The 139248-nt window shown below is 44.8% G+C and overlaps 10 protein-coding genes across 16 annotated transcripts in view; 8 read left to right on the top strand and 2 right to left on the bottom strand.

Annotated features, from left to right (window-relative positions):
• Positions 1-4501, top strand: part of kcnj2a (potassium inwardly rectifying channel subfamily J member 2a) — a 5049-nt gene extending 548 nt beyond the window's left edge. Inside the window, exons 2-3 of one of the 2 annotated variants that reach the window (XM_029527278.1) lie at positions 217-490; positions 1223-4501. In XM_029527278.1, coding sequence (XP_029383138.1) covers positions 1469-2758 — 1290 coding nt within the window. In that variant the 5' untranslated portion in view covers positions 217-490; positions 1223-1468 and the 3' untranslated portion in view covers positions 2759-4501. The remainder of the gene's footprint in view (positions 1-216; positions 491-1222) is intronic. The other variant, XM_029527277.1, reaches the window with a different exon arrangement.
• A 29905-nt stretch (positions 4502-34406) lies between these two features.
• On the bottom strand, positions 34407-48705 carry map2k6 (mitogen-activated protein kinase kinase 6). 3 transcript variants are annotated; one of them, XM_029527529.1, is made up of 13 exons: positions 48302-48705; positions 47541-47549; positions 41569-41632; positions 40873-40921; positions 40338-40451; positions 39919-40038; positions 39267-39383; positions 39095-39146; positions 38694-38821; positions 38526-38603; positions 37596-37735; positions 36614-36659; positions 34407-36475 (listed from the first exon to the last, which is right to left on the bottom strand). In XM_029527529.1, exons 1-13 carry the CDS (start codon positions 48390-48392, stop codon positions 36398-36400), a joined length of 1086 nt encoding a protein of 361 aa, XP_029383389.1. In that variant the 5' UTR covers positions 48393-48705; the 3' UTR covers positions 34407-36397. The 3 variants fall into 3 exon arrangements, with proteins under 3 accessions (XP_029383389.1, XP_029383388.1, XP_029383387.1); XM_029527528.1 differs by lacking the exon at positions 47541-47549 and having other exon boundaries at positions 48302-48414; positions 48631-48705; XM_029527527.1 differs by lacking the exon at positions 47541-47549.
• Positions 48706-50244: 1539 nt separating this feature from the next.
• Positions 50245-52889, bottom strand: btbd17a (BTB (POZ) domain containing 17a). Its single transcript, XM_029528347.1, has 3 exons — positions 52709-52889; positions 51511-51808; positions 50245-51319 (listed from the first exon to the last, which is right to left on the bottom strand). The coding sequence occupies exons 1-3, from the start codon at positions 52887-52889 to the stop codon at positions 50245-50247; spliced, it is 1554 nt and encodes a 517-aa protein (XP_029384207.1).
• A 6486-nt stretch (positions 52890-59375) lies between these two features.
• gpr142 (G protein-coupled receptor 142) lies at positions 59376-61079 on the top strand. The gene is made up of 2 exons (XM_029528346.1): positions 59376-59514; positions 60121-61079. The coding sequence occupies exons 1-2, from the start codon at positions 59376-59378 to the stop codon at positions 61077-61079; spliced, it is 1098 nt and encodes a 365-aa protein (XP_029384206.1).
• Positions 61080-64451: 3372 nt separating this feature from the next.
• gprc5c (G protein-coupled receptor, class C, group 5, member C) lies at positions 64452-70992 on the top strand. Of its 2 annotated transcripts, XM_029527870.1 has the most exons (5): positions 64452-64678; positions 65745-66784; positions 67907-68007; positions 68362-68499; positions 69526-70992. In XM_029527870.1, exons 2-5 carry the CDS (start codon positions 65797-65799, stop codon positions 69556-69558), a joined length of 1260 nt encoding a protein of 419 aa, XP_029383730.1. In that variant the 5' UTR covers positions 64452-64678; positions 65745-65796; the 3' UTR covers positions 69559-70992. The 2 variants fall into 2 exon arrangements, with proteins under 2 accessions (XP_029383730.1, XP_029383731.1); XM_029527871.1 differs by lacking the exon at positions 68362-68499.
• Positions 70993-76789: 5797 nt separating this feature from the next.
• oxld1 (oxidoreductase-like domain containing 1) lies at positions 76790-78654 on the top strand. Its single transcript, XM_029528111.1, has 2 exons — positions 76790-76960; positions 77455-78654. Exons 1-2 carry the CDS (start codon positions 76910-76912, stop codon positions 77857-77859), a joined length of 456 nt encoding a protein of 151 aa, XP_029383971.1. The 5' UTR covers positions 76790-76909; the 3' UTR covers positions 77860-78654.
• Positions 78655-82128: 3474 nt separating this feature from the next.
• Positions 82129-82570, top strand: pde6gb (phosphodiesterase 6G, cGMP-specific, rod, gamma, paralog b). Its single transcript, XM_029527913.1, has 3 exons — positions 82129-82274; positions 82359-82399; positions 82494-82570. The coding sequence occupies exons 1-3, from the start codon at positions 82129-82131 to the stop codon at positions 82568-82570; spliced, it is 264 nt and encodes an 87-aa protein (XP_029383773.1).
• Positions 82571-84285: 1715 nt separating this feature from the next.
• On the top strand, positions 84286-92981 carry nploc4 (NPL4 homolog, ubiquitin recognition factor). 2 transcript variants are annotated; one of them, XM_029527880.1, is made up of 17 exons: positions 84286-84438; positions 85063-85143; positions 86973-87082; positions 87212-87445; positions 87532-87580; positions 87669-87763; positions 87852-87975; positions 88345-88524; positions 88606-88692; positions 89247-89318; positions 89418-89544; positions 90669-90829; positions 90922-90993; positions 91087-91179; positions 91493-91609; positions 91914-92016; positions 92246-92981. In XM_029527880.1, the coding sequence occupies exons 1-17, from the start codon at positions 84424-84426 to the stop codon at positions 92404-92406; spliced, it is 1881 nt and encodes a 626-aa protein (XP_029383740.1). In that variant the 5' UTR covers positions 84286-84423; the 3' UTR covers positions 92407-92981. The 2 variants fall into 2 exon arrangements, with proteins under 2 accessions (XP_029383740.1, XP_029383739.1); XM_029527879.1 differs by having other exon boundaries at positions 89418-89548; positions 90643-90829.
• Positions 92982-98142: 5161 nt separating this feature from the next.
• On the top strand, positions 98143-123514 carry rnf213b (ring finger protein 213b). Its single transcript, XM_029527546.1, has 65 exons — positions 98143-98349; positions 98729-98831; positions 98921-99558; positions 99637-99792; positions 100029-100198; positions 100288-100562; positions 100637-100869; positions 101051-101257; positions 101340-101553; positions 101639-101694; positions 101774-101939; positions 102028-102168; positions 102484-102582; positions 102659-102787; positions 102995-103160; positions 103251-103418; positions 103512-103661; positions 103747-104363; positions 104498-104657; positions 104736-104953; positions 105033-105176; positions 105253-105408; positions 105492-106755; positions 106946-107130; positions 107204-107356; positions 107624-111385; positions 111471-111607; positions 111689-111787; positions 111879-111991; positions 112094-112207; positions 112293-112339; positions 112421-112577; positions 112675-112810; positions 113056-113244; positions 113337-113470; positions 113594-113769; positions 113856-114059; positions 114156-114343; positions 114431-114551; positions 114637-114737; positions 114835-115014; positions 115138-115283; positions 115361-115460; positions 115637-115748; positions 115931-116132; positions 116217-116407; positions 116492-116611; positions 116778-116879; positions 116956-117198; positions 117322-117403; positions 117478-117512; positions 117607-117710; positions 117887-118031; positions 118134-118299; positions 118400-118494; positions 118581-118829; positions 119029-119161; positions 119248-119331; positions 119775-119958; positions 120403-120604; positions 120700-120777; positions 120930-121127; positions 121667-121756; positions 122156-122331; positions 122853-123514. The coding sequence occupies exons 2-65, from the start codon at positions 98751-98753 to the stop codon at positions 122989-122991; spliced, it is 15180 nt and encodes a 5059-aa protein (XP_029383406.1). The 5' UTR covers positions 98143-98349; positions 98729-98750; the 3' UTR covers positions 122992-123514.
• Positions 123515-123800: 286 nt separating this feature from the next.
• On the top strand, positions 123801-138718 carry cep131 (centrosomal protein 131). 2 transcript variants are annotated; one of them, XM_029528279.1, is made up of 30 exons: positions 123801-123886; positions 124731-124928; positions 125118-125212; positions 126680-126791; positions 126924-127051; positions 127431-127535; positions 127748-127924; positions 128009-128126; positions 128228-128341; positions 128535-128724; positions 128828-128922; positions 129021-129134; positions 129234-129426; positions 129517-129611; positions 129701-129880; positions 130114-130305; positions 130399-130536; positions 130645-130770; positions 130865-130981; positions 131218-131247; positions 131543-131645; positions 132463-132664; positions 133168-133275; positions 133620-133737; positions 133854-133928; positions 134279-134421; positions 134506-134683; positions 134768-134964; positions 135899-135959; positions 136081-138718. In XM_029528279.1, exons 2-30 carry the CDS (start codon positions 124743-124745, stop codon positions 136150-136152), a joined length of 3762 nt encoding a protein of 1253 aa, XP_029384139.1. In that variant the 5' UTR covers positions 123801-123886; positions 124731-124742; the 3' UTR covers positions 136153-138718. The 2 variants fall into 2 exon arrangements, with proteins under 2 accessions (XP_029384139.1, XP_029384140.1); XM_029528280.1 differs by lacking the exon at positions 131218-131247.
• Positions 138719-139248: the final 530 nt, after the last annotated feature.

Below are 139248 nucleotides of genomic sequence, written 5' to 3'. Positions count from 1 at the left end.
TTGGCACATCATCCAGCTTTCTGTGTCATTTGGACCGTGCATGTGCATCACATGCAGCTCTGATGAGTCTGTGGCATTTATGTAAAAACTCTTCCAAATTGCATCATCCACTTTCACATGTAAATGTGAAACTAGAGTCTGAAGTCTAGCTGTGGTCAGATCGCACAATTCGATTTCTGATGTGGACTAACTGTCGACCCCACTCCTCACAAACAGCTCATCCCAGCAGATATAAAAACAAGAGAGAGAGAACGCAGGTTGGTTTGGAGTTTGTTGCTAGGACAGCCAAGACTAATGAGCAGTGCTGTAGTTGTGCCGGGCGAATCCTTAGAGCGCTGAGAGAAGGAATCCCAGAGGTCTCTGTGAGAGTCAACAAGCTTCTCGTCTGATGTGCAGCTACAGCCGAAGCTCCTTTAAAATAACAGATCAGGAGCACCGAAGCTAAATGTTGACGCAACCATGAAAACCGACAGAAGACTTCTTATCAGAGGTGATTGAACGGTTCTAGGAGGCAGATGCTGATGATTTACTTTGATATAAAGATGCACATGCAAAACATTTTCCATGTTTCATGATTATGGGGGGTTGTGTGTGAAATGTGCATTAATAATGCACCGCTGAACTGGAAGACAGAGAGTTGGAGGTATTATTACAGGCTGGGTGTTGCTTGTACTTTGTGATGCATGTTCAGCTCCTGCAGTAACTCATTTTAACGATGACAGTAAGGAAAGAGATCTGCACATCTGAACTCTCTCAGATCAAGATTGCTTTATGTAATCCAGCATCGGTCCATGGGATCCCAGAGAAACGCCGTAACCCACAATCCAGCAAGAGCTGATCAGGGCAGCCAAGAAAAACAAGTCGACTTTGTAAATGACCAATAATAGGTTGAGTGCAATTACTGTGTGGCCTCTCTCAGTGAAAGTTGAAATGTTAGAACAGGATTAAATATCACTGTTGTTTGTCATAACTGGATGAAATTTTGTTGGCACGGGGAGACGAGCTTTCCTTCTGCTGAGTTTAAAGTTTTTGATGGTCTGCTTCAACAGGGGTGAAGTTATCGGCTCTGACAAGTTACCGATCGCTTATGTTCAACAAGTAACTGCTCAGATGTTGAAGAATTCTTCTGCTCTTTTGATGATGTTGTCATTAATATCCCTGAACATGATTTTTGTGGAGCTGGTTTCTCTAACGGATGTCCTCTGTTTCTGTTTTCTTGTAGCCGACAAAGTTGATGACGTCCAGTCAGATGAAGAAAGAGGAGTGACCACTTCATCCTCCTCTTGTTGCACTCCATCTAGGGGCCAGTGAGGCTGAAGCAGCGTCCTTCAGCCTGCCTCATTCTGTCACCATTTCATCTCTGAGTTGGTCCCCCAGAAGCGTTTCAAAACTGTTTCTCCAACGCTTTTTCCAGAAACTCAGACTGTTTTCCAAAGCAGAAGCAGCACAGCCCTCCCAGACTGAGGTGATGGGAAGCGTGCGAGCCAGCCGCTACAGCATTGTGTCATCAGAGGAGGACGGCATGAAGCTTGCCACAATGGCAGTACCCAACGGCTACGGCAACAGCAAGAGCAAGGTGCACACCAGGCACCAGCTGCAGAGCAGATTTGTAAAGAAAGATGGCCATTGCAACGTGCAGTTCGTCAACGTGAGTGAGAAAGGTCAGCGCTACTTGGCCGACATCTTCACCACATGTGTGGACATCCGCTGGAGGTGGATGTTCATCATCTTCTGCCTCGCCTTTCTCCTGTCGTGGCTGTTCTTCGGCTGCGTCTTCTGGCTGGTGGCCATCTTCCACGGAGATTTAGATTTAGAGAGAAACGCCCAAAAGTGCGTCTCCAATGTGACCAGCTTCACAGCTGCCTTCCTTTTCTCCATTGAGACTCAAACAACTATCGGTTACGGCTACAGATACGTGACAGACGAGTGCCCTTTTGCTGTTTTCATGGTGGTTTTCCAAAGCATCGTGGGCTGCATTATTGATGCTTTCATCATCGGCGCTGTCATGGCAAAAATGGCGAAGCCCAAGAAGAGGAATGAAACGTTGGTCTTCAGCCATAATGCCACAGTGGCCATGAGGGATAACAAGCTCTGCCTGATGTGGCGCGTTGGCAATTTACGGAAAAGCCACTTGGTAGAGGCACATGTGCGGGCACAACTTCTGAAATCCCGGACGACAGCGGAGGGGGAGTACATACCCCTCGACCAGATGGACATTGACGTGGGCTTCGACAGCGGAGTTGACCGCATCTTCCTGGTCTCCCCAATCACCATCGTCCACGAGATTGATGAGGAGAGCCCCTTCTACGAAATGAGCAAACAGGACTTGGAGAACTCGGAGTTTGAAATCGTGGTTATCCTGGAGGGAATGGTCGAGGCAACAGCCATGACCACGCAGTGTCGCAGCTCCTATGTAGCAAGCGAGATCCTCTGGGGGCACCGGTTCGAGCCTGTGCTCTTCGAGGAAAAGAACTACTACAAGGTGGACTACTCCCGCTTTCATAAGACATACGAGGTGCCGAGCACCCCGCTGTGCAGCGCCAGAGACCTCGCAGAGAAAAAATACATTCTCTCAAACCCCAACTCCTTCTGCTATGAAAACGAGATGGCGCTGGACAACAAGGAGGACACGGACGAGGGGAACGGGGGCAGCGTTGGGCCCGACGGCACCCAGACGGACAACATCTCAGAGACGGAGCAGAGCCAAGCTATGGTGCCACTAGAGCCTCGGCCTCTGAGACGAGAATCAGAAATATGACTGTTCAAACCTCAAATCTCACTTGAGAGATTCTACAAAATCACCTCTCTGCTCCAAAAGGTGCAACGAGCCGAGCTGGGCCTTGGGTAGAGGATAAGCCGAACGGTACTGCTGTGTGAAGCGGCAAGATTTGGGACTTTGTACGTAAGAGTCTGGACATTGACTTCACACAGTATGACAAAACACAGCACTACGAACCACGTGCATATTGCAGGATGAATTCTCCATGAAGTCCCCACGAATGTGTGCTCAGTTTCTGGTGACTGCAAGAAGACAGAGGAAGGTTGTTGAGATGACTTGAAAATGTAAAAAAATAAATAAAAATGCAGGCATGTCTCAGTTTCTCTGTCCAGCAAGAACATTGTGCTTTTAGACAGGTGGATTTTATATTTGTATGGTCTCTAGTGCTGCTAGAAGATAGAGGAAGTTAAACACACACACAAAACAACCCTTAAAGACGCGCTCACCTTGACAACTAGAACCGAAGAGTACATGAAAAGTAGATGTCTGGGACAACGAAGGTACACGTAGGGTATCTGTTCATGAGCTGGTCTCATAGCAGACACCGAACTATCCTACGGCTTTCTGTGCACTCGACAGCACTGAATTTCTGATCTTCTGCTTTATCCTTTCCAGTTGTTGATCTGAGAAACTGTTCGATGCTGTTCAGACAGATAGAAACATGCCTGTTCGTGTCAAGACAGCGAGCAGGGGAGTATTAACGGCATCAAACTGACAGAAAGCATTGATTTGACTGAGATCGGGGTTATATGAGAATCTGAATGTTCTTAAAGTGCTGCTAAGATGTTGCTTCTTTTTTTTTTTTTTTCCTCCACGGTTGATAAAAATGCCAAAGAGTATTACTATCATAGTTATGTGTTTCTTAAAAACAACACCTGATTAGATTTGGTACAGGGAAGTAGAACATTTGGGGAGTTTTAATGAGGTTTGTTTTTCAAGAACGTGTGTACAGTTTATTTTATTTAATTTTTTTTTGTTCAGCATCCTCGTTTTGAGCCACTTCATCAAGCCTTAATCCAGAAAAATAAAAATAAATGGGGAGTGACTTTACATAAAATCACCTAAAGTGTCAAAGGAGAGGAAACAAGTGCTTGTGGCACTAAAACAATTATTTGGATCGCGGACTGCTGATGTTTGGAGGATTTTTGGTGTCTGTTTGAACCAAAATTTTATTTTTTTTAAAAAGCCAAATCTACTTTTAAAGGGTGATTTTGGTTTGTTGATGGAATAACTTGAAAAAGAAATCAGCATGTCTCTAATGTCTGAATCTGATACAGTGTTATGACAGGAGATTGAAAAAAGTTAAAGAATACAATTATAATCTCCAAGTAAAACATTTTCAAAGCCACTTTCTCTTCTTGCGGACTAGAAATCAGCCAACTCCATCATCATCATTACTTGAGTTTTCATTCTGTTTTATGTTTTACTTGAGGATGTAAGATTTGAAATACAGCATAGTTCAAAGCCAGATGTACTGTAACCCCTGCATTAGAAGGTGTACTGCACAAGAGTTTGCATCAATACAAATTTATATCCTGCATCTTTTCTTTTGGACAGAAGCCTCTAGGCTCCATACATCCAACATGTGTAAATACCTCCCTGTTGCAGTTATTTTGTATCAGTCTTCCAAATGTACTGCAAAACCATGGAATGTACAGACTTTTGTATTAATATTATTATTATTATTGTTGTACATTATATGATATTGTTCTTTTTCAATAAAATGTCAAGTGGACAATCAGGCGTGTGCTTGAGCTGCTTGAGGGAAATTTGAGTTTACCTTTGAGATTAGTGAAGATCTTTAACTTTAACTCTTTAACATTCATTCAACTACTCAAGGATTTTGTAGATGCTTTACTGGCTGATAATGCCACTTTATACTTCAGATTGAATTATACTTTAAAAATCAAATGTTACAAACAACCAAACCAACCAATGAAACAATACATTGTTGGATTATCTTATTAACATGCCAGTGCATCATCTATTATTTACTTTTTCATTGACTACTGTATTAACATATAATGGATTGTACCAGAGCTTTAATTGAGTACTGATAAAAGAAGTAGCATCAAAATGCAGCTTCGTATATGAATGTGAACTTCCTTTCTTATATATGTTAAAAACAAAAAGGTAGATCTTTGTATAACTTCTAATTTCAATTTATAGCCAAAAGCCTTTTACCAATCATTTAAAAGTGGTACTTTCTGGATAAGGTTGGTCTGGATGCAACACTGGGATGAGTGGTGCGTTCAGCGTCGTGGGACTAACATCTTGTCCCCTCTCAAGCTCTCATTGTCCTCGTCCATCCCTCAAAACGACTGATCAGGTTAAATTGCCGCTTGCTGTCACAAACCCACCAATTCCTGATTGGAGCTTAAAGTTTTGGTTCCATCGTCCACCTGTTCTTGCAGCAGATGATGTTTTCATTCAATAGAAAGGTCTGAAAATCCCCAAAGCCACCATCTGATCAGCGAGAAACAGCAGGCAGACTCAGTTAGAGCAGCTGCTGAACACAATGGAGCATTTAGAGACAGATGTTTCCCTCAGGAGCTGGTGGAGACCAAACACAGAGTGACTAAAAATGACTGAAAATTAACTCTTCTGGTTTAAAAAAAAAAAAAAAAAGCAGTCAGACTATATCGAAGTTTATGGAAAAGTTTCTTGAGGGCTTTTTTTTTTTTTTTTTTGGAAGGTTTTGTTGCTCCTCAGCTTGAAAATTACCCAAAATCACAGGAAGCAAAACTCACTTTTTTGGTTCAGCTCACAAATCAAACAAATGAACGCAAACACTTAACAGAGGTTACAAAAAGATTCTTTTAAATGCTCAATGACGTCTGATGATCTGACTATAAAAATATCAACTAAAATGTCTTGTGATCGACAAATGTGTTGAACAGCTGATGATAATCATTCGGATTTCAGTGTCATTTGTGTTTGACGGCAGAGAGAGGGAACTGTTTTTGTTCCTGCTGGTGTTAGTGTTCCTCCTCAACTGCACAGACAAAGAAAAAAAAAGAAAAATATCTGGACGTCAACCCAACTCAATGGAAAATTCCTTGGTTTACCATTAAGGAAGACTGACACTAATGTCAACTTGTGGAGTCAGACTTCAAGCTTTGAACGTGATGCTTCTGTGTGTGTGTGTGTGTGTGTGTGTGTGTGTGTGTGTGTGTGTGAAAGAGAGAGAGAGAGAGTATGTGTGTGTGTGTCTTTCATTCATCTGACATAAAGCAGTTACAGTATCTGATTCAACTCGATCATGTTGAAAGGGAAGGACAGAGGGTGAGTCAGAGTTGTTTCGGTTGCTTATTATAATCAGGAGCCATGTTTCATGTTTCCTCAGTAAGACATAATTTAAAATCACATTTTATGCTCTGAACCACAACAGACATGCAGAGCATGACTGAAGAGATGCACGAGTCAAGCATCTGGAAAAATACAAACGCAGCAAAGTGACAGAAGAAAATTCGTCCCATTTATGTGTTTTGTTTTTGTTTTTTTTGTAAGAAAAAGCACAGGAGGCTGCACCAGTTTGTCCCTGAGGGGGCGACGCTGGTGGGAAAGTAAGGAGTGCCTTTCCGGTCACACCATTTAATATTACATTTATTTATTGAATTATTAATTTAAAGTTGTGAGCAGGAAAGGCACAATGAGGTTACTTCCTGTCTCAAGGAAGAATAGTGGCACATTGTTGAGCAGTGGAACAGTGGAGCTCTCACTGCTGTAGGTGAACCTCTGTGTTTCTATTGTGCAGCTCTGCTCACTCCCTGTTTATGAAAACAATAACTCTGTGTATCAGCGGAGTAAACATCCAAAGGTAAATGTTAGGCCAACTTCCATTATTTCTGTGTAAACCCCCCAGATATCAAGTATCCAAACTGTTTACTTTTTATCACTATTTATTTGTGTTTTATACATCATGCTCCACAGCTGACTGAGCCTCGCTCAGACTCTCAGACCTACAAATATGATCTGGAAACAACAACATCGGAGTAAAAAGCTTGGACTTGCAACACAAACACCCTGTGTGCTCCTGAACTATAACCGGAACCTCTGGCTTTTATCGAGGCTTCTGGGAAACTGACGTTCAAACAGACTCAGCTTTGGTCCAGACTTGTGATCCTCAGTGTTTTGTCTTTAGCTGGAGCAAAGTCTTCCTGCTTCACACGGACCCCCGCTTGGCCAGACAAAACCCGTCACAGCCGAGACCAAAGGAGGGCCACTGCAGGCTGCTCAGCGATGAAGACGGTTTTGAACCTGCCAAGGGCACGCAGGTTTAAAACACACTTACTAACCACCAAGTCTGACCTCCCACTGCACTTTCACACCCATGACGTTTTCAGTCCCTGCCTCACATCAACTCGAAAAATCATTTTTCCTTGCATGCAATACTTTCCACAACAAAAACAGTGAGAGCTGAAGCTCCATAATAACGGGAACACAGATACAATCAGGTGTGTTGTTTTCAGAGAAACAGCTGTAAAAAGCCACAATCCACAATTTTTCTTTCTAAGCACAACATCTCAGAATGCTTCATAAGTTGAAGTGCTTCAAAAGGGTCATCCAAAACATCCAAATCACGCAGTGATATATATATATATGTAAATTAAAACCTCAAAATCACTCATTATTGTGGTATTTCATGCAAAAACTGACTGAATGAAAATACCAATTCCAAAAAAGTATAAGTGTATAAGAAAAAAACGTATGATAAATTTGCTTATGATGATTCTGATTAGTTCATAAATGACTGACCCATCTACTAACTCATTGGTTTTACTTCAGCCGTGGACTGATTCAGCAGCATTCTGAGGCAATGCTGGCAGTGATGAGCCAGAAGCATCATAATCATTTGGATATGATGATAATACTGCTGTGGAAGGTTTGGGAGGGTCTGGCCACGCAGGCCTGCAGAGACGGTGGAATTTTCCGAGGACCTGACCGTCCAGTGGACATCAGATGCGCTTCACCGCCTCTCACCGCAGCTTCGCTTTGAAGCTCAGCCAGCTGCAGTTGACCCGCCTTTGATGCAACGCCAAAACGCTGTCATCCACAGGGACAAAACTCCTCTGTCATCAGACGACACATAATCATTTTCTCTTCAACGCTGACCCCCTGTTACATTCGTTGAAAATCTCCTTCTCATCGACGTTTTTAATTTTAGAAGCAGCTCATGCAGTGTTTCTACAATCCTGCAGTGAACCAGCACACTGCAGAGGTCCGCCTGTGTCGGTGGAATTATTTAGCAAAATCCAGAGCTGCAAGCTCGATGTATTGGTGCTTTGCTACGTCACTGGTTTGTTTTGTCAACATGACATCAAATGAAGCTCAGGGTGTCGATGCTTAACAGAAAACCTCAGACTGTGCAAGTGTGGCAAACAGACGGTTAGTTAACATGTTGCTGTTATATCACGTCCTGAATAATTCATCAGCCATGTTCAAAATTTTCTTTGTGTGTTGTCCTCATCGGAGGGAGAATTAGATCTCAGTTTGCTGCTGACCAGATGAATCATATCCCCAGAAGAGATGTGTCCATTTCCTGCATCTGCTCACAGGCAGCTTCTCTGCACACGACCAGAAAAAGAGTTTCACACTCTGAAAGAATTCACACTGAGGAAAACAACACAGGTGCAACAACCTCAGGGCTTTTTTTTTTAAATATCTTATCCTTAAAGGTCCCATATTTTATACTTGCACAGTTTTGTTTTAGTTTAAACTGGGATATATCAATCTGAGGAGGAATTTAGATGTGTTACTTTTGTAGCGTGTGCATTTCCACATCTGTGTGCGTCACCACCGACAGCTCAGACAGAAATTTAACACTTAAAACCACACAAAAAAAAAAAAACTCCAGTCAGTTAACTGTGTGTTACACAGCACAGTTGTGTTCACTGTGAGGAAATTTCAGTTCCTCATAGTGAATCTGTGAAAAGGGTTAACGCCATTGTTAGAGAATATCATGAAAAAATGTATTCATTCAGATACTAACTGGACAGGATGGGATTTTTATTTGTCAGCTGGCTCCCGACTGTCAACGATTCACTGATAGAGTTAAGTGGTAAGTCAGTTGGTAGATGTAACTTCCAGGTTAGATTCTCTTTAAAAGCATCAGCTAATCACCCAAAGCCTCAAAATCAAATATAACTTTACTGCATGCCAAACATTAGTGTGGGGATAATTTTGGTGAGGGGTTCTGGGACAGGATTAGACCCATGTTTAACCCAGCACACAAGGCCTAACCTTGATCCTGCTGAGGCTACTGGGACACTTTGTGGGTGGAGGTCGATATCGGTAAAGCCACAGGCAGCAACCTGAGACAGATGGGGTCGTGCTCAGATTTAGCTCTGAGCTTGGTTCAGTGGCGATTTAGCCTCCTGCCTCATGCTGACAGAAGAGAAGAATATCACCAGCATCTTGGGAAAGGGAGCTGCCAATCATCTGGGATTTGTAGGTGAATCTGACTTTCTCAAAGACAGGTCAAAGGGCATCCAGCTCTCGGTCACATTTTGGTAAGAAGCCTAATTTTGTTGTATTCCTGTTCGCTATCATTACACTTTTAATAAACTGTTACCTAAAACACCTGAATCTTTGCCATCTTTTCCTACATGAAGGTGAAACACCCACATCACCTTTTCTTTGCACATAGCTCAGGCAGAGATCACACCTCAATGATGCAAATCCGCTTTTACATCATACACATCTGATTTAGCAAATGTGAATCTTCAAGTGAGAAAATGAAGCAGCTCTTAACATCGTGTGCCAGAGCGGAGCACAGGGTTTTAGGGGGTGGAGGTGGTGTCCCACTTGTTTGGATTATGGATGCCTGAACATAATATTTAAATTCCAGTCAGAACAAATTTTGTTCACCCTCATCTTAGGACAAAGGGACATTTCAGACATTTCCAATTCTGCACATCGCACCAGAACTAAAGATTACAAGAAGCCTCCGGCAGATGATTCAGTGGTTTTCTTGGGTAATTTCCACTAAATTACAAAACATCTGATAGTGCAGCTCATGTGTGGATTGATTTTGTTAGATTTATTTTGCAAATTTTGTGCATTCTTTATTTTAATGGCCTCAACGCAACAATCAATGAGAAACACAATTTAACCTGAGTAAACCTGAGTAAAGAACGCAGTCTAATGGATCCTGTAGACCCACAAAGGTTTCCGAGTCAAAGCACCCCAGTTTGTTCAACGAATTCCAGTTCTGATCCTCCTATTATCCGCCTATCAAATGCCCTCTAGAATGTCAGGTTGGCAAAAAAGCCAAAGAATGCGAGTGATGCGAGAGGCAGCGTGATGTAGCAGCACCACGGCAGAGTCATTCGGCCTTTTGTCGTGGACCACAACAGGGTGACAATGTTTCAGAGAGGGCGACAAGACCACAGCACCAGTGAACAGCATGAAACAGATCTCTGCTGCTGCATCCCGCTGATAACTCAACACACATGCATGTTGAAACGGCCAATTAGGAAGCGTTCCCATCATCATTACCAGACCCAATCCCTTCGCTAAATCAATCAGGCCTCACTTGTTCTTTTTATAGAGCATGAAACAGACACCACAAACATCAGCGGTCAGTCCACAAATCACATCAGGGAACACACGTTGCTCTTGTAGATCTGCTTTTTGGGCAGCAGAGCAAGCCAAAGTAATCATGTGCAGGCACCACCATGGATATGTGTTGTCAAGTGGCATCAGGTATCACGTGCACTGCAACGCAGTGAGGGCGTTGCCTTTGACCCAGAGAAGTGTGTGTAGCTGTTTGCTCCTTTTAAATTATAGTTGCAGCAAAACAACACAAACCGTCTTGTTTTTTGTTTTATTGTTTTTTTAAATCCACCTTATTATGAAGGTACAATGAGTTTCACACCATCCTACCTCAACTGCAGAAAAATTTATTTTCTTATAGTTCATGCTTGCTAAAGAATTTCTTGGTCTGACGTAACAAAAAAAAGAGGATATTTGATTTTTGGGTTTGGCAAATCACTCAATAAAAACCACTTCACAGATACTGAACATAGTGAAGTGTGTTGTCCTCTTGTTTGCTGCAGACAGAAAAAACAGGATGTCCTTTTCTTAATGGACTCCATATAGCTGGTTGTCTGAACTACATGTACACGGACAAACTACAACTCAGGCACCGGAAACCTGTGCACATAAAAAGACTCTTTATTGTCATTGTTGGTTCTAAATTTGGACTCAGCTGCCGGGTAGATAAATCATATTGTGTAATATTTGATGTGCACAGATTCGGAGGACAGCTCAGCACAACTGTACGGCTCGCAGCTCTGACTGGAACGTAGCTGTTGATCATAGTTTGGCTGTGACATTAAACAGCAGCGGCTCTGCTGGGCCCGTGAAGGAGGCTTAATCAAAAATTCATCACAGTTTATGGACAAAATGTTTGCTTTGGCCTTAACTTGCTGGTCGGTGCATCCCTTTTTGTTTTCATCCCACATATAGTGGTAGCTAATTCAGCTAAACTGTTGGTTTGTTCGCAATCATCCAATTTTTTTTTTTCAGGGTCTATTTTTAGTAAAGTCTGTGTGTTCCAAGATCAGCAGTTCATTTGGTGAGTATATTCAATCTAACTAACATAAAAAGCGGCGTTGGAATAAATGGAATCTTCTTTCAATTAGTGGGTGGACTGTAATTCAATAACTTCATTACAGCTCATAATCTCAGTAACTTTTTGTTGGAGCCCCTTGTTCACTCATTCGAGAAATGAGACTCTGGTTGAACCTAAAGTCTCTGAGGCTGCTCAACATGCAACAATCTGTCCAAACTGTACAGCTGCCTGGTGTTAAAATGTAATGTTTTCTTATGTGTGTCCTGCTGTCAGACGCCATCACGCTGCCCTGGAGGGTATGGCTGCGTTCTGCCATATTTTTGGGCCCCGTCTCATCATGACTCACGCCTCTACACCATCTCCCTGTCCATCTCAAGGTGTCAACGATTCCTGTTTGAGCGATGAGAGGGATTAGTGGCATATCCTCAAAGAATCTGGCATATATACACTTTGTTCTGGCTTTGACCAGCAGATGATATGTCTCTTCCTCTTCGTGCGCAGAGTGAGAGGTGTGACTTTGACAGGAGGATCCATCTCTACTGGAAGGACTAACGATGTGTTTCCTGATGTCTGCTTAGGATCACAGTGACTTGGCGGGACAAAAATACTTCTTTTGGATTTAGGCTCCCTTGATCCTCTCTATCATTGAAAGTTCTATTACACGAAGAAAAAGCTTTTCAGATCAACTGAAAAAGGCTGACATCAACCAAAGTGTACCAGTATTTTGAATACTTTCACCACTTTTTCACTTTGTGAACAGTTGAACAACAGTATTACTCAACAGATCAGCTGCTTTTGTTTGACAAAGCCGAGCGTAGGTGTCCCTTTTTCTTTTCAGAGCATAAACAACCTCATCAAATTACTGCGGCAGCTTTTAGATCAATATCCACAACACAAAGAGCAAGTGCAACAATAGACCGAACTGTGCCTAGTAGTTTGGTTAATACAAAACAATACTGAGAAGTGAACGGCTTTAAATGTTATTTAAAGAACAAAAAAAGGCAGAAGTTGATTTTTTTAATATGAAAGCTTGCTATTTTTTGGTTTTTCATCAATGTGGGATAACTCTTGCACTGTTCGTCAGGGGACAAAGCAAAACAAAAAACTGACAGATGATGACGACAATGATATGACCTGTGGCCCAAGTAGGACATGTCATGATGTGGAAATGAACAAGATTAATTAAAAACACACCGCACTGTAACAACACATCATGCATGACATGAGTGGAGTAAATTCAGCCCTGCAGTGGGTACACTCAGTGCGCAGGTAGCATTGAAACTGGTAACTGCAGGGCTCCATGTACAGTGACATTCATATTCATTTTGTCAGGAGAGCCGGCGGCTTTGTTAGCACGGCGATTTTATCGCTCAGGATGCGAGGTACACAAAGACATTGTCAGTGATTAAATGGGCACCACAGAAGCTCGGATAAGGCTGCATTGCTGTGTGTGCCAGATATCTAGAGGCAAACAGAGAGAGGGATTAACTATTCAAAGTGAGGGAGGAGTGAACAGGGAGGGGGGGGTTATTCACTGGTCAGTGTGGTTAATCGGGGGACTGGGGCAGAGAGGAGAGAAAACAACAGCTGTGGACAGGATGGCATTGTTTTACAGAGTGAGCCTTACACTGGCAGACGTCTGGCAAGCACTTCACTTCTCTCACCTTTTCTGAGAGCAGCCGCATCCTGGATACATTACTCTAACTTCTGCCTGACCTCAAAACATGACGGTTAGGACAGGCTGTGTTGTCCTAACTGTGTCAAAGTGTTGAAGAGGAGCTTTAAAGGGTCAGCTCATCCAAATTACAACTCAAAACCTTCGGACTTCACCTCCAAATGTGGGGTGTTATTCTCGGTCAGTGCTTTTACAGCTTGCTTTAGTCATCATTTCATTGTTTCTTTTGTTTTGGATTTTAATTTAAATAACTGTGTGATGCAAGCAAAAAGTGTCTAATGTAGATCCAAATGAATAAATCAAGTATACTACCCTGCTGCTGGGGTTTTGAATTATTCCGCAGCTGGCCTAATGTGTGGAACTGAATAGAATTTCACAGTTTTTCCTCAAAGGGTTGGGAAAACTAACATCTTTATAATAAGTGATGATTAGACAGAAATGCTTAAAGATTAACCTTCCATGCAGGAGAAAAATACATTTACCAATTTGTCCCATTTCCACGTGGTCACAAAAGACCACAAGACGTAAACTCCATCTGCGTATAATAAAGCCTCGAGTCTAAAAAAGTCTAAATCCACAGCAGTCCACACAGACCCAAACTGTGAACTCACACTACAAGTGCACCAACTAGAAGGCATAACAGACCTTTGTTTCATGCACTGTAAATGTACTGTAAATCGATCTGCTACACACCAACCTGCAGTATGCGTCAGCTGTCAGCATCTGTACTGCCGTGTGATCAAGTTTCAGTATGATAAACCTTGACACGCAATCTTGTACAGTCAGCCCAGGTACAGACATTCTCCCAGTTTGGCAATTCCCAACCTTGTCCAACTCCTTGTCTCTGACTCTTCCTCCTGCTGCTCACCAGCTATCCGTTTTAATGCTCCAGTGTTTCAGTATGCAATGGTCCAGCAGTGAAGTGGTGCGGCCTGCAGCAAAATAAAAGTCCTTATCGTGGTCTTATTAAGCTGATGGGCCGCCAGCCCAGAAATTAGGACCGATTTATTCACAATATGTAAATATATTTGGGCAAGCAAGCATCCAGGCCAGCATGCTAACAGGTTGCAGTCCACCAACAAGCCCTGTAAGTATGGCTTACATCACCAGGATTCAAACAGAAACAGTTTCAAAAGGATCCATCAAAGATTTGAAATATTTAAATTTGCCTCCACTATTGCATTTTGCAAACTTCAGCAGATTCACATATTGAAGAGCTGTCACGTTAAACAGGAGTGTGCTATCTTTGTGAGTCAGAAACCATCTGTGGTTTTTCAGGCAGGACCACCTCAGGGAATATTCACACGGTTTAAAAGTCCAATCAGTGTCTTGAGATCCCAGCAGCACATCCTGCACTGAGTCTGCGGGAGGACATTGTGCTTTTTCCCCCTTTATCTGTGCACACACCGGAGATGTCACCCCCCACCCCACCCACTGTGCCCAGTTGTTGCTATGGGCACACAGCCGGGAGTGAGACGGCGCTAACAACAAACCACGTCAGCAATGGGTCCACTCTCCCCTGAGACAGGGAATCAAGAAGGAACAGGTAGAGTACAAGTACACCAGTTAAAAGGGGACAGAATTAAAAAAATGAATCAGACTAAAATACCCAGCTGGTATCACATAAGCGACCTTTAATTGGTTTACAAAAGCCGTCCAAAGGCTGCATCTGGCCCCATGTTTGGTGAACACTGCGTACCTTACCTAATGTTTAGCCCCCACAAGAGGCAAGTGATTCTTATATTACAATCTGGAGAGTTAGGAAAAAGGATGTGGTTTATTCAGAATAAAACAAAGTGCTGGAGAGTCGGTGATATAATAAAGCCGTGTGAAGAAAAAAGAGCTGTGTAAACTTTTATTCCTGACGGACTTGGTAGAGTTGGCTTCACTGCTGTGCCAACGCTGGCCCAGAGCCAAACCAGATTATGTCATCGCAATTATGCCTGAAAACCAACGGATTTCCACTGATAAACTGTGTAGGTCAGAAGATCGCCTCATTATTTTTGCCACAGGGCTGATATTTTATGAGTTTCTTGGATTTATTTGGTTTCAGTTTTTGCCAGATTTTTGCTTTTTAAAACCTCTTAAGCCAGTGATTAATGATTTTAGCTAAATATTCACCAATTTGCATCTTTTCTCAGTAAACAATTGAGTATTTTTGGGGTTTTGGCCATTAATCAGACAAAGAAAAATATGAAGCCATCACTCACTAACTCACTTCACAAATCCAAAAAAAAAACAAACACTTTAATTATAGCCATACATAAGAGCTCTCCTTCCCCATGCGACTGACTGTGCTGTTCTGGACACAGTACATTCAATACTTATTAATTAGCTGAAGTGTGCAGAAGTGCAGTATTCACTGGTGTGGAACGATCAGATACTCTCTTCAGTCAGAGGTTTAATATAGCCGTGACAAAGCAAGCCGAACAAAAAAAAAAGCCTCCTTGATTTACTATACTCTGTCCCAAACAAAAAAAGAAACTGGAACACACTTCCCCCATTAGCTCCATTTGAACAATTATTGCATGTAGCCTCTGCACCAGGAGCCTCCAACGTAACTTCTGCAGCTGCATGCACAGGCTCCAAGTTTATACCATCAGTTCTATCTGTTCGATCAGTTGGCAGGTGGACAGACATACTGATGTCACCATATTGCCATATTAACAAAACAGAATTGGCTGTAAATCGAGCTTATTCCAAAAGTCTTAATTGCTCTTTTGCCACTCTATCAAAATGTATATCTTAAATGGTGACTGTAAATTCAGCTTCGACAGCCACAAACACCTTCACTATAAAGACATGCTCACTCAGTAGCAACTCATTTATCTGAAGAGTACCTGCAGCACACAGATGAGACAACCAGGGGAAGTAAAAGTCATCATATAATCAAAATATTTTTGGGGGAATTGCAGCTATTATGAAAGCAGATGTCTGAATGTTAGCACTAAGTGGTCAACAATTTGTGGCGCATTCGCACAACAAGAATAAACTCAACCTGCTGCTCTGAATTAAACATTTACTCCACCACCTTGTTTTTGCTATTAAATTAAACAGTTTGGGGCAGTTTCAACTTTTCACACCTTTAATGGTTAACGTGACAAATTTCAGGCGCCCTGCTGTCTCCTGGATCTCATGAGGTGAACACACATGATGAAGGGGAAAAACCTGCTGTTAAAAGTCAATGTACACCTCCGCTAAAGAGCTCACAATAACAGGCAGGGGTGATTAATACTGACAAGCCCTGGCTTTTTATAGATGCTAATGGTGCCGGGTGTGTGTATATGTGTGTTTGCCGCTGTCACCTGACCTGAAGCCTCTGCTGTTGCCACTGCCTGGGTCCTTAGTCACAGAGTCATCGTTTTGCAGTTCACACCTCTCCATAGCAACTGGATCTGTGCAGGAACAGGTAAACACATCTTAGACATTCTTCAGAGCGATGCTGAGTTCATTTACTGATGGTTAGATTTTAACTACATTATCTCTGCTGTTTTATATTTTTCCCTAGAGTGACTGGTGCACTGTTCCAAGTGTCTCTATTTGGAAATAACTTGCATTAAAACATGTTTCTGCCTCATTGTGATTGTGATTTACAGTGTCATCACGAGTTGAACTGCAGGATTTCACTTGTTATGTGAAGATTCTGGTTAAATGCCAACTCCCATGACATAACATTGTGGTCCCTGAGGTCACTTCTCCAGCCAAAGAAATCAAGGAACCATTTGAAGGCAGTGAGGCCTTTAAGGTGGGAGGTCTTATACCATCCCAGGGGAATGAGCTTCAGTAAACAGCATTTACTTTAAGTGGAGGCTCATCAGAGGGAAACATATTCATTGTATTTATGGAGAATTTGACTTGATGTCATGTACAATATTCAGCCAAAACATTATGACCACAAGCCTAATATTGTGTTGGTCCAAACTCCTCTAGGCCTCTGAAGCTGAGCTGTAGAGTCTGCACCAAGATGTTAGCAGCAGATGGTCTAACTCCTGGAAGTTGTGAGGTTGAGCCTCTGTGGATCTGGACTCTGGATTAGGGAATACTGTTAAGAATACCAACCTAAATCAGGTTTAGGTTGGTATTCTTCCTTTGCTCTGTGGTCCAGTTCTGATGCTTATGTGTCCATAGTGGTCAGCAGAGTCAGGCCTGTTATTCACCTTATTCACTTCACCATCATAATACCGTCATAATGTTATGGCTGATCGGGATTCCCACAGTGTGTCAGACCACCATGTGTACAATAATAAGTCTGCTGCCATCAGACTGTAAAAACAAGCTTGAAAAAAATCTAACTATTTAACATCACTCATTCACTCAGTGAGTTGTTGTGTCTATATTAGCGTGTTGTTGTATTGTTTAGCGAGTAATGTGTCCTTCCTGTCTAAGTTGTTTCCAGTGACTGTGGAAGCTACTGCTACAAAATAATAGCAGCTGTTGTATTTAGAAATCAGCAGTTTTGACCTGATGAAAGTCTAGTTGGCAATTTCTGTCTCTATTTCCCAAATAGAAACCTGGTCAAACCTGGTAAACAGTCATCAGTGAGCAAAGCACCAGCGCCAACAAGTGATGGAGGTGTGCGTCAGTTTCCTGGTATGAAACCAGGCGAAGTGGCACCCGAGTAAATGCCCAGTAAGTTCTTCCTGACTGTAAAGCGTTGTATGGTGACCATTTTAGGTCACTTCAGATTCAGCTTGTCAGACTCAGCTCAACAGTTTACGTCACCGGGCTGAGCTCAGTATTTAAAAAGGATCATCAGCTCTCGGCCATGGCAGCTTTAACTGTGTGTTGTAAACATGCTAAATTGATGACCTAGAAGAAAAGACAGATATTCTGAAATTGCAAAGTCGTGGTTCAGTTCCAGTCAGGGGATTTTACTGGCAAATAGCAGATAGACAGGAAACACAGGCCCGTGATTTGTAATAAAGTTTGGACATTTTGGAAAAGTTACTTGGCTCCCCTCTAAAAAGTTAGATGAGGAACTGATTTAACTGATAGTCAATGTGAAACTAACAGCCTGTCAGTGCATTCTAGCACAATCTGGAAACAGGATGACACCACAAACCGGGCTTTGTGAAAAGGTAAAAACAGCGTGTGCCCCCCAACTTTTTCATCTTACTTTAAATAGTTCCCTGCCAACACGGGGGAGTCACAGCAACCAGAAACAAAGAAACAATTCTACATTTTCAAATATCAAGTTTAATCAGATTTTTTTGGGGTAGCTAGATTGAAGTGAGTCTACGTGAGGATAACTGAGCAGAAGAGCAGCTGTGGATCAGGAACTAGTCAGTGTTGCTGAGAGTCCCACAGAGCTCCTGAGGCGTGTCCACATGTGATCAGAAGCAGGGTCAAGCTTTCAGCATCACACTCTCCCTCTGTGGCTTCTGCTTATCTGAAATGTGATAGTTGTTCAGTGACTCCGGGACACAGCCACAGTTACAACTGAAAGCAGACACAACATCCGCCAAATATTTTGAACTTTGCATTTCTCACTTCCACCTCCAATAGATTCCACATCCCTGCTGGGCTGTGATCACAAACTCTGGCGGTGGTACTTTTTGGTTTCACCAACTACAGATCATTTCCATGTATTTGGTAGATGAAGGTGGTTGTGCACATTAACAAATTTGGTTGGCCTTAACAGTATGTTATACATTTTTCAGATCTTATCATTAAACAATTAGTAATGTGAATTGTTAGACAGTAGAAGAGAAAACTGGGGGTCCCAGTAATGAAGCTGTCCCCGGGCACAAGCAGCCTCCCTACCACGTAAACAACAGCTATCTCTGGGACTGATGCCTCCATCTCCTTGCTCATACTTTGTGGTTCTGTGCTGCTATTCAGTTTCACTGAGTGGATTATATGTAAACAACACTTCAGCGGTTTTCCTACGATCAGGTAAAAGATCCAGAACCAGACCTTCAGTGTAAGCAGATACAACAATGTGCTAACTGGTGTCAAATAAAGTATTCACGTGCACAGGATAGCTGACCTTTGACCTTGTGATGCTTCACCTGTATTGACCTTCCTGTTCTGATCTGCACTGCTTTCTGTGTTCGTGGGAATCCCAGAGTAACAAGTATGAGACGAGCTTTGTCTGCATTTCTCAGGATGTTTTTCAGTGCGTTGCTTTTGATCTCTGATCGCTAATATAAACCTGTTATTTCCCTCCATGGACAACAGCATCTCCAACAGGAACAAAGAAAAACTGGGACATAAAATCTTCCCACAATCAGGTTAGAAAATCAAAGCTGCTACTTTGTCATTTTTGCTAAATGGATGAAATGTAAGTAAGGGTCACAAATGTCCAGTCAGTCACATCACAGCACCATCGTCAGAGTCACACTAGTTTCTATTTCAGAGAGTTGTACACAGAAACCTGATCTCTGTTTCTGTGTCCGTATCAGCACTGGTTCACCTGTTGAATTCATCGGACTGTTGCTGGATTTCTGCTAAATCATGGAAAGGGGAGCATGAGGAGAACAATACCAGGAAGGCGGGGGCACCGGCCTCTTAACCTTTAGATAAAAACACTTCTTATTACCAGAGGATGAAAATGTTATTTTCAGTTTCAAGTTGCAGCGCAGTTGTCCGGCCCATCCTGCAGGGCCGGACAACTCAGCTGGAATCTTTGGATGACACTGGAAACTGGTCAGTTTTTCTAAAAATGGATACCGGCCCTCCAACAGTTATTGTCTCCCATCTGTCACACCCTTTTTCCCCTCACACAGCTGTTTCACATGAGGACTGTGACAGCTGGTTGCGGGGAACGTGGACATTACCAAGGTCAGGGTGGCGAGGAAACACTCTGAACTGTGGGAAGTCCCAAAGTGGGAGGCTTGTGAAGTGTTGAGGAGTGGCTGAAAGTGAAGTGCAGCTATCAGCTGTTACTACATTAAAATTCAATATCCTCTCCTTTCTGTTTCTCTTTCTATTCTGGATTTCTCTAAACAATCCCAAGAATTGAACCACAGCACATAAAAAAGTCCTTTTATATTTTCTGGTTTTAAAAAGTAAATCATTTTCCAATTTGGAATTCCTAGAAAGTTTTTTTTTTTTAGTTAAACCATTAACTATATAACTAACACTGATTCCATTTGTCTCTCCAGTTCTGACACCAGCCCTCTGACCCCGGGTGGCGTGAGTTCATGTTTTAGTTTGGTCGCTCTCACCTTCCACGAGGTGTTCGGGGGCCTTGGAATATTTCCATGGTGGACAGCTGTGATCTAAATATACAGAGGGACTTCCTAACTTCAGGAAAATGATAGAAGGAAGGGCTGGAATCAGATCCTCCCACAAATTTCCTGCAATAGCGTCCCTCAGTGACTGAAGAAAAACATACAGTAAACACAGTGGCATTGTGCATAGGTCGAGGTCAAACAGGTCAGAGGTTCTTCATTTATTTTTAATGACTCATTATTGCACGACTTCGCCTGCAGCCACGCTGGTGAGTGCCTTCGCAGAGCTGCTGTTGCAGCTCCGTGCACCTGTCTGACATTCCTGCGCTCACAGTTGACTCACAGCTTTGCCTACGAGTCTCATCTGTTGTAGCTCACAGAGGGCGGTTTGACACAACTGTCCTGCAGATTTAAGATAAATATAAACTAAGAGCGTCTGTCAACAGCAGCACATTATCTGTACTGATAATGTATAAACTGATTTTGGAGCACTTGTTTAAAGGGCATCTATTCCAATGATCTGTCCACTGAGGCTGCAAATATAAATAAGAGCTGAGTATCAGTTTATATCAGAGAATAACTTGTTAAAGAGGTTTTCCACCGGTGTTTCAGAAAGATCTTTTCCAAGTACGACTTTGTAGATCTTTCATTTGATGTAATTCATTTTAGCTTTTTTGTTTTGTTTTGGGGTTTTTTTGTAATTTAACTACCTTTTGTGTGCTTTCTTAGTTATAAAATAGGCCACATGAACATTTGAAAATTATCTTTATCCCATGATTAGTACAAGACACTCACCATATTTGATTTTCACAGATCTTACAATCATTTTTTTGCTTCATCTCTGTCCATACACAAAAAAAAAAAAAAAAAATCATAATCTGTCAACTGACTGAAGATGGATTCAATTAGCCGCTTTACTTGCGCAGATGACTGGTCCATGAGATTAACGACTTAATTCAACCCTTAAGTGTGCACTAAACAAACACTCTTCAGTCTTTCAGTGCAGACTCTCAGCCTCTGGTCTAACTTGTCCATTGCATGCTCAGGGTCCATTTTCCCGACAGATTGAGATGAATTGTGTGAAAGAGGTGCACTGAGTCACCCTGGGGACACCCTTGAGAGGTGTCGCTGTGCGGCCTGTGACGCTTTCCCCGGGAGCGGGAAACAATAGGCGGAACCAGCTGCTGCGGGAGTCGGTGTGACACAGTGGAGAGGCTGTTTACAGGCAGCCGGCGGCTCGGCTCAGGCCGGACACCGGCCTACGTCAGCTCTCCCACAGTTTATCACAGCACGGCCCTGCAGCGCTGCACACTTGTGTGTGTTTGTGCGTTCACCAGTCTGCAGGGATACAGGCAGCCTTCAATGCAAGGTCTCCACCGGAGCAAGGTCTCCATATGACACTCTGAATACAATGAAGTTTATCTACAGCGTCAATTTGATGAATGAGAGAAATAGATGATCTGCAAATTTTCCTTCTGCAACATTTTAAGCCGGACACTCAAGGCTCGAAGTACAAACGATATCAATATTCAATATTCACATGTCTGCAATTTTGCTAAATATTTAGGTCTTGATGAGTTTTAATGCACTGCTGGATATATTTAATGGAGCAAACTGGGATGCAGAAAAAAAATAAAATACTTTATTACTTTCACTCTCACAGATTTTTAAATGTGAGTTGAAGGAATCAGTACAGGCAATAAACTCGTCAGAGCTTGTGACTGCTCTTCCTCTGTGGAAGTTTTTCCAAAGAACTTTCAGTAAGCTCTTTTGAAATTCATCTCTTATTCAATCTCCTGCCAAACTAACCTTGATTGTGACAGCAGAAGAGCCAAATCTCTATTTTTCTCTCCTGAACAGTTTGTGGAAAGACAGCTGCCGCTATTCAGTGACAGGTAAGCAGTGTTTCACCTTCGTCTTGATTGGTCAATTCTAAAATAGGTTCCTTTAAACGGTCCTGTCTTGAACTGAGTAAACAGCACATGCCAGACATGGCCTAGCTTAGGTTACAGCGTTTTCTGTTTCAACTATTAACAGACTGATGCACATTAACATTCTCTGATGGGAATAATGAGAAATCTGTGCATGCTGTTGATGAACCAGCACGTGGACGGTGGAGCTGTGTCAGCTTGGGTTTTTTCCACTTCTGTTACTGGTGAAGATCAGGGCAAGGTCAAGTTTGTCAGAGGAGGGTAAAAGACTGAAAATGTCCTGTCAATCAGATGGGAGTGATAACAACCTAGAACTTAAACTAAAAACACCTCCACACTTTTACCTGACACCAAGTTTACAGTTTTTTTTATTTTCATGCAGTGACAAATCAAACACACACGAACGGCTATTTAATGATAGCCATCTCTATAATCCTATATTAATACTTCCATTTTTCAGGCTTTTAATTAAAACCTGATATTAGTGTTATTAGCAGACTTTTTTAAAGGTGGATTAAACCCATCAATCAGGATCAACACTTCCCTCTCACTGCTATTTGCAGCAACGCAAATAAAAGCACCAAGACAGATGCAGGAGAGTATGGTTTCCAAGCAGATACTCCCTAAATCTAAATTTAACCCCTACACTACTATTTTCTCTTTAACAAGGGGAAACAAACTGCAATCAAGGAACATGATCAGCTCCGGCTTTTCAGATGGAAAAAACGTGACGAGTCAAAGCAGCAGAAAGGGGAGAGGGGGGGGTTGCGTGGTCGCTAGTCTCTTTTTATCCATTCAGCAACTTTGCTTTGATGGTTCAATCTTACCCTGAGCCACAGCCAATTGTTTTGTGTGGTCTTGAATTACACAGAGGAAGAGCGAGTGGAAAGACAGGAGGGCAGCAGACACACGATACAATGGAAGCACTAGGGGAGAAACTGAAGGAGGCTGCCAACATCTCTGCTGCTGCTGCGCACCCCCCCCCCTTTCATTCAGTCAAAATTCACTTCCAAGCTTTAGCACTTATCCGTGTGTCACTGGAGTTCAAAATCAATTAATAAAAATTAGAAAAGTTTTGACTGGGCAGAAAAAAACTGTATAATTTCATTGTTTTATGTCTAATGTGAATTTAGAACCATGCTGCAATAATATTGTTTTTCCCACCACAAGCCATTGTTTGGTTCATGTCATGAACGCAGCTCTTTACTTTATCTTGATGATTGACAGTGACAGCAACTCCAAAGAAAATGCATAATGTACTCAGAAATACTGCACAAAAGAACAGTGCGACATTGTAAGTGTAAACAATGCAAGTCAAGATTGTCTGTTATATGGCTTTGCAGGAATTTTATTCAAAAATGTATTAAATACATTCATCAGGTCTACACAAAGTAGGTCAAAATTACGAGCTCACAAATGGCAGGTTGCCATTTGAAAGGAGAACTTTTAAATATTTCTCTACCAATTTCCACATCCAACAGTTAAACAGCAGAATGATATCCGTTTCCATCTTATGAAACAGTTTTTTCTCTTAAAGTACGGGACCTGATGTTTTCAAGTTCTGCAAAATTGAAGTGGATCATAAACACTAGCTGGTCCTCCCCTGTACTGGTCAAACATGTCATCATGTTTCTATATGCGACACCCGTGCAGTGGATATAGGCACGGGACAATGCTTGGTGTTGGTCACTCTGGACTGTTTACGGAGGCCATTGACCCACTTCAGGCATGGACACAACGCCCACAGGGTCATTCAGTGTCACCTCCTCATAGCTGATTACAGCACGGCATCGCCACATTGTTACCAGGTAGAGTTTCTTTTTCAAAACATAGCCCGGCAGCATTGTGATGAGTAGTTTGACAGTGGAGCTAATCTCCAGTTCCTGCACCGTTGGCCCTGAACCTCTAAGACCTCGGGAGGCCGTTGGCTCTGAGAGACAACGAACCTGGACGGATTCTGTGTGTCAGCTGGGCTCAGCGGACAGTATCAGGTTGGTCACACTCACTGAGCAGTAAATCGTCGTGGGTGAAGGTCAACACCGATGGAGACAGTTTACACTCCGTGCAGTGATTTAAGGCATTAAACTACCTTTAATATTCAGCCAACTCCTGAGGAGTGGATTAACTATGGGATAGTTTGGGGCAGCACACAATCCTTCTAGTTTCTCTGCTGCAATTCCTGCCACCATTAATTGTCATGTAAAAGTTAATTTCCAGAATATTAATCCAATCACCAACAAACAGTGAACCAACTGTACTTAAAAACACCGCATAGATTATTCAACCAAAGAGTCAGCTACAACATGTGTGTGTTTGTAATGAACCAACATTAAAGCTCAGAAATAACAAAGCCACAGCGCAAAACAGTCACATTAGCACATCAGCGTCCCAACTAACATCACAACTCACATCACAACTAACATCACAACTACCACAACTAACATCACAACTCACATCACAATTACATCACAACTAACATCACAACTCACATCGCAACTAACAACACAATTACATCACAACTAACATCACAACTACCACAACTAACATCACAACTAACAACACAATTACATCACAACTAACATCACAACTCGCATCACAACTACCATCACAACTAACATCACAACTACCATAACTACCATCACAACTAACATCACAATTACATCACAACTACCATCACAATTACATCACAACTACCATCACAACTAACATCACAACTCACATCACAACTACCATAACTAACATCACAACTACCATCACAATTACATCACAACTACCATCACAATTACATCACAACTAACATCACAACTCACATCACAACTCACATCACAACTCACATCACAATTACATCACAACTACCATAACTAACATCACAACTACCATCACAACTACCATCACAATTACATCACAACTACCATAACTAACATCACAACTACCATCACAATTACATCACAACTACCATAACTAACATCACAACTAACACCAAAACTACCATCACAACCACAAACGTTAAACGTTAGCTCTGTTAGCTCGGTTAGCCGCTCAGCTAAGGAAACAATTCACTTTCTGATTTTGTTGCTGTTGTTTCTTACCGTGTTCAACTGAAGCGGTGAGTCGGCGTCCTGCAGTCCAGCGGATCGACTCCAGTAGCCGCCATGTGGGGCACAGTTCAGGCCGCAGAGGAGCGAGGAGGAGCCGGCCGGAGCTCCGGCTAACGGCCCGGGGACACGGAAGCACGGAGCCGGTAGCATGTTAGCTGGGAAACTTTCTTCAGTAGTTTTATAATTTGTCAGGCTTAGCTGAAAGATAAAAAAACATATTAAATTGTGAATGAACAATATATTTTAATTTATATAAAATTAAAATAAAAGATCATCATAAAAAAAACGTTAACGGTTCGAGGGAGTGACGTCATCACGGCGGCCACAGTCACGTGTCAAGGACATTCTCAAAATAAAAGTTAAAACGTTCAAACAGAGAAATGCTTTTATTTCTATGTTAAATTAATCTTTTTACAGCTGAGGTATGCTGTTAAATACAGAGCTCGTGGGTGTCACTTTCATTAACACCTTTGTTGGCTGAGGTACTTTTTCTGAAGGACTGGAACATATCTACATCCACTTTTGGTCTCCCGTTGTTATTCTTAAGCAACCGGAACTCCAGGTTAAATTCATGTCTGTGTTTTATATTATTCACAGCTTTAAAATAAAGCGTTGATTGACAGTATATCCATCACTGTGTGGACTCTGTCTGGTGGCTTCCAGATGCTGCAGTTTGTCATTTCTGGCCTCAGACACTTGCAAACAAATTAATCTATATAGACAACCTGCATGCAGTTCCTCTCAGAACACTTCATTTTCTCAGATGGAAGTAACCTTTTCACATCCTGGGCGACATATTGCCAAATCCAGGCTTTAGTTCTTGCACATCTATATTTATATCATTTTTGGCAACCTGCTTCAACTCCTTCCAGACAATTTAAGGGAGATTTCAAATGTGCAGTTTTGGAAACAATGTCTGATTGAACGTTGATTTTCTTAAATTCCTTAATTATATCATGAGTCATTAGGAACCAGTTCGGGGAAACTAATGTGAGTTCCTGTGGAGCCAGAGTTCATGTTGCCCCCGCTGTAATTCCAGACAGCTGCAGCATCCAGCTACACACCGACTGTGGCTTAGCATGCGTGTACAAGTGAGTGATGATAGAGGGAGAGGGGGAAACAGAGGCTAAACCTGGTATGTGTTGTGTGTGTCCTCCTCTTTCCTCCGGGCCTGAGTGGTGAGTTGTGCCAGGGGGGATTCTGCCACAGGATGGTTTATAGCAGCTGAACCTGTCCGTGCCAATTATCCAAACAAAAGGCAGAGGGTGGCTTCGAGGGATGTGGCAGAGATGCGACACATGTTTGGCACCGGGGCACATCACAGAGGAGCAACAGGGCCACCCACCTGTGTCCAGGATGAACCAATTGGCAAGGTGGACACTCAGGAATAGGCCCGCTAAGGGAATACTGTAAATAGCTGCAGTATCACAGGCCAGGATTTAAATTTACTGCTGCCCATTACAGCGATTGGTTAAATCTTTCTTTTAAATGCGCAGAATCTTTTGTTTTCCTTTCCACAACAGTCAGATAGGGTTCACAAATCTGTTATGCGTAACTCACATTATGAATACTCTCCGTTTGGAGATATACTCTTCTACTGCTGATCATAATTATTGTAACTTTAAATAAAATCTGAAAGGAATAATCTTTTACTTTCAAATCAAAATCAAATCAGATGAAGTTACATCAAGACACTTTCCATACTTTAACTTCCTGCTTGTCAACCGAGGACCACAGGTCACTGCCTTGTTACACAGAATGGAGTTTTGGGATTAAAAATAGAGCGTTTTTAAGACAGCTCCTTCCTTTGACACTTTGTTAGTCATTGTTCTTCTTAATTTCGATTTACTAAGCAATTACTTTCAATCCAGTTTTTTATGTAGCTGCTCTATTCCCATTATTATCTGTGTCCCATGATGACAAAGTAGTTCCACTTCCTCTTTTTTATTTCTTTCGAATTTATTCCTCAGAAATCTGACAGGAACAGGCCCAGAGTCAAAAACTGGACCATCGAGCTGATCTGGTTCAGACTTAAGAGTGTTAGTCCGGATGGATGAAAACATTCTGCAGTTATTATCTCAATTGTGATGAGCCTCATCAGATCAGTGTCCCGTTCAGGTAAAGCTCAGCCTGTTGTGGATAAGGACACGCAATGAGCAAGGATCAGGGTTTATCAATCCTGCCGCATCACAGATTTTATTCAATAATTTCGTAATGTGGAATGATTTGATGTTCTCTTGAGTTTAATAGGCTATTCGTGCTGCATTTCAGGAGTGGGCCCCATCATGCAAGTGTGCAGGAATGTGCCTGCTAAAATGAAAAACATAAATTTTCCAATGTGGAGTTTAAGGGCCTGTATAGGAGACCTCTTGTATAGATAAAGAGGCAGCCATTTGGGGAATAGCTGTATTTTCCTGAGGGCATTAACATAGTTTCCACCTGCGTTTGGCAGGTTCACATGTCAGGAGGTTTAAGTTGTGAGTTTCCCTCCCTGCCCTCCATCCGAGGTTGTTTTGTGGCATTGGAGACAGGAGCAGGAAGCATTTGTTGTGCACAGGATGCGCCCTTAATGCACCGCTCCCACTTGGCTAATAACTTTAACACTTCTTCTTCCCCTTGGCCGCGCACACAAACGGGCATGTTCACTTCCTCTTGAGGCAGTCACTTCCTCTGTGGTCAGCAGGCTCGCCGCTCACTCTGAGTGTGTGTGGTCAGGATAATCCAGTAAAGCTTATACAAGCTGCATCCCCGGGGACACATTTATTTTATTTTTTTTATAGTTACTTATGGCCCAGATCTGTTCTGTTACCTGAAAATAACACGAAATGACTTCATCTGGCCATCCATTAATCTTGTTATTGAATTCATGTTTTTGTTTTTTATATGCTCGTCTTTGTGCATACAGGGATAGCAGCAAAAGGACAGGACCGGGACAGATATCTGTCTCAGGAAACCAATGACTCCAAAACTACCGCATTTACCTTTAACTTCAGGAAGTACCTCATCCAAAACTTCCCAAACAGCAGCAGTGTTCCTATACAAGAAGTGACAGGAATTGTAGTCACCATCCCGTTTGTTGTATTACAGTTGTCACGTTTTCATTCACTCATTAGCTGACGAAATCAGTTGGTGCTCCAAAAGCAGTGATCTGAATCAGACAGATGAGCAAATGGGAAACCACAGCGACGATGAAGTATACAGAGAGGAGCAAAGGCCAGCGAAAGGAAGCACCTCCTCACCCCCGTCAGCCTCTTCCTCCCCCAACAATCCCAACCGTACACGTCTCGCTCCGACTGATTCATCTCATTCCCACTTTCGACTAAGAAGAGCAGGAAAAACAGCATAAACACTTCTGGGACGATGCAGCAGGAGGAAGGGGCGGGGGGGGGGGGGTTTACAGGATGTTGTTTGAGTTTCAGATCCTGTTTTTTTACCTTTTACCAAGAAGCTACGCTAACGCAGGTGTACAAGCCACCCCCCACCAGCACCCCCACCTCCATGGCACCCCCCTGCCACAGAAGCCTCTTACTGTTGTTTGCCATCGCTGTTCTATTTGCAGCCTAATGAGATGAAGGAAGACGGAGCCATCAGGGATTTCTCTGAGGACTTTTGGCCTTATGTAACACTTAATAGAAGTGGGAATCTCCACCTGTCAGCCATGTCATGCAGTTGCAGGGCCATTCAGCTTCAGAAGGTTTTTGTCCGCTGCGCTGGCAGAGAAGAAAGAGCGGGTCAAGGGAGTCTTTGTTGGGTGACGTTTACAGTGAGAAGCTGGAGGACAAATCTGCATTAAGGCCTCGCATGTCTGCAGGCAAACTCCTCTTTATGTTTTCCAAGCATGACGACATAAAAGAGCTCCTGCTGCTGGACACAACAGGAAGTCAAGGCATGCTTTTGGTTTCAGAGAAACCTATGTGTCAAAAGTTTATTGAACATAAAAAAAATCTCTCCCCTCGTTGTCCCCGAGTCCGTTCCCGAACCCAAACCTCAAACCCCGCACACACGGCCCCTCCAACCCTCGCTGAAAAAACTCCAGGGCTGCGTTTCATTATAAATCATTCTCCAGTTTTTTAAGTGCTCTGCTCAGTTTCCATGACATCATCAGCTGTCAGTATGGAAAGCCAGTCACTTATATTCCGAAATTCAACTCAAGGCAGCAGCAGTGAGGAATCTCCCGCCAAGTATGAATGGCGGGATAAAGCCGGCAACATGAAAAGGATTCTTTACCTCCAAGGCTTCCAGAGACATGCACATTATTTATTTTAAAAACCTGCATCCAGACACCAGAAGAGAACTTACATAGATTTGTTAATACTTTATCAGAAGTTTAAGTTTTTTATTTGAAAGACAGAAATGCTTAAAAATTGGTTTTATGACAGAACAGAATGTATATCAAAGAAGTCAAAGTTTGATGTTAAAACTCAAATTTATTAATAGATTTAATAAATGAATCATTTTTATTTGTTTATAGATTTTATTGAACCGACGATAATAAAAGAAAGATCTAGAAGTAATCCATCCTTGACTCGTGTTAAATTTCATTGGTGTAATTCTGTGGCTCAGTGAAAACGGCCTCCGGTCCTGAATCCCTCGCCGACAGTCAGGTAAACGAAGAAACAGGTTGTAGCGTCACTGAGAATGAACGGAGCAGCATTCCAGTGGCACCAGATAGTGCTGGACATTTGGACGAGGTCTGCCATCTTCCTGACCTTCACCTTGGGGGGTCAGCGGGCTCTGTCGGGGTGCTGAGGTCCACTGATGGACAGCAGATAAACATGAATGTCTGCCGTTCCAGATGTTTGCTGGAACCTTCCGTGGATGCAGGATGGGGAATTTCCAGACTTAAAGTGAGCGCGGCAGCCTAAAGTCTGAGAGATGGTCGAGAGAGGAAGGAAGACATTGTGTGCTGCAGCATTGGCCTAAAAATATCCACCTCCCGACTTAAAAGTCTGTGTTTAAGAATTGGTTTTCGGGGGGGGTGGGGATGTGCGTCAAAACACACAGTAAGTGAGAGCAGGTGGTGTGAGGAAGGAGCGCTCAGGTGGGTCATCTCTCAGCTTTTATCTGCTCTCTTTTGCTCTCTCATCTTGCTTTTGTTTTCCATCAGTGTTATTCAGGAGATTCTGTGTTTTTTCTGTTTTTTATTTTTTTGCACGCCATATCCTCATACTGTATGTGCGAGGAAGTTCACTGAGTCCAGTTCCCAGGCCGGAGCTGAGGACCGGAGCTGTGGCGGTACGTGACTTTTCTCCAGCCTCCAGGGGAGCGTTCACTACCCAAACACACCAGGCCGAGGCCTTCGGGGCAACAACGCTAATATAAAAAGACAATTAGGGAACTCAATAAGATCTGAAGCAGTGAGAAATGATTTAAAAATGATTCTGTGCCTTGTTTAAAATTTAAATAAAGCTGTTCAAAGCTTTGTGTTTGACAAACATAATTTCATTCACCTGATTTTCTCCAACAGCTGTTGAAACAGATCAGAAATCAAAAGAAGGTTCTGACTCTGATTTACAGAGTGAGATATTTAGACCAGCTGACATTTAACCAAATATAAATGTCACTGACGGTGGCCAACTGCCTGCTGGGTAAGTTTAGAGACTCTCCTCAGAAGGTCTTCAGTGGTTGTGTTTAACTGAAGCATTTTGATGCGTTGAGTCTTTTGCTTCTCAAAATCAAAGACAGGCTGAAACAACAGAGCAGACGAGGAGCTTATTGTGTAAAAATACCTCTTTTTAATTGAATTTCTATCATTACAATTGCACACAATCAGTTTGAGCAATCTAAAATATTTATAGAAATTCATTGAGCTCTAAATGAACAGTCATCAGTCTTTAGCAGAGGCTTTAGAGACGTGTAAATATACTGAGAACTTCACTTCCCATGGGGCAAGGAGCTGAAGCCGCGACGATTCCCCCCGAAAACCACCGACAGCAAACCAAAGACCCGCATCCACGTACAGTAGCATCTCTAGATTTTATTCTGAAAGAGCAGCCCCGGACACACACACACACACACACACACGCACCCCTGCCCTGCCCCGAATAAAACAACACAACACCGCAACATCAGAAGTCACAAAGAGCTGCGTGTACCAGCAGTTTACCACCTGAAACACAGAAACAGAAAGCTCGCAGTGTTCCACCTGAAAGTCAAAGGAAACCACAAACAACAGATTCATGTGCCACACAATCTGCCAAAGGCCGGGAAGCCTTCATCCTGCAAGATTCATCTCCTGACACATTGTGAGGATGAGGAGGAAGGTGAGCTAAATTTCCTCTGATTCTCTCTGGAAGCCGAAATCTGTCTGACCTTCACAAGCTTCTAAAAAGAGGAGCTTTGTTCCAGTAAGAGCTGTTCGCCTACTGGATCTTACCGACGCATCATCCACAAATACGTGCCTGTTGCTGGGCCAGGAGATAAACTCAGAGGTTAAGAGAGACTAATTATGGGATGTGACAATAGTTGCCAGTGAGAGACAGTTTCCACTCGGACGTCCTGCCCCCACTGACCCCCCCACAGTGAAGGTTCACTCAGCAGGTGATAGAAAAACCACGGACAATTCCTGCATGCAGACATGTGCAGGTCAGTTAAATATGATAATTAACACGTAGACGCTGTAAATTCTCAAACAATCCCTCCTTCTTGTTGCGAAAACTTTGATTTTTTTTTCACATTATTTTGAAATATACAAATTTCTGTAGTTCTTTTACAGAAAATGACTGATATAATATATTTATATTTTCATTGTGCGAGACCTAAACTGAACTAAACTACATTTTTGTCTTATTTACAAAATTAAATTTTAAAATTGTACTTGTACTGTCAATCAACCTCAAATCAGAAGAGAGAAAAAAAAAAAAAAAACAGTAACATGTAACATTAGCATATTTTCCATCTAATTTTAGCATCCACATTGCATTGTGGGAGTTTTTGACGACCAGTAGAGCTACACAGCGTTTGTGATGCAAAACGCACAAAAAGAAAAGAAGAAAACTGCGAGCCAGTAAACACCGATGTAAACGAAATAATGTAAATATTCTAAAAATCAGTTTTGCAGCTTCACAAAATTAATTCAGAGGAAACAGACTCCTTCCTGTGCTTTCAGTTGCTGTTTCAGAATAAAAGCTTAGAGAAAGGTTTAGGGATTTCATCATTAAACAGGAAACAGAAGAAAGAAGAATAAGAAAACTGCCAGCCAGTAAACAGACATAAATAACACATGAAGTATTTAAAAGATTAGCTGGTCAGGATGTGAAATGTGTTGAAAGGAAACTCTCCCTTTACTTCACTGGGAGATTTTTCTAAATAAAAGCCCAGTGATTCTTCTGTCCGTCAGCAAAACAGAGCTGCTGTTTGAGAATTTACAGAATCACAATTTCACAGAACATCATCACTTTAATTTCCCCACAAAAAGCCAACAAAACGCTTTAGCTTCAACCTGCAGGCCCACACAGGTCAAAGGTCAAATGAGTGTTTTCTTACAGTAACACACAGTGCAACAACAGTGAAGGGCGACGACAACCCACAACAACAGACACGTGATTCAATGTAGATGTACACAACCGCCAGGCACTTAAAACACACACGCACGCGCACACACACACACTACAGCACTATGAAACCATGTACGTTACGAAGAATGAAAGCGAAGGGTCATGATGTTCAGCAGTGTCTGGACCAGTTCCAATTGAAAAGTCTACACACACTGCCGCTGCTGCTGACTATCTGACGGCCATCATGAGACCTTCAGGGACGTGGACCGGACCAGACCAGGACGGACCTGAGACCGGCTGCACCTTCAGCTCTCTGTTGAGCATAAGTGTGACTTCAATTTTGGCTAATTTCATCATTTCATCACGTAAAAAGCACGAAGGAAGGAGAGCAGAAGCAGAATCAGCTCCAAGTGACAGAGGAGGGCGATGGGTGAAAGTTGAAAAGGGGCGGCGGGCACTTCGAGGAACTTTAAGGAGTCACCTGGTGGACAGACAGCCCAGTCGGGAGGAGGTTATGGGGAGAAGGGTGACAAAACAGGAAGTTCCTCAGCAGCTGTTTAAAGGACAGAGCAAACTGTTCTGGACTGAAGAGTGTCTGATGGAGCTGTGACTAAACCTGGACCAGTGTGATAAAGGCTCAATCTGTGACTCCTTAAATCATCACTGAGTACTTAAAGCCCTGGCTCCCAACTGGTGGACGGGGGACCATTACTGGGCCGTTACTGGGCCGTTACTGGGCCGTTACTGGGCGATGAGCCAACTAAAGCTGACTTTTTCCTGCTTAGGAATCTTATCAAATATAAGGCTGCTCAGCAACAGGAAGAATTAAAGGCCAAAGCATATCATCATTAAAAGGAAATAAAAGTTCTCTTATTTAACAATAGCATTTATTTCTACAAGAACCCTGAAAAGATCTTGTAACTGTTATCTGTAGTTGTTATTTGTCCAACATTAGGAAAAAGGTTTTTGTTGTATGTTTTTTTTATATTATCTGATTGTATAGCAAATATATTTAATTTAAACTGTTTGGATGCTGGATGTCTATGAAAGTCACATATAGAGAAGATTTTCTTTTACTCTGTACACATTTTAATTTATTCTGCTATTTTCATGTGATTTGACTTCATGCTAGAAGTCTATTAAAGTGGTAACATCCTGTTGACTTAACGTTAACGAAAAGGTGAAAATGGAAGTCAGATTCTCGTCCTGTTGTTTGGCATCACAGATTGTGCCTTAAAACAACAGCATACAACCTCAGCACAACAAAGTGAACTAAACAGTGAAGACTGACTGGAGGCAGACACAAACAGGAGACAATCGACTGATCACCCAGCAACAGAGAGATTTGTCGGCAAGAAGGCGACGTAAAGACTGCACCTGTGACCCACCCCGCCGTTCTGTCCCCTACATTATTTCAAGTTTCCCATTTAACCATCAGAGTAGCAACTTGCATAACAACTAGAAGCATCATTCGAGAAAAAAAAAAAAAAAAGACAAACAAAGACACAAAGTCAAAATCCAAGGCAACGACAGAGATGAGCACAAACATATGGAAGATAAATACTGACGATCCGGGTCTCCAGGAATGACAACAATTAGGAAGTGGAATCACGACGCCATGCAGAGTGTGAAGTGGGAGGAGGGTGAAGTGACGAAGAGGCAGCGCTCCCTGCATCATTCTAAACACAACATATTATTTTCCTCTGTCATTTTCCATAGAGAGGCACATAGAAGGCTTGCAAGTTACAATTTAAAAGCAATTTACGAGTTCGAGCCGAGAAAAATCGCAAAAACAAGCAAAAACAAAAACAAAACAGTTCACACAAACACACAACAAAAGTCTCTGATGGATCGAGTCAAGTTTTCAGAGGGAAACAGCAGTTGTAATAAATAAGAGAAACTGCAGTAAATATGTCTGGGGAGGAAAAAACCTGCATCTAAATAATAACATTAATTCATATAATATTCATAATAATAATAATAATAATAATAATAATAATAATAATAGTAACGATAATTGTAATAATGTCCAGTTCTTTTCATGTTGAATTAGGAGTGGAGATGGTTTGATTGGCTCAGTGCAGACAATGAGGAGATTTTCTCCCACAACTGACCACAATGTCAACACACACCTCACTTTAAAATGTGTGTGTGTCACGTAGAGCTGCAGCTTTGGTTGGATTTCACTGAGGAATCTCAGGCTCATGTAGATTTGGAGCAAAACGCGACACACATTTTGTTGTTGTGGGTTGGTGCAGAGTTTGAATGTTTTAATACTCAGCTTTGTTGTTCTGATGTGTATCTGAGTTCATGTTGTATGAACTTTGCAAGATTTTGCAACACAACGTGCAAATGTTCTTCCCCTCCACAAAGACAACCTACAGCATCCAACATTTTCAGATCAGATTTGCTGTTAAGATACAAAACTGAGTGTTCACCCACTCATCCCGGTTATAAACGCTCAGCTGCACAGCGACAGGAAGTTCACCCAAACAAATTAAATTAGAAAGAGTTAGTCAGACTCAAACCGTCAAATTTTGAAATGAATAAAAAACAAACTGAGTCCGTTTGGGATCAGAAACTAACAACTGCATTTGTCAGAATTCAGGAAATAAATGATCCGACTCTGACAAAACTTTAATTACAGAAACAACTGTGACCGTCACATCTAAACACCTTCGTGTGTTGACACAGTCACAATTTAACAATCTGAGCAACACAACACAACAAGGTGAAGGGGCCAAAGTGCCGCACAATCGACAAATCTACACGACAGGAAGTTGAGTCAGAGCTGAGAAACGAGAGCACAGAGGAAAATATCATTTCTCAGTTTATCCAGAGTCGTGCAGCTCTACGTACACACACTCATATATGTATATGTGTATATGTACACACATATATAGATGTCATGCTCCAGATTACACACAACCAAACAAACAAACTCACACACACTCTCACAGGCAGCCAGAGCCCAAAAAACGTGTAGTCGACCTCCGCTGATATCAAAGGGAAGCGGCCGAAGTGCAGTACCAATCTGTGACCTCGAATGGCGGCCGTACGTCTGCAGGTCTTCAGCCGTCGGACTCACCGGAGTCCGCTTTTTTACTCCGAGATATATTCTGTACATGCAGTCAATTAATAAACCGATGCAACACTTGCTTTGAGTATACAAACATTTAGATTATACATAGATAGCATTATATCATTCATCTTTTTATATAATCTGCACCTCTTCACTAAAAGAAAAAAACAAAAACAACCTTTTGTTTGACCGTCACGACAAGCCACACAGTCACCTCGCTGACTAACAACAACGCTGCAGTAACAGGCGGCGTACGGAGGAGGGGCAAGTCTGACCGAGAAGGGGGGGCAGGTTGTATACAGACATCTTAGATTACTCCAGATTACCCATCAACCCCCACCTCCCCCCTCCCAGGTCGGGTAATGTACAAAGGAAACGGAGGCCCCTTGGTTCCTAAGGAGGGAGGGAAGGGTGAGAGGTCAGAGTATGGCAGGTTAGAGGGTAAAGGGGGTAGGAGTTGGGGGGGGGGTGTGTTCCTGCAGGTAACAGGGGCTGTAATTGGTGCTTTTTGTTTCTTTGTTGTATCTTTTTTCTTCGTCTTCGTCTTCTCTCGGACAGAATCTTCCTCCACTGCTGTGCCGGCTCAGTCCCCCAGGATGACCTTCACAAAGCTCGCCGCGTCGGTTTCTTTGGCCTCGTGGGAGGTGAAGAAGGGATGTTGCTAAGGAGGAGAGTAAAAACAGACTTCATTAGGAGGTTAGTTCACCTGATGGGAGATCTGTGAGAGAAACCAACAGTGTTAGTGCGCCATCATGCGTTCTATTAAGGGTACTGCACAAAGTGACAAAGTGACACTCACCATCAGTTCTGTGTAAGTCGGCCGCTCTTTGGAAACTTTCTTTAAGCTGCAGGAAAAAAAAAAACACATCATCAACACAGCAGGTCAGTGAAAGGTCTTTAAGGTGGACGTTAAAGGTCCATAATGTCTAAAGGTTTAAAGGTAGACCTCCATGTGGCCTTTGACTCTAAACCAGGTCCAGGTTTTATTTTAATCAATAATGAGTCCACAAAGAAATGCTCACAGTCTGGATTCAGAATCTGATCGTTAAAACCAGCCATCAGGACTTCTGGGACTTTGTGATGTCACAACAAAGAAGCCCCACCCCCAGCCACCTGAAACAACTATGGTGGACGTCTTGCAGGATTTAGTTGCTGAAATCAGAAATATTTTTATTGCGTCACTCAGAAAAGAGCCAATCAGAGGACAGGCTCAGATTCTCTCTCCTGTCCTTCCTGCAGCTCCAGAGAGAAGCCTGACGAAGGAGATGGATGGTTTTCAGGTCTTTAAGCCACAGATTTATCTTCTGTAAATCAAAATAAAATGCTGCAGAAGTTAAAATTCCTGTAATCTTTTATGTAACAATAGTAAACTTTGACTGAACTGCAGATCTGAGCTCGTCTTTTGTTTTCCAGGACTGAAATAGCAGGAAACGACCCAGCGTGAGCAAACTGGCAGAAGCTGAGAAAACATAATGAGTCACTAAAGCATTAATGAGAATAGTAGACGGAACAATTATTTGGAGTGTGTGTTTGCCAGTAAACGAGCGGCGCTTCCTGTTCGCCATTTGTTTTCAACAGAACTGTCCTGTTCGTCCTCTGACCTCAGTGCAGCTAAATGGCGTGAATAAGCATCCTCATCACCTGTTTGCGTGTCGTATGGATAAATACACACAATGAGGTGCCTTGCTCCAGGGCAGCCCAGATTTGTCCTGCTGGTTTACGACTCAGAAGTCAAACAGTTTGGAGTTTGTTGTTCAAACAAGAAAGAAAGAAAAACGAACCATTGAGAGGTGAAGTCCACAAATTCTGGTGAGAACTGGTCTGCAGGAAGCTGTGGCGAAGGTTCCTCCACCACCTGCTTCAGCTGCTGGAACGGCGTTCCCCACGAGTCGTACGGGAACCGCAGGATGGCAAGCTCGATCTTAGAGAGAGAAGGAGGGAGGTCAGTCCACAACAGACCTTTAAACTCCTTCAGCGTGACTTCAAGCAAAGAAAAAGAACGATTCTGTTGAGTTTTCACTGTTAAACAGAAGCGACACTGATCTACTTCACGATGAGTAAAACTGGTGTTCAGCTGTTTGCATGTGAACCCACACAGTGTCACATTTTAGAGCGAATCCCAGGATTCCTGCCCGTCAGATTCAGAGCGACTCAGCGTCTCATCAGCTGCTTCACCCTGAAACTGTTCAGATCTCCAGAAGAGAAAATTTGACAATCAGCACGCTTTGTGTCGCTCTCTGATTGCTCCCTCCATCTGGTCCTAGTTCAGCTTCATCTGAAGTGTTGAAGACTCCGAATTCGTAACGAACCTGAGGGAGGTGAACTCGTCTCCTCGACTCCCACAAATCATCTCAGACTCTTATTACTGTCCAGATCAGTCTGGGACATTTACTCCTCAGCGCTCGTGACTAATGAGCAGCAAGAAGGACGAGGTTATATCGCGGGTAAGCTGAGTCCCTGATGTCAAAATATTCTCTGTTCAGAGTTTAAAATGTGCAAATGAGAACTCCATGAATATTTAACAGCCCATAATAAAATGTCTAGACACTAAACATCCAGAGCTGCGCTTCACAGTCTCCTTTTTTACCCTTCAGATGCTTTAATTATTCGTTTAGAAGGACTGAAATGAACATGGAGGAATTTGAACGTGTGATGGGGAGAGGGATGAAAACAAACACAATCAAAGTAGACAGCAGTAAAGTCTGATGTACCATCGTGATTCCTAAACTCCAGATGTCCGATTTGACGTTGTAGCCTTTCTGGTTGGTCTCTGGGTTGATTCTCTCTGGCTGCAGGAACAGACAGACGGAGAACGTCACCCGACAAGAACAGTGTCCTCTCATTCATACTCTCCTTTTGTCATGTGATCTCCTGCTCACCGCCATGTAAGGTTTGCAGCCGGCGTCCATGGTTTTAGCTACGGAGTCCACCAGGTAGCCGCTGATGCCAAAGTCACACATCTTCACCTGACCCTGAGTGTTGATGAGCACGTTGGACGGCTTCACGTCTGCAGGAGAGGTGGCAAAGAGAATCATGTGAATCAGCCACCACGATCGCTCACTTACAGACCTATTAGTGCAGAGGTCCGATAAAACTTCTAAAATAATGTGAATGGAAATAATTGGCAGGATTTTCTACAACACAGCAGTACAAGTGATTTTAGTCGATGGGCCAAGAAATAAAGAGAGCGGAGGGAAGGAAAAGCGGAGCGATGATGCATCAGAGAAGGAGATACTGACATTGTCTGAGAGCTATAATGGCTTTCCATTCAAGCTCTTACCTCGGTGGATGACTTGCAGATTGCTGTGCAGATGCTCCAAAGCTTTTACTATCTGTAATAACAAAGCCCATTAATAAGCAAATGAGAGTTACATAACAGCATTCTGTCATTACGACGACGTGAGCGCGGCGTTCACAGGAAGGGGGGATGGTGTGATGAAGAGTGAACCCACTGAGACGGTGATCTTTCCCAGGATGTCCTCGGGGATGGTCATCCCCTTCTCGATCACCTGCTTGTAGAACTTGTCGAGGGACGTGTCCATCAGCTCCATGCAGATCCAGACGTCGCCCTGGCAACAAAGACATTTGGAGGGGGATCAGGGAAAACAAAAACACTCACACACGGAGAGCAATGAAAACAAAAGCAGCCGTCCGGATTCCAAACAGACAGGAAGCGGCAGATTTTCCAGAGTGGTGAGGAAATCCTGGACATGAAGTCGCTGCTGCGGGAAGTTTTCTGCATCCGAAAACCTTCAGAGGTGTTTGTGTTAATGACAAACAGGCCAGTGATGACAAAAAGGGGGCTCGAACTTCAGCTGCACGTCAACGATGGACGCACAATCAGCTAATCACAGATGAATCAGTTTTTTCATTATTGAATTATTATATTTCAAAGGATGATATTAATAATTCCCATTTTTCCTGATGTCATAATTCACTTTTCACTGTGTGCTTGAAATCTGGTTCTAATTTAAGCTCCCAAATACAATCAAAACTGCAAAGTGCAATAACCAAAAGAGAATGGCTGTTAAAGGTAAAATGAGTCTTAACATTGTTGTGTTGTTCACCAGTTCACCAACAGGACGGCCCAATGATCAGTCTCACCTCTCTGAACAGAGCGCCGTAGAAGGTGACGGTGTAGAAACAGTCCACCGTCCTCATGGAGATGTCGAGGTCCATCAGCAGCCTCTTCTGCTCCTGAGTGTTCACTGTGGCCCGGATCCTCTGAGGAGGAGGAGAAATATTCTGCGTTCTTTTATGTCAAAGTGTTTTTTGTATTTCACTCTAAAATCCTGCTCTAATTATTTTAATTATTATTATCATCATTATTCCACAACCACAATTTCTTCTAAACAGCTGACTACGAATGTGAAAATGGAGCTAATTGATGCTCGAAGCTGAGGAGACGACAAGAAGACAGCTTCAGAAGAAACTGTTTGGAGGCCGAACCGAACTGCCGTGCGTCAACATCTGGAAGCCAACTGAACAGCATCTGCTGGAGGTCTGAAGGTGAAGCGACCCACCTTCACCGCCATGATCAGGCCGCTGGGCACGTGCCTCATCTTGTCCACCACGCCATACGCCCCCCGGCCCAGCTCACAGATCTGCTCCAGGTCATCAGCCTTCACCTCGAAGTTCTGCACAGAGCAACGAGCAAAACACGGATTAAACAGAGAAGAAGAAGAAGAAGAAGAAGAAGAGTGACAACATGACTCCTTCGTCACTGAAGTCCGAGTCAGCTTCACCGAGCAGCGGTGGCTGAGTGGAGCAGAGAAGAAGCTCCTCCTTATTTTATGAGTTTAAAGTCTATATTTTCACTGGCTGATGTGAAGTAAAAGACATTCCAGCCTCCCCAAAATCACAAGATTTTGATTCAGCCGTAATGTTCACTGGGTTGTTTTTACGGCCGACAGGTCCTTTATCACGCCGACCACCGTTCGCTCAGCAGGAACCAGAAATACACAGAGAACAGGAAGTATTATGCAACAACACAAAGTCAGAACCCTTAAAAAAAAACAAAAACAGCCAAAGGCAGAAAAAGGTTGATGGTAAAATTACCTTTTCTCCGATCGTTACACAAGCTTTGGAATCCAAATCCCTGGGAGGTCTGAAATACAAACACACGTTTTATTACGTTACACAGAGGAACTATTTAAATTTCAATGAAAGGAGAAAAACCTTAGAAAGAATAATATGATAAAAATTAGATCAACCAAAATGTACATAAATTAAAATTTGGAAATCAAGATAAATATACATTCCAAAATTGGATTTAAAAATCTGAAATAGAATTAAAAATTAAAAAAAAAAACAACTCTCAATTAAAAATACAAACAACATTTTTGAATAAAACTGAAACACATGACATAAAATGTATTTAATCATTGCAGCAGAATGACTTCACATCAAACTGGCCTGAAACCAAAACGTCTGTGCTGCTGCATCTGTTCTAATGAAGACAATTAAAACAAACGGAATATTTCGTTTTGGAACATCAGAATCATTAGCAGAGGAGACGACTCTCAAACAGGAGGACGACTCTGAAAGTGTTCAACTATCGGGGGGTTGATATGAAGAAAGGAAAATTACAGCTGATGTTCACGCTACAACACGAGCTGGGAAATAATCAGCTTTTCCTTCCACAGGATTCGGTTCGTGCAGAGCAGGATGGACGATCAATAAAAGATGATCACAGAGATATAAGGTCAAAGGTCACCGAGTGTTTATGTAACATTATGGAGTAATGTGTCTTACACGGCGGCGGGGGCGGGCTGCTCAAACACCTCCTTGGAGAGCTTTAGAACTGGCTTCCTCTTACCTGAAAACACACAAACATCATCAGAAAAGTTTGATGAAACCTGGACTTTAAAGTAAATACAGAAATATACATCGCAGAAACAAGTTAAGTTTTGTGTTACTTAAGGAAATCATTAAATTCACGCTCATGTCTGCTTATTTTACCAAACGTTACGAGAATGATGATTTTTCATTATGAATGAATCTGTCTTCTATTTTTAAACCACTAAAAGCCTTCAAAAATTCAATTTACAATCAAATAAAACTGAAAAAACAGGTAATAGCTGTAAAATACTTCCATGTGACACCTCAGGAACAACAACAACAACAACAAAAGTACAACAGTCAACAGGCTCTTTGTGACACAATGAGCCACAAACCAAACACCTGAACACACAACAACAGAAGGTCTCCTTGACGCATCACATCTCCTGTTGACATGGCAACTGCAGAGACAACCGGCGCTCCATCTCAACATCAACGCTTACAGTCGGAGGCAGCAACTCCAGGACTGAACGAAGCAGGCGTTGAGAAAGAGACCAGGTCTGCTCCCTCCATCCGGACATGCTGCCTTGACGGTTTATTAACGGTGTGTTACTGTGTACTGTGTGTTAGTGTGTTTTTGTTGTTGCGTGTCTGTCTGCAGCACCTGGATCTAACCTTCTCAGACTGGATGACTCCAGCAGCAGCTGACTTCAGTCAGATGTTGCTGCAGGAAACATGACACAGAAACCTGCTCTGACAAAGGTGAAAGTTAAACCAGCTGTCCTGAGGGCGTGCACGCACACATGCACGCACGCACACACACACACACCAGCGTGTTGTAGTTTATTCAAACTGGGCGTGACGCTGCTGCTATGTGGCCCTCAACTGGAGGCCTCCTGCCTTCTGCTTTGCAAAACAGCTTTGTTGCAGTGAAATGTCAGCATAGGCTCCGCCCACAGAGATTTACACAAACAACAATAGAAACTGGAAACCAGCTGTGAGCCGGCAGCACCACGACCAACACACACCGACAACTGGAAAACACCTGCAGCACGTCTCTCAGGTCAAAGACCACCATAACTGGGACGTTTGGATCAGGAAGCAGCGCTGAGCCAAAAGCTGCAGTTCCTCTGATGACCACCAGTCACCAGAACCCTGAGCGTTTTCTTAAAACTACGAAGAACTGAGGGGGCGTGGCCTCTTTCAGAATCAGAATGGAAACGGAGGAGCTGTCCCTCTTTACACCGAACGCCACATGACTGATTTACCGTCTGTGTTAACGTAAGCTCGAGACATTTTCAGCAAAAAACGTCTAAATGAGATCACGCATGTTGACGGGGAAGCTAAACGACATCATTTCTTTCAGGCTTCAGGATGCCGAAGTGTCTTTCACCTCCATCAGCTCCACCTTCTCCTCTTTTGGTTTCAAAGCAGCAGCTCGTAAACTTGGCGGGAGGAATTATTGAATGCACTGAATGTGTGCCGATCCAACTGAAACCTGCTGATGAGTTAACCTACAACTGGAAAGATGAGCTGTGCAGCAGAAGTGCAGAGATTGGTGCAGGAAATCTCATGTGCATTAACCAGACGTGGAAGTGCCGTCAGATGATTGACCTCAGACAGTGTGAGGAACAAAAGCTTCTCTGTGTGATTACAATGCAGCGACAACATGCCCTCTTCTCTGACTGACTGAGACTCTTCTGCCTCACAGCTGCACTGAGATCACGCGACGAGGCAGCACGTTACGCAAACGCACACACACGACACACAACACACAACGAACAGCAGCCGGATGGAGAAAGTCCAGAGCGGCAGGTGCTGCTGTCCTGTAGGCCGCCGCAAATCAAATCGAAGAGATGTGTCTCGACATGAGGAGGCCGAACTGCTCCCAACAAGAGTGGAGTAAACAGAGTTGATGGAAACTAAGTGGGGTGGGGTGGGGGGGGGGGTTATGTAATACATGAAGTCCAAACAAAGATCCTCTCATGTCAGCGTCTCCAGTATGAGGGTTGTCTGAAAATTTTCATTAATCACATCTTTTGTTGGGAAAAACAAGCTAAAGATGAACTGAATGGATGTTTTTGGCCAACAGGAGGGAGGAGATGAAAAGGCAACTGAATAAAATCATCCAAATAGTTATAAAAGAATGGATGGTTAAAGGTCTTCCTGCTCTTTTAGCTCAGTGTTTGGTCTCAGCCAGCTGCTGCTGGAGACGTCAGGACTGATGTGTTAATGAGGACTTCACATTTGACCTCCTGAACTCTGAGTCAGAGCAGGTCACTGTCCAGAGGGCAGGGGTCCTAATGATGATGATGATGATGATGAGGCCTCATCTGCACATCAACATCTCAGGAAACATGATGAGCGAACTAAAAATATCCTGTTTCAGGCTTTCTCCAGATTATGTTGCATAACTCAAATACACAATTCCTTCCTTTACTGGTGCATAGCTCAGCATCAGGCCTGCGGGCTGCGGTCGGCAGAGCGGGTTAATGGAAAGCAGCAGCACGTATCAGTCCTGATTTGCAGCACATGGGCCGAGGTATGCAGCGAGATGCCGGAGGGAGGCCACAGGAGACGAGCGGTGGGACACTCCTTGTTCCCACTGAAACCAGCGAGAACAAGGAAGAGAAAGAATTGTTCGTGCTGTAACACGAGCAATTATCATTTTCTCAACAGCTGAGGACAACAAAGCTCTCAGTTTCTGCCACGCCCAAACAACGAGTGCACAATCAGCATCGTCATGCATGCATGTCAAAAAAAAAAAAAAAAAAAAAAGAGAGAGAGAGAGAGAGAGAGAAATGCTGACAGGATGGTTTACAGGAGAGTCAGTCTGAGCGCGTGCACAAAGAGAGACCGAGCACAAGGCCTGGATGACAAACACACACACACACTCCGACAGGAATTCCAATAATCCCAAATGTTCCTCAATGGAATTCCACAGAGCTCGAGAAAGATGGATCAATCACTGGGGAGGGCGTTAACCGCAACCACTGACACAAGAAGGGGCAGGAAAAGACACCCACACGGGGGGGCGGCTTTGAAAATAACTCCAGTTGGAGCTCTGGGCTGTTTGCCGCCCTCCGACCGCTCTGGCAGTTTGTGAGCTACTCTACACTTCCAAAGATGGCAGCTCCTTTAGGTTACAGCTGTTGGGCGCCCCTTTTGGGAATCATGTCGTCAGCAGCTCCCGCTACACTTTCTGAGCTCTCAGCCCGACCGGAGCTGAGGCGGCGTGGAGGCGTCGGCTGCAGGTGGCATGTTCCTAAAGGCCAAACACGGTGTGTGACGTTAGAGAGCCGTCTGTTTTAAACTGAGAATCACTAATATCTGTTACTTCCTTCGTTAGTCAGGAAAGAATTTGGATCAAATCCTAAAACCCAAAAAGAAGCATGAAAGCATCTGGAGAAATGCTGAGATTGGAGGCTGAAACACTGACGACAAAAAGCAACAGTAAATAAAAAACTACAAGTTTTCATTACTTCAGCAATTTTTAAGTTAAAAAGCTCATCCAGAACAAAAACTTTTTGCATTCTGTCCATCAGCCACCTGACCCACTCTGTGCTCTGATTGGATGGTCCAGTCTGTCAGTCACAGTGTAGCCCCGCCCCCCTAACCCCTCCCCTTTCCCTCTAAATGAACATCATGCTGTATTTCAGACTGAGACCGTAAACTCATCAGGGAGGAGGAGGGACATTTTCCCATAGACTTCAATACAATCTGACTCCTTTTTACAGCCAGCGGAGTCTACAACTAACACTCAGCAGGTAAAAAGCAGGTTTTAGTGTTGAAATATGTTTTTTCACAACACTTTTATTAATTAATGGAACAAAAAATAAAAATTTGAATCTGCAGCTTTGTGTGTTTGTAACTCAGCGCTCTTCGGCACTGCTGCCAATTTTGTTCTGAGAATTTCGCTCAGTTCAGATGTTATAAAAAAAGGGGGGGGGCACTTCACATGTAAGCAGGCATAAGTCACTGATTTACAGCTGAGGCGCTAATTGCAGCTGTTTTATTCAACACAAGTGGAAACGAGTGCTTTAAAAAAAGAGAAAGAAGCAAAACAGGTGTAAAAAAACAAGCCGTTAACAGATTCAGCCGGCAGAAAACAGTCACGTCATGAAATCACCATCCAAACGTGGATGATCTGCTGGCTGAACAGGAAGACGTCACAAACTAATTCCCCTCCTCAGAAAATGGACCAAATTTTATCTTCGTCTATTTTTCTAAGTTTCGCAGAAATAAGTAGCTGAAAGTGGAGAATCAGAAAGATGGCGGGAAACAAGTCAACGCGGTTTTCATGTTGGGATCCACCTCCAGTGAACTCATTTATGTGCCTCCCCCCATCCTCACCCCCCCAGTCCAAACATTTTCTACATCTGTGCTCGCGTGTAACTCTGCAAACAGCTGGAACAAGCAGGAATGATTTCGTGGTTCTTCCCATCAGAGAAGTTGCTGCATGCATGCTTACTCAGTAACCCCCCCCCCCACAAATCTGAAAAGAGAAGTGCAGTTGGTGGATCATCTGAACAATTCTACTGTTATTGCAGCAAAAAAGGCCACTATAGGCCTGGAGGGAGACCAACAATCAGCCCGTCGAAACAGCAAATTTAGTATCAGTGCAGCTGAAAACGCAGCCTCCATTTGCATGACAAACGGGACGTTTGTGCAGGGGGCGAGGCTGCTGGGCGGGGGGGGGTTTATTCTCTCCACCGGACGGCCCCGACACACTACAGCGCACAATGGTGAAGGTGCACAAGTGTGTGGGCCACACAGGCAGCACTCAAGAAGAAGGAGACGTGAGACTTCACATGAGTGTGAGCCAAACGATATGAAAATAGAAGGAGAGCGGCGGCAGGACGAGTCTGGCAACGTTTTCCTCAAACACCACGACTCCGTGCTGCTTTTTTCAGCGCCGCACAGTCGCACTCATTCCCTTCACTAGTTACATGTTACACTCTAATTCTATGTTGCACTATCTGGGCTGAATGTCGGGAGTCCAGTTCAGTATCACAAAATGACAAAGTACAGAGTTTTCTGAAACAGTCAATGTTTCAGAAACTTAAAAGCTAAAGTTTAACTGATCTTCTGATCACTCGAGGGCCGTGAAATGGGCTCATAACCAAACAGGTCATCTAAATGACAACAAGCGATGTCCACGTTATAGCAGCTGCTGTATTTTTATTGTAAAGGTATAAAGAGACGCCCCGAAATACAAATCTTCACATAAAGGACCCAAATCAAACCGCAGTAAAATCAAAACAAAAATAATCACATCACTCTAAATATTACAAGAATAAAAATATATCAGCAGCTATTAAAGTTAACGTTAGCTCTGACTGTTAGCATGTTACTGTCAGTCTTTACACATAACAGCTATTGTTTTTTATTTCCATCGACACAAACAGAACAAGATCAGTATTTCTGAAAAATAATCAAACCAGAAAACTGAAAGAAATGATTCAATCACAAAGTCTCCATCAACCAACAATCCAAAAAACCCAAAAGGTGACCAAACAGAGAAACAACGCAAAAATTCAAATGTTGGGCGCTGAAAACAGCAAATATTTATACATTTTTTGATGTTTACAATAATTATAATGTGCTGTTTGTTTGACCCAAGAATCTGTTAATACTCATAAATATGAAGTGAAACTCATCATTACGGTTGCATGTCATTTTGACGTCCATCGATTAACCAACTAATCGCTGGCTTTGAGCCGTCCCATCATTAGACAGCGGTCCGTTCCTTTCTGTTTGCAGTTCAGCAGAAAGTCAAGATAAGATTTGATGAAGTGAATAATCAACCTGCTGATTGATTGACGGCACAGTTCCTGCACCAAAGGCAGTCACTGGATGACAGCAGAAAGTCCCAAAACGACACAAAGACGAAATGTGTGTGCAACTGAAGCAGACAGACTCTCCTACCTGCCCGTGACCTGCACGACCTCTCACTGTGTGTGTCTGTGTGCATGTTGTGCAACAAGCCAGCTTCACTGTGGACTTCTTGGAAAAGAAGTCCACAGTGAAGGGAGTGAGGGGAGGATCTTCTTCTTTTAAGCTACAACCACCGAGGAGCTGCAGGATGTTTGTCCAGCTCCTGTTGTTGTTGTTGTGTTGATAAAGTTAGGGGTCAAAGTGCACATCAGCGGACAGGCACCCAGGGGTTTGACACATATCCAGTGTCCCGGACAGAAGCAGCAGCTGACCGACTGTGTATTTTTAAAAGCCCAAAGAAACGAGCTGCACCTTAAAGCTGCTGGCTATTATTAGACTGAGCTGAAACAAACAAACAAACAAACAAACAAACATTATCTGCAGAAGGCGCGCGCCTCCAGCTTATTTACCATAAGGCAGCGTGCACGCGCCGTGCATCAACTCGTGCAGACTTTATCATAAAGAGTTGTGGTGTCCTTGTCCTGTACACCCCCCCCCCCCTCCCACACACACACACACACACACACACACAGCTAATAACGTCAACAGCAGTGAGCACACACAGCATCGTCTTACCAGGAACTGTGCAAAGGGGAAGATCTTAAACAGGAAATGCAACTGACCTGCTGAAAACCGTCTAACTTTAAAATGCACCGGCCGTGCCCGAGCTGCAGCCGTGCACGGTGCACGCCGTGCAGCACTGATTGTGTGTCGCGCGGCCGTGCACGGACCGGATCCGCTCGGTTCGGTTCGGTTCCGTGTTCCTTACCTCCCTTCGGCTGAGACATTTCCCCTCTGCTCTGGTGGGGGGGAGGGGAAGCACAAAAGACTTTGCCTTCTCTCTCGCTGCCTCCCTCCATCGGAGCTTCAGCGGCTCTCCCTCTGCAACAACAAAGATGCAGAAATTCGAGCCTCGGTCTTCATGCACTTGGAGCCTTTTTGCGTCCGCCGTGTGCGCGTCGGTGCAAAGAGCGGGAGCTGAATTGCACAGCCGCCACCGGCGCCGGGAAAACGGGGAATTTTGTTTGGGTTGGCTTTTTCTGTTTTTTGTTTTTTGTTTTGCAAATTGCACTGCAAGGAATTCTCCGCAGCACTTACATGATGGGCCGAGGCTGGCAGCTGAAAGCTCCTAACTTGGATCAGTGTGAGCCCCTGCGAGAGAACGTTCTTCCTGCTCCGAGCGCAAAGGACGACGGGAAATGTAGTGCCGCGGCTCGGGCTGCAGATGGAGCCATCGGAGGCCGCTTTCACTGTGGTGGCCAACATTTTACCTTCAAACCCAGCCACTGGTTTATGAAACGTGATGCATTGTGGGTCAAGGTACCAAGATGACATCATTCAAATTAATAATGTTACAGGCCTGTTTAACAGTTCTGTTATATTATTATTGATAGTTTATTTACTAACAGCAAGTTTGACGTGTAACATGTAATGTTCTATTTCTTCAGTTATCCATCGTATTTAAAGCTCAGACTGCACATATTCAATAAAAGATCAGAAATCATTCTGATTTCAGTTAAAATGTTTTTTGTTTTTTTTATGACGATGTGAGTTTCGCTCCGAGGAGCAGAGAATAAATATTTAGGTATCTGAAGTAAATGTGCTTCAGGTTGTGAATATCAGCAGCACGGCCATCAACTCAAACATTTATTTCAACAGTAAAATTCACTTCATTTACATGTATAATTGTAAATAATTGTAAATTTATCTTCTGATAACATTTTGTTGACGATGGATGTTTTATTTTGTAAATGTGGGAGTTTTGCTCGTGTTTTCGTGGTGTGGGTGTTATTTATTTTGTGCTGAATCCTACTGAATCTTGAAATCAGGAGAATTTTCAGTTCAGCTTCAAAACATCAGTAAAAACCTTTATTATGATCTAATCTCACAACAAAGGCTGAATGATGAGGCTCTCTGACGTCTACAGGGAGGTCTGTAAATAAATGAAGGACTGAAGTTAAAGAAAAGTGAGAAAATGTTCCTGTCAAACAGGAAGAACGTTTGGAGCCCAGAAAACAACGATGTGGCGTGTCATGTCAGCGTGCAGCAGTTCCTAACAATATGTTGAATTACAGTCAGTAAAACCAACCACATAACCACAAAGACACTGAATCCATGTTTACTGGGTTCTGATTGTGACCCCTTAGTGTGAATGAGGTATAATAGCACCGATACATATATATAAAAAACTACAATTATGACTAAATACAACCAAAATGTAACAGGAACTTTTAAAGGAGGGGCCTGCTGATAGTTTTTATTTTTCCTTTACTCAGCATATCCAATGAAAAGACCAAAACCAACCTGTCTGCCATCATTTCTGAATATTAAATATTCAGTTTTACTTTTTGAAAAGCTCAGCTGGAAACTGCAGCTTCCTGCAGGAAGAACTGGAACACTCTGAACTACTTTCAACAGCAGATTAATCCACACCTGGTACTCAAGTGAGTGTTTACAACAGCAGGAAGGTGTGTGTGTTTGTAGCGATGAGGGAAGATCAGTGATGTGCTTTTAAATGTTGAGAACGATGGACGGCCCCCCAGGATGAAGACTGGGGGGCCAGCTTCACCAGCTTCAGCAGACACATCACACTCCGGTGTGTCCGCTGAAAACAGATCACACATGAGGAAGAAGCAGATTCATGTCCCCATGATGTGATATGATTGAGACGTCGGGGTCGGGGGGGGTCGTGAGGTAAGAGGAGGATGTGGGTCAGTTCTTGGTGGTGATGAGGCTTTGGTACAGCGGCTTCACCACAACGTGGAGGAGGAGGGAGCCGTCGATGAAGTATTCAGACGTCCGGCGGTAAATGTCGGCCTCGGCTAAGAAATCGCCGTTTTCCTCCGTGCTCTGGTGGAAGTTGTAGACGTTCTTCACCACCACCTTCCCCTGCTGCGTGGCCATCACCAGCACCGTCTTCTGGAAGTTCACCCCGGCAAAGTCTGCGCTGGACGTGGCCGGGGTGATGATGATGCGAGGCCGCCCTCCCTCCACGCGTGTCGGCTGCATGGCGCCCGTCTCCGTGTACATCGGCCTCATGCTGAGGGGCAGCCAGCGAGGCGAGAACAAGGCGTTCCAGGTCACCCGTTTGCTGGAGTCGTGGCCGCTGGGCCCCAGCTGGGTCTGGAAGCTGGTGCTGCGGTCGTCTCGGGTGGGGTTGCTGATGACCCAGGGCGACCCCCACAGCGGGGACAGGTAGTTCCTGGGCACGAAGAGGCTGCAGTTGACGTCGAAGTATTTGGCCATGTGAAGCGGCGAGGCCGAGTGGAACTGGTAGGACATGTAGAGCAGGTCTCGCACCGACTCCTGATAGCGAGCCAGGACCGAGGACTGAGTCTGCAGGCGGAAGAGCTCCCGTGGAGGCATCATGGCGTAGCGTACGGCTCTCAGGGCATTCTCAGCCATCAAACCGTCCGGCTCGTTCTGGATGATCCAGGCCTCCAGGCCGGCGAACAGCTCCATCTCGCTCTGCAGGATGAGGTCGGAGCGCTGCAGCAGAGACATGAGCAGCCGGCTGCTGATGGTCGTCCACTCGCCGCTCTGCAGCACAGACGACAGGTTCCAGGCCAGATACTGCAGGCAGCTGTCCCTCAGGGTCGAGTCCCCCGCCTGCACGGCGTACTCGTACCAGCCCGCCACGTGACCTGAGGGGGAGTCCCGGGCCAGGTTCTGGGTCATGTACTGGGTGATGCCCTGCTGGAGACCCAGGACCTGGTACTTAGAGGCCAGTTTGTGTAACGGAGTGGCCTGATCCAAACGCAGGGAAAGCTCTCCACAGTACAGATATCTGCAGAAAGAGAAGAGAGAGAACATCCTCCGAATCTGAACATCATGTTGAAATTAGAGACTGAGACCGTGAACTCATCAGGAGGAGGGACATTTTCCCATAGACTTCAATACAACCCAACCAGGACAGATCCTCCGTCACTCCTTCTCCTCCATGGCTGACAGGAAGTGAGTGAGGTCACATGGTCTCACCTGATGAACTTGTCGAACACGGCGGCGCAGTCGGCGCTCTCCTTCAGGACCAGCACGCTGCCGTTGCGGCTCAGCAGCATCTCCTCGAAGACGGGGCTCTGCAGGGCGAGGACCAGAGCGTGGGCCTGGATGGTCTTCACCTCGTCGGCGCTGGGCGTCTCCACCCGAAGGGACACGTCGCTGCCGTTGCCCTGGACCAACAGGCTCTCCAGACGCTGCACCAGGGTCAGCGAGTGGCTGATGGTGTCCCCGCCTCCGCCACCGCCGCCATCCTGGGCGCCATCGACTTTCAGCACACCTGTGGGCAGAGAAAAGGCGTAGGTCAGGCAGTGGAAGTGACTGGGTGGATGCTCAGGGGGGAGTTGATTATTAGGACAAACTGTGACCCAGATCGGAGTCATCGATCGGCCGTGCTGCTCGTCTGGATAATGAGGGATTGTGGGTCACGTTTAATTAAATCTTTGTCTCCGCCCAGCAGGACTCTCTGACTGATTCGTGTCATCATATCAGACGCGCTTCCTCCTTTTCGGTTTTGATGAATATGTGTCACTTCCTCTGATAAAAACAGAACGTTTCTGCTTCAGGAATCATCAAACTGGAGAGAAACACATCAGCAGCACCACAAACCTTTACAACCATTTATTGCAGCAGTATATTGAAGTCTAGGGGAAAATGGCCCTACTTTTAATTTGATGCCTTAGCACGATGAAAGACTGTTGGTTTGGTTTCAGTCCTCATCTGGCATCCGCGATAAACTGACAGGTGATTATATCGTGACTAAGATCTGGTTTTATTAAAGAAGAAAAGATTGAAACTTTACAAAAGAGATGAGAGAGCTGAAGTTCGACGGTTCAGTGTGATGGATGTGATGCAGTTCCAACCCCCCCAAAAAACAGCCGACAGCTACGAGTCAGATTACACCTCGGATTTTAGAAGCAACAACAGCTCAGCTCCGTCTTTCTCAGATGGACTTTCTGATGACGTCATTGACGTTAATAATCCACACATCGAAATGACCGCCCTCATTTAGACAGAAATATACTTCTAAATACACAAATCAGCTGATCTGAACTGAATGATCTGTTCGATTTATCGGCATGAAGAAGAATGTTTTTCTCTCTGAAAACTGAATCGAGCGTTTCCATTTGGCCTCAGGTGAGTAAAAGAGAGCAAAGACAAAGGAAGGCCTGATCCTCACCTGCAGCGGCGCCCCCCACCTGAAGGCACAGGGCCAGGAGCAGCATCCCAGCATGCACCTGGGCATCTGGCATCACCATCTTCTTCTCTGTCCGTCTCTCTGCTCTGCTCTGGAGGACTGAGGTGTCTCTGTGTGAATGTGGGACGAGGTGGGAGTCTCCTCTTCGCACACAGGACTCCATCGATCGGTGGGTGGAAACGGGCCCGGGTTGTTGCCATGGCTACCACTTTGATTCTGACTCTCCCATCCTTCTCCTGTTGTCCAATGTGGCATTGGTTCAGCGGGGGGGGGGGGGGTTACACCCTGTTATTTGACCCCCGTGCTGGTCTGGAGGTATTTGGGGGCATCTTCCAGTTTGGAGCTGGATCTCAGACCTCCTCTGTCACATTATGTGTGTCAGTGTGTTCACCCAGTTCAGCACATGTGCGTGACACAACAACACAACACAAGCAAATTATTCACAGCTTCAGGCCACAGCAGCTTCACCGAGGGGGGGGCGCTAATCAATATCCTTCTGATTAAAATCCTGAACTGCCATTTGAAAAAGATGATCCCTCTGTGACTGATGGTCTTTCCGCAGAATCCACAAATCCTGAAACCCGCTCATACAAAGCATTGGTTTCATCTTCATCTGGAAGAAAGTTGAATATTGTTCAGTCTGAGCTGAGAAGACTGAACATGAAGGTGTCAGACGGGGGGGGCAGTCCAACAACCAGTCAAAAAACATATTTAAATAACTGTGTCGACTTGTTTGTCACTTAGTGCTTTGAGTGTAAACTGGTGTTGATCTCTGTGTGTTACACTGTGGACCACATTGTGTTACACTGTTGTGTGAAAGGAGCTGCACTAATAAAGACTGATTGATTAATATATGAAAACTGAGTGGTGGATAAATAAATAAAAGCTATATCATTTTACAAAGTGTTTAAGTGCAGATCAGTCCGTGTGTGTGTGTGTGTGTGTGTTTGACCTTGTAAAGTGTATTTGCAGTTCATGTCCACTGGAGGGAGGACAATCTTCATCTCATCAGAGCTGAGATTTAAATCCGATTTCAGTTTTTTCTGTCTTGGATGTTTTTCATAATACAAATAACACACTCCAGTGGAAACAACAGGAAGTTTTGGTTTCACAGACACACACACGAGTGTGAAAAATGGAGGAAATGAAATAAATGAAAAGGATGAAATGAAAACAGGATTCAGCTTTCTACACTCAATACTACACTTCCCACAATGCAGCTGGGTGCATCATCAGTCACTGCCACAAACCGAAGACGTGACTGTTTTCACATCTCATGGTGAGTGAACTGAACTTCACGTGTAAAACTAAACAAAATCATCATAAGGTGGGATTGTTCTATTTGTTTACCTGCCTATGCTTTCAGTTCTGTTCTCCCAGCTTTTCCTCTCATTGTTTATTCTCATCTTTATCTTTCTGCTCCTAGGTTGAGTTCCTGATATTGTTGCATCTTTTATCGTTTGTATGACCGAGTTGGCAAAAAAACTACTTTTCTAACTGAGGAAGTCCAGAGAGGGGGAAAAGAAAATGAGAGTTTTTTCAAACAGAATAAAACAACCTGTCAGTCTCACAGTCGGAGGCAGACGAGGTTAAAAATTGAAGATGGAAGTTTTCTTCAAAGCAGCAGAACCAAATGTTCTCTGAGGAGAACGTCAGGCTGAGACGTCTTCAGTACAGCTGCAGCAGATGTTGGTCGTTGGACTTACAGTCTCTGCTCTGCACGTCAGTGAGTCCAGTGAAAGGCTGGAGCTGAAAAGGTGGATGAGTGATGAGCAGATATGATGACGGTGTTGGTCTGGACACCTTCCTCAGAGTCTTGTTGCTGGACTCTGCTCCCTCTCTGTTTTCTGTCCAGGACTCGTCTTTTAGTGGTTCAGGCTTCAGTATAAATCTGAGCTGCCAATCGACTCTGCAGGTGTGAAATTGGATCCGTGAGTTATACGTCCTCCACAGAGAGGGTCATTATATATTTGCATATGACCTACTTGTGTAAATCCAGTTATGTAATCGGGGAGCGGAGGAACATTTAACCGATTCCACAACATCCTGGAGGTGTTTTTATTTCCTTCCGTTAATATTCTGTCACTTTTGCAAATTCATAATTTGACAGGTTGAAAAAAAAGGTTTCAGGTGAAAAATTAAATGCAAACTCATGCTTATGTCTGGTGTGCTCACTTCACTGGCTTGTTGGTTGAAGTTAGTTACGGCTTTCTCCTTTTTAAAAGAACATTTTTCAGACATCACTGTGCGTCGATGAAGCCATAAAAATGTCCTGAAATGACCTCAAATGGTCCAGAAACCTGAATGGGCTTGTTTTATCTCATTTTCAGAGGTATTTAAATAACTCAGGCAGCGTCTGCACATTTTATACTATATCAGACTACGCAAACAACAGATTTGGCCCCAAGAATTTATTCCCGCAGCATCAGCACCCTCCGACCTGAGAGGTCACATCAATAACGGGTCATGCTTGTGTATGATCGCAGGCTGCTGAGGTTCATTATCCGCATCACCGACCACCAGCGCTCCTGCAGGCCTCGGGTTCAGCCTGATGGATGAGTTCGCCGCTCACGTCGGCTCGTTTGCTGCACTGTTTGCTTTGGAACGAGCTTTCCTCGAAGAGTTTAGATTAATCAGAGACTCAGATCTGGTTCTGAGCTCCCAGAGGTGAAAGCTGCAGCGTTTGCTTCAAATGCTGTTATGAATACAACCATCAAATTAATAAGCTGCTGGCGTTACGGTTGGGTCCTGCAGTTGTTGTGTGTCACTGTGACCCACTTCCCTGTTAAAAACTGTTATGTGTTTATGTAAAACGGGCCAGTTACTGTAGAATCTTATTTAACTGATCCACGAAAAAAGAAATAAAATAAAATAAATGTATCTGCCTCCATTTTACTACAGCATTTATGTCTCAACCTCCAATTTAGCTGCGGTGAGCTGTGGTTGTAATGCTGCTGTCAGCATTCAACTCAATGAACCTGCAGCTTCACACACACACACACACACACACACACACACACACACACACACACACACAGATTAGGGAAAATGGTTGTAAAAATGTGCAGAATTTTCTTGCTGAAGCTTGAATTACGTTTTTAAAGCTGCTCAGCTCATCAATCCAACTGCAGTTCTGACAGTTGTGCATTATCATCATGCAAGTACACAAACAAGCAACAACGCCACAACGGTGACTGCAGTGTTGAGTCAGTGTTGAGCTTTGTGTGTATTTTTTCACACTCCGTTCAGACTTGGATCTGGACCTGGACTCTTCCCCGTCAGACTGAATGTGGTTTTCCATCAGGTTTTCCTCGTCTCTCTCCATCCAAACATCCAACCCTCCCTCTCCCTCCTGCCTCTCCCTCCCCTCCTTTTCCTCCCCCTCTCGCTCTGCTCACTCTTTGCTGTGATGTACCAGCTGCCTGGACTCCACTTCTTCTTCTCGTCGTCTCCTCGGTGTGCGTCCGGCAGCGATGTGGAGACCAGAGGACGGCTCGTCCCCCAGCTGGATGTGAAGGTAGGAGACCAACCATAGAAGGACAGACGGTCAGAGTCTGAGCTGTTTCTGTTTCTTGTCAGCGCTGTTATATGTCAGTGAGCTCAGATGTTGATGCAGGTACAGTCTTATTATCAAAGTTATTTAAAGGAAACTGGAGGAGAGTCTGGATTTGATCACATCCAATTGTTTTATAATTGACGCTGTCCTGAGCTCGGAGCTTTGGTATTAACTGAATCACAGTGTTCTTATTTCGCTGTCTAAATCATCTTGTGAGGAGACATTTTGTCATTACATTAGTCTGTAATTTCTGCTGCCAGACCGTTTTCTGGTTCCTATCTTCCTAACAAGCCTGCCTCATGGACGAACTTCCCACAGCAGCTCAGATGTTTGTGTCAGTGCTGCATGGAGGCCATCGATCCCTCTGTGTGTCCAGGCATTCACGTTCCCCGCCAGCACCTGAACGCATCCTCCTGGCTGTGATGAGAACCGGCGACGCGTTCACTGTACAGTTATGCTGTTGGGTCCTCTTCACCGCCCCCCTCGAACTCTGTTGTTTCAGGTGCTCCGTCTCTTGATGAATAATTAAGAGGAGTCAGTGGAGCACAGATAGAGTTCAGTCTGCCCCCCCGAAGCCCCACACACACCCCTCCCATGCTGAGACAAGTCCCTTCGCCTCCAGCTGCATGTCAACCCTGGGAAGAGCATCCAGACGGGGCTCTTAATGAGAACCAGGCCTCGGAGGATTCTCCTCTTTTTCCGGGTCAGCATGTTCTTTCATTTCACCGGCATGGAGCGACTTTGGATTTAATAAAACACCTCCGAAGCAAGAAGTGCTTCATTTTCACATCCAGACTCTGGAGCTCCCAGAGGGACCGAACTGGAGATTAGTCTTCACAGAAGACTAAAACACGTGGGGAGCAAAAAAAAACAAAAAAAAGCAATTTCATTTGCTGCAAACCAAGAGGCTGCTGGGATATCGATCGTCCTTACTGGTCCCTGGTGCCAACATCACGACCTTCTATCCATAATGATGCTCTTTCCCACTGCGGCTCCTCGGATGAAGCTCAGGAGGAAATGGATCAAATGTCTGAGCAGATGAAGACGAAGTTGACCGGTCAGTAGCAAGGTGACTTTTTTTCTGTCATCGCAGCAAACATTCTTCTCCTTCAGAGTAAATCAGGAAGAGCTGTGATCAGCTGTAAGAACTTATAACCCTCGAAGGAATTATGTGTAAGTAACATCCTGTGCCAAGCGAGCTGGTTAGCACACGAAGTTCAGCAGAAGATGAAGAAAGAAACAAAGAGTCGTTCTTCTCTTAGCGATGCAGCAACAGCAAAAACTTTAACAGGTCCTTTAAAATATCAGACTTTGTGGCTCCGCTGGTCTTTGAATGCCACACTGAGCTGTGTCGAGCTTGTGAAGGTCACTTTTTAAAATACTGATGATATGTAATATGTGTGCAGCTGCAGCTGCTCAGAAGTAAATACTTCCTGTCGTCATACGATGCAGTTAATGTGCATTTCATATGATTTCCATCAGCGACGCCGAGACAAAGAGGTGTCACACTCTGATGATGATGTACAGTATCCTATGGGAGTTCAGCCCCTATTAATACTGAATAGGACATCCTATCTCAGCACGCGGGACATTATTACATAACAAAGTGAAATATGAGAATGTTTTTGTTGATAAACAAAATGACCAACCTGCAGTGAAGTCACATTATTCAGGAGTCCTGTTTCCTCAGGATGTGTTCTTTCATTTATAGCCCGGATTTAAGGCGTCGTGCCAACAAAAACTCCTCTTACAACAATGAAGACAAATGCAACGAGCGCAGAGACTTTTTAAAGGCCAACCTTCTGACATTTTGTCAGACTAAAACATAAAGATCCTCCAAAATAAACAAAAGAGATTTTCCTTTTTGAGTATGTAAAATATTATTTCTGTTGGAGACTGCAGATGACAAAATGAACTGAACAAATGTCTCTTCAGTAAAATGGAGTTTACCCAGTTAGTTTTAAAACGTCAATATTTTCAGAGCATTTTTTGTCCTTGTTGGGTCCAAAGTTAACTAGAAAAGTCTTTATTCTGCTCAGCTGCCTTTTCAAGGTCAAGAATAAAATCTAAAAGTCCTCAGAGAACTGGAAATCGGAGCGTGGAAGAAGATAAAAAAAAAAGAGCTAAGAAATTGAACGCAGAGCCACCACACACACCAAACATCAGGAATCACTGATGCTTTTTTATGATCACATTCCTGCTTCAGGCTGTTAAATGTGCCAGTTGTGTTGCATGCGCACGGTTTCAGGACATAAATAGCTTTTACAATGCTGGTAATTAAATATGACAAAGAGAGCAGCAGTGATCGCCCCGTTTCACCAACAGGGTGATTGTGGCTTCATGATGATGTTTACGTTGGCCCGGCATCTCCAAATGGTTTGAGACTGAAAGCTCGGGGAGATAATGCAGTCCAAATATGGCTTCATGGATGAGTGAAGCAAATTAGGCGCAGAGGCAGACGGAGAAAAACAGGATGGATGGCACGCAGGTGAAAAGGTTGGATGGGGAGACGAGGTGATAATGACTCGGGCGGTGGGGGGGCGTGGAGGGCAGCGAGGTCGTCGCTGGCCGCCCATCTGTTGTTGTTGACCTGAAGTTTAATTGACTGAGTCCAAACCGTGTGGACTCACCCAGTTTTGGTTTCTGGAAAACACCAGTTTGGCTGAGCAAACATCATTTACTGCAATGTGGGGCACATCGCTTTCTGTAAATGATGATTTGTTCAAACATCACTTCGTCATATCAGACTCATCGAAATATTATATCAGACAGGTCGACTCCGTCGCTGATATGAAGGTCATTTTGTTCCTGAGCAGGAAATCGTCAATATCGGTCAAGTAAAAATATTTAGCAGTTATTTCAATAATTAATTGAAAAATTTTTATAACTTGGGGTTCAAGCCAACAGAAAAAAAATGATGATTAAGTGGCAGATTAATTGAGTCCAATAAAATTACATTTACATTTCTTCCCAGCACAACATCTTCAAATTTCAAGCCATTCATGGGTTTTGTTTAAATAGTACAGAATCAGATTTCTCATGTTGAAACCATTTAAAGTCTTTATCATATTCCTCAGGGGAAGCGCCAAGGTCATGCTCGACTGGCCCAATGTGACGGCGTCCAGCCACCAGGACCTGGACCTGAGACCTGAGGAGCCGCAGAGGTCCAAATGTGTGCTGGGCTTCATCCCCGTCATCTACTACAGCATTCTGCTCTGCGTCGGGGTGCCAGGTACGCCCAGGTGTCGCCCGAACACCACACATCACACGATGCCAGTTTGGAGGCTGGAATCTTTCATTTGGTCTGAAACCATTTTGTTATTGTTTTTTTTTTTTTTTTTTGTTTTCACTCATCAGGAAAACAGGTAAATCAGGGAGGAGGAGGGACATGTAAATGATGTGAACTGAGCCGCGTCGTTTCAGCTATCTTTACAGTCGATTTGTAAACAGAACACTCTTTAAATCTCTGTTTAGAACAAAAGAGGGAACAGAAGCCGACAGAAGGAATCAATACTGAAGTGAGTTAGAGCTACATTACAGGTGTTCTAATGGACCTGAGAGATGATAAACAGAACCAAACGCCGTGAGCTTTTAATTATTTAATGATCTACTGAGGACTTATAATTATTTATCCATCCATCCATTCAGAATGTCCCAACAGAGGGAATAACCTGCTCCGTTCTCATTCTGAACATCGATGGCAGCGAATTGGTATTGATGCAGGAAGGATTTACACCAACCAGCTGACCTTCAGGTCACATCATGTGATCGTCCCCAAAGGGGAATAAATCCACATCTGCAGCTGAAATATTAAATGGCATCGTCTGGTCTCTTCCAGTCAACATCCTGACGGCGGTGGCTTTGAGCAGACTGGCGGCCCGCACCAAGAAGGCTCTGTACTACTACCTGCTGGCGGTGACGGGCTCGGACATTCTCTCCCAACTCTTCATCATCTTCGTGGGCTTCCTGCTGGAAACGGCGGTTTTCCACCGTGATGTCCCGGCGCTCCTGCTGCACTCCGTCAGTGCTGCTGAGTTCGCCGCCAACCACGCCTCCATCTGGTCCACTGTACCCCTCACCGTGGACCGCTACGTGGCGCTCTGCCACCCCCTCCTCCACCGCCAGATCAGCTACCCAGAGAGAGCTAGGAAGATCATCGCGGTGGTCCTGACGCTGTCGCTGGCGTCGGGCATTCCTTTCTTCTGGTGGTCGGACATGTGGAGGAACAGCAACCCGCCGACGGCGCGGGACACCGTCCTCATATGGTCACACGTGACCATCATCTACTTCCTGCCCTGCAGCATCTTCCTGGTGCTGAACTCGTTGATTATCCAGAAGCTGAGGGTGAGGCAGAGGCAGCAGGGGTGCAACGACCACTGCGGGCCAAAGTCGGCGCCTCCACAGCGATTCGGGAAAACCACGGCCATGCTGCTGGCCATCACGTCTGTGTTCTCCATACTGTGGGCCCCCAGGACCGTGGTGGTCATCTACCACCTCCACGTGTCCTCGGTCCACAGGGACTGGCGGGTCCACTTGGCCTACGACCTGTCCAACATGCTGGCCATGCTCAACACCGCCGTCAACTTCTTCCTCTACTGTTTCGTCAGTAAGCCTTTCCGGGACGCCGTGCGGGATGTGGTGCTCCTCAGGGGGGGGCCCCTGTATCCTCACCGCAGTCTGCCACAGCAGCACGCCCCCAACAACGCCTCCATCTCGTCCCTTTACTGCGGGAACATCAAGCGTTCTCAGCGGGACTCCACCCCCTCGTCACCTCGCAGAGACAGAAAGCCCTCGTGACCCGGTGACCCCCCCCCATCGTCCCACGGCCCCTGAAGCAGTTTCTCCGGGTGTTTGTACGTGTAAATCTGATGAGATGACAACGTATTTATTTTTCTTCTGCAGAATTTGACAAAACAAAAACTTTTGTTTTCTTTTGTTTTCATTTCCAAAGATGGAAGAAATGTGGCAGTAATATTTTTTTATGATTGTGAGAGAAAAGAAAAGAATAACATTCAGTTTCTCGGGGATTAAATCAGTAGCTGTTTTAGGGACGTTAATGTTCTTTAAAAAAAACAGAAATTAGTTTTCATTTCAGCTGGCTGCTATTTTCTGCAGTTGTTACGGATGCTGAGTCCGCCTTGCTGAGCGCAGCCAATCGAGCAAATAAATCCTCCGTCTCTGCAGCGAACGGCCGGGCACAGAAACCACAGCTGTCGGGGAGAGTGTTTATTTTTCATGAAATGCAACTGGATGAAGCCTGAAACGAAAGCTCTGCTGTTTAAGCTGCAGGAGTGAAGACTCTTCAAACACACTCGTCCACACCGGGCCTCAGCTCCGGCTAAACAAACCACAGATTAGCCTGATGGACTGAAAAACTGACACGAAGACAACGCACTGTCACACATATCCAAACATGTGCAGCTTTCACACCGACGCCATAAAGAACTTCCCCGCCTGAATCAGTTTTTACCCTCCTGACCTTCATCTCGTTCTTCCTGAACTCCCATTCAGGGTTTAGGTTTCCAACACAAGCCGCCCACCTGCGCTCGCTGTGTTTAGTGTAACAGTAAGAGACACGGCTTCGGATCCCCATCGTGTCCCCTGTGTCAGTCTGCGTCACACTGAGTTCTGAGATTCGGCCAGCAGATGTAGATACGCGCCGTTTCTTTGAAGAGGCCTCCCGCTGCCTGACAATAACAGAGGCGGCGTGGAGAGACGGCGACATCAGGGCGGCAGGGTTCGGACAGATGACCGGACAAACAGTCCCGGCTGTAATATGATGTTAAGAACCCGGAGCAGGCTTTGATTAAAGCTTAATGGAGCCTCTCTGGAGCGCTCACACATCCAGCTGGCTGTTAGAGAGCAGAGAGGCGGACATTAAAGAGAAGGTTAAACCTGCTCGTCACACGGCCCCCGTCAGCCCGCCATCTGTCCTCTGAGCCTGTTCAAACACCTGGACCTGCTCCCATTCAGTCCGGCAGGTGACAGGGGTCGGGGGGGGGGTCCACCGAGAGGACAAAGAGAGCTGACAGTCACAAACCTGTCCTATCAGACACTCTTGTCTAAATACAGGAAGCTCACACTTCACGGACACTTACAGGAAGTAATTCAAACAGAACTCTGGAAACTGGCAGACAGAGCCAGAAACAAGAGTCCTGATCATCTCCTGTCAACGATGCCTCTGCTGAAGGCGACCTTTTGTTCTGGTGGCTTGAAATAACGAGGGGGGGGGGTGATATTGGATTTAGGGGAGATGATAAATACATTAAACTCATTAAAAGTTCAAAGTCAAGCAGCAACAACACCTGAGACACCAGCAGGTGTCTAAAAATATCTAAATGTTGTGTCAGATAAACGTCCACCTCATCAGCTCGGAGCTGAATCTCCAAAAAGCAGCATCTTTTAAAATACAATCTGTTATTTATTAAATCCTCAAACCAGGAAAATAAACTGAACAGCAACGGCAATCCACAGAGATAAACCTTCACTGGAACTTTTGTTTAGTTACATTTAACTTAGAATATATTTCAGATGATAAAAAAGTGCTATTTTGAGCAACTTGGACATTTTTAATTTTTATGTGGTGTGATGAATTTGGATGTTCAACATGTACAAATCTAAAAGTGTTGACACAAAGAAAAGAAATGCAGAATAAACCGGTTAAAGAGACAAATTCCCTGTTAAAGAGAAATGATGTGCTGAATGTTGAAGCACGTTCGCTGCATGCTGGCCTGCTGTTGTTAAAGTGGCTTCATGTGCATTGTTTCTGTGGGAGTTTTAGATGGAAATAAATGTTTAATGCTGATTTATATTGGTGTGGAAATGTGGAAGGTGTTTACTTTTCCAGCTGGACTCTCTGCTGCTGTAACAGAAAACTCAGACGAATGAATTTGTCCTTCGCAGCGGCAGGATGAAGGATGATTCACTGCAGGCTGCTAATGTCTCCCTGGGGTTTTGGTTCAAGGAGCGGCGAATCAGAAACTCATGTGGCTCGGGCCGAGGAAATGACGTTGAGGTGGAGGTCAGATTCGGACACTGTGATGTGAGTGATGAGGGGCGGCGTGGAAAATGGATCTGATCTAGATCTGTGATTAACGGCCAAGATGGAGGGAGCCACAGGACAGAAGCTAAAACATCAAAACAAGATGTTCTTTTTCTATACGATGCTCCAATTTAAAGGGAAACAGTCACCAAACAGCAACACGCAGACCATTCAGACCGGAGTCAGTTCATTAGGACTGCTTTTGTTTGGCATCGATTAAGAAAATAAAAACAGATGATCAGAGCTAACAGTGTGAACTCAACCTTCGGTCTGAGCCTGAGCATGAATAAAGGAAGAGGCTGAACAAAAGGAAGAAAGACTGAGTCTGAGAGGAGACAGAAGAATGAGACTACGACTGAAACTCAAAGGAACATCCAACTATCACAATCACTTAAATAGCTTTTTAGACTTTGTGATGTTCCTTAAGTAAGAGGATTTATATTCACTTTGACTTTTGTCTTTAAAAACATATTTTGAAGAAAAGAGCTGCAGAGAAACCAGAAAACGTTTTTAGTGTCGACTGTCGAAGCAGCAGCGTTAAAGGAAGCTTCTTACAGGTAAACAGGAAGACACGATGACCAGAGCAGGTGGAGCCGGGAGGAAACAGGTGTGTTTGAGTGGGCGGGGCCAGGAAGGGGACTGACTGGGAGGCGGAGCCCTCTGGTGGCCGGATGGAGAACGACAGGTGAAGACCAGCAACTCGTCAGGAGGAGGGGGGACATTTTCCCATAGACTTCAACTTTTAGCGCTGACTTTACTCCGCAGCTCCAGAGTCAATACTAATCATGAACATTAGGAGCACATTTATTTTACATGTGAAAATAAAACACAATGTCGATTTATTTTTTTTTATTTTTATTTTAGAAGGAGAAAATAAAAAATAAAATAAAATAAATAAAACGTGGTGAAACTAAATCAATTTAAACTATTTATATAGAAGGTTTCTTCAAAATTCACTCTCATTAACTTTACTGGTGAAGTTGCGCGATTTCACCATCAGGTGTCTCTACATACCACAGCAAACAGGTGTGTGTGTGTGTGTGTGTGTGTGAGAGAGAGAGAGAGAGACAGAAAGACAGACAGAGACAGAGAGAGAGAGACAGAGAGAGAGAGAGAGAGACCATCACGGCTCTCGGCTCAGGACGAAACGCTCGTTAAAAGACTTAAAACTTTTTTTTTAATCATCCTCCGCTGAATTTCAGAGGATCTGATTCGGGATCAGTGTGATTCAGTGAGGAGAAGAAACTCCTGTCTGACTTAGTCTGTCTCTGTCCGTCTTGTTCTGGGTGATTTCTCTGCAGCAGCAGGTGAAGAAGAAGCGTCTGAACAGAGCTCATCTGCAGAGAACAGCCAGGTACGTGAACGCATCACAATTTCTGCTGTTCCCCTGAAGATGGTCAGCAGCTTTAAACCTGCTGATTATTTAATTTCCTTCCAGTCTCTGTTTGTCACTTTACAGATCTACTGATATTGAACTCAGGACTTTTAATCTTGTCAGTTCAGTTTCCTGCTTATTTTTCTCTCAAACCAACGAATGCATCATTTCATTTCATTCTAAAAACAGCAGAAACTTTAACAGCACAAAGACCACAAACACAATCAAAAGCTCAGAAACTGCTCTAAACGGAGGCTGTGGTCTGATTGTTCTCTCCACTTAACTTTCAGAAGTCGATAATGAACCTTAAACCACAGTCCAGGGTCGCAGTTGGTTTGTTTTCACTGCTCACATTCATCACATGAAAACTTTTACTCGTCCTTCGTCTCTTTTGGGGTTTTGAAACGTGTGAGTCACATCCAGTATGTGAGATATTTGGATAAAGCAGACTGTTTCATTTTAAAGATATTCTTATCTGCACACTGGAATGAAAATCCACTCTCTACCTTGAGTCATTAAGAAATTTCCATCATGCCATAAATCATCGGAGGTCACACCCCTGACTGAAAACACAAATATTACTAAGTTTGGTTTACTGAAGGACCAGCCGGGCCTGCCTGGGTGACTCAGGAGTTGGAAAGACCGAACGTCCAGCATCAGACTTTTATTGATCTGGCTCAGAGACAGTCCTCCGATCGATGTAATTGGACCTGACGGGGGACAAAGAGACAGAAACAAGAAACTGGGACTTTGTTACTTTGTTCAGGTTTGTTCATGTCGCTCCTCCGCTGATTTGAAGTTCAGCTGAGAGTCTCAGGTTGGACACCCTTTGACCTGTCCTGTTACATTCACATTACATGTGAAGAGTTGAGGAAAAAGTACGGACTTTGACGTTACTGTACACTGACTCATCCAGGGATCACATTTACTCGTGTGGGTGTAGTCTTCTGTATCCTAATCTACATTGGTGACGTATCTGAAGATATTTTTAAGACCTTTCAATGTCAGACTTTCTCAGACTCTCTCTGTTTGTCCACCTGAGCAGGTGCTGCTTGGAGCCACTTGTCCAAACCGGTGTGAAGCTTTTACGGGTGCCAATGGCTGCCAACAACACCCCCAAGGGCTGCGGCTCCAACCTGGACTCCCTGTATTACAACCTTTGCGACCTCAGTGCGGCGTGGGGCATCGTGCTGGAGGCCTTCGTGGCCACTGGGGTCATCTTCTCCTTGGTGCTGTTCATCGCGCTGCTGGCCAACGTGCCCTTCATGAAGGACAAGAACCACAGAAGCTCAGTGGCCCTCCACGCCTGCTTCCTGGTTTTCACCGCCGGCCTCTTCTGCTTGACCTTCGCCTTCATCGTGGGAAAAGACTTCTCCACCTGCACCTCGCGGCGGTTCCTGTTCGGCGTTCTCTTCGGCGGCTGCTTCGCCTGCCTCCTGATGCAGTGTGTGCGGCTGAACATCCTTGCCAGATGCACCAGCGGCCCCCGGGCTTGGGCTCTGTGTCTGGGAGCGCTGGGGCTGTGGCTGGTGGAGGTGGTCATCAACACGGAGTGGCTGATCATCACGATTGTGCGCCACCCACAGCAGCCGCTGAATACCACAGCCGAACCTTCCAGAGCCACAGCTACGCCGTGCAACATCGCCAACCAGGACTTCGTCATGGCGCTGATCTACGTGATGACCCTGATCCTGGCTGTGCTGATGGCCAGCCTGGCCGTCATGGCGGGCAAACACAAGCAGTGGAGGAAGGAGGCCGCCTGCGTCCTCCTCACCAGCCTGCTGTCGTTGGGGATCTGGGTGGCGTGGATCGTAATGTACGTCTACGGGAACGAGAAGCACGGGGAGCCCACGTGGGACGACCCGACCTTGGCCATCGCCTTGGTGGCTAACACCTGGGTGTTCATCATCATCTACACCATCCCTCTAATCTGCTGTTTGACCAGCGATGACGAAAGCCAGCAGAGCATCGGAGGAGATCTGTACCCGAGGCAAGGAGCCGGATACGAGACGATCCTGAAGGAACAGAGCTCCCAGAACATGTTCATGGAAAACAAGGCCTTCTCCATGGACGAGCCCAACTACGGTACGTCATGAACGCTGCTGCCTCTGCGCCATTTTCACTGTTTAATAAACATATGACACATCAGACACAAACCTGGAAGTTTGCATCATATTATCTGACCTATAGTTTGTTGGGAAACATTGAATGTCTTTGTTTTATAATATGCTTATCAGGGATTATACAGGCTTGACCTTGTCCAGATACGTGATGAGTGAGATTCTGAATCCCACAAAAACTCCAGAACAGAACAAACAGTCCGCAGAATGTCCTCAAAATGTTGTTTATGTGATGACCCCACAGAATCTGATCCGCTGAGCTGGACCGGATCTGATGCCGCAGTAAAAGAATATCCAGATTTTAGAGAAGTCACAGTCTGCCGTGTAGCCGCTGATTTACTGGAAGTGTACGGGAGGTTTTCTCAGCTGGGGTGTAGCTGTCTTCACCTTTTAGATATTTATATTTCATGATTCTGTCTACATTTATCTTAAAGGTATCAGTTTGCAGGTTGAGGTTCATGTTTAGAGGGTTTGACTGCCGGTTTTATTTATCAGTAAGAGATGATTCTGTCCTGTTCTCTTTGATTTTAGCAGCTGGAGGACACAGTCCTTGTAAAGGTGTGGCCGTTCATAAGGCTCAGCTGAAACACGTTACTTAAAGCCCACAATCAGTCTGTTGGGTCCTTTGTCATCCAGGAAGGGCAACACATTTGTCATCTGCATATGAAGAGGCCTCTGAATCAGGACACAGATATTGTGGATCTGGATTTATGACACCCCCCCCGCCTCCCCCAGATAAAGGCCCTGATGGTGAAATCATTTCCATTCATTTTGCTGGGACAAGAAATGCCAAGTTTGAGGCTGATTCATCCAGCTGGTAATGAGTGTCCCCTCCCTGTCACACACTCTGTGAAACACTCCCATCAGGAACATCACACCTTGTGTTTGCAGTCTCCAAAGCAACTGAGGTGTGGCAACACTTTTATCTCCATCTGCAGCAGTGATCACACACAGCCTCATGGTCTCCTGGTGATTAAGCTGCTTAAATGATTCTGATAAACAAATGATGGCGGTCGCTGCAGATATGACTCAGGAGGGTTGATGGGCGACAGCTCAATGATGTTTGTCGTCTCTGTGTCTGTTACAGGAAACAAACCCGTGTCTCCGTACAGCGGCTACACCGGACAGCTGCGCAGCTCCGTCTACCAGCCCACCGAGCTCGCTCTCATCACCAAAGCAATAGGAAATGTGAGTGCATTTTGTTTGCAGTGGAACACATTTGAATATAGCATGAGACACAAATAGCTGTTTTCCTGCACACCTCTGCAGCTGTAAGCAAATTATCAGGCAAATCATTTGAACAAACTCTGGCAGAAACCCAGAAACGCTTCAAAGTTTGAAACTCTAATCTGAAGTAGAATCAGTGAGTGATTTAGATGGATTTGAATCTGGTTTTACAGCCACACCCCGAAGTCAGATTTCTATATTTCTATAATCTACACACACACATCTACAGGTAGATTGTAGTTTGAGCTGTAGAACCCGTCCTCCTCCTGTGTGTTGGATGTTTTTGTCATTGGCCCGTGTTGTGACTTCACGCAGCCTGCTACGGACGCGTCCTTTGACATGGTCATTCCCAGAGCCTCCACCACCAACTCTGCAGCCAACAGCGGGAGCAGCACCCCCCCGACACACACTGAGACCGCCAACACTGCATTCACACAGTCAAACGGAAATAGCGTAGGTCTCACCTAAAGCCCCCTCCGACGTCTCCTCCTCCTCCTCTTCTTTTCTTCTTCTTCTTCCTCGTTCCACAGTCGTCCTCATTCCAGACAGACAGATACTTTATTAATGCATCCAGTAGCTTACACAGAAAGGTCCAAAGCACCCACATACAACAGACACACAACCCACATATCAGACATATGACAGCAGATAGACAGGATATATGAGAAAACAGAACGGTCGAACGGTCACTGTGATGAGGGAGGGGGATAGAGAACGGTCTGTTTCACACCTCCTCTCTGGATGTTGTTGGATGGCCCAGTTCACCTTCTTACCTCCAGATTGTCTTTTATTCTCCTGCGTCTGTCGACATCTGTGCTCCTGCTGTCTCCATGGCAACTTCATCTGCAGGTCGACGATGAATCACGTCTTTGTCTGAGTTTTTGGGTTTTTTTATATCTTACCTTGCTGCGCTCTCTCTCTCTGCAGACTTTGTGCCTTTATTTTGTCTCTTTTGGAATCTTAGCTGACTCTGTTCTGTTCTTCCATCTATTCTCTTGTTTTAATGCAGGAAATATTTGGGGGGCATTTCATTTCTGTGTACTTGCACGTGTCTCTGCACTAAACTTATTTCATCTAAATCTTTATCTTTGCCCATTAAACAGGCTTTAAGTTTGCTCTGAACAGTTTGTACAACGTTTCATTTGTTTAAAACAGCTGAACATGCTACCAGCAGACAGGAAGTTAGTTTTGCCACTTTAGCAGTAAAATGTGGTTTCAGACATCGACAAGCCGTCGTGAGGTCACGTTTCATTTTCAGATCTATTAAAGTCGCTGAGAGCAGAATCTGTGTGACTGAGGGATTTAGATTAAACGTAGACTTCAGTCGGTGACAAACAGGAAATGATTCTTCCGTCTATGAACGGTATGAATTTTGAAGTTGCAAACTTTTCAGAGCCAACTTCTGCCTTCTGAGGGCTCTTCAGTTTATTGATTTAGAATCGTATTGGTTGATGTCTGCACTGTTGCTTTCCTCTGCAGGGGAACGGTCTGCATAGGACGCCCCAGTGGTGAACACACTTCGGCCTTCAGCGCCCCGTCAGTCTAGTTCCAGTTCACATCTTTTCATTTGCTGTTATTTGAGGTTCCCTAAGCTGGTTTAAGAGGAACCCTGAGCCAGACATGTGGAGGGGAATGGCCGTATTGGCTGGTGGAAATAAAAGATAAACCTTCTATTGACTGAATTGCCCTGTGGCACCCGGAGTCGGACAGCTTCATTTGCCAGTCAAAGCGAGGGGATGAAGCCACGGCCTTACTGCACAACAAAGGCTTATATCATTGTGCAATGATTGCCATTTAATAGGAGTGAACTGGGAGTGAACTGGGAGTGAACTGGGAGCCAGTCAGGCGATGCTGACGGCACAATAATGATCGAAGATAATATTTTTAAAGGTCTCCAGCTGAATATGAGCAGGTACTTCATGTGCTTTGCTTCCCTCCAGTCACACTTTAAACAAAACAAAAAAATCTTGCTTTTAATTATTGGAATTTATCGCTGGGTTGTGAATAATGTTAATAACTCTAAAAATTCATATATTCAATTGTTATAAAATGTAAATATGTTGTTAATGTGTCAATTCATGTAAACACTGTGTGAATATGTATATTTAAAACTATTTATAGCGCTGCAATGTGCTAATGAATTATTTTATCTAATTTCAGCCAATTAGACAATCAGGAGAGGAGACAGGCGTAGTCCCGGCCTGTTAGCTTGTTTTGCTATTTTAAAATGCTCAATGTGATTTTATTTGTGGTTAATTGCATGTTTACCCTCCTGAACACAAACTGTTTGGGCACGCTGTCATTTAGTTAGCGTGCAACAGCATTTCCCATGAGGCCGTTGGTTTGAGAATCACTGTTGAAATCCTCGTGGGAGTTCTAGCTGTTGAATGCTAACCAGCTAACTAACGGATGTGTCCAAATTATTCAGTTCTGCAGGAATTGGTGAGAACGTCGGCACTGAGGTGTGAAGTTTGTTTAACGGGTGTTTTGGTTAGATGATGGAAATACGGCTTGTGTTAATACATCAAGAGACATCGTTGTGTTTTATTCAGGAACATAAAGATCCGTAAATAACTGAGTCCTGTTCCCGAAGCCTCTCTGTCTGCTAACAAAGGAAGTTCAACGATGCTCAAATCATCACGTCTCACCTGAAAACCGATTTTTACAGCCTCGTTTTGTTATTTACTCTGTCAGAGGAAAGGCTTCAGTCGAGAGGTCGGAGCTAAATAAAACAACAAGGTGAAGCTCAGCAGATCCAGAGCCAACTCCCAGTGGGCCTAAAAAGGCCGACAGCTGCGTCCCAGTTCAGGAGCTGCAGCCTGAATCTCAACATTCACTGTGTGCTGTGATGGAAATGGCACAGAGACTCACCTGCTTAAACATTTATTTCCCAACGTCACACTTTAAATATCCTGTGTGACAGAGGCAGACGGGGTTTTACAAAATAAATATTCACCTGTGAGTCCACGAGTTGTGTGTTTTCTGAATCCGGTTTTATTGGGCCAGATAAACATCCTGTGGAGATTCTGTCGGCAGCAGAATGATTTATTTGAAATCAACTGTCGTATGAGATGAACGACAAATTCAATCATGTTCATCAACTCCTGCAAGCATCCCGATCGATCCGGCCTCGCTGACATCAGACGGACGGATTCACCAAGGTCATTACGGAAAGAATTGATCATGGCTTCAGTTCTCTGCTCCCAACAAACCCAATCAGCTTCAATATCTGTGCTGGGGAGGGAAACACGGCAGCTCAACTTCATCTCTTCACTTGTGTTGTTGGTTTTGTTAGACATCCAGTTAACGGTAAAATTACTGGTGACTTTTTATCACATTATGTAACAGGTGATATGATGATGGACTTCTGTCCTGGAACATGAAGTTTTCAGATTGGACTTTTCTTAGTCCTTGGACATTGTGTTGAGACTTCTTGTGTTTACTTTGGAGCTGCTGGCTTCCTTTAAATGTTTGGACATTGTTAGCTACTGAGTAACTTCAACTCACTGATTAGTTCAGCAGTCCGTCTGAACGGAAGGTGACAGGCACATGGATTAAATGTTATAATAGTTAAAATGCAAATGAAGGTTTATTTATTTTTTATTATAATTTGTTTGTATATATACATATATATATATATATGTAGTGTCATGATGCAGAAAAGACTCTCTGTCACATTATTACCAACAATAAGCCTCCAAAGGGCTGCTCATAATAACTTTCATTTGTGTAAGCTCTGCTTAAATAACCAAGTCAATATGTCAAACATTTATTTGTGAATTAATTAACCACACAAAATAAACATGTCAGCCAGAATGCCCCGCCTGTTTGAAATTGATCTCATGACTTTCAGAAAGCAAATGGATCAATTTCCCAAAATGCTGATCCCTTTCCAGTTCTTATGTAATCTCCTGACGTGGATCCCCAGACAACAGAAACACAGATCTGGTCCAGCTCGTATTTCTTCATGCTGCTGTGATTTAAAGATCTGATCCAGCTGCTGTGGCCCGATAACCTCCAGGTCTCCTGAGGAAGTGAAACAACACCAGGTCCAAGGTCTTTCTTCACCTCAGCAGGTCCTGCTGTCACTTCTTTTTTTTGTGCCATGTGACAGATGCTGCAGTAAAAGTCCTGCTACAGCTCAGATAACACACGTGTCAAGATAAACAGAATACACAATATGATGCTTTGTTGTTTCCAACCCTTTATGTCTCACACTTTTGTGATCATGTTTATTGATAAAAGCTCTGCCCTCAATTTATTATGCAGCCGCAGCTAATAGAACCAATATATTATGTAAGGTCTCCTGGGTCAGAGTAAAAAATGGAGCTCTCCATTTCAACCTTTATTTAGATTACACAACTTGCTCCTCATGACAAAGCATTCCCCTCACAGCTATCATCTGGTTTCCTGGTGGAAGGACATTTCCCCGAGGAAGAGGAACCTTTTGAGGGACCAAGTCAGCCCGCTGCCAGCCCAAGCTGTCAGCTGATCTGACAGCTCGGTGGAAATGTTAGTTTTAAATGAGGACTGCCACGGGAGCGTGAAAATGAAGCCAATGTGGTAACAAACACCTTTCTGTTGGAATTATTGGTTGATTTAAATTACTTACAAAGTAATTTTTTTCTCTAAACCAGATACTCAATGTCATTTTTAGAGTAAGCTTCACAAAAACAGGACACCCCTGTGAGATCTGTGTGCCCATAAAATCCACTAAGCCTCAGTTTGTGGTCTGACTCACTCAGGCGGCTGTGAACATGGAAGGTAACACAACTTCCTGGAGGAGCAGCGTCAGGACTGTGAGAGCTCATTGGGGGCCTGCATCCTGCTGATAGTACAAATATCTGAGCTGTTCAATCAGCGAGTGGCACACAAACACATCTAGCTCATATATAACACACCTGATCTAAGTGGCTTTAGTATCCACAGCACAGTGACACAGATCGTACACACTTTGCATCATGATGTAAAATGCTCCATTATGAGTGCAACAAAGACAACATTAACGAAAAATATGGATTAATGCAGCTTTAAAATGGAAAAGTTCAACCATCTCAATACTTTGAAACTGTATTTTCCTCGACTGCTTTGTGCCTTTCTTTTGTTTACTCACTGACAAACTGCCCAACCTGAACTCTGGTACAACCTGAGAGAAAGCCCCTCTGTTCAAACACACACCCACTCCCTCCAAGTGTGTCGCTGCCCCTCGCGTCCTCAGCACCCCCCAACAACCCTCAGCCACCCATGACTTCACATCAGGATCAGAGATGAACATTCACAGCCCTCGTTTGTTCTGCTCCGCTCTCTCATCTTATAATGAGCATTCAAGTTAAAACAGCTCTGCAGAAGGCGAAGTGAGTCTGTTCATTAACAGCTTCACATCCTCCACAGAGCTGCTGAATGGAGCCCGAGGCGTTTAGTGACGGAGGTGTTAATGTCTGGGGCCACTGAAACACGCCGTACATTCACCTCCCTTCATTCACGGTTACTTAACCCTCGCAGAACTTCATGTGACCTCGTCAGTAAAACTCAAGAATGATTTACCAGCAGTTTGAGCTGAGCAGTATTCAGAGTAAAGAGTGTGTGGATATAACTGTGCTGTGTTAACGCTTTTGGATTTATGATATAAATAAGATCCATTTGCATTCACCTATTTGAAAAGATGCATTGATCCCTATCTCTCTGTTTATCTATGGACCCAAGTGCCTCATTAAACCAAACAGGAAGCACATTGGTCTCTAACTTTAGTCTCGGTTTGACTTTTATTGGGTAAACTCCAGCCGCTCTCCTGTTTCAGCCTCCTGACACACACAAACATGTTTCTGCCAATTCTGACAAGTTGCCATTTGAGGTGTGCCATTGACTTGTCATTTGAGGGCAATGACACAGCTGCCATACACTCCGGGGTAAATGAACAGTGGGGTCTTTGTGCACTCAGGACAAAGCTGGTGCTGTGAGTCCAGCAGGAAGACCTTGAGGAAGGACACCTGAGCACCAAAACAGCTCTTTGCTGCCTTTTTAGCCGAAGCTGTCAGATTTTCAGTTCATCAAAAACTCAACTCAACTCTAAAACAGCACACTTTATTATCAGCTGGATTAAATCTGGTGCTGCCAAACAGAAATGGCTTGTTGCCACTTTACCCAGTTTTAAGGGAACCTGTTCGCCCAGACTGTTGACACAGCTGCAGTTAGAAAATATCCCTTCATTCAAGATCAGACCTTCATTTCAGACAACATATCTTTTGCCTTTAATTTGGGGTCATGAACTACTGTGAAATTCTTATTTGTTTGGTTTACATTCCTGGAAAAACATTCCCATGCACTGTGGAATGGTGAACTGCTCTTTAATGTGCAACAAGTTGTTAGAAATGCACGCTCCAGGTCTCAGTGGGATTATCAGCAACGGAGCAATTCCTCAGCTCTCATCAAAGGCACCTTCAGTTTGCGTCAGGTTGAACTTTTTCTGTTGTGCCAGATCAGCCAACAGATTCCAAAAAATGACCCACAATGCTGCTGTTATGTTTTCCAATTCATGAGTAAAAATAACAAAAGGCAGTCTGGAACCCCCTTAAGGACCCAGAGGAGTCTTCAGACCGTATTTTGGGAACCACTGGGTCATGTGAAATGTTTCAAACTTTATCTAAAATGGTCTCCCTCGAGCTTCTTTTCCTTAAGCATTTATCATGTGCCTGACTTAATCTGTCTTCCACCCAGTCTGCAGGCGAAGGGCCCCTCAGGAAATGCCTGCCAGGACTGAAGGGCTCCAGGATTTCCAGGGAAAAGGTGGAGAGAGAAACCTAATCCATCAGCAGGAGCAGGCTGGATGTGGGGTGGGGGCGGTGAGGAGGCTGGTGGCAGTCAGAGTCCTCAGCCTCCTCTGTGTTCACATACCTGACATACCTGAGAGATTCTGGGCCAAAGGAGCCGACCACTGCTGGACCATCTAAACCATGACCGACCTAAATTTAGTCCCCTTCTGCGTGGACGTCATTCAGATGTGAAGAATGAACGAACCCCTGACGCTGCACTTCCCCTCAGCTCTACAGAGTCTGTGCTCAGTGTTTTGGTTTTTTAGGGACAACTTTAATATCACGTCACTGCTGTTTTTACAGATTATCGTGACAAACCTGCAGCTCTCCTTATCTTAATGATTTAGCTCATTGTTTGACTTCTTCACCTACCTGTCCACCGACTCTCCTACCTGCCTTCCAAACTAACTACCTACTAATGTTCCTCCCTACCTATCATACCAACGCACCCAGCTTCCTACCTCCCTTCCCTCATACCTACGTTCCCACTCTTCTATACCGACCTTCCCACCCACCTACCTACTGTCACTGAAGTAAGACAAATCTGGTCATTGTGTTTGCCCTCAGGTTGAAATATAAACCATCAGGGACAGCTCATGTTAATAAAAACCTCTATGTAGTGGAAGCTATTGTATTAATGATTAAACCATTATCATTAGACTAATACTGTTGAATATTTGTCTGTTCATGCAGCTCCCTTCTATTTGCTACTATTAAGATCCTTTCATGTTCTTTCATCGTCTGCTTCAGCTGCTTTTATGCTGGAGTTGGTTTTATGTGTTTGAATGAAGGTCTGAGTTTCTATGAAGAAAACGAGCCTCTCCTTTGGGAGAAAGTCTCATTGTGAGAGGGGCCTGTGGTGAGATAACATGCCCCACCACACACCTGGTATCTCATGCCCGGCCCAGCAGCTGCTGTGTTTCCACACCATGTTACCATGGCTGTGGCTTGCAAACACTGAGGCCTGTGGGGAGCTAAGACTCACGCTCTCTTCCATGTACCAAACACACACACACACACAATCTCACGGATCAGTAAATGGGTCACATATCTGGGAAAGTGGTATGGTATGGCCGGTACAGCATCACGGAGCCACAGTCGCACAAAGAAAGAGGGTTTACACATTCACTCCCTAAATCTGCTTTACTGTGGTTTGAATGCTATTTCAGCACAGTGCAACATAATTCATCATGATCTAGGCCAGTGGAAACACTGCAAGGAGACCCAGAAATAATCATTTCTTCTTACAGTATGAAACCTAACGCAGGTGTATGGGAAATGGAAGTTACCTCTCAATGTAATTTAAGTTTTAAATCACATGTGTTATCATTAAAACAATGTAATCTGTGAGTTTAATGTTTTGGATGTTGCTGTTTCTATCTGTTTTTTATTATTATTTTTAATTAACATGTACAAAACTCCAGCTGGATTGTTACGTTATTCTAAATCATCAGCTTTGAAAAGACTCAGATTAGTTTTTTATTGTGAGGATCAAATTCATGACTCGAAGTTCCTGTCCTGGTCCTCACAGGGCACCTGGGAAAAAAATAAAAAATACAAAAGAGCTCAATGAAATCAGATCTGGGCCTGGAAAACTGGTGCAGGCAGCAACAGGAAATCAAATGAAACCGAGCTAAAGTGATTAAATCTGCTGTATATTTTCTGCCAGAGGAGGAATAATATTTATGGCACTTTAGAATTTCTGGCCTACACCTTGTGTGTTCTTGACTAATGATAAAATATTAGTAAAATCTAATTATAGCAGGAAATATTGATGAAACACTGACACCTTCTGGACGGAAAGTCGGACATGCAGCCAGATTCCTAGGACACGCCTACATACCGTTCTCTTCTTCCTATTGGTTAAAATCGCCACATGATTTTTGCCTCGGCCAATGAACTCTTTTGTTTACAATGATGCATTGAAGGACAAACTGGAGAGACGCAGCGCGACTAGCAGGCGAAACGGAGAAAACAGAAACGGCTCGTAGAACAATGTAAACCAACCACATCGGAGACACAACCGGCACCTCACGTCCCTCCTGTCCGCCCTGATGCTTCCTCTGGGCGTAAAGGCAGTCAGGGCATCGGTGTCTCTACCGAAGGTGAGCTAACGGCTAAAGCTACTAGCCTAGCAAACATCATTCCGAGCCGTTGACTTTCAGTTTACCTCCCTTTATTCACATTCGTTTTCTCTCGTTCTGTGTTTATTTTATTCCTCAATTTTTTTAGCTACAAAACTCTGCTGGCAGCTCTGTTAGCTTTAGCCTAATTTAGCCAAGTTTGACCTGCTGAGACTGTTGTTAAAAAAGATATTTAGAAGCTTTAGAAAGCACCAGAACATGTTGTATTTAATGATGATATCTGATACTTCACTGAGGAGGGGGGGGTCAGTATTTAGTCATGTCTTTGGTCCTACTGTTACATTCCTAAATGATCACCTATAGCAAAGCTATGAGAGAAGTCACAGCTTTGTCTGTCTCACTTGTTTTCCAAATTTGAATGATTCTCCACAACCAGAAATACATAAAGAATACAAAATTCAGTTACATGGCAGCCAGCTGTTTTCAGCAATTGATCATGTTGTATTGTTTTTCAGCTGTGCATCCTCTCCCTGCTGCCCCCGAGACATCACCTCTGTCACTCCCCACAGCCGTCATGGAGGAGAGGTCTCGACATCAGGACCCAGCGCTGCTTCTCTACGGGACCACGGTCCCCTCCTCCCCCCACACTGACTGACTCCCCGATCCCAGAGTGCACCGAGCCAGGACCCAGCCACAGCACCTCCTCCACCTGGTCACCTGACCAGGGTCCTCCGCCGGCTCCCACATACTGCTGCATGAGTGGCTGTCACAACTGCGTGTGGATCGAACACGCGGAGCAGCTGCTGATGTACTACCACGATGGAGGAGACCGGGCACTCGCTGCTGTTGAGGAGAACGTCTTCGATGAGAACCTTAAATCCTACTTAAAGATGGAGATTAGGCTGTTGAAGAAGACGTGACTGCCTCTGGCCTCCAGTCTAAACATTTTGTAAAGCAGTTGACATTTTCACCTCCACCTCTGTTGCATCTGCAGAGCTTTTAAGAAAAAGACCTACAGGCAATTTAGAGTCACCAATGAACCCGAACAGGATGTCCTAGGAGGCCCCAGGCCGGGAACTGAACCCACCACCTTCTTGTTGTCGAGCCACAGTGCTAACATAATTTAATATATTCTGTTTAATTATTGTTTTATAGATATTTTGTCTGGAAAGAGCTTTTATCAATTACTTTACTGTTGCCACATAACAGAAGTATTAAATTATTTACAGCCACAATAGAATTTTAATATTTCTCAGGGAGCAGCTGAGGCTCAGGAGGTTGAGCTGCTCATTCACTAATTAGAGGTTTAGATCCCAGGTTTCTTCGGTCTTCGGGCCAAGGTCAGCCATTATTTATTTACTATGGCTAATACAAAAACAATGACAAAAAATCTGATTAAAACAGCGTCTGCATGCTACACTCCAGTAAAGAAAGTATTGAAAATGTAGTATTTTTACTATAATATGTTAATCCTAAAGGTGTGTAGAGTTGTGGGTTTCTGAAAGTGTGTGACTTCCGCATTAATCACTGGCTGAAAACATTTTAGCTTGTGCTTTCATTTAAGTCTGTGAATCATTGCTATAAATTCATTGTTTGATTGTCATGAAGACCATTTGTGTGTCAGTTTGTGGGATGCTTGAAGAGTCTGTTTGAAGTTTATTTTTATAATTTTGCTTCAGTATATTGAAAGATATATTTAAATTATTTGTTTATTTGTTTTCAGGAATGAATTTATTGGCTAAATAAAAATTTCTTTTTCAGAATTGTTTTCAGAATTTTTTTTTTTTTCAAGTTACAGCCACTTGGGGGCGAAACATGTCCATCAAACCGTCTACTCATGTAAGGAGACAGTATTTTGTGCAGAAGTATCAAATATTTAAATGATCTATTCACAAATTTTGTGTGAGTGCATTTACTTATATATTCATCTAATTATTTCTTTCTGTAGTGAACACAACCTGCTGCCTGTTCAGGACCAGTTTCTGAGGCGATGCTGACCCCGATCTCTCCTGACTGAGTAAACGTTCGTCCTGTGATGGTGATACTGTAAGTCCTGATTACAGAAGAGCCAGTGGGCAGCTCTTGTCTGCCCTGACAGCTTGCCACTCACCTATTCTTTGATCTGGGTTAAACGGCGGATTACAGAAGAGGCCTTTCACTGATCACACGCAGCGCAGTGACTCTGACGTGATGGAAAAACTCAGGACAGATTATTGCCAATGCCACTGCGTTAATGTGTCACTTCACATCATGCCAGTGTAAAATTCTACCAAAATGAAGCTGCATCTGATCACATGAGTAAGCAGGAAACATGGGGTTACCCAGCTCTGCAAGTCAATGAGGAATATTACTCTGTGTGACATTTAAATCAATAATTCACCAAAAATCCAACTGCTAATGTTTGTCACTTGATTATGATTTCTTCTTCACATTCTTCGCTTTCAACTGGCACAACCAGTTAGAGATTCATGCGAGGCAAATTGCTCACTGATATACAGGGAGTCAGACACGTGTGCCCTCATGGCCCCCTGCTGAGAGCTTAAGGGTCATCAGGAGCAGCTATGGAAGGACACACCCTCAGACAGTGATGTCAAACTGTGAGCTCCGCCCACAACACGTGCCCCCTAAAATAAAATGTGGAACACACTGTTGATAAAAAATGGAAATTTTTTTAGTCCTTTGGTTGCTGAATGGAGCAGATCTGACCCCATACTCCCCGTTACAGTGTCATGACCGCTGGCTCTCTGTTGGTGTTGTTGCTTCCATTCAGTGTGTAATAAATCTTGAATATGCTGAGCCATGAAGGCTCCACCCTGAGGAAAAGAAGGAAGCTGTCGACCTTTAAATGCTAACTGTGAAGGATGCAGCTCCTGAAATGGGACCAGGCTCTGCAGGCTCTAATGAGAGATGCTGCTGAATTGCATTGTGGGAATGGTCCTGTTTGGATTTTGTGTCTTTTTTGGGGGTGGGGGGAGTGTTTGACCTATTAAAAGGAAAATATTTCAGTTATTGCTGCCTTAAGATTAGATTATTGTCACTGCGGGGCTTTACTCTGATGATCTCAGAGGTTCTGCAGGTGGAGGATTGGAGGGTTTTTCCGAAAGCAGATGGTGAGATAGTTGCATAACAAAGGTGGAGTGGGCGAGCAGACCGTTCCAGAAGCTTCCTGCTGCATCCACGATCATCAACAGGCCGTATCATCTCATTCGCACTGATGCTAGGAGACGCCGCCTCCCTTCAGTGGCCTGATTAGCTTTGCTTCTTGAATTTTCTGGAGCCCCACTTTACAGCTGGCCCACACCGAGCCGTGTTATCTACTTGTACTTATTCAGATCATACATTTTAAAATATGACAAAACACTGAAAATGAAAAATTACACCACACATTTAAAATAAGGCAACAAATCTACACAACAGAATGACATTACATGCTCATAAAAAAGTCCATTTGAGAAAGGGAAACAAATTCATTCATACATAACAGCCCAGATGAAGGACTTCTGCTATACCCTGAAAGAAGCAAGTAGGAGAAGCAGTTTATCAGACACTGGAGTGGAAAAGGGACACAGAAGGTATATAATCAGGAAATGGGTAACATTTCCACCACACCTCCACACATGTGAAGTGTTGACATTAAAACTGGGAGGCGGCGCGCTCATAATCTTCCGCAGGGCTCAGCATATAAGAGGGGCCCCTGTGCCCCCAGTGGCCCTCACAGCAAGACTAGCATAGAACTCCACTCCATTTGCTAGACAGACCAGTGGTGCGCTCACACCTTTTCGTCTGGCTGTCCTTCACCCAAGCAGCCGGTGAGTAGACCACCATGATGACAACACTTATCTCAGACACATTTGGGATTTACGACAGAATCCATTTTGATGACTCTTGTGTTGAACGGAAGTCAGTGGATGCTATAAATGTTACTCTTGTTTCCTCCTGCAGAATCACTGTCTTAGGTTTTTGTATTTTCGTTTTAATTCAAGAATTTATCTAAAAGAATATCCGGTCTGTTTACATTTTATTTGGCAAGTAATCAAAAATTTATTCCACCAAAGATAAATTGTTTGACAGCTTTGACCTCCATCAGGCGTTAAATAATGCTGCAGTGATGACAGATATGATCTGGGGTACTTCGGAAAATTAATTCATTCATTAGATCAGTCTGGTGTGAGATGTGAAAATTCTTCAAGGTGACACTGTTGGTTCAGAAGATTTGAGTCCAGTGCAAATATCTAAAAGAAACCTGTAAATAGATTTTTTCTTTTTCTTTTTTTACTTAACCAGACTTGATTTGTTTCTGTCTCAGAGCTGGCATTAAAACATATTTATCGTATCCATAAGAACATATTTAAAATTCTTACTCTAACTAAAACTGTCTCGCTAAATGCTAAATTTAGATTTTTTTTTTTATTTAATAATAAGAAGAATAAGTACAAGGAATCTGGCTTGTATTAAAGTTTAATACCTTTAATATTCAACAAACAGATGCTTAATATGAATGTTTTTAAAATACTATTGAGGGTGCAGCATCATCTGCAAACATCCTGCAAGCCTGGACAAACCAGTTACTTAAATATACTCAAATGCAACAAAATGTCCCTTTTGTAGTAACAACTTTATATAAAGCAGCATGGAATCTGGCCGTCTGTTGTCAGAGCCCCCGTCAGGATTAAGACCTGTCCAGCTGTGTCATTGTCGCCGGGACACGGTGAGCGGATTGCTCATTTAGACCCTGAGAGCGCACTCAGCAGATCTACTGTGTTGTCCTTTCTCTAACAGGATTACATGTTGTTGAGAGGCGGTGGTGATGGGGAGGGTGGGGGTTCTTATTAACTTGAGCCTGAGATTATGGAGGAAACTGGGTCATCCTTACAGTGAATACTCTTGCAAGGTAGTCCAACTCAGACATTCACTTAGTGGGAAATGAATGTAAATCTAGGCGTGCTGGTCTGATCAGTGAGAAGATTAAGACCTGTAATGTCAGACAGAGGAGATGGACTCTGTGTGCAACAGTTATATGAAATGAATGGTTAGTTAGAGAATTTTAGAAAGTCATTTATTCTGTTAGTTTTTTATATGAAACTATATAAAATAAATAAACTACATTCATTTCTCGTTTGCTGAAATGAAAAGGTATCACCACCACGACCTCACTTCAGAGAGCTGTCTCTGAACAGTAACTGCTCACTATGAATCTTGAGCCGCCCAAAACTGAGATCAAGTCGGCCACCCGTGTCACCGGTGGCCCTGCCACTCCACGCAAAGGACCGCCGAAGTTCAAGCAGAGGCAGACCCGTCAGTTCAAGAGCAAGCCTCCCAAGAAGGGCATCCAGGGGTATGCTTTGGACTTACTGCAGTTTTTTTCTAAGAAAATACAGAAATGCTAAGTTTTGTGGTGTAATCCATGTTTCCTTTGCAGCTTTGGTGACGATATCCCTGGAATGGAGGGCTTGGGCACAGGTGAGCTCACCTTAGGTCTGAAAGTGACAGCCATTTTCAGTTTCTGGGAGCTGCACAAGCTTGACCAACATCACATCTGCACCTTCTCTTGCAGACATCACTGTCATCTGCCCCTGGGAGGCCTTCAATCACCTGGAGCTGCATGAGCTGGCCCAGTACGGCATCATCTGAGCCTTCATGCATCTCCCTTCAATCCCCTGAGGATTACAGGCCACGTCCAAGCACTTCGCACCACCTGCCTCAGGCTCCGTCTCCTCACGTCTCATGGAACTATTCCAAACCACAAACTACCACAATAAACTGCAACAAACACAAAAAAGGAAAAAGAGAAGAAAAAATCAAAAAAAAAAAAAAAAAAACAACCAACAAACTTTCTATCTTACGCTGGATTCTTCCTCTGATTCTGCAGTTCAATCACAGTATCTGCTCGTGTTTAGGATCTGTTGTTTTGATTCTCATGACATCACTAGATCTGCACTGTCACTCTAAAACCTCACCAGCATCCTCTTCTTTTCTGCTGCTGTATCGATATCCTTTCTGTCTCTGTCCTCTTCTTTTCTGTTCTTCTCACGGACAAAACATGAAACTAATGCAAGCGAGGCAGCCTCAAATTGAGTTTAAGTGACAGACCCGTGAAGTCGATAGCGGTTTTGGGTTCCTTCTTCACGTGCTTTTGGCGCCTCTTTCACCAACTTCAGAGGCTCAAACCATCAATGGCAAACATCCAATATACAAATAAGAAAAAAAAACTGTATTCTGTAGACTGGACACCAGCTTGCCATCGTAAACCTTCAGTGGGATAATCTCTCTTTTCAGCATACGTCCATGTTCTTCACCCTTCCATCCATTTTTTTATGATGTGTTTATTTCTCATACAACGCTGACACTGTGCTGTCCTCTGTGTTTATTCCTGTGTTTGATTTTAGAACATCTGACATTTTTTCCATTAATCACAATGTTACATATATTTGTGTTTGTTTATGTTTCATTTCTACTGTCCTCCTCTTCAATGACTTGACTTTCCCTCACGATCAATTATTCAGACCACTTTCCCCTGATGAAACATTACAGAAGAAGAGCAGTCGGTAGACTTTCCTTCAAATGATATTTCCAATGATTGCACTATAACAATGAAAAGCTGGCAGAGGGATGAGTGGAGGTTTAAGTACAGATGTGAAGGAATATGGAATGGAGCTTTGTCCTCTCTACAGGATGAGGAAAAAATAAAGCATAAAAAGAGGAAAAGATAAACTGTGATTTTATTTATTGATCAGATTTTATAGTCTCATATTGACTGATCTTTATCAGTCAGAAATAATAATTATATGTACTCTAATACAGTGGCTTAGGCTTACTACAACTGCTTTGGGATGTATATGATACATTAATAGAAAAAGGCCCATTGAGAAGAGAGACCTGAACAAAATATCACACAGGTGTTACATAGTTCCATGTTACAGTATTACAACACAAAATAGGGATGTGAAAAATTGGATTAAATGAAAGATTACACAATATTTTAAAAAGACAAGGTAAAATAATGCAACACAATACGTTTTACACATATTATATTAATCTACAATGGACTTCTATCTTCAAATATGTGACATGTGACCATATTATAATGATTCTACAATTAGTGCATACATTGTTTGGCTATATGCAATGTGTGTATAAATAATTATGTCTTTAATGGGATCCTTACTAAATTTTGCAACTACAACGACACATTTGAGCAGCATCAGTATTAATTAATGATTAGATGAGTCATCACTTTCTATCAGAAAATATATAACCATTCAGAGGAAAGGCGGAACAACCTATCCTTTCCGGTTTTCCGCCGGGGCGGCTTCAGGTGCCGGACCGGTGGGAAGGGGTCGGACGTCAATGACTGTAACACCCGGTGTTTGAGTTGTGGGATGGAGTTTCGTTGACATACACACAGCGACGCTACGTGACTTTTGTATACAGGTTGTGTGTCCACCTACACTGCGGCATCGGTCGGGAGAACTCACCGGAGCGACATGGCAGACAACATTGTGAGTCTGCCGGCCGGGTTGTGTTAATGCTAACCTGTTAGCTAGCCGCTTAGCCCAAGTCCGGAGTGATGAGGCAGCAGAATTAGCTTAGCGGCTAACGTTAGCCGGCTATCATTAGCGCTGAGTGACTGCGGCCTGTGTCCGCTACCCGGCTAATCTTAGCTCCGTGGTTAGCTGGAAACATCCCGAATAAAAAGGGACTTTGTTGGGAAACGGGAGACGCCGCATAACCGGCACCGTTTCAAGAGTCAAAGCGACCCGACTGTCGTTCGTTGGGTTGAGCTAATTAGCCAAACAGTAAATTGGCTGTTCTCGGTGGATGTCATGAAAGCTAAGATGTTGTTGATTCACTCATAGTGACATTTTGTCGCTGTCACAGTGAGGCAGTTCCAGTTAGTGTTGTGTTGCTCTCAGCCAGCACCTTCCTGTGACAGGTGAAGCAGAGGCTCATGTGCTAACGTTAACATGACTGTTTTGCACTGTCATCGTTGTCACAACGTCCTGACACTGACACCACTGTAAAGACGGGAGGGGGGTGGCTGTGACTGACAGGTATTTGGGAGGGGGGGGGTTCATTTTTAATGAATTTTGAATCCGGTGTTCTGTTTGTTGTCGTCTCCTCAGATCATCAGGGTTCAGTCCCCAGATGGGATGAAGAAAATTATTTCCACCAAGAGGGAGACCGCTGCTGCTTTTTTGAAGAAGGTACTGTCTGAATAGTTAGAACATAAAGTCAGTGTCAAATGAGCTCCTGCATCAATTTCAGAATCAGTTGTCAAAGAACAACTTAGATATCAGCATACATACAGCTGAAATGTAGGTAGGTAACTTACAGTAGGCATTTACCTACTATGCACAAAAACAAGTTAGTGTATATAAGTAAACCATGAACATACAAGTCAAGCAAAAATACAGGATGCTTGAGTGAGGACTGAATACCAAAGAGCTTCAGCAGACTGTGGGGGCCGAAGCCTATCCCAGCTGACATTGTGTGACAGTGACGTACGGCCCGAACAGGTAGTCAGGAAACACAAAGAGACATTCAACTATTTACAAACCTGTGGGACCTCGAGAGGAACCCAGAGCATTTGGACGGAAATCATGCAGCCACAGACCGCACAGGCCCAGGGTTCAAACCCAGAACCTTCTTTATGTGAGGTGACAGTGCTAATCCCTGTCCCATTGTTGTCTAATTTGTGTTTGGCCTGCAAAATGTTTAGTTTCACACAACACTTAGTCTTTTCAGACCTCTCGTGCAACCACAGAAATAGAGGTGGTCCTTCTCAAACACTGAAACCTTGTGCCCTTTTTTGCAAAACACAGTTTCTTTTTATGAGTACACGCTACAGCTTTAATGTTTAATTTCTACTGCAGCACAAGCACTAACACATAGAAGTGCCCTTACGTTTCCCTAGGTTTTTGTTTGCCTTGGCTCATTGTCCATTTACGCGTGAAGCTGGGCAGGAAGTACCAGAGCAGGTCAGAATAAATACATGTATAGTGTAGCCTTGAATTTGGATATTAATGCAAGAAGGACATCTGATCTTAGTTTGGTTCTGTCTGACCTCTATTCACACAAAAATAACCACAAATGAATTTGAGTCATTGGGTTTGAAAAGCCTAAAATAGAAGCGTCTCCCAGCAGATAGGTTTCAGTGGACCATTCCAGCAGCACATCATTAAAAATGCATGTCTGTGCAAAGGCAAGACAATGTAGTCTGCAGATCAATGTTAAGAGTAGTTTTCATTCCCTGCTGACGTGCAGCTGACGATAGGCAGGAAAAAAAAAAAAAAAAGAGAGGCATGAGGCAGTGAGGGCAGCTTTTATTTCTGCTGCTGAGAGAATAAAACAAAGTGAAGTGATGCTCTGTGTTGCACAGTTTGAGCTTACAGTGGGAGCACCTCACTGCTTGTTTCAACGACCTTACCCATGAATAAATCCACACTCAATTTTTCAGTTTTCCTGGAATAGAGGGGAATTGGGGGAAGAGCAAATGTTGCAAGATAATAAGCTCAGATACATTTAAGACCCTCTAAGATTCGGCCTTTTGCTGGCAATGGAAACGACTAAAAGTGTTCAGATCCAGGTTACATGACTCTGCAGTAGACAAGTATTTTTATCTACTCAGAGCTCAGACACACACCTGCCACCAGTCCAGCTCAGTGCTGTTAAACCAGAAACACCACAGCTACACCGTCCTCTCAGTCAGCACGCTAAATTTTTAAATGACACAATTGCTGATTGAAGTGTCTCACAGAGAGTTTTGACTTTTTTCAGTGGCACCAACCCAGAAATGAGACATGCCAGACAGTTTTTATCAGTTTTGTTGTTGCTAGCAGCTCAATCTCCCTCTCCTGTCAAATGACACTGATCGTCACAGTTGTGTATCTTCATCCTGAGCAGAAAGGCAAAATTATTGGCAGTGGAAAAGTGAATTGGCTGTATTATCATTTTAGAATGTTGAGACTGCAAACTGAATGACACCATGTTGTTGCTCAATCTAATCAGCTAATGACATCCACATCTCCCATAGGTAGCCAAAGAGTTCGGGTTCAACTCAAATGGATTTTCTGTTTACCTGAACCGAAACAAGACCGGAGAGATCCTCTCCCAGAACAAAACCCTCAGCCTGCTCAAGATCAAGTAAGGCCAAGTCACGTGTGTTGTTATAGAGTAAAAGTGACATATATTTAAATGATGCTGGCTGGTTGTTCCATGTTGATTCCACGTTCTTTCCAGATTTAACCATCTTATGTCTTTGGGCCTTTTTAGGCATGGCGACATGCTGTTTCTGTTCCCTTCAGGATCCTCCACCTCTTCCGGAGAGGTGATGGACACAGCCACCCCACACACGTCTTCATCACTACCATCTGTTTCATCGTCATCTTCGTTGCACTCTGTGACGATCCCTCGGTCCTTCTCAGCGCCTCAGGTCCAGGAGGACGAGATCGATCAGTATCTGGCCAAGCAAGATGGCAAGATCTACAGGAACAAAGATCCACAGCTGTAAGAGAAAGACACCGCCCGCCACCACCATTCATTTGTATTTCAGGACAAATCTCAGATCCCTCACAGTCTCTTTCCTGTTACAGATGTCGCCATGGTGCCCTCGGAAAATGTGTGCACTGTGTCCCATTAGAGGTAAAAATACTCTGACCTTCATGCAGCTGTCATTCCTGTGACATTTTTAGCTGCAACATACTTACGAACATGTTTCTCTCCTTCTCAGCCTTTTGATGAAGACTACCTGAATCACCTCGACCCCCCGGTGAAGCACATGTCATTCCACGCATACCTGCGCAAGCTGACAGGCGGAGCTGATAAGTTAGTTTAATTTAGTAAAAGATTTTCCTCCAGTTGAAATACAGGTTCCACTGTGTTACCAACTCTGACACCTTTTCACCTCCTGCAGAGGGAAGTTTGCAGCTCTCGAGAACATCAGCTGTAAGATCAAGTCGGGCTGTGAGGGGCACCCACCCTGGCCGGAGGGGATCTGCACCAAATGCCAGCCCAGTGCTATCACACTCAACAGACAGGTAGGCAGCTATATCCTGGTCCAGGAAAGTGGGCTCAGACTTTTGGGTTTCTGTGTGTGTGTGTCTGAGACAATGAAGCTGTTTCTATGGAGAAATGCAGCAGAGTTGATGTTCATTTAAATAGTCACAAAGTGCTTTACAGGACAAGATAAGATTGAGGATGAACTATAATAATGATTAAAACATTTTAAACAGTTTGGAAACAGTTTTAGTTCTTTTCATGAAAAAAAAAAATCTAGACTACATATGCAAGCATGTGTGTGAATAAAGCTCTATATATACTAAACTGATTTTTGAAAGATGACACACCAGCTGCGTGTGAGAGGGTATATAAGACGATGAAGAACATTTGTTGTGTCTTTCTCTCAGAAATACAGACATGTGGACAACATCATGTTTGAGAACCACACCATTGCAGACCGCTTCCTGGACTTCTGGAGGAAGACGGGGAGCCAGAGGATGGGGTACTTGTACGGCAAGTACACAGAGCACAAAGACATCCCGCTGGGTATCAGAGCTGAGGTGGCTGCCATTTACGAGCCCCCACAGGTGACGTCAATGCATAACCTCTCACCTCAGTGATCCTTTTTGATGGTTGGACACTCATTACTCCTCCCTGCTGTCTTTCAGAATGCCACCCAGAACAGCCTGGAACTGTTGGAGGATCCCAAAGCTGCAGCTGTGGATGAAATTGCTGCTAAACTCGGCCTGTGCAAGGTCGGTTTCTCCAGGCTGCTGTTTGATTTTGTGTCTAATTTTAACTTGAGATAAGGCCTTTCTATTCTTTTAATCCTGTTTCTGCAGTGATCACCCCAGCAGTATGACAGTTATGTTTGTCAGTCAAGGTCCTTTGTGATTATTTTTATTTTTTTACTTTTTTATTCAGACCATTTTGAGCAAATCAAGTTGTTTTTATATTCGTCTGTGAAGTCTAATGGAAAACTGGCAAATCTATTCAGCACTGTCACTGTGCTGAAGTTTGTTTTTCAATAGTGAACACACTGATTCTTCATGAAATCCATTTTCAGAAATTCTGATCATTAAAACACCTTCCACATTAGCTGACTCGCAGCACATGCCGTATTTTTTTCATCAATATTGAGTTAAAATCCTTTTCAACTGCCAACGTTATTGAACTTTAATTGCAATTAAAAGTAAAGTTAGATTAATTGCCCAGCTTTAGCATGACGTGTTCTTGTTTTTTGTTTTTTTTTTTGGAACCTTTGTGATGTGGTGGTAAACCAACTCTTGATTGTGTCTTTCACGTCCAGGTGGGCTGGATCTTCACAGACCTGCTCTCCGAAGACACGAGGATAGGCACCGTCCGCTTCACGAGAAACAAGGTGAGGACGCAGCTCGGCCAAACATCCACTCTGATCCAGTCACCTTTGTAACCAATCTCACCAATCTCCATGTTTCATCGTCGTACTCACTTTCACCAGGACTCTCACTACCTGAGTGCAGAGGAGTGCATCACAGCAGGATACTTCCAGAACCAACACTCAAACCCCTGCAGACTCTCTCGAGACGGCCACTTTGGCTCCAAATTTGTGACTGTGGTGGCAACAGGTGAGTTTTTATTCACTCTGTAATTCCAAATATGCTGTATTTAAAAGCTTCTTCATATAAGTTAGAATTATTAGGGGAGATAAAAAACAGAATATGTACATTAAATCAGGAGGAACACTCTCGCTCTAGTGAACTTCTAATGGCTGTTAAAACTGGTGAAGACTGATCTACAACGTCTCATCTCTGGGTTGATGCTCCGGAAAAAGACTTGAAGTCTCCATGAGATATTTCTATCAGCTGCTGTGCATTTTCAAGTAATCTTAGAGCGTAATTTTTCTCTGAGTAAGGGGTAGCAGGAGTTTTTGGTTAAACAGGACTGTGCTGGATGGATGACAGAAGGAGAAGAGTCCAGGAAATATTCCCCTTTTGATTCTGTCGAGAGCCTCGTCCATTGCTGACAAAAGCCCAATGTTAGTGGACATTGTGTTTGTTATTGGTTCATTTCTCTCATGTATCCACACTGTGCAGATAGTAAATAGAAGGCCAGAGGAACATTGTAATACAAACCGCAGACAGCATTTTAGTCTGTGGGGTCAGTGCCAAGTGTTTACACTCTGCTCTGTTATAATCTCACTCGACCTCTTCGCATTCATTACACAAGTCTGTGAAAGCACGAAGCGGAGCAGTGACCTCAGTGCTTGATTTGCATTAATGAGGTGCTGGCAGCCAAAGCTGATGTCATGGCTCCACATCTGATGCCAGCCGGGCCAAAGTCCATCTGTTTCACCCTCCGCTGTGATAAAACATTGCCTGTTTACAAATGAGTTGCATGTGTGAGGTTTTAAGTGCTGAGTGAACTGCAGTGACACTGACGCAGTCAGTTAATAGTTTAATTATGTTGCAGTCGTGTGTCATTTCTTTGTTGTTCTACATGCTTTTACAAACTGGTTCTGACAGCAGAAGCCACAAAAAGTCTGTGATTGATAAATCAAATTAGATCATTAGCTGACAGATTAGTAACCAATTAAGTTGCTTTTGTAGGTCAAAAACTTTCTTTCTCCTTCTCTCATGTCATAACCCTAACCCACTTAATGCAGCTTATGCAGTTAAATCAAACATGAGATAAGTTAATAGTAAGTTAATAAGTTAACAAATGAGTCTGTGTGTGTCTGTGCTCTCTGCAGGTGGTCCAGATAATCAGGTGCACTTCGAAGGATATCAGGTGTCCAACCAGTGCATGGCTCTGGTGCGAGATGAGTGTTTACTGCCCTGCAAAGACGTTCCTGAGCTGGGCTACGCTAAAGAGTCCAGCCCTGAGCAGTACGTACCTGACGTCTTCTACAAGGTGAGGCCTCATACATGTAGTGCAGTGACATCAGTACACTGATGATTGGAGCCCAGTTAGTCAGCTCATCCATTTCCTCCTCCACCCTCCAGGACAAAGACAAATTTGGAAATGATGTTACATTTCTTGCCCGGCCTCTGCCGGTGGAGTACCTCATCATAGATGTGAGTGAGCAATGTCATTGTACCAAGTCAGCGCATGAATGTATTTATAGAGTGTTGTGAACAGTAGCCCTGATTTTTCTTTTACCTTTTAAGATTACCACCACTTTCCCAAAGGATCCTCAGTACACCTTCTGTTCCACACAACGCTTCCCCATCGAGAATCGTGACATCCTTGGAGAGACACAAGTGAGTGAGATCTGTCCATCTAAACCTGAAAACATCTCCAACACGAAGAGTCCAAAAAATCTTATCAAATACATATTTATAGTTGGTAAAGGAACCGTCTAAACTGTCCAGTAGGTGTAAGATTGGATCATTCCACTCTTCCAAATCATCATCAGGTGTCAAATCCACGCTGCAAAGGCAGCAACCTCATAAAACAGTTTTCTAGTCTTTCTCTGGTTTCTGTTATTTCAGCCTGACATGAGTAAAGTTGGTGTCACCTTACCTCCAGAGCGGAGACCAAGTTATATTTTTTGTTATTCATGTGTGTCTGCAGGACTTTCACAGTTTAGCAACATACCTGTCCCAGTGCACCACCGCGGCATTCCTGGACATCGTGTCAGATTTTCATCTGCTCCTCTTCCTCGTCACCAATGAAGTCATGCCTCTGAGAGTAAGCGGCCACTTCAAAGGCTCTTCGTGCCCATTTGTTTTCCATTAATAAGACAGAAACAGGTCAGAGAGAAGGCCACATTCCTTCCCAGCCTGGAAGTGGTTACTGCTCTGAGGATGTTTTCACTCAGACCTTTCTGCTCGTGCTCATTAGATTTTCATACAAACTCCAAAGGGTGTTCAATAAAAATATTGTTTTTCTGTGTGTAGATAAGAACAAGCTGCTCAGTCAGAGCTTTGCATGAGTCCAGACTCAGAAAATCAAAATCTGGTGATGTGCTTTATGTTTGTGCTTGTTGTTGCAGGACAGCATCGGACTGCTGCTGGACGCTGTGAGGACTTCTAATGAGGATCTGGCTCAGACCTGGAAGAAGTCGGAGCAGTGGGCCACCATCGAGCAGCTGTGCAGTAAGTCCCTGTAGATCAGTGAGGACACCGTCACAGCACACAGATGAACTCGGATGGTTTCAGTTTTTTTATTTTATTTTTTTTATTAGCATCCTGCGTGGAGACAGCGACATTTTAAAGCCTTAAACAGATTTGCATTCTGGATTTAAAAATCTTTTCAATTGAATGCATTGATAGATCAATCAAAGACCAGGGTGCTGTCCCTGTAATTCCTCTCCTGTCCTTGCAGGTACGGTGGGGGGACAGCCCTCCAGCTCTCTGGGTTATGGGGCCATGGGGGGTCCCTCGGTCCCGGCCTCCTCCTCAGCCATGTGGTCCTGCCTCCACTGCACCTTCATGAACCAGCCTGGCACAGAGCACTGTGAAATGTGCAGCCTGCCCCGCAGTTAAACCCCACCCCCCGCCCTTCCCACCCTTTGCCACCATGCCATACCCCCGCCCCCCCGCCCTGATCTGACACAGTCCCGCTACGCCCTCCTCTTAACTTGCCGATGACATCACCGCACCAGGACCAGCTCGGACCCTGATTGTTTTTCTTGCGCCTCACTTGGAAGCTTCTGTCCTTCCCACCTCACAGGTTGCTGTGACCTGCAGAGGGATGCACTTGTTTACGTGTTTACATCCAATCCATGAGTAGATAAAATAAAAGGAGACTGTGGGTTGTTTTTTTTTTTTTTTGTGGTATCCCTCCTCACAGCGGCTCTTGTGAGGGGCGGGGTACGTCTGTGTAAAGTACTTTCAGCTGAGGCCCTTGTTCCCGCAACCTGCCGCTGCCCTGAATTAATGCCCACCCCCACACCCCCCCCTCTGTGGGTCAAATAAATCCTGTTGTGACTCAGGACAACAGCAAAGACTTGAGTGTTTGGACGTTCTCTCACATCTGCGCCCCTCTCACTCTCGCAACGTCTCCTGGAAAATCTTGCTGTGTATAAATACATTTGAGGAATGATACTGTTATTTAATTTAGTGTCTTTTTTTTTTTTTTTTTTTTAATTTGATTGTAGCGATACCTGAAAATTTTGAATCTCCAACATGGACTCTGCTCAGTCAGGTTTTTATAGGTCTTGGTCTCTTTGACAAGCCCCTTAAAAGTACAATCATTGGTCAAGTCCCAGACCTGAAAACACTCAGAGCTCCAGAGTTATTCCGCTTAAACAGAGTTTATTTTCAGTATTAAGTAACTTTAATAACGTTTGGAAATCAGCCCCAGGTGTGAGGAGAAATAGATTCAGAAAGCTACTCTCCACCGACTGCAGACACGAGGAAGTGGTTCCTAAACATCTTTCACTGGTTTGTTGTAGCTTTAGGATTTTGGTGGTTTGAACTTGAGCAGGCACAATATGTAGCTTCTTCTATCAGTCTGTGAGAAAAGGCCACCATCCATCCTCCCATCTCTCCATCCACCTGTCGTCACGGTCGCTGACCGACACTGTATTCCCCGTGAGGTGCTTCTAGAAACAACTGGTGCTCGCCACTTACTCTCGGTCGCTCTTTACCTGTTCTGCTTCTTGTTTGTTTCTCTCGGTGAGGCTGATCCAGAGGCGTCAGACCATCACCGCTATTCCTCCACTGATGGGCCTTTGTCCCTCCATCCCTCCGCCTTCAAAGATTTCGCTGCTTGGTGTGGAAGAGGTGGGGAGGGAAAAGATGCCCGACGTTTCTGATGTTTGTACTGTTCAATAGTAATAATCCCTCTGTGTTGTTTCAAGCTGCTTCCAGCAGAAGCAGAAAGATGGCTGGCGGTCAGATTCACGTTTTCTCTGCATACGTGTAGGAAGGAGATGAGCCTGGAAACAATGTGAAAAGCTCTTAACTCTACTGAACAGCACTAAAAGAGGCCTGAAGGGTCAGTTCACCCGTTATTCTCACATACCTCGAGCTGTATTTAGCCAAGCTCTGAAATTTCTACTCCTCAAAACCTGGAAATGGACAAATGACAGATATTTTTGGTGAACTAACCCTTTAACACGTCACAGTCAGATGTGGTTGGTTAAAACTGGTTCTTGGCATTTATTTCAGATTTTTGCGACTAAAAACGGGACCAAAACTCCAACAGGATCATTTTAAGTGATGAAAGTTGAGGTCATTAACTTTTGTGACCTGCTGTCACTCAGAAAAGGCCAGTCCAGCAGAGAGCGGGGACCTTTTCAGATCCAGGATCAAGGATTCAGTTCAGATCACCTGCGGTCCAGATGTAAAAAAAAAAAAAAAAAGTTTTCTATGATCTAAATCAGTTCCACCATGTGAACCCTTTTCGTCCTGACAGAATCTCTCGGGTTCACCTCCTCCCTCATGACTGCAGCTCAGATGCTTTTTAGGGCTTTTTGTTGTGGAAAGGAGCGTTAAAGAGGGCGAGCGGATTTAGCTGTTTGAGATGTGTGCTTCTTTCTCAGAGTAATTCCATTGATGAAGTGAAGAATATATTTTCAGCTGTAGATTCATTTAAAACTGCTTGACAGAGGAAAAAAGTTAGCTTTTTATTTTCTTATTTTTTGCCCGGTGATATCATCCTCACGGCCCCCCCTCCATGTGAATTCTTGGAGTGATTTATCTGATGTCATGTTAACGGAGAGCAGCGACCTGTTCCTTTTGTATCGCTCCAGGGGCCGTTTGCTGAGCAAGCATGCTCTTGGAGTCAACTTTCCACTGAGCTGACGGAGGACTCTGAACGTTGTATGCTGTTCACCTGGATTTGAAACAAAATAATAATAATAATAATAATAATAAAAATAAAAAAAACTACAACGAAATCCTTCTGCAGATCCTCTCTCTCTGATTTGTCGGTCATCTTCTTGGATGAAAGCTGTAGCTTACAGTCACCGGACTCCAAATCAAACCGCTGTTACACAACTCTTCAGAACAAGTTTATTATTTTATTATCATTTTTTATTTCTTTATCCTTTGGTAGTGATGTTCAGTGTCACCATAAAGAAATTCAACAAATCAGGATCTCCCCCCAAAGCCAACCAAAGCTTTACGGCAGTGCTGTCACATGATTACAGAGGGAAGAAGTTTTATTTGGTTTATTTATCTTCTCCAAGGTCTCACACATTAAAGGACTGATTTATTCAACACATATTTTACTGTAATGTGATTAAAGTGACATTTTGGCAAACCCTGTAAACAGAAGGGCAAAAATAAAGAGGCTCATCTGAACCAGATTTGGAGGACGCTGACAGCCTTGGTCCACTTTTCTAGAGTCTGTGGCGTTAAGTGTGTGTTTTAAAAATTAGACACAAAGTGTTGATGCTCATTCTCATCACTTCACAGCTTTTAGTGCACAAAAGCAGCTCAGTGAAGAAATGAGCTCCTCAGCTCCATCAGCCTCTGGCTGACCTTTTCTCCTTCACATCATCCATCAATGTCAGCATTTTATTTCTGCTGCGTTTTTCACACATCAGTAAAGTGGTCAAAAGACACACACACACACACACACACACACACACACACAGCCACACACAGCCCAGTTTTCATACAGGACCAATAAGAACAACACTTTGTGTGAAGTGAAGAAAGCACAAATGTAGTAAACAAAACAAATCCGTTGTAATGTAAAGATATGGAACAAAATGGGGGAGACTGGGCTGATGTTTTCAACAGGTAGAGTTCGGTCCCGGTCCCGGTTCTGGTCCCGGTCCTGCTCCTGGTCCTGGTCCTGGTCCCGGTCCCGGTCCTAGTCCTGGTCCTGGTTCTGGTCCCGGTCCCGGTCCTGCTCCTAGTCCTGGTCCTGGTTCTGGTCCCGGTCTCGGTCCCGGTCCTGCTCCTGGTCCTGCTCCTGGTCCCGGTCCAGGTCCTGGTTCTGGTCCCGGTCTCGGTCCCGGTCCTGGTCCTGGTTCTGGTCCCGGTCTCGGTCCCGGTCCTGCTCCTGGTCCTGCTCCTGGTCCCGGTCCCGGTCCTAGTCCTGGTCCTGGTTCTGCTCCTGCTCCTGCTCCTGGTCCCGGTCCCGGCCCCGGTTCTAGTCCTGGTCCTGGTTCTGGTCCCGGTCTCGGTCCCGGTCCTGGTCCTGCTCCTGGTCCCGGTCCCGGTCCCGGTCCTAGTCCTGGTCCTGGTTCCGGTCCCGGTCCCGACTCCTGACTCCCCTGAGACCTGCAGATGGGCAGCAGATGAGGATCAGGAATGTGCAGGTTGGATGTTAAACGTCAGCAGAGGTCACACGTCACTGCGTCCACTTCCTGTTGTGTTAACTGTCCGTGACGGTGAGAAGTGTGTGTCCTCCTGATGGGAGGGGATGAAACCACGTAAAACAGACCCGTCCTTCCCTTCCACACAGTTGGACTCCCGTCTCTCGCTGCAGGTGCCTCTCTTTGTGTGAAACTTTACATTGTTGCCTTGTTGTGTGGCTGCAGTGGTTTTGTGTGTTTCCAGATTCGGGCTGAAGGATGAAGGCTGCCGGAGTCCTCCTCATCCTGTCGGTGGGACTTGGTGCCGCTCAGAGAGCAGAAGGTCAGTTTGGTTTCCTCCTCTGCTGCAGTTTATGTTCCACCACAGTGTGCCGGATCAGCCTCAGACTAAAACCACATGACCTGCTGCTCCTCACCTGCAGGGTTCAGTTTAGGGCTGAACTCCAGAGGATGTACCAACCTCACGCTGGTTCTAGACAACTGGAAATACGCCATCACGACGCAGGTGAAAGATCTGCTGCTGCACGACCACAGCACCGTGCTGCCGGACTACGGAAGGTGAGCCCTCTTTGGACCCTGCTGGGTCGTCCCAGTGTGAACGGTGTCTCCTGTCCGTCCTCCAGGATCCAGCCGCTGTCGGAGGCCGTCGGGCATCTCTATGAGGAACTCAACGCTCTGAAGCTGCGCCTCGCTGAGCTCACTGATAAGTTCGGAGACGTGGAGGCCTTTGTGGATGATGCACGCAGAGGTGGACCTCCAAGGAGGAGAACCAGGGTGGTGGTCCGGAGAGTCCAGAAAGCTGCAGGGTCACTGGACTGAGCTTTTTGTTCTGTTCGGTTGGTCGTCACACCTTTTGGCTTCATTTCTCAGACAGAAGAAGAAAACATCAGCTCCCACCAAACACCACATGCTCCACATCTGGGTGGATGAGCCGACCTCCACCACTGTTCACTGGCAGCTGTGTGCACCAGAACCGGTCCAGATGTGGAAACCAGACCTGGGTCCACACGGACCAGATGTGTGATTCGACTTGTCCATCATGCTGCAGCATCCATCATTTCTTCACTCAGCTATTTAGTTCTCTGTCGCCACTAGATGGCTCCCAAGCATCAGGCTGGATGTGGAAAGTTTCCAATCAGATTTCCAGACAATATTTGATGGAATCCAGCTAACTGATTTCTGTAAACACACAGTCACACTTATTTTTCTACTTCTGACTATAATTCACATTTTAATCATTTTATCTTCATTTTTAGAAATTTAAGTAGTCTGTTTTTCAAAGTAACATTTTGTATCATTAGCAAAATATCAATGAAATATTAATGTTGAAAGTTCAAATTCTGATCCTGATTAAACATTGATATGTTCACATGTAAATAGTTTTTATGCTTGTATTTGGTTTAGTGGAGCCAATTTTAATCTTTTTTTCATCCTGAATTTATTTTTTATAAACTGATTAAATGACTCAATTCAACTGTCAAGTCTGTGAAAGAGTTGTTTAAAGTGTCTATTCTTTTCATTTAAGTTCAGGAAGAAAAAAAATCTAAAATGATGCATACAGAATTAAAAACAGAAATGCTGAAGAGCTCTCAGTTTCCACTTTCTCTTGCATCAAAACAGAAAGTGGAAATGTCCGATGAGACCACGAACACAACATTATAGATATTTTTTAAAACAACTTTATTTAAAACATGTTGTTGTGCTAATAAAAAAATACAAAGTTGTTTTATGAAATATGTATGAAACTAATTCAATAATTCAAAACAAGCGGAAAAGACCAACAAGAGAAAATAATGGATGATAAATAAACCAAATAAAAATAATAATGAGCACAGCAGTAACAGTGACTGATCTGTTTCAGTAGGTTTCTTATTTGATGAGACTCAAAGAGAAACGAAACTAAAACTGCTGCAGGTCGTTTCAGGGAGCGTCACAAAATGATTCTCTATTTCCACCCAGAAAAAAAACTAACCTTTATCATCAGCTGGTCACATCTCAGAGAGAAGCGACGATTATCGCGTTATTGCTGATTTCACTGATGAAATCAATCAGATTTTTACCCAATAATCTGATTGATTTGTTGCTGTGTGCCTCGCAGCGTCGCTGAATTTGTTGGCGCTCCCTTCAGCTCGTACAGTTTTGGACTTCAGGTGGGGAAACAAACAGAGAAGATCCGAACTGATGAGCAGACTCTGTGCAACTTGACTGAAAGGTGAGAGAACCTCAACACTTCTGATGATTCCCTGTTTCCATGAAACTACAGTGAACTCTCTGTGTGCCTGAAAAAGAGGCGACATGTCTGAAATGAGCCGAATGAATTCACAGCATTTCTGATATTCTCACCGTGTTTTTATTTCCTGTCATGTCACAGTAAGAGTCCTTCGGTCTGTTTGTAAACTCCTTTATTCAATAGTTTGAATATTTACTTCCAGCTGTCTCGTGTTGTTCTCTTGAGAGCTGTACATTTCTGCCTGCTGTCATAAACTCCAGCAGACATGACATTCACAGTCACCACTGAGAGGCGTTAAGCCTACAAACACAAACAGGCCTGCAGATTTCCTGTGGCTGAGATCTGAGATGTTTGTTTTCAGAGACAGCTAACAGGGATCTCCGATGGAGGGCCGACCTGGAGCCCCCCAGGAGACCAGGACCGGGGAGCAAGTACCGAGAAAACGACCCCGGAAACCAAACAAGGTGGAAATCTCTCTTCTTTTCTCCAACAGTTCAGGCGCTTCTTCAAAAAATAAAATAAAATTATAACCTCATACTCTTGTGTGTTCCAGGAACAAGGGCCACGCAGTCCAAGCAGGAACGTTCAAGACAAAGACGAGAAGAAAAGAAGGAGAAATCGAAGAAGGAGAAAGAATGTTAAAGAAAAAGAGCAGATGGAGGCTGAGGAGGGGACAAGCTGCCAAACTCAGACTGCAGAACATGAAGCGCCCCAAACGGGCCAAAAAGGGCAAACCGGCAGACAACAGCGCCACAGAGATGTCGGTATGGTGGAGGCCGAGACTCAGACCAAGAAACACAAAGGTGCACACAAATTCACACAAACTGCAGTCGTTACTCAGAGCGACAAGGAAACGCAGACAGATTTCCCTGCGTCAAAACAGGACGACGCAAATCTGGACAAGACTCAAACTGCCACAAGCAACACAAGCGAATGCACACGTGAGGCCTCCGTGCAAGACGACAGCGCTGCTCAGACTCTGTTGACAAAAAGTGAAAATCCGGACAGCAAGGAAGCAACGACTGATTCAGCCAAGGAGCCAAAACCTGAGAGAGAGGTCGAATCGAAAGGCGAGGCCGCGGCTCCTGAAGAGGCTGCAACAAAGTCCTACGCCAAAGCTGCGTCCGGAGACGGGAAGAGCAGGACGCAGGCCGACACATCAGCGGCAGATAAAACCCAGAAAACACAGAGGTAAGACGAGCAAAGGGGGGATGAAACCTGAGACCTTTGTTGAATCTGAGAGTGTAAACAGTGTTTGTGCCTCCACAGAGATCGAAGCCCGGTGAGGCCGCCGCCCGGCGCTCCCATGTTCACCTTTCACATCTACGCTGTGCTCGACAAGAAGTTCAAGTTCAACAATCAATATGACAAACTCATGCTGTTTTTGGGAAAAAGGTCTTTTCACCTTGAAGTGAAACATTTTGTGTGAGTTTTCTTTTAAATATTCTAATCTCTCTGGAACTTTATTTTGAAGGGTTGGTGTCCATAAGAAGATATAAAACTTCTTATGATATCATAAGATATAAAAAAATCGGACAGTCGAGGAACTTTCAGTATTACCTGTTTCAGAGTTTTGTCTTTGTGTTCGTGCAGCTGTTAAATATTTCACTGCAAATGGAAAGCAGGAACAGTCAATAAGTAAAAACAACTTTTATCTTCAGTGGACTGAAGCAGGAAGGCTACCTGGTAGAAGCCAGTTTTTCCGTTGAAGAAAAGAGCCTCCCTAGAGGAAGCTTGTTGACCTACAAGTACGGTGTCAAACAAAGACAGAAAGAGATATTAGAAGTTGCTCTACGACATGCTGAAATTCCCCCAAACACCAATATCAAAGGTAAGATAGTCAGACTGTCACGTTCCTCTTCCTCCTCTGTTGTTTCAGCCTTTCTGTAAACTCAGCATGTTCACTGCTTCATCACACAGAGCTGCACCTTTACGAAGGCGTCATCAGTCACGAAGGTCGCATGCAGAGTTGGATTCAACTGATCGGGATGAGAGGGTCCAGAGGTTATCAGATTGCAGACACCTGGCAGGCATCAGGCAGAACGCTGCTCGACAGAATCTTCCAGAAATGGTCTCCATCTGACAAACAGAGCCGAGACATCCTGCTTGAGAACCTGAACCATTTTATGATGAGCCTCGGCTCGGCCCATATGAGGGTGGTCTACCCGGACAACTCACGCCCTCCCATGATCATGGTCGGTGCCACGAGGAGGTTAATATCTGATACCTCCAGTATTCCACCAATAACCAATCGGCCTTTTGTTTACAGACATCAGACCTGATTTCAGAGAGCTTGGTCCAGATGTTGAGAGCAGACTCAGCAGATGAATACCGAAGCATCAGTCCTCTTGTTCTGGGCCTGTCTGTCTTCCTGGTGACCAGGAAGTGCAGCATCAACCTCGGAGTGAAAGGATGGGCGGAGCTTTGTGTCCTGGTGTCCACTGAGACGTTGGACAAGAACAACTTGGACGTGTTGAGTGATAACTTCCTAAATCCACTGTTGTAAGTGTTTCAAAACGCTTGAGTCCAGTCCACTCCTTCTTTAGGTCGTCTGACGAATGTTAAAAAGCATTAAGGTGAATAAGAGCTTCAGGTTGGATGGACCAAAGAGCTTCTCGTCTTCAGTTTGTGTGAAAATGTTTGATCTGAACGTACTGATCTTGTTGAATCTGCCCCCCCAAAGCACCGTGTTGGGGCTGATGAACCACTGTGCTCAGTTGTTGGTGTCGGAGCTCGTCCTGCTCGTTCCTCTGCTCTTTAAACTCAAACATCCCGGAGCTGATGCTGCCAAAGTGGGTCCAGCTGTGGAGGAAGAGAACTGGTCTGGACTGGAGAATGTGAAGTTCGTCGTGTTCAGACAGCGTATACAAGCCTTCCCCGACAAAAGAAGGTGAGTCCTGTCTCAAAGCTGACCTTAACGTTATTGTCCCGAAACAAAATGTCAGTCCAAAGAAGTAAACTGTTTTCTACAGGAGGATGATGGCTCACGTCCAGCTGAACTTATCGATGGCTGAACACACGCCTCTACTTCTGCTGAGCTGGTTAACTCTGCTTCCCTTTGAGGATCTACCCGAATTCTCAGACCTGACCGGAGTCCCAGCAGAACACCTGATCCAGAGTCTGTTGTACAGACTCCGAAAATGTGGAGATCCAAGAGATCAAGATAGAATGAAGGAGATTTTGGAGGTGGAAATGACAACATTTAAGATTCATCAACATTCATGACCTTAAGATGACCTTCTGTGACAGTTTTGGCTTGTCCTTCCTGCAGCATGCTGAAAAATCCTTGGCTCATCTCCTGCAGAAGGTGGTCAGGGAGAAAGACCGGTACGGACTGAAATACTTCTCAGACTGGCTGGTTAACTGCGGCTTTGTCCTCACTGCATCTTCTGCTCTCTGTCTGCAGGATGATCGAATCTGGAAACGTCCATCCGGCCTTGATGAGCAGCATCAGAGTGGTGCAGAGCACTTGCAGTATCGTGCGACTCGTCTCTGGGTTCGCGGTGGTCGTTCTGTCCTACCAGCTGGTGATGAAACTGGCAGAGATTTTAGACGCTTCGCTGAGAAACAAAGTGAGAACTTCCCCTGCTTCCAAAGTGACGTAGAAAAAAAAAAATCCAAGAGTTGGAAACGTGCAGCAAACGGTTTTGTGTCTTTCAGCCCAAAGACGAACAGTTTGAGCAGCAGCTGCTGAAGCAGCTCGGCGACGTGCAGCAGCAGATCAGCGCCTGGCGAGATGAGCTGCTGCACAAACCGCTTGTATCGCCGTCGAAAACGCTGACATACTCAAAGGAAATCGAGGTAGGTCGTCTAATCAGCTGATTTTGGCTTCAGTCTCTATTTTTCCTTCAGCTTTTGGATTTCGAGCTTCGCCCTCGTTTCATGAGCCCAAACAGTCAAAGTTTACTGTGATGATCAAACAGGGTTCCTTTGAAAGAGGAAAGAGAGCCGTCCCATAAATCCATTCACAAACCTTTTACTCTGACTGGAGGATGAGCAGATCAGATGTTAAAGGTTAAAGGTTGAAGGTCACTGTGACCCTCCAAACACCTTTAACCATTACTCAGGACTTATGAACTGTCTCTAAATGTCATAATGAGTGTTTTCAATCATCAGATGTGGGACGCGCTGCTGAAAGTCGAATGTTCTATCGAAGCGGTTTCTTCCCGCTGGACTCAGATTCTCACAGAAGACCTGAGGAAGAGGATCTGTCAGGTCAGTAACTGTGATCAGCAGCAAAGATTCTTCTGCTTTCCTTTTACAAACACATCTGAGTTGTTTTTCTCTGCAGACCAGTGAGGAGAATAAAGTGCTGGTGTGCTGCCGTGAGTCAACGAAGGCGGCTCTGCTGAAAAGCCACGGTGTCGTTCGGACCTGTTTCGATGAGCTGTGTCTGGACGCCATCAGACTCATCTGCCAGGTACAGTTTTACACGTTTAAAGGCCTTTGATTTAAATCAGGTCCAGGCTCTGTGTTAATACAGTGAAAGTCTCAAAGGTCTGCATTCTGAAACGGGGTTTTCAGATCAGGCAGGACTTCTAGAACTTTGTGATGTCACAATAAAGCACTCGGCCATGCCAGTACATGACAGCCTGAATAATGATTCTTCGTCCTTGTCTGTGCTCAGAAACGGCAGGAAGGGGACCTGATGCGGAGTTTTGGCCAGAAGCTGAAGGATGTTCCTGCTGTCATCATCTCCACCGTCCTGGTTGAGTCATCAACGCGATTCAGAGGCGACCCGGTGACGCAGCTCCTGGACCCGCAGTCGGCCGTCAGCTGCCTGCTGTTACAGGGTACGCCACCGGTCCTGCTTTCTGCCTGAGTCTTCTCTCATCACTCTGAGGGAGTGAAATGGTCACAGTGTTGTTCTCATCCTGGTGCAGATGACTGGAAGGCGATCCAGGTGGACGACTCTGCAGGGCATGTTGTCCACAGCTCTGTGGAGGCTCTGCGGTCTCTGGTGGACTCTCTGCTGCAGGGAAGCGTGGCCCTGGGACACCTCCAGACCTGCCTGAAGCACAAAGAGCAGTTTAAGAGACTTTACCTGCAGTGTACGAACACAACTGGCCTTCTGTCATCACCGCAGTACATTTCCTGCCATCAGGAGTGAACTGTAACTGTAATGTGTCGTATCTCGTTCACAGACAGGAGAAATACCAAATCTGAAACAGTTGCTGTGGAAGCCGAGGCTCTTTTAGCTCAGAGGGAGAAGGATTTAACGCCTTTCAAGCAGCGGAAACAGCAGATAGACACTCTGATAAAGATGATGGCCAAGGTGAAAGAAAAAATTACAGGTGAGTTTCACGCGAAAAAAACACGTACACGCCTCTCAGTGATTATTATCAAGAGTGAGGTGGTTCCTTTTTTTTGTTTTCCCAGCTTTAGAGCTGTCTGCTCTTCAGCAGCAGCACACTGCAGATCTCCAGACTGTGAGCCTGAACCAACTGGTGCTGGTTCAGCCTTACGATGCCAAAGGAAGGCTGAAGCAGATGGGTCCTCCTCAGGTCCGCTGGTATAAACTCAGCATGAAAGTCCTGAAAATGGCCAGTGAGATGGACAAACTACATCGCAGCACCTTGATTCTGTCCTCATGGGTCAGTGCAGCAGCGTCTGTGGCATCAGCGAGCGTTCAGCTAACCCTCACTCAGGTCTGCGAATGCATCTGGGACCGGATTGTGGAGTGGTTCTTTCGGCTGGGAGTCAGCATAGCAACGGCAGACATCACTATTGAGCAGCTTGAAAGGGTTATATCGATGTCTGGAGACCAGGGAGACGGGGAGCTCATGAAGGAAGAGCTGCTTCTGATGTCTGAGGTGTTTTCTTTGAACTCACAGCAGTTCTCACCTGAGAAGGACTGGGTGGAGCAGAGACTTATTCAGATCCTGGCGTACTCGCAGCTCCGCCAGGCCGCGGCTGCAGCCAGCGCAATACTGAAGATCGCTGAGAAAATGAAGCTTTCTGGGAGCTTCACAGAAATCAACACTCTGAGCCAACTGGTAACAGCCTCTGCCGCCTTACACCACAGCTGTCTCCCAATTCAGGGTTACATCAGAGGACAGATTGTGAAGTAAAACAGCTCTTTTCTTCAACTGAGGTTTCTCTATAATCCTTGAATGTTATGTTTCAACAGGAAGACGACACCTTTAAGCAGCGGGCCTTGCGAGACCTCGGCCCTGACCTGTTTCATGCTGAACAGAAGCTCTCCTCAGTCACCAAGCAGCACACTGAGTGCCTGGAAGTGTTTCTCTCAAGCCAACCTCTGATCAGCTGGGTCAAAAATAACCTCAGAAGTAAGACAGCTTAAATACCATAAAAACAGTCCACGTGATCACCAAGACGAGCCCCTAACAGTCCCTCCTCTGTCCCAGATATGAGCGATGTGAAGGTTTATGTCGAGTTGGCTTCAATATCAGCCGGAGAGAACGACAGGGAGATTGACCAGGTGGCCTGTTTCCATGATGCTGTGATGGGCTACGCTCCCCTCCTCTACTCCCTCTCCCCTCAGGCTGGCTTTAAGGAGTTCATGAGTTCTGCTCAGCAGGTGTGGGAAACCCAAACCAGGGATGAGAAGCTACCGGACAAACTGGTATTTATTTCTCCGTTTAGCAACCCAAGCCCTTTTCCTGTAGCAACGTGACAACGAAGCTACTGCGTTTGTTTTTCAGAGCGAGTCCACCCGGCTGCTGAGCTGGCTGAAGGCCCTGAAGGAGACTCACGGCTCTGTGGAGCAGTCCTCACTCTCCCTGGCTTCTTCTATTAATGCACATGGAGTTTACCACATAGGAGGCTCTGATGGAGTCACACAGAAGGTAAGAGGACAATCTGACATGAGCAGGTGTGTCCACGTCTCACCCAACCATCTCACTCGTCTCCACCTGTTTGCAGAGATGCCTACAGAACACGGTGCAGGTGACGGTGATGAAGGACGAATACAGAGAGACGAGCTACAAGCTTGAGCAGCTTCTGGAGCTGCAGAACAAACTCATGCTGATGTCGTCCAAAGGGGAGCACGGCAGAGAACAAGTCAACAGGTTCACGGAGGTCGGTGGCATTGAATGTGTGGACAGAGAGGGCGGAGGAGTCGGCTGTTTCCATTAACGATACGAGTTGATGTCCCCTTTTAGGTTTTTGAAGGCGTTCAGAGACTCGGCACCATCCTTCTCCAGATGCAAACATCTGGTAATTTGCTCTTCAGGGAATGGCACGCTGAGGTCCAGTGCGATGCAGAGCAGCAGCCGTGCATCAAAGTCACCTTCCCTTCCCTAAACTGGAAAGAGATGCTGTACTCTGGCGGAGTCACAGAGCAGCTACAGAAGCTGGCTCAGTCCATGGAGAGCTGCCAAAAAGAATGGCGTACCTTCATCAGCGAGATGCGCTCCAAATTCAGCTTACTGAACCACTACACCTCAGAGCAGCTGGTGTATCTGAGCTACTGGATACACAGAGCGTGTCAACGGCAGGCGTCGGCTCCTCAGCAGCTGTGGCTCTTACTGTTTCCCATAAAGCCTCAGTGCACTTTAGGCGAGGTCAGATCCGCTTACGAGAATGCAGCTCGTGCTGTACAGGACGAACTGGATGATGATGAGTCTGATGATGAAGATCAAAGTTCAACGGGACCACCTGAAGAAGAGGGTCATAATTTGATTGAGTTTTCTACTGAGGATGAAGATGATGGTGACATGAAATGTGATGATGATGATGTGAGGAAGCATGATGAGGCCGTTCTTGAGAACCTCTGGAGGAGATTCAAGAAGGACATGTCCAGGTACCTCACTGAGTACCTGGACATCTCCACTCTGGGCCACTTCCTGTCATGCCTCTCTGAAATGAACCAGCAGCACATGATCAGGAACCTTCAACCCATTTTCCAGGAGGGGAAGCCCAATCTTTTTCTTTGTCCCACCGAGGAAGTTTTCACCACCACGCTGTGGTTTTACATGAAGAGTCCAGAGCAGCCGCTGCCGTCCACTGATGAGGTTCTAGCCTGCAGAGAGGAGACCACGGAGGAGGAGGTTGAGATCTTTCTCCGGCGAGTTCTCGGTCAAGGCTCCAAACAAAGCTGTCAGAAGTTATATTCCCTCGTGAACCCAGGGCTGCTGGGGTACGACGTCAGCGTGGCCTTGGGGGAACTCTTTAAGAACCTTGAGCGAAGTGCCAGCCCACATTATCGTCTGCTAATAGTCAGTCCAGTCATGCACCAGCACAGATATGTGCCGTCTTTCTTCAGCAATGAGAAAGTGCAGGCTGGCGTGAACATGACAGCAGACAGTGCCAAGAAATATCTGAATCGCCACTTCACACAAAACGCACTTCTTCACAACCCCGTGGCACAGGTTTCCCCAGATCAGCTGTCAGTCTGGATGGTGTCCTCGACACGCCCTGCTGTCGGTAAGGATTGACTATGGTTATGATGATGTTATGAATTAGGTAAAAACTGAACATACACAACTTTGGCTCTTGGTAACATCAAAAAACGATGATAATATATTATAAATATATAATATTTCTGTGTTAAAATCCATTCATACAATTATTTCCTTGACCCAGTTTATGTTCTTTTTTTTTTTTTTTTTAACAGGGAAATCCCTTTATGTGGATCGGTTTTTTGAAAAGTTCCAGAAAAAATCTCCCCGAGCAAAACACATCAGGATCAGACTGATTGAGCCATCAGTCGATATAGACTCTTTGTTCAAGAGCCTTTCGGACAGGCTGGTCTGCTTGAGGGAGCAGGATCCCGTACTGCTCCACATTGACACCGCTGGGGTGAGTGTGGAGGCCTTCACCTTTTCAGACAGCTTACTGCCGTTGGTCGTACCTGAAAGTCTTTGTCTGTCAGGTTCGTTCCGGCCTGGAGGAGCTCCTGTTCCGTCTGCTGGTTCTGGGCTGTTTGACTGACAGTCACGGCATGGTGTGGAGAAGAAACGCAGCTCAGCTGATCACTGTCGAGGTCCTGAACAGTCACACGTCTGCTCAAAACCCGCAGACAGAGGTAGCTACGTCTTCCTCACAACAATTTACTCTCTGTATAGTTCTTAATGTGATATTGTTCTGTTATGTGGCTTCAAACAACACACAGGATGGATAATGTTTCAGCTTTAACTCACAGCATGCCAACAGTACAGTTTTTTATCAAAGACCGATCATTCATAGAACCTAGATATTAGGTAAATGAAGCAAAATAAAAAAAATCATAAAATCACTCAGCTCCATGAAGGATTTCTAATAAGATCTAATTCATTTCAATTTGTTCACGCAGAGGAGACTTGGACTGCTGGACATTCTGCCTACCATCCATTGCAGACCTCCTAATGAGGTGATGCAGTTGCTGGCGAAAGGCAAACACAGTTTGGATCCTCTCATGGACGAGCAGGAGTTTGAGAGTGAGGGGATTCAAAGACCTTATCAGTATCTGAGGCTCCACCACAGAAACCAGAATCTGGACCGCTTTAACTACCAGGAAGGATCCAGAGCGGGGGATCACAGTGATTGTCTAGCTCACTTCCTGTTGTACTCTGGAATGAAAGATCCATCTTGGGCTGAGCTGAAGAACTTCTCCTGGTTCCTCAACGTCCAACTGAAAGACTGCGAGAACTCAATTTTCTGCGATCCAGATTTTCTGGCAGACCAGCTACCTGGTTTCAAGGGCTTCATTGTGAAGTTCATGATTCTAATGGCAAGAGATTTCGCCTCGCCCTCTCTGGACACGTCTGATGAAAGCCCAGGGATGCACCATGAAAACATTCTGCAAGTTGACCTTCTCGATCGTCTAACAATTCGCAAGCGCTGGGAGAACGAGTCTCATCCCTACATTTTCTTTAATGCAGACAGATTCTCAATGTCTTTTCTGGGCTTTCATGTAAAGTCCCAGCGGCACTCTCTCTGTGCAGTCGATCCTCACAGCAATAAGATACTGATCGAGAACGTGATGTCTCAGAAACTCTTTGAAGATCTGGAACGTCAGAGGATCTGTCTCACCGAGGACTTTGATCAGTTGCCCCGGCAAAACAAAATTAAAAGGATTTCACATGTTGTTGGGGCAAGAAAAGGAATGCTGGACGCCACGTTTGATCCAGACCCGACATATGAGCTCACTGCTGACAATGTGATGAAGATGTTGGCCATAAACATGAGATTCCGCTGTGGAATCCCAGTCGTCATCATGGGAGAGACCGGCTGTGGGAAAACCAGATTAGTCCGTTTCCTTTGTGAGCTGCAGAAGGAGGAGAGAGCAGTGGAGAACATGGTCCTTGTCAAAGTTCACGGTGGCACCACGGCAGAGATGATCTACAGGAAGGTGAGTGAGGCAGAGGTGCTCGCTGAGAAGAACCGCAGAATGCACCAGCTGGACACAATTTTGTTCTTTGATGAAGCCAACACAACTGAGGCCATTTCTGCCATCAAGGAAATCCTGTGTGATCGCTCTGTGAAGGGGGAACCTCTGAGAGCCGACAGTGGCTTAAAAATAATAGCTGCTTGCAATCCATACAGGAAGCACTCACCTGAGATGGTGGAACGTTTGGAACGTGCAGGATTAGGATACCGGGTGAAGGCAAACGAAACAGAGGACCGTCTTGGCAAAGTCCCCTTGAGGCAACTGGTGTACAGAGTTCATCCTCTGCCACCCAGCATGGCGTCTTTGGTGTGGGATTTCGGTCAGCTGAGTGACTCAACTGAACTTTCTTACATCAAACAGATCGTCCGGAAGAAAATTGCTGATCATGATCTGCCAGGAGACTGTGTGGGCGTCATTTCAAATGTACTGGCAGCCTCCCAGAATTACATGCGAAGCCGGAAGAATGAGTGCAGTTTTGTGAGTCTGAGGGATGTGGAGAGGTCTATGAAAGTGCTGGTTTGGTTTTTCCAGCACAGTCAGCTTCTTTTCAGTAACTCCCCCGCCCTCCATGAGATTAATAAAATACTGAAGTGCCTGATTCTTGCGGTTGGTCTCTGCTACTACCCGTCCCTTGTGGCCAAGGAGGAGTACCTTTCTGTCATTTGTAGGTACTTCCCAGAGCCTTTTCGCTCTTCAGCAGCATTACAAGAGGAGATTTCATCCTGTCAAGACTTCTTCCTGCAGAACATACAGACAAGGGAGACCATAGCGAAAAATCTTGCACTGAAAGAGAATGTGTTTCTCATGGTGGTTTGCATCGAGCTCAGGATCCCACTCTTCCTGGTTGGAAAACCAGGGAGCTCTAAGTCACTTGCCAAAACGGTGGTTGCTGATTCCATGCAGGGCCAGAACTCCCACTGTGAGCTGTTCAGGGAACTCAAACAGGTCCATATGGTCTCCTTCCAGTGCAGTCCTCACTCAAGTCCAGAGGGCATCATAGGGACGTTCAGGAACTGTGCCCGGTTTCAGAAGGACAAACACATGAACGAGTATGTGTCAGTGGTGGTACTTGATGAGATTGGACTTGCAGAAGATTCTCCTCAGATGCCCCTGAAGACCCTTCACCCTCTTTTGGAGGACGGCTGCATTGACAATGACAAACCAGATCCACACATGAAGGTTGGCTTTGTTGGCATCTCCAACTGGGCTCTTGACCCAGCAAAGATGAACAGAGGAATATTTGTGTCCCGATGGGATCCAAGTGAGAATGAACTTGTGGAAACTGCCAAGGGAATCTGTTCCTCCTCCAATGACATCCTCCTGAAAATCACACACCTCTTCCAGCCCCTGGCAAAGGCCTTCCTGAGCATCTGCAAAGAGACCTCAAGGAATCAGTTCTTTGGTCTAAGGGATTATTACAGCCTTGTCAAAATGCTCTTTGCCACAGCCAAATCCACACACCGAGAGCCGGATGGTGGGGAGCTGGTGGAGGCCATCCTGCGTAACTTCAGTGGACAGCCAGAAGGATTTGACCCTGTCGTATTTTTCCAAGAAGTTCTCCAAGGTCTTACAGATATTCCCAGACCAAGCACCTTACAAATGGTGAAAAAAAATCTCAATCGTGACACCGACCAGGAGAGCCGTTACCTCCTTTTGCTGACCACCAATAACGCAGCTCTCCATATCCTTCAGCAACAAGTCTTTGCCAAAGGAGGCTGCACACGGCCTGAGATTGTCTTCGGCTCGGGATTCCCGAAAGACCAGGAATATGCCCAAATCTGTCGGAATGTGAACAGAGTGAAAACATGCATGGAAACTGGCTGCACTGTCATCCTGCTCAACATGCAAAATCTTTATGAAAGCCTGTATGATGCCTTGAACCAGTACTACGTTTACCTCAGCAACCAGCAGTATGTTGATCTTGGTCTTGGGTCCCACAGAGTGAAATGTCGCGTCCATACAAACTTCAGACTGGTGGTAGTGGAGGACCAGAGGAAGGTTTACGAGCACTTCCCAGTGCCCCTCATCAACAGGCTCGAAAAACACAGGCTGGATAGGAGCACTGACCTGGAGCTGTGGCAACACCGGGTTCTTGACAAACTGAAGAAATGGGTGAAAGAATTCTCAGACGAGGCGTTCAAGCTATCTGACGTCTTTGTTGGCTACCACGAGGACGCCTGTGCCAGCGCCCTGCTGCAGGCACTTGAAAGGAGAGCACAAAAACTTGAAGACAGTCAAGGAAAACAAGATGAAACTGTTAGCTCAATGGAAGACGACAAAACAAATTCTAACACACACAGCGAGGAAACGGACACACTGCAACACGGCACAGACATTGATTTTGCTGTAGAAGAAGAAGAAGGAAGTGGGTCACAAGAAAATGATGGTGAAAAATCCACTGATGAGAACAAAGTGATGCCAGAGAGTGAGGAGATGGTGGACACTGAAAACGCTGCTGGACCAGTTTGGGACAGTAAGGAAGAAGAAGTCTTTGATCTTGCCAAGCATCTCTTGTTAAACTGTGCCACCCCTGACGCTGTGGTGAGGCTCAAGTGTTCAGGTTTAGCAAAGCATGAGATTGGAGAACTCCAGAGGATGTACTTCCAGCAGCAACATCACCACTCACTCCGAGATTTCCTGGAGGACCAGATGAAAGAGACACTTGGGTCCACCAAGTTTGTAGAGGTGAGCTAAAGACCACTGCTTCAAACTTGTCTTGAATAATCTTCACAAATGTCTGATGTCTCTGCCTGCCTGGTGTTTTGTTTAGATAACTACCTTCTCCAGCTTGTTAACCCGATTAGACGTCAGGGTGGTCGCCCACGCTCTTGGACTACATACAGACCGGATCCTGCTGATCTCACTCCACCAGTTTGACACTGAAGTCTCTTTCTGCAACACAATACGGTACCAGCTGTTCGGATAACAACTGCCTCTTTGTTCGCTGGTTGTCTTTTAATATTTATGTCCTTCACCTCTCCGTGCCAGGGACTTCATTCAAGGTGCTGGCCATTCTCGTCACATCCTGTTAATCCAGATGGACCTCGAGGAATCCCACTGCAGCGACGAGCTCATTGCATCCGCAAAGTGTGTCAACCTGCTGAACTCATCTGTTTGTACACATGTAAAATGTAAATCAGACATATCTCATTTTAGCTTCGACTGAATCTGCCAACAGATACTGCACCATGAATTTCCTGAAGTCACTGGAGGATCAGCCCTGTTGGGTGATTTTCATTGTGAAGGTTTCCAGGATATCAAGTCAGTCTCGATACATCGGTTTCCAAGGAGGTGAATACTAAGTGGATAATGATTATTGATTATTGGAATACAGCTATCTGCTAACGGCATTGTCCACAGAGTATGATGAGATTAAAACTGTGTTTGTCATAGGAGCCTGGCAGTCGGTTCACATTGATGACCTGAGGGATTCAGAGGACATGAGCCTGAACCTGCTGAGCTTCTGTGGGACCCTCATCAGCAACCTGCTCAACCCGGCACTGTCAGGTAAAAGTGCTTTTTCATCACAAGCAGGAAGGAAAGTGGTTCACTCTGCTCTTTGAATTCATTTCTGATTTTTGACTTTTTCTAGAACACGATGCGGACGGAGAAATGGAGTGGAAAAGAAATGATTCTCAGGTGGATGAAGCTGGTGTTCCCTCAGACCTCGAAATGTAGTTGAACATTTCGGAAATGAAAAGTAATTATATTTTTACACAGGCCGAAGGAGTCCACCTCCACAGATTGTCCTTGGTGAGATCCTGTATCCAAAAGGCGGTGGCTTTGCTCAGGGACCCTGATGGCATCCAACCACGGGGCATGCAGCGGATTACTATCCTTCTGAATCTCCTGGGCGCCAGTCAAGGGGACGTAGGAGGTAATGATCCCGTACTCCACTGGATCAACTCGGATCAAGATGTTTCTTTTTAAACCTCTGCTGTTGATTTTTCAATTGTTTTCGATCTTTCTGGAAGTTGGTTTTCAGAAGGTGTTGTTGAGTCGGCTGACTGAGGCCTTGGCGCAGAGGGAAGCGTGGATGGCCTCTCCGAGGGAGTGGGTGAGCAGGGAGGCCAAGAAACGAGAGGCTCTCCAGGAAGGGGGCACTCTAAGGTAACAAAAAAAAACAACACCCAGTTAAAGTCCAGCGAGTACCTTTATCACCAGTAATTGCTCATTTGCCTGAAAAACACCTGACACCAATCTCTGTTTTTCATCTTGATCATTTCTTTTCTTTGTTGCCGTCAAAAAGATGTGTAATAGAAGTTACTCTACACGTGTGAAACCTGAGGCCACGAGTCGATCAACAGCTCATCAGAATGTTGTGCTTTCTTATTTTTACCATCTTCACCTGGTAGACAAACTCTGTGGCGCTGTCTGCAGTCCAATGTGACGCAGATCTTGGCCCGTATGGTGGAGCTCATGGACAGGTATGCAAATTTGGACCTGCTCTCCCATCAAAGGCTGAGTCCAGGTCTGATCAAACTGTGGTTGGACATCCTGGCAGATTCTCAGATTTCAGACCTCACTCCTCTCCAAAAACCAAGGTACAGCAGATAACTTCCTCCCTCCGATCCACACAATTGGTTTATTCAGCAGGAGGCATCATCCGTCATTCTTCTCTCTGTTAACTCCGCAGTGAGCCCGACCAGGAGCTGCTGGTGCAACCGTGCTTCAGGTTAGACGGTGAAGAGCAATCCTGCTCTGCTCCGTTCAGTTGGCTCATCTGGCAGCACCTTCAAAGTCTGTGGGAGGAATCTGAATTCATACCAGGTTGGTTCTGGTCTCACACAGTGAAATGATAAAAGACCTCTCAGGGTTTGGTAAAACTTTCAGGGCCTTTGTAGATCCTGTAGAAAGTCTGTTTGGTGGGTTTGGCTCTTCTTTCTCCTGCAGTGACCAAAGAGGATGACACAGAGAAGATCCTCCACCTGGTGGGCTCCTTCAGCAGCAGCAAGCTGGGCGGCCATTTACAGTCGCTCTCTGATGAGGAGCGACTGGAGTTTGGCCTCCACTTCCTGCAGGACTTTGTGCTGCTGACTTTAAAGGCGAAGTCAAAGGATGAGCTCGAGGTGCGGACCTAACAGGTCGCAAGTTAAGCTCAAAGATTTTGGGAGCAGTTGAAACAGCCTCGACTTTTTCTCTGTGTCTTGTGCAGGTGATTACCCGAGCCGTGTTGGGCTGCGTGTCTGAGCTTCAGAAGTCCATGGGCGTGACCCCTGACCTCTCTCCTGCCTGGATAATGGCTGCTGCCGAACATTTTGGCACCAGATTGGAAACTCTCTGCCACATGTTCCAGCTGCAGCCTGAGCTCGCTACCGATGTCTTTCAGAAGAGGATGAAGGATGAGCCCCAAGAAATGGTGAGAGTAAAATTCAGTTTAAACATCATCAACATCAACGGGTCAACTGTCCACCAGTCCAATCAGCTTAGAGTGCATGTCCGTTGCTGTCGGCAGGTGGAAGACATATTTGCTTTGGGCGTCTGCGTCGAACAGACCAAGCTACTGACTCTGTCGTCCCTTCAAGAGTGCGAGTTGTTTGTGCGCAGAGTTGAGTTCCTGCAGCCGTGTCTGGACCGAGCGTTCGGGCAGAAATACAGCGCCCTCTGCAGCCCGGGCTGCCTGCAGCACCTGGATGCCATCAGGTGGGTCTGCTGCTGCTGCTCTGGAAGATTACATTATTCTGTTTCTGACAGAACTGTAAGCTAACGTTTTATTACTTGGGCTGTCAGGTCATTGTGGCTCGGTATGCTCGTTGTGGCGGCGTTCATCCAGCACGTCGTGTTCAAGGTGAACAATAACGACGGCGGGTTCAATGAACTGGCTCTCAGACACTGCAACCTCCACCTGAATGTACGTGAAGCAGTTTTTATCTGGAAAACACCTAAAGTCTCCATAGTGGGGTCAGATGTTTGAGTCTTTTCTGGTTTTCACACAGCTGATGAAGGAGTCAGCTGATGTGAGGAGCATGGACACACTACAGAAGCTGATCCACATCCTCAACTCGTTCCACGACAACTGTATCAGCAGGGATCTGAGGTCCGATGCTAAATATTCATTCTCTGTGAACATTTGAAAAGTGTCCATCTTAACACATCAAATTCACTTCTGCCCCCTCATGATATCGTCTCTACAGGTTTGGGATTACCTGCCCAGTTTGCTTCCTGGAGTTCAGTGAGCCGTCTGTCCTGCCGTGTCAACACGTCCTCTGTGTGCCATGTCTTCAGCGCTGTCTCCAGACACAGAGATACTCCTGTCCCATATGCAGGGCCAACCTGGCCCCTGACTTAAGGCCGACCGTTTCTCCCAAAATCAAGTGAGTTGGAGATAAATGGCCGAGTGATAATGGTCATGGAAAAGTGTGTTAACATTGATGTCTTTCTGCTTCGTTATGAAGAGTAGCAGTCAGCCTGACGGTGTCTCTCTCTGTCTGACTCAGGGTGTTCCTGCAGAAGCTGGCAGCTGTCAGGAACTGCTGTAACTCCTTCTTCCTGGAGGTGGTGTCCAGGTTCTGTCTGTCTGAGGGGCAGGAGCCCAGAGAAGGCGTGGTGGAGCTGCTCCTCTCCTTACTCATCTACGCTCACGGTCAGTTGTGCCTGTGCATGATTTTCACCAGATGCCACCTGATGCTCTGATGACGCTGACTCTTGTGTGTGATGCAGGAGATGTGTACAGGACCAGACAGCTCACTCCCTTCCTGGTGTGTGTGGATAACAACCCAGTGGTCCGATCAGTGCTGCCCAAACTCCTCCTGCAGTACAGGTTAGAAATCACAGGAGCTGTGTCCTGAGACAGTCCAACTTATGGACTTTTTTGGTCACAGCTCTAAGAAAACGGACGCTCATGTAAAAGTATGAATATCTTGAAATGTATTTGCCGTAGCTGAGGTAAGAAACTGTAGGAAAGTGCATGCTGGGTAACAGATGTGCGTCTTTCAGCTACGACCAGGCAAAGGTTCACATTCAGGCCTACCTGAGGAGCCTGAAGGAGAATCTTCTGGACAAGAAAGACCACACTGAACTTTACCTGCTGTTTGTCAACTGTTTCCAGGTGAAGACACCACACTGATGTTTCTGAAGCCACATTATGTAGATGATGATTCTTCTGCCCCACCCTCACAGAACCTCCTCATAACCTCCTCTCCCTAACCCTACTGAACTGCAACTGCTACCTGAACTGAACACATCACCTTTTCACCAAACATGAATTGTGTCCTTTCAAAATCTTCTCAGGACTCTCTGTTGTGCTTGGAAGCGAGAGGAGGAGAAAGTAAAGAGCAACAGAGACAAGGAGAAATAAGGTTCCTGAGCAGGATGGCTAGGAAACAGACTCCAGACCGCCAAGAGGACCCGACGGGGTTCCTGCTCAATGTGGCCAAGCTGAGGATCTGCCTGAACACAGCTGCCCAGCTGCTGGAGACAGCTGCATCTCGAGGTATGTGATGCTGATGCAAAACTTCATGTTTTTAAAACATGAGAGTGTGATTTTTTTTTTTTACTGTTCTTTCACATAAATCAGGTGGCGTTGAAGAGGTGGAGGGTCAGTACCTGGAGCAGGTGAGGGCGGTTTTTGAGTACTGCGGTAACGACTGGCACAAGGTCTACCTGCTGCGAGCCCTCCACAGCCTCTCTGGTACATCCTGCATACAGTCCCTGATGAGCAGCCCGGCCTGGAGGTGGCTGTTTCCTCCAAATCTGCTCCAACTTCAGGTGAGGACACGTCACATAAACACTGAGCTGCCACATTTCAAACAGCAAGCTTCGGTAACGTAACGTGTTCCGTTTTCTTCGTAGACAATGACTCAGTCCAGTGACCAGTTCCTGTGCTGCGGGGCGTCCTACCAAGGTGTGAGAGACGTCGTGGTCCAGGTCCTGCAGGGAGACGGATCGGACACCTTCGCTAGAGAACTAAAGGTCAGAGATACTCCAGAACCAAAAACCAGGCCGAGGAGGAGAGATAAGACTGAAACACAATTGCTATCAAAATGTCTCACAACAGCAACAACAGCAATCAAATGTGGAGGTTTAAGCAGCTGATTGAGGTTTTTATTGTTTCCGTTGTTTTATTCTTTATGTGTAGAAGCTCAACAGGTCGCAGATCAGCCTCCTGGCCTTGGCCCTGTACCGACACATCACCTGCCGCTACAAATCACCTAACACCAGCATACGTCCCTCCACACAGGTCAGTGTCTCCATGACGTCCATTTGTGTCAGGTGATACATCCCTTTCTTTTTTTACAGTCTGTTTGAACTCACAGGAGACAGCGATGATGGGAGATCTCCTCAGAGACATCACACCCATAGAGTTCAGGGAGTTCTGCACTTCACTTCTGCAGAACCGGATCGGTGGACCGGGATCAAGCTTGCAAATCAGCAACAATCTTCCTCCTCAGACAGAAACGCTGCTGGAGCTGCTGGTCCACCTGGACTCTGTGCTCCTGAGTGGAAACGATTTGCTGGGTCCTCTCTATCAGATTTCCTCCCAACCTCAGAATGCCACAGTAAGAAAACCTCCCATCTGCATCTGACATGTACTGTCAGCGTCATTTTACTGACTATCACAGTTAAAATAATTTCTCCTGTTCACTATGAATCCACACACTAATCCAACATCTTCCTCCCAGAACTACTTTCTGCCAACTATGGCCGACGATCACACGGGTGAGGCCAGGCAGTGGCTGCAGAGAGAGAGGCTTCAGGCGTACAGTAAGGTTTTTGAATTCTGAGGCTTTGAGTCATTCCATCTGTCAGAACATGTCTGATGTCCGTTTTCCTTCCAGCCTGTGCCAATGGACATCCCTGCTTTGTAGGAGAGGTATGAGCTTCATGTCCTTTTTACACCACTAAACAATGAGGATTGAATTGTTAAAAAAAATATTGATTAATTACATTTGTCTGTATTTTCACAGTGCGGTAAACCGATGGTTATTTCCCGATGTCCCGACTGTGGAAGTCCAATTGGTGGCATGAACCATTTGGCCGTCTCTGGGTTCGCTCCAAGCGGTGGATCGAGGTATTAACCCTTCGGTTTGTGAGCTGCTGCTTTGAAATCTCAAGTTCAAAACAAAAGCCATCTTGTTTTTTTGGTACCATATTTGGAGGAGAAGGTGGAGCTGACCTTCTTTGTACTGTGTCCTGATTGGGTGGTACAAACTGTCAATCACACACGGTTCATGTGTAAATGTTCAGAGATCAAACTCGACCTGGACACATTTTGGGGGAGGCAGCTGGGAGGTCCGATGCCCCTGAAAGACAGATGACTTCTGCTCAGTCCCACATGCTGCGGCTGCTGATGCACCTCGCCATGCTTCAAGGAACCACGAAGAACCTGAGAGTGAGACCTCCCTTCAGTCTGCTGCAGAGCTAACATATCTCTGCTACTGAAAACATGCATTGGCATCATCCACTCCTGTTTTATTGTGTGTGTGTGTCGTAGGGAGTTGGAAACATGATCCACCCCAGGCCCCCTGATACCGTCAGCTTCCTGTGGCGCCACCTGGAGCGGGACCTGCTTGTGTTGGGGAAGGCGTTGGATCAGAACATGGAAAACACGGCGCTTGCTGTTCATTTGGTTCTTAACGTCTGCGCTGATCTCCCTGCAGGTGATACCGAGCTTCCCTCAGCTCACCGTTCTCCTTCTGTTCCTCGTGTAAAAAACGACATAAGTATCCGTAACGCTGACTCTGCTGAATCTGAACAAAGGTTCTCGTGGAGCAACACCTGGTCTTTCCTCCAGACAAGAACGCCAGCAGTGGGAGAGGCATGTCTGTGATTCTGCCATCAGCCCAGTGATTCAGGTAAGGTATTAGAAATTAATTAGATTCTCTACCTGGACTGAGAACAAGTTGCTTTTATTTCAGTTTCTTCATGTTCCTGTTTTCAGAATCTGCAGAATTGTCTGGTTGAGGCTCAGGATAGAATCCGTGCTAATGATGGACTTGCTGGAACTCCCCTGATGACTCTTCTCTGTGGGGATCCGGGGAAAATGCTGTCCCTCCCCTCGAACTGCCCGACTCATCAGTCCTCCTTCTGGACTTTCCCAGAGCTGATGACGGTGGATCGATTCTGTAAGATGATCGAAAACCTGCAGGGAGGCAGCTCTTTAACTCTGCTGAGGCTGTTCGTCATGAAGGTACGGATGGCTGCAGACACAGTGAATAAGAGCTGACAAGTCTGGTCAGGGTCAGATTGTTTTGAAGTCTATGGGAAAAAGTCCCTCCTTCTCCCTTGATTTATTAACCCAGTCAGCATTTTCCTGGTGATTACCACACTTTCTGTTTTTGGGGTTTTACTTTTGTACTGATCGTTTTTCTTTCTGCTCGTCTCCTCAGATTCCCTGTGTGAGGCAGCTCCACCACCTGCCAGAGCTGGCTGCAGTACAATCAGACCTGCTGAGGGTGTTTCCTCAGGTATCAGGTTCTCCACCACAGACCATTGCACAGATGATACAGCAGATAAAAGCAGGTATATGGATATTTCATTTAGAGAGGATGGAAGACTAAAGAAAAAGAAAAACACAATTTTAAAACTTTGCTCATCATCCTCTTTAGGATACCAGAAGAATCTGCTGGTTGAGAGAGTTGAGAGATTCATCAAAGTGTGGAACAGCCTGAGAGAGGAAGTGAAACAAAACTGTAAGCATGTTCCCATAAACACTGAGCTCTGATGTGATCCACTGCTGGAGTGGTGTGTTAAAATCTGTCTCGCTCCAAAGGGAAAAGGGAAGCAACAGAAGCCAGATATTTTTGGAACTACAGTCACAAGATACAGTATAACCAAGGCAAATTAAAAGAAAAACACTGAAGGAGTGCAACAGAGAAGTAAATTGAGCAAAAGGCGCTCTACACACTCACTATAAACACACAAAATGCAGAAAACTGCAACAGGTAGTGTAGCACAATTAATATACAGACATAATCGTACAAAACCAAAGATAACTAAAGACCTATAAAGTAAATTAAAAACGGTAATCTAACTTAATGAAACAGCAGCAGCACTGTGGTACAGTGGTTAATACGGGGGGGTTGCTCTACAGCCCATCTCATGTACGTCTCCCTGCCTGTGTGCTTATATTTAGCTGAAGCTTTGGGTGTGGATGTGAAGTTGTGTGAGAAGGAGTTGACGACTGAGAGCTCTGGGGACTTTCTTACGCTGAGCCGACATGGACCAGGATCCTGTCTCCAAACTCTGGTGAACTTCCTGATGGAGACTCACAACAGCCTGGTGAAAGAAGCCAGGAAACTGAGCCGCCAAGAGGACAGGTCAGCAACCGCTGCTGACTTCTACATGTGTTTGAGCAGGTTGGGGTGATGTTAAAGGTCCATATGGTCTAAATGTAGACCTCCATGTGGTCTTTGAGTCTAAATTGGGTTAAGGTTCTATATTAATCCAGTTAAATTATCAGAGGTCTCAGTCTACAGAGAATTGCTCACAGCCTGGATTTAGAAACTGAGCCTTAAAACCAACTGTTAGGACTTCTGGGACTTTATGATGTCACATGCAGTCATGACTCAGCCGCTCTCCAAACCACGCCCACTTGGACCCATCATCCAATTAAACTGTTACCTGACACTTTACATTTCTCTGCCTGCCTTAGTCCATTTTGGAAACAGTCTTGATGATGAAAGCTCTTTAACATCACCATAAACTTAAGTTGAGATTCTTTTTTACACGCATTGAGGTAATTTTCTGTTTTCTTCCCTCAGTGACTACTCTGTTCAGCTGGACTGGATGTCAGAAACCCAGCTGACTCTGTGTAACCCTGAGAGGGAGCTGCTGCCTTTGGTTTTGGCCCACTATCACTACACCTTGAAGAAAGGTGGGGAGACCGTCAGCAACTACGATCTGCCAGGGATCCAAACCCAGCTCGCCCGCCGCTTCCTGGCCGGAAAACCGCTCATCAAAGAAGTAAATATTCAAAACCAATCATACATCTGCATGAGGGTGTCAATGTAATACCACATAACCTTAAAACTCTTTTTGCCCTCTTTGATCAAATCCAGCACACGTCGAAGCTCCTGAATAGAAGTCTACAGGATTTCTCTGTGGTTCTTTTGGAGGTCAGACAAAAGATCCGTCAGGTAAAACCAGCTCCCTCCTGAAGGAATTCACTGTTTTACACTAACAGAGTCTTCATGTGGAACTGACTAATGCCAGCTGGATAAGGTTCACACTAGTTTCCCTTGTAGGATTTTGTGAGGCCACTTTGCTAAGAGGTTTCTCTGTGCTGCAGGAGCCGCTAAAGGGGTCCGTGTGCAACGCCGTAAGAACGGTGCTGCGATCATACCCAGATGTTTGCGATGCCGTGTCTGTGGTCGAGATTGGCCTTCGCTTCCTCGGCAAGACGGGCGGTGATCCTCAGGGTCAGCTTTCGATCTACCTCATCGATTCCCTGCAGATGCGCACACAGATTTCCAGCACTGTAGCCAAGGTACAATCCTGGAGGCCCACAACTATTTCCACTGCAGTGCCACTGCACAAAAACTGTGATTATGTTGAAGTCATTTAGTGAGAAATGATGAAACACCCGCTTGTTCCTCTTACTGACTATTTCATACAAGAAAAGTTCTACTTTTCTAAAATATGAAATAGGTGAAGTTAAGCTGTATGTGAATCTTCTCTGTTGCTGTTTTACAGAAAAGGTTTGATAGACCATGAAATAAAACTAGTGTCTAGTGTCTAGTATCTTATTCTTTCTGATTTTGGGGTTTTGCTGAACAACCCAGAAATCTTTCATCTTTCTTGTTACACTTTAAAAATGATCTTAATATTCAACCTTTATTTTTTGTATTTGTTTACATGTGTAATATCTGCTTCCTACAATTTATTTTGAAGTGTGTTGTAGCTCCATCTTATATCTGTCCTGCTTTTATTTTTATCTTAGAGTTAAATGTTTTTACAAGGGCTTTAGTAATAAAACTATTATTAATATTATTGACATACAACTTGTTTGCTTCTTTTTCATTTTAGAGTCTTGGAGAGAGCAAACTGGAACACAGCGTATTCACCTGGCAGCTGCTGACTTGTTGGAAATCTGAGCTTATGCTTAACAGAAAGCAAGTAAGTTTAAAAAAAAAAATCTGAATTCAATAAGTATGACCAAAAAACACACTGAATAACTATATTGAAGCTAAAACATTTAAATGTCCCCTTTACTGACTTAAATTTGCTAAACGCATTGAAGAAACTCCACCCACGGTGACCACATAATCACCCGTGACCCCTGCTGGCTGCGAGTAACTGACCCCAAACGCCACAGAGTTAAATTTTCTAGGCTGTAAAGTGTGCCGCCTGACACGACAGGCACTCAGAGTTTGACCCCAATAAAAACTCTGTTTAAGGAATTCTGTCGTTAGAGCTGTTTCTGCTATGAACACCATTATTTGCAGGTTTTGTTTTTTCCAATATAGAAAAAAGAAAACATTTATTATATATCTTTAATTCGTGATTGTCTGTCAGAACCCATTTCAGAAACTATCTTCAGAGTTCCAGCAGAAACTGTCGGAGGACCAGAGAAAAGATCTGAAGGTTTTTCTCACCGGCACAGACGTTGACACATTCTGTTTGGAGCTGCATGAAATCCTGCTGCTGAAGACCAGCAGGGCCTCCCCTGACCCTTACCAGCCACAATGGGAGTAAGATCAGCCATTTGTATTCACTCCTCTCTAAGTTGACTATTTGTGAGTTTAGTTTTCATAGGACTCACCAAATGGTAAATCATTTCCAAAATATTTACTTTACTTGGATGAAAGAATTCACCACTTTACCCCAAGGCTGTTTTTAGAAATAAACATTTATCGTAAGCTCATGAATGAAAGAAGTGTGCCTATTGTCAGTTTAAAGATTACCACCTTCTCTAAAGGAATTCATTGATTCTTGGCAGCTTTAATCAGAGTAAAGTGTGGAGGTCTCACCCAGGGTTCTCCCTTGGGATTTGGAGCCTTTTGACTTCCAGGGCCAGAGCGTGACCCCTCCAGGCAGCCATCTGTCAGGGGGAAAGGAGCTTAAGTTGTATTCCTTCAGCCACAGGTCACTTATATTTAAGCAGCAGCTGGGCAGGGCAGTGAATAGGAATGCTTGTGGTGAAAACAAAGATTTCAGTGCGAACCGCTCTTCATCGCCCCCCTTCTCACTCAACCCTCCCTGCTGTTTCCAGCATCAGGTACACTTTAGAGAGCCATTTGGAGCAGAAAGACCTGCCACCTCTGCTGGGTCTGGAGTCCTTATCAGAGGAGATCACACTGGGACAAGGAGCTGACGTGTGGATGGCAGCTGTGGAGTTTAAAAGAAGATAAATCCTTATCATCTGTACAGTGAGCTGAGCATATTCAAGTAGTTTGCTATAATCTGTTGTGTTGTGATTACCATGCATAAGAAAATATCTTAATTGTGAAAGAGTGATAATAATAAATACATTCCATACATGGATGGACAACGGAACAGGCCCTCCATTTCAGGAGGCCTCGGGCCAGAGCCTCCACAAAGACCTTAGCCACAATTCACAAAATGATCCTAAAGACAGGAAAACAACCACAAAGACACACAAAATGACTAAAAAGAATAATAAATAAACAGCTGCTGTTATAATCCAATAATGCTACCAATCCATATAAAAAGAATTATTCAGATAACTGTGTCTTCTTCCGATGTAAAGAATGTAAATGCACATTTTGGTGTTGTTTTTTTTAATTGTAATTGTTAAATTGGTGTTGTTTTTTTAAATCGTTATTATTCCAAGGGCTAAATTAGACAGTATTTAATCAGTGTGGCTGAAAGTGCCAGGGTTAATAAACGGTAAATAAATAATCTGAGTGTAGACTGAGTTTGCTTTGTGGTCTTGTTTTCCTGTAAATCTTGTCCAAACACCGGCAGCTTCGGAAAAACGTCCCAGCCCTTCACGCCTCCTTTTGTAGAGTCAACCAAACGGTTCTCCCCGCCACGCCCACCTGGTGCTCAGGGTCGGACTGACAGCTCCGTCTAGCCTATCAGATACGAGAACAAGGACACGGCGTTCCCGCTCCACCAATAGAAGAAGAGGAGAGGCGGGGCTTACTGGTGTTGTTGCCACAGAGATGCTGATCCGCGTTATTACGGTTCTCTGATCCGAGCCAACGGAAGACTTTCCTCCGGCAGCAGAGCACCGAAACCCCGCTACGGCTCCTCCACAATGTCCCCCTCCTGCTCCTGAAGGTGCGTACTTCAGCCTTTATTTATGTATTTGTTTACTCCCCGGCCAATTTTGTTTTTTAATTCTGTTATTATTTTTTTGCGTCATACCGGAGAGACCCGTTAAAAACGTTAGCCAAAAAAAAGCAAGATGACAAACAACCAACTTTTATCCCCCCAAAAAAAAACCTAAAAAAACAAAAACAAAGACAAACATGTCTGTAAAGTTTTCCAGCTGAAGGAGAGATTTAGCTACGTTTCCTCCCGGTTTGTGCCAGGTTTGGAGTCCCGGTGAGGTCAGGTCCGCGTTTACCTGCCTTTAGCATCGGTGTAATAACCGTGTTAGCTGCCGGCACCGGCGGCTAGCTAGCTGGTGTTATTGTGTAGTAAACTGTTGTGTACCGCTGAATTTGTTGGACTTTTATCACACCTGTCGTGCTCCACAAGTTTGTCTATAGTGATGAAGGGGAGGGTGCTAGCTGCTAAAGCTAACATACACCTGCCACAGTGCAGCATCGTGATTAGTTTCCACCTGAGCAGCGACGGAGGGGTTGTTGTTTACTGTGCATCCTGTTTACAGGCTGTGTATGATAGCAAACAACTCATGGCTGTTTATTTACACAGCACACTTCAGCAAAGACAACAAAGAGTCGTCAAAACATTAAAACAAATGGAAACAATGCTAAGTTCCAGTACAATACAAATATCTAAGATTGAAGTGGGAAAAAAAGATAACGGCAAAAAACTAACAAATAAACAAACATGTCAGTATAAGGAAGTAAAACTAATGAGTAGTTTTGTTGTTGGTGACCACTGGATCCAACCACTGTGTCTCCCATACAATTCAGTTTTACTTTCACTTTTCCAGGGGTTCCAAAGGATGCATACAACACGTGGGCCATCGTCCATCCCGACGGGTGTCTCGGGAGACGCCTTGGACCTCAGTTTGTCTGGCTCTCAGCTCTCAATGTCCAAACGGCCGAGCAGTGCATCACCTGGGAAGTGCTTCTCTCGCTCTGTGTCAGTTTCTGTGGCGAGCGACAGCCGGGGAAAACGCAACACCCTGGTGAGTAAGTGTACTGCCACATGTGCGAGTTTGTACTGGAAACAGAAAGGAGCTGCAGATTGTTTATGAGTTCAAAGATAATCTGTTCAAGATGTATGAATGAGCAACTCAGAACTGTCTTCTAAGATATTAATTTCAGGATTCTGTGTAATGTTGACACAAAATCTCTTTTCCAAACCATCTCCACAGAGTGATGTCAGCTTTGGTAGCTCTCGCTCCATCAAGAACCTGAGGCGGTCCAACAGCACCACTCAGGTCAACCAGCAGGCCAATATCAGTTTAAGGTATAATAACACACATACATACATTCTGCTGGTAAAATTGAAGCTGTTTGTGTGTCTAGCATTTTTATATGTGGAACAAATGTACTCCATTCTGAATTAGCTGCCTCCTTAATTCTCTGTGTCAGACCTCCTCATTCCTTATCACTGACATTGACACACTAAACTGCATGTGGTACATTACGTGCTGACACATGTCTTCTGCAAAGCCCAAAGCAAAACTTGCCCTTAAGATTCACTCAGATTAATAAGTGACCTTTAGAGCAGCATCCATGTGGCTGAAATATGAAGGTCGTGTTTTTGTAAATGATAAAAAAAGAATTTGCACATTTTAGATAATGTGCATTTGGCAGTGTTGAAGAAGTGCTCTTGTTGAAATGTCTGAAGTTATGGCCTGTCGCATGAAGCTCTTTAAACCGGGCCGCTTCTCTTCACTGAGCAACAGCTGGCAGCCCCGAAGCCTCAGCACTTCAGACAATAGGAATTGTGGCGCGCCAGCTCCTGCATGATAAAGAGCAGCGGGAAGCTGGGTGGCTGTTGCTAGGGTCGCGGGGTGCAGGGACTTGCTTTGTCCAGGTTGTGGGGGAGCAGGGACTTGGGGGTCAGGTTACCCCCACCAACAGGAGCCAATGAAAAGAGAAGTGTGCACGCTCTGGTTCTATTGTCTGGCAGCTGCCGTCATCCCCCCTCCCCTCTCTGCCTCCAAGGATATAGAGGAGAGGGGGCTTTAAATTTAAAGACATCCTAATGCCCCCAATACCCCAACCAAGACTTCAGGGATGTTACTGGGTCACTCGCCACCTACCTCCCTCTCCATTGCTTCGCCCCTCCATGCATCACTCTCTTGTAAAGCAAAAAGTAGAGGAATGTGCTGCCTGAATAGTGTTGTCAGATTGCTTTTCATTGGGCCAGCTGGCTTGACCTCCCTCCGGAAGACACACACCCCCACGCACAAGCTCATTGATATACTTAAAAACACCACTGCACAGGCCGGCTGCAGCACAAAAACAAGCAGAGGCCAGGCCAGACAGGAGGTCACCCTACATCTGTGCCTCTTGATGGAGGTGCTGGTGTGTGCAGCTATTTGAAGGATGAATGACACAGTATGGGGATCAACATATGTGCGCATGCATTTACATGGAATCCATAGCAGGATTCTCCCTAACAGACGGTCAGCTGCTCTATATTGAATTCCAGAGCTTGTGGGGGGAGAGGCGATGAGGATGAGACCCGTTCCTGCAGCTGTCATTACAGCATTTAATCACAAAAGCTGCCACTAAAAGCTGTGACTGGAGGCCCCAGCTTTGTGTTGTGTTTTTTGATAGTGGTATGCACCTTTAAACCCTTGTTATGTGAAAACTGAGCCCAGAATGTGCTCTCCCACTTCTAAGGACAAATTATTTTCCTGGCCCACAGTGACCAAGTAAGCTCTTTAAACAGTCTGTTTACCTTCTCTTGTGTGCTCCCCAGTCAGGACCAGAGTGAGGACTATCTCGCCCTGTTTGACAGCAGCTCAGATGGACGAAAGAAACTGGCCAGCCTCAGCAAGGCCTCCCCAGACAGGACGACATGGAACATCCTGGTATTTAACTTCAACTACATAGTTTTTTTTTTTATCATATATAAAATCATAGGATGAATTACAATAATTAAATGATTAATTACAATTTAAAATCACAAGGGGGCATTTTCAATGTTATTTCCTGTTTCTCAGGATGATCAGCCCAGAGCTCTCCCCCCACACTCCAGCTCCCGCAGCACTGGCAGCATGGACTCTCCCACTAGCCTAAAGAAAAGGGAGCCAGGCATCGCTCTGGCTGCCACTTTCACTGCTAACAATAGGTGGGCAGCGTCTCTCACACAGCCACACACACAACAGTGCAGGTAAAACTAAGAGCTTCGCAGTAATCACCCAGATGGCTGGATTTCTACCTGCCTCTTGTGTTTCATTCCTGTTGGATCACGGCAGCTGATATGGCAGTCAGGAATTCAACCCACACACTTTTTTCTTCTGTTAAAAAAAAAAAAAAAACTGTGGGGGCTCAGTTTACAATATGGTAAGAATTTGCGTCAAAGCATGAACAGTATCAGTTGCTGTAACGTCTGGAGGGGGCTCAAGTGAAAATAGATGGAAGAGGCATTCTCAACACTTGACGCAGATGCCAACACATGCCTGATGTGTAAGCCAGAAGTGTGTCATGGTGCCTGTTTGTTTTCCCAGGAGCAATAAGGGAGCTGTGGGAAACTCTGTCACCACCATCTTACACAACAACTACTCTGAGAAACCTCTCACGCCTAAGAGCTCCAACCAGAAGCCATCCTTTAAGTAAGTGCTGAAGTCAACACACTCGTTTGGTTGGCATGATTTTTGATATTGTTTTCTCACAGGGTAAAGCCAATGTAACAGGCTCATATTGACCATAACAAAATTCATTCACAATAAATGATTTTGAAGTTTGTTTATGATTAGCAGTGCTACACTTGTTATGTCTAGTCATTCAAAGTATCTGCTTTAATGCTTTAAATTCTCTATTTTAGTAACATCCTGAAAGCCACAGCAAACGATGAGGTCTCCCTTGATGGTTCCCTCACTAAGTCCCAGAAGAATTTCTGTTCAGCTTCCTCCACCTCCAACAACAGATCACCAGTGTCGGCCCAGCGTGGCAGCCCTGTGCTGCCTCGAAGGAGGGAGGTCACTGAAGAAGAGGCAGAAAGGTCAGATGCTGTTTCCTATTTGTTTACTGATTTATTGATGTAAATTATTCTGTGACTCATAGCTGTTCTTTTATGTATTTGAAGGTTTATCCAGCAGGTGAATCAGGCAGCAGTCACCATCCAGCGCTGGTACAGACGCCATGCCAGGCAACAACCCACAAACCATGCAGTGCTCAAACGCATGCTTGCCAGTAAAAAAAAGGTCTGCCCTTCTTTTTTTTAAATCCTTCATAGTCTTCAAAGGGCTCATCTGTCCTTTTCTGGGGCTGCTGTATCAACACTGTCTGTGCCATCACCTTGCAGGAGTGGGAGGAAAGAACAGTGGACAGCTGCCTAGAGCAGCAGCAGAAAAAGGATGAGGACAGAAAACGGATTCGTGAGGAAAAAGCCCATCTGGCCCGCCTTGCTGCCATCCAGGTGCCCAGCTCTTCACTTTACTTCAGTGGTCTCAGTGTTGCACGTCCAGAAATTTAGACTTACAGGAGATTTTTTATGTTTCATGTAGTGCAAGTTATATGAAGATGTGGACCGATGTGAACAGTGGATGTTTTCCGTTGGTTATGAGAATTGACATGGCTGCTTTGTGTCTCCCTCTGGTGGTTTGGTACAGGAGCTCCAGCAGAAACGAGCCCAGCAGGCGACCGATCAGCATGCAGCAGTGGTGGAGCAGGAAAACCTGAGGCAGACTGCTGTGTCTGGACGTAAGAAGCCACCCAGGATATCTCCGACCAACAGGAGTCCAGCCTCGCCAAGTAACAACAACCCGCTGTCACCCACAGTTGTCAAAGCCAAGAACACAGGTGTGTCCCTGAATTATTTCAATATTCAAAGTAGCTAAACAAATGTTGTATTTGAGAAGTGGATTTATAATCAGTTCACCAATAGAGTTTTGTGTTTCCAAAGACTCCAATGTGAATATTGTGGCCGACATCAGTGAGCTCAGCTTCAGAGCCATTTCTCCAGCTCTGTCCAACCCTAGAGGCTCTCATTTTTCCCAGGTAAAAAACTCCTTTACATTCCCAGCTCAGCTCCTTCATTCACCATCTCTGCCTTTCTCCTGATATTCAAAAAACATTGTATTTATTTTCTCTTGCAGGAGCAAGAAGACAGAGCAGAGGAGGACATTTGTCTAGAGCTGCAGCACCAAGAGAATGACAGGAAAGTGACCCGCAAGGAGAAAACTCGTCTGGCTCGTCTTGCTGCTTCCCAGGTCAGCTCATCTGATGCCATACTTTAGACACCATGACTGATGTTAAAGTCGAACTATTAGACAGCTTGTTTAATGTCTCCCTCTGGTGGTGCGATGCAGGAGCTGCAGCAGAAAAGGGCCCAGCGACGAACAGAAGTGCAGCATGCAGCTGAGGTGGAGGCACAGGGGCCAAGGCAGACGGCTGTGATTGGACGAAAAAAGGCACCAAGGATTTCCCTGCCCAATAGGAGTCCATCTCTGCCAGGCAACAACAGTCCAATGTCACCAACAGACATCAAAACTAAGAACACGGGTTTGTTTGAATCTGTGCAGTTATGTGAAAGTGACCAATTTTATCTATCAGAAAACTTGGTATAAATGTTTTGGTCTAATTTTTCCACAGACTCCAATTTGAATGTTGTGACTGAGTTAGGAGAGCTCAGTTTCAGAGCTGTTTCCCCAACTTTGTCCAATCACAGAGGCTCTCAGTGTTCTCAGGTAAAAAATTAAAACTTCTAGCTGCTCTGAAATGATCAAAGTTCTAAACATGACCAATTTTAAACATGTTGATCATGTTCGTGTTCTAGGACACTCTGCAGAGGTCAGTGAGTGTGGAGGATCAGCAGCAGGGAGCTTTGTCCAGCAGGGCTCAGTCTAAGACCACCCTCAACGAGCTGCTGGACTCTCTGAAGCTCTTAGAGGAGGAGCCAGAGCGACTGCCAGAGTCAAAATGTTACCGCAAAGAGAAATACGCCTGGATAGATGAGGTCAGCGTCAAAGGTCCACTTAACTTTAACCGTTTATACCCATGGGAAAATATATTTGAGGTTTTAGGAACCAAACACCTACATCTACAAAACATTGGATGGACCTTTAACTTCTACCTTAAGACTGTATGGGCCTTTAATGTCTTAGTTTTGTTGTGCAAGAAGAAGCTTTTGAACTACTAACAACATAAAAACATGTCTGTAGCCTGAATTACCCCCTCTTCTCATTCAAGGATGGAGACTCTAACTCTTTGACCACTGACAACCTGGAGCGTCACGGGCAGCTAAGCCACCACCCTGCTCTGCCAGATGGGGGTACCCTGCTTTCTGAAGCCAAGCTACAGAGTATCATGAGCTTCCTGGATGAGATGGAGAAGTCAGAACAGGAGAGACCTCGCTCTGTAACCTCAGGGTCACACAGAGAGGTCAGTGTCAACAGACATAATATATCAGCATCAGTCAGTGCAGATCTGTCAGATTATGTTCATCACACACTGATGAGCTCTTTGTGTTCTCAGGCTGTGCTGTCTGAGGAGGAGCTGGCTGCTGTTGACCAGGCGTCGGCCACTGCAGCTGAAATCACTGGCTCCATGATGAGAATCAAGCTGGAGCTGGATGAGAAGAAACGCACCGTTAACATGCTGCAGGCTGCTCTGGTAGGGTGATGCAGACACACACATCACCAACTAGTAGAGAGCAGAAAAATGTTTTCGGCCTCATTTGGTCCTGATGTTTGCCCATTTTCTGTATTTTCTGTCAACCAGGCGCAGCAGAGGGAGCTGACGGTGAGGCACGTGAAGGAAACTGAGAAGGAGTTGAGCAGAAACTTTCAGCTCCAGAAGGAACAATATGAAGCCACCATCCAGAGACACCTGACTTTCATTGATCAGGTTGGTGCACAAACGCACACAGTCTAATCCTAGCTGCCCATTAGCGCTCCATTTACTTCCCTTGGCTGGTTTTTAACGTGTTTTCTTCCTCCAGCTGATCAATGACAAGAAGGCTCTAAGTGAGCGCTGTGAAGGAGTAGTGGGAGAGCTGAAGCAGGTGGACCAGAAGTACACCAAGAAGATTGCACAAATGCAGGAGCAGCATGAGATGGTGAGGCGGCCAAGAATCACAAGTCATGACACAATTGTTTCTGTGAAGATTTCAGAATCTGCAACTCAGTTGTTTTCTCACTGGCTCTGCTTTGCCTCCTGTGTGACTGTAGCTTGCTTTTCTTTTGCTTGTGTCCTGCTGCTTTTGTTTAATCGTCTTTTCTCTTTTTTGTCCTCTTCCCTTCCTCACTACCTTTACCTGTCCTCGTCTGTGTGTCTGTTTTTTCCTGGCTTTAGGTGTGGCAAATTCTGGGTCCCTTGTGTGAGGTAACTTTGCTTTTTCCCTGTAACCATTAATTCATAGCATGATCACCTCTTTCATTCCACTACTCTTCTCATTTCATTTGTTTGTCCCATGCCACTTCTCTTGGACAGTGTGTCTGCATGTGAGTCATCTCAGTCTTTCTCTCCACCCGAGATTTAATTGTTAAGATAATATTGACTCATACCGTGTTGATTGTCTTTCCCAAATATTTGTCTATTGTCTTATTTATTTAATGTGCCGAGTTTGACTGTTGATGACTCACTTTGTAATAATTCCACCCTGTCTGTCGACCCACAGGAAATAAAGAAGTTAAAAGACTTAATGAGTGCCACAGAAAAGATCCGCCGGGAGAAATGGATAGATGAAAAAACCAAGAAAATCAAAGAGATCACGGTTAAAGGTGAGATAGTATAAGATTCAAAGATCTGCAGCAAGGCTTTGTAAAGTTAGGGTAATAAATTTCCTGTGTTTAATTCTATGTTGTTCAAACCTATATTCAAATCAAAACCCCTCAATCTAACCTTTGGCAGTGAATTGGTGTAATATTGGCCCACTGGTGGCTTCGCCTTGTTTTATGCTTTCGCATAGACCCCACAGTCAATCTCTGATTGGGTCTTATCAGCCCCGACTACCAGCGATGGAAGCAACATGGAGGATGATCTCAAACTTTACTGACCTTAGTGTCTTTGGTAGCTGTTGTTCAGTTATATTCTGGTTTGAGGAATTTTAGATGTAGCAGAGTGGATGCAGCCTTAGGATACACAACAGAGGCTGTCAAACCTTTCTAAGACCGACTTTCTGCCGGAGGTCTCATGATCTCAACTATAGCAAGACGGGTTAGGGTTAGGGCATCTGTCCTTTGGCTTGGGCTATTGTCCGGCTTTCATAAGGCAACATTAGCGAACAGAGTACAGTTCGCTTTCTTCCAACTTACTGTATTGTTACTACTTTTTCTGCCTGTGATGAGCTGAGCCCATGAAAAGTCACAGGCACTTGTATGACAGTGCTAATGAGGTGTTTGTACAGTCACAACTCCAGGGAAACCAGAGTTGTTTATATGTCTTCACTGTAGTAAGTCCTGTAGTCACAAATTTGTCAAACAAATAAAACTTTCTGACAGTAATGTGACTTATGAAATCTGAGTTATACTTAATCACTGTGGCATTCTTCAGCCACAGGTCGTAAACTCCTTTCTGTTCCTTCTCCTCCTCCCTCAGGTCTGGAGCCAGAGATCCAGAAGTTGATCTCAAAACACAAACAGGACCTGAAGAAGCTGCGGACGCTGCACGAGGCAGAACTGCTGCAGGTGGATGACCGAGCAGCACAGCGCTACGTCCATCAGTGTGAGGAGCTCCGCCAACAGCTGGAGAAGGAGAAGGAGGAGCAGTGTCAGAGAGAGAGGGAACTAGCCAAACAGAGGTGGGCAAGTCACACCATTATTGATTGTGGCGGTCTTCTCTCTCTCTGTACGGGTTTCTTGATGATTTTCAACATGTAAACACAAGAAAAGCACCAATAAATACAGTAGATAGCAGCTTACAAATGGTTGTAAGATTATCAAACAGCAACAGCTCAGTTACTCAACTTCAGTTAGAAACTGAAAGACACACAGGATAGCCTTTGTTTAGCTTAATGCATTAAGCTCAGCAAGAGAGAGATGACCTTCAGTCTTAACAGTTTATTCCTCTTAATCTCTGCCTTTTGAAGCACTGAAAAGAGACAAACATAAACGAGAAAGGTCTTTCAGTTTACTTGCGTCCATGACACATGAGGGAACATGCTGTCAGAGTTAATGAGTCTACCAGACATTTGTTAATTACTCACTTCTCTGTGTTTTCGGGCGGTGTATTATAATTATTGTTTATGCTACTTTTAGCAGCCTAAATTTGATGAATGTGTCCTTTTGTTTGTGTGTGCGTCAGATATGAGAATCAGCTTCAGGAGGAGGAACTGTGCCTGCAGCAGCAGAGGCGGCGTCTATACAAGGAGGTGGCTGAGGAGAAAGAGAGGCTGGCCCAGCTGGCTGCAAGGTGAGGTCAGAGGTCGTCTGCACAGCCTCGCTCTTTTTCCATACACTGAGACTGTTACTCTTGGTGTTAAATGTTTCAGCACTTTGTTCCCATTAGCGTTCTAAGAATAACACGCTGATTCAGTGGAAAATCAAGGCCATAGTTAATGTTAGATTCCATGGTGTTTCCCACATGCTGAAAATGTACTTGCAGTGGAGGATGGTGTGGTGGGAGACCGATGTGCAGGAAGAGATTTTTTTTAGTTCCAGCTCAAGTGTCCAAAACGTCTGCTGTATTTTTACAGATGATGCATGTAGTAAATGTTGCAGTTCTTGTCAGTGATGATCTTCATGTGTGCGTTGCAGGCAGCGTGCCGAGTTGGAGGAACTGAGGCAGCAGCTGGAGGAGAACAGCTCTCTGGCCGGACGAGCCCTCAGAGAGGAGCTGGACAAGACGCGAGAGGAGCAGGAGAGGAGACACCAGGTGAGGACTGACCGTCAGTAGTGTTCAATGGAGACTTCTATGTCTCTTCTCTGTCTGGTATCGGCTAAGCCAGTTGGCAGGTCTGCAGCTAAGTGAGGATTTGTTTGTGTAACTAGATGGAGATGAAGGGGCTGCAGGAACGTTTGGATGTCGAAAAGCAAACCTGGGAAGAAAACTACAAGAAAAAAGAGGTAGGTCAACTCGCTGCCATGAAGCTGCTTCATCTGTTGTCAGTGCTCCTTTCTTTTGTTCCCAGTGAAGTCTAAGAAAGCACTGACTGTCATGTAAATATGAATTATAGTGCTCGTACGACCCTGCAGACCGTAAATGTAGGATTTCTAGTGGGAAACATAAATGGAAGAGGAGCTGAGATTTTTCCACCATAAGAAATGATGTCATCAGGTGGCACAAACTCTTAGTGTAGTCTCAAGAGTTCAGAAAAAATGACGTAGTGAGAGGTGTATCTTAATTTTTTATCTCCCTGTGTGTACACATGATGTATGTATGAATATCAGCAAGCAACTGATATTTATGTCTGCAGGAAGCATGGCTGCTGAGCCGGGAGCGTGAACTCAAAGAAGAACTGCGACGGGAGCGTGACAAAGAGATCGAGCTCGCCATCTGGACGCTGGAGGAGGAGACCAGCAAGGACAAAGAAGAGTGTGAGAGGGTGGCTGACAACAGGTCTGTCTGACGATGTTTCTTCTGCGACTTCATCAAAACTAAGAAAAGTGTGCAGCACCAACCTGTTGTGTGCCTCATTCTCAGAGTTAAGCGCGTGAGGGAGAAGTATGAAGCGGAGCTGAGGGAGCTGGAGTGCTCCGAAAGAACGGCCGTGGAAAAGCAACAACAGCTGAGAAAGAAGCAGATGGAGACGGAGGGAGAGCTGATCAGACTTCAGGCCCTGCTCAGACAGAGAGAACAGGAGCTGGAGGACATCACACAGGTGAGAAGCAAAGTTCCTGCTGTAAAGTAGAGAAAATAACCCTGAGAAAGAATCTAAATGAATTTGTCTGACTCGTCTTCTCAGACCAGGGACAAGCTGGCAGATGAGCGCCGCAGCCTGGCAGAGGTGATTAGGCAGGAGTTTGCCGACCGGCTGGTGATGACGGAGGAGGAGAACTGCAGGTTGAAAGTGGAGGTGTCAGAGGTCAGGGCGAGGCTACGCCTGGAAGTGGAAAAGGTCACCAGGGAGAAGGAGGAGGAGCTAGCTGAAGTCCATCAACGGTAGGGTGGAAGAGAATTAAAAAGAGTTTGTAATTAAGTTTTTATAGCTGATACTATTTACATGAAAGGGCAGATAGTTCATCTGGGTAAGACACAGTGTGATGATCTGAGGTAAAAGCAAAACCTGTTCTCCATCTAATATTAAGCCTTCTGTGTCCCGAAGAAAAGAATCACTCCATGATTGGGCTTGGCAGCAGATGGTAAACATTCCAAGTTTTGTTGGCCGACTGGTTATGTCCTTGTTCTGTCCAAGGTGTGACCAAGAAACCTGATGCATGATTTAAAGCCCCAGCTTAAAACTAATAAAGGAGGAAACTTAACCTTGCCACTGAGTAATCTGTTTTCTAAAGGAGGAGAAATATGAGTTGGATGGGCAGTTGTCCTGAAGATGGCACGCCTAAGGTCACCTGAGCCCAGGGCTTTTATTGTGGCGGGTGGTCTGGCAGCAACAGGATACTGACAATTGGCTGCCCTGTTTTCAGTGATTCACTCTGTTCACACAAACACTGCACAAAACCATTTTACAAAAGGAAGCCATTCTGACTCATAAGGATTTTCCAATGCGACTCATCAGGCTGTGGAAACGCCTGACTGTCCAAAGTTTGACAGAATAGTCTACAGAGCCACACTATGTTTATATGGGAGGATTGAAGGATTTAAATCCTGGTCACAATAAAACATTGGTTCATTTGATTGTGGGTTGGCAGACAGATTTCACCCAGTGGGAATTACTGAAAGCAACAGATCACACTATCTGTGGCCATTTTATGCTCTTATTTGTTACGGACACTGCAGAGAGGCGGAGTGAAGGGCTGACCAACAGTCCGTCCAGTCTGGAGTCAAACCAGCAGCTTCCTGCTCAGGCCCCAGTTTGGCTTCAACCACTGAATAAATCCATCAAGTTATTGACGCTTCTTTTTTTGTGATTGGCCAGAGTGAAGTCGGCCATCTTGAAGAAGGAAGAAACTGTCAACAATCTTCGGAAGCAGTACGAGGTGAGAAACTAGGTCTTTGAACAACAAACTGCAGCTCTGTGTCTGTGTGCATGTGAGTGTGTCGAGGGGGTGGGGGGTGATGATTGACAGGGTGTGTAAATGTCACCCTCTCTTCTGATAGGCTGCTTTGAAGAGGGCGGATCATCTAGAGGCCTTGTGGGAACAGCAGAGAAAACAGCTGCTGGAGAAGTGACTGACAGGAAGGCCAAGTTCCATCCTTGTGGATCTCTCCCCTCCGCTTGGAGCTGGAACTGTCATGCCCCCTCCCTCACGTGACTCCCCTTTTTGTTCCTGCCAGCAAGACTGAACCTGTGGAGCCGCTGAACCTTGTCCTACCTCATTTGAAAAAACATTAAATGGGGGAATGCACTTGTCCTGCCTGTACAGCCCCTCACCCCCCACCACAGACATGAAGGAGTGGATTGTGTTGAAACTTCCTAATTTAGATTCCATGGCCTAGGTGGAACCAAATAAACAAAACAATTCAGACGGACTTCCCATTCTTTTTCCCTTTCCAGTGGATGACTGCTGTTGTTTTATATGGCTGTGCCCCCCCCCCCCCCCCCCCCCACACACACACACACACACGCCCTACCCCACCTCAGTGGGAGCAGGAATGCCTCCATGTTCCCCACAGAACAGCCACAAAGACCAGTTCCAGATGTTTCTGAAACCAGCATAGACCTGCCGCTGGGGAAGTGGAGAAGGTGGGGGTCGCTCTTCCTGCCGGGACAGCGTTACAGCTACAGTTTGTGCCTGAAACAAGTCGAGCTCCTGCTGCTCCTGCTGAGCCCTTTCATGTGTTGACTGGTGTGTTTTGTACCAGTGCCCCCTCAAGGCGAGCACTAATTACAGGATCCATAACATCTCCCTGTGCTTCGACTCTGAGCAGCTTGTTTCATGTGTCTAACACTAAAACGAGGAGCCAACGAAGAGGTTAGAGGTGACGCATCAACACAGCTACAGACGACAGTAGAGAGCATGTAGAATGTTGATAGAAAGAGCAATAGGACGTTTAGGCAGCTTAAAGGAAAATGAGTGCTGTGTTTGAGGTCAAATGCAAATACTGGCAGAGTGGCGGCTTTGAAAGTTCCCAAATGTAAGAAAGAAAAGGAAGCAGAGCAGATGAAGGGAAGCAGGAATGTGCACAGAAAATGTTTGTAGGATTAGGAAAGCAGAGCTGGTAGAGGCGGCATGAGGCATGTGACCAGAGGCATGAGAATTGCCATGTAGGTTTTTTTTGCCCAGCCTGATTCTGAGGCCGCACTGTGACAAAACATATGAAAGTCAACAAGGGCGGTAAACGTATTTAAGCCACCATGTTTCAGCACTTCTGACTCTGTTTCGTCTATTTTTTTCTTTCTTACCCTGACCATTAATGAAGACCCTCTAACGGAAACAAAACGTCTTTGTGGATAAGATTTCAGTTAGAATGGCCCATAGCTTGAGTTAGTGAGGGGGGTGGGGCGTAACAAGAGTGTGCTGCAGAGAGAAACTCTAAACCTGGAAGAGAAGCCTGTTATTTAGGTTCAACAATGATGTGAAAGACCACATTCTGATGTGACTGTGAAAGCCTCCCATCAGAACATATATTTATTCTGCCTTTATTTATTTTTGTCCAATCCAGCGCTCGTCCCCGACCTTCGTAGAGTCTCTGGTCCACAGAAAAGGACGAGGGTTGTCTTGATAACTGTCACAGTGAGATTTTATACCCTTGCCATTTTTTTATGGTGGTAAAAATACAGTATGTTAGATTTTTCTGACACAAATGTTGTCCGAGCCACAATGTGAAAGGTTCATATGAAGTGTAATGTTACAGGAGGGGGGTGGTTGATGAATGCAGCTTTATGGGTGATGCATGACAGTGATTGCCACATCAGCCACCTCATTAACCATCATATCAAATATTATTTTAACTTCTCCATGTGTTTTATGGGAGGTGTGCACGCCCATTAGAAGATTTATCTGTAGTTTTAAGAATCTAAAAACTTGACAGTGTAGTTGTACCAGTTAGCCAATCAGGGCCTCTCTTCTGATTGGCCTACCGTTTTCCGAGTAAGTGAATAAATGTAGCAGATTTGAAGTAACCATTGAAAATCCAGCAAAGGTTGGAGGGTGTGTCTGGATGGGCAGGGCTTGGCAGCATGGCTGAGAGCGGTGACTGAAGAGAGAGAGGTACAGAAGTCCTGGCAGCTGGTTTTAAGGCACAGTTTCTGAATACAGGCTGTGAGGCCTTTGACTCTTTTACTGTTATCAATACAGAACCTGATCTCTAATGTTAGCAGGACTTTGGTGGTGGATTTGTGTCCCATGTCCACCAGCCGATCGGCCGTGGGTCATGAGGACTTTGGTTCTGAGGGCCCGAAGGCACCTGAGAGCCACAGCAGATGTCGGTGCTGGCCTCAAACCAAGAGGGTGGTGATGCCAGTTGACATTCCTCACACACAGACACGTCCTACAAGTGCCAATAAGCCCTGCTTTTGTGTGTGTGTTTGATGATTCCTTCTGTTGTGTGACACACACACAGGGCACATACAGGTTTTGTAAGTGTACCATTCCAGCTGTAATGGCTCATTGTTTTTTTTGTGTGTTTTTATTTCTCCATGTGTAACTCTGTTGCCCGAACATGTAGCTCTTTGAATGCCCTTAATTTTTTTTATCTAGATTTTTTTTTAGTGCTTTGCAATGATGCCTAACAACTGCGAAGAAGACGGTGACTAACTTTTCAGTAAACAAAAGAATAAAAAGAAATTGTTGTTTGAAAAACATGTTGTGTTCTTCGTCCGTGTTGTCCGTTGGTAGAAACACAGTTGTTCATGTTGAACCCGCCTTCTCTCTCGCTCTCACACTGTAACTGGGTGGAATTTAGCAGACTACTTGTCTTAAATTAAAGCTCCTATAAACCAGCGGCTGATGATGATTCATCTGTGTTTCAGAAAAAGGTTTTTGCTGCTGCATTAACTATAAAACACAGATGAGGAGTCAGCAGGAGTGTTGAGCCACAAGAGTTCTCCACCTCCGGGACGTTTCAGCCTATACATGTGGAATAATGTCCACAGCTGACCCACATCTTCTCCTCTTCCTCCTTCTCCCCCTCCTCCTCCTCCCCCTCCTTCTCCCCCTCTTCCTCCTTCTTCTCCCCCTCTTCCTCCTTCTTCTCCCCCTCTTCCTCCTCCCCCTCTTCCTCCTCCTTCTCCCCCTCCTCCTCCTCCCCCTCTTCCTCCTTCTTCTCCCCCTCTTCCTCCTCCTCCTCCCCCTCTTCCTCCTTCTTCTCCCCCTCTTCCTCCTC

The sequence above is a fragment of the Echeneis naucrates genome, chromosome 19 (assembly GCF_900963305.1).
Source record: "Echeneis naucrates chromosome 19, fEcheNa1.1, whole genome shotgun sequence".
Lineage (NCBI taxonomy): Eukaryota > Metazoa > Chordata > Actinopteri > Carangiformes > Echeneidae > Echeneis > Echeneis naucrates.
The sequence above is the reverse complement of the archived record's forward strand: the minus strand, read 5'-3'. Positions and strand labels throughout refer to the sequence as shown.

What these genes read in the sequence shown, in the direction of transcription:
- map2k6 (XM_029527529.1), bottom strand. Translation starts at nt 48,392, where the DNA reads ATGGAGGGAGGCAGCGAGAGAGAAGGCAAAGTCTTTTGTGCTTCCCCT. An exon ending in CAGCCCGCCCCCGCCGCCGT is followed by an intron (nt 40,922 to 41,568) that starts GTAAGACACATT and finishes TTTGTATTTCAG; the next exon opens with ACCTCCCAGGGATTTGGATT. An exon ending in ACGGCGCTCTGTTCAGAGAG is followed by an intron (nt 39,384 to 39,918) that starts GTGAGACTGATC and finishes CTTTGTTGCCAG; the next exon opens with GGCGACGTCTGGATCTGCAT.
- btbd17a (XM_029528347.1), bottom strand. Translation starts at nt 52,889, where the DNA reads ATGGAGTCCTGTGTGCGAAGAGGAGACTCCCACCTCGTCCCACATTCA. An exon ending in GGTGGGGGGCGCCGCTGCAG is followed by an intron (nt 51,809 to 52,708) that starts GTGAGGATCAGG and finishes CTCTGCCCACAG; the next exon opens with GTGTGCTGAAAGTCGATGGC. An exon ending in GTGTTCGACAAGTTCATCAG is followed by an intron (nt 51,320 to 51,510) that starts GTGAGACCATGT and finishes CTCTTTCTGCAG; the next exon opens with ATATCTGTACTGTGGAGAGC.
- gpr142 (XM_029528346.1), top strand. Translation starts at nt 59,376, where the DNA reads ATGCTCGACTGGCCCAATGTGACGGCGTCCAGCCACCAGGACCTGGAC. An exon ending in GCTCTGCGTCGGGGTGCCAG is followed by an intron (nt 59,515 to 60,120) that starts GTACGCCCAGGT and finishes GGTCTCTTCCAG; the next exon opens with TCAACATCCTGACGGCGGTG.
- gprc5c (XM_029527870.1), top strand. Translation starts at nt 65,797, where the DNA reads ATGGCTGCCAACAACACCCCCAAGGGCTGCGGCTCCAACCTGGACTCC. An exon ending in TCACCAAAGCAATAGGAAAT is followed by an intron (nt 68,008 to 68,361) that starts GTGAGTGCATTT and finishes GACTTCACGCAG; the next exon opens with CCTGCTACGGACGCGTCCTT. An exon ending in CACAGTCAAACGGAAATAGC is followed by an intron (nt 68,500 to 69,525) that starts GTAGGTCTCACC and finishes TTTCCTCTGCAG; the next exon opens with GGGAACGGTCTGCATAGGAC.
- oxld1 (XM_029528111.1), top strand. Translation starts at nt 76,910, where the DNA reads ATGCTTCCTCTGGGCGTAAAGGCAGTCAGGGCATCGGTGTCTCTACCG. An exon ending in CATCGGTGTCTCTACCGAAG is followed by an intron (nt 76,961 to 77,454) that starts GTGAGCTAACGG and finishes ATTGTTTTTCAG; the next exon opens with CTGTGCATCCTCTCCCTGCT.
- pde6gb (XM_029527913.1), top strand. Translation starts at nt 82,129, where the DNA reads ATGAATCTTGAGCCGCCCAAAACTGAGATCAAGTCGGCCACCCGTGTC. An exon ending in CCCAAGAAGGGCATCCAGGG is followed by an intron (nt 82,275 to 82,358) that starts GTATGCTTTGGA and finishes TTTCCTTTGCAG; the next exon opens with CTTTGGTGACGATATCCCTG. An exon ending in AATGGAGGGCTTGGGCACAG is followed by an intron (nt 82,400 to 82,493) that starts GTGAGCTCACCT and finishes CTTCTCTTGCAG; the next exon opens with ACATCACTGTCATCTGCCCC.
- nploc4 (XM_029527879.1), top strand. An exon ending in CCATTTACGAGCCCCCACAG is followed by an intron (nt 88,525 to 88,605) that starts GTGACGTCAATG and finishes GCTGTCTTTCAG; the next exon opens with AATGCCACCCAGAACAGCCT. An exon ending in ACTGTGGTGGCAACAGGTGA is followed by an intron (nt 89,549 to 90,642) that starts GTTTTTATTCAC and finishes TTAACAAATGAG; the next exon opens with TCTGTGTGTGTCTGTGCTCT.
- rnf213b (XM_029527546.1), top strand. Translation starts at nt 98,751, where the DNA reads ATGGAGGGCCGACCTGGAGCCCCCCAGGAGACCAGGACCGGGGAGCAA. An exon ending in ACTCCTCTCCAAAAACCAAG is followed by an intron (nt 113,245 to 113,336) that starts GTACAGCAGATA and finishes TTAACTCCGCAG; the next exon opens with TGAGCCCGACCAGGAGCTGC. An exon ending in GAACCACGAAGAACCTGAGA is followed by an intron (nt 118,032 to 118,133) that starts GTGAGACCTCCC and finishes TGTGTGTCGTAG; the next exon opens with GGAGTTGGAAACATGATCCA.
- cep131 (XM_029528279.1), top strand. Translation starts at nt 124,743, where the DNA reads ATGCATACAACACGTGGGCCATCGTCCATCCCGACGGGTGTCTCGGGA. An exon ending in ACTTTCACTGCTAACAATAG is followed by an intron (nt 127,052 to 127,430) that starts GTGGGCAGCGTC and finishes TTGTTTTCCCAG; the next exon opens with GAGCAATAAGGGAGCTGTGG. An exon ending in GAGGCTCTCATTTTTCCCAG is followed by an intron (nt 128,923 to 129,020) that starts GTAAAAAACTCC and finishes TTTCTCTTGCAG; the next exon opens with GAGCAAGAAGACAGAGCAGA.